This window comes from Falco peregrinus, chromosome 15 (genome assembly GCF_023634155.1).
Source record: "Falco peregrinus isolate bFalPer1 chromosome 15, bFalPer1.pri, whole genome shotgun sequence".
Classification (NCBI taxonomy): Eukaryota; Metazoa; Chordata; class Aves; order Falconiformes; family Falconidae; genus Falco; species Falco peregrinus.
Window position 1 is genome coordinate 286,597 of NC_073735.1, and position 144,179 is coordinate 430,775.

At 42.0% G+C, this 144,179-nt stretch overlaps 1 long non-coding RNA gene across 5 annotated transcripts; it reads left to right on the top strand.

Annotated features, from left to right (window-relative positions):
• The first annotated feature begins 16,575 nt into the window (after nt 1-16,575).
• Nucleotides 16,576-110,467, top strand: LOC114013749 (uncharacterized). Of its 5 annotated transcripts, XR_003556917.2 has the most exons (8): nt 16,576-17,057; nt 21,073-21,179; nt 63,276-63,307; nt 65,819-65,878; nt 66,575-66,626; nt 69,213-69,292; nt 71,529-71,734; nt 96,257-110,467. It is a non-coding gene; the product is annotated as an uncharacterized LOC114013749 (long non-coding RNA). The 5 variants fall into 5 exon arrangements; XR_003556914.2 differs by lacking the exon at nt 71,529-71,734; XR_008749883.1 differs by lacking the exon at nt 66,575-66,626.
• Nucleotides 110,468-144,179: the final 33,712 nt, after the last annotated feature.

Consider the following 144,179-nt stretch of genomic DNA (forward strand, 5'->3'; position numbering starts at 1 on the left):
TTTGTCCGTTATTATGCCTGGAGCATAGAGAAGCGTTTGTCTGCCTTTCTCTACCTGAAAGCCCTGTATTTCAGTTGCTTGTGGGGTAGAGAAATGTGTATGAATGACCAAGGCCAGCCATGCGCCATGATATTTGAGAGCAGAACTGATGGGGAAGTGGGAAATCAAATGGAGGAAATCTCAACACTTCCTGCCTTGTCCTCTGGACAGCAGTACTCCACCATTTGCATGCTTTCTCCCATGGGGTTTTTTACTGCAGATTGCAGAAATCTGTTTTTCTGTATTTGGTTGCTGTGGTAGTAACAGGCCTCTGTGTTGAACTGTACACTTTTTCAGGCCAAGACATGACTTTCTGGTGCTTGTTAACATATTTTGGATGTGTTTTCCATTCACTCTTTGATGTACGCTCATCTTTGCTCATGTCTTTGCAGCTTATCTAAGTTACCAGTTTTACTTTTAACTTAATTGCTGACTTGGGTTATGATCCTCCTGCTTAAGTGATGAGTCATTTGTACTTGCATAAAAATCTGCATTTTCTTCCACAGAGGCACTTAGGCACAGGTTAAATGAACCCTTTAGATGATTGAGAGAGAAATACCAGGGAAAGCAGTAATGTGTGCTGCTCTGCTGTTTTGTTACTCCTTGATTCAGATTACTTCTATTCAGTTATTCTTACATGTAGGTTCCTGAGTAGCGCCGCCTCCCTCTGCATTTCCTCCCTTTGCTGTATTTCTTGGTTTGAATTGGTTAGAATTCATTCATGCATTTTGGACTGTGGTTTTGCCTACAGTGCTGTGCCATCTAACAATAAAATTCCCATTATAGTTCCAGGAATTGCCAAGGTGGACTGAACCGTTGAATGTATACAAATAGATGCACATAGTCATCTTTAGTAATAAAAGATGAGATATTAAAACATCAAAAATTGAACTTTTAAATACTGTATTCTTTCTCAACTGGTACAAATGGTTTCAGAAGGAAAATTAGTTTTAAAAAAATCCCATAGTATGAACACAATAATTTTTAGAATTTTTAGTATGTTTCCAAGGAGCATGTAATCTTTCCACAGCTTTGTGAGATTTATTAAGGGAAAAATCAATGTTCATTTTTTTCAGTATATGCTGATAGAATTATTGTGTTGAATTACAGGTGGTCAGACAAGTTACTAAGTGATGAGCTGAGCTTGCTTCCCTGGGGGATATAATCTGAGTTTGAATCCAAATAAGGAAGGGATATTTGTTCTTAGTGTTATCTTTAAGGACAATAGTTAGGATATCACCTGCCAATTCAGAAAGATAGGTTGAAATGAGTGAGCCATTTTGTGTAACGATGATCATCTGCATGCCAAGTCTGCCATGGAGAAAAAGAAGGATGTGTTGAAATATTAGCTAATATGAGTTTGATACTTTCTTGAGTTGTCATTAACTTTGAGTAAAGGATTTGTTAATAATTGGGTTAAACCAAATAATAATTGTCTCACACCAACAATGTAGGTTCTCACCTGGCCTACATTACTGTAACATCAGGGCATGTCCTATTTTGCTAATGTCATAACATTCCAGCGGCAGAATGCAGTGATGGTGCCCTGTCTTACAAAAGGGAAACCAAGGCACAGAAGGGCTAAGTGACATGACCCAAGGTTAAACAGAGCAGAATGGCATTTTAGGGACCCTAACGATGATCCTTCCAAATTTTAGGCTCACACCTTTCTCATGGCACAGTTGATTATGCTTGCAACATCTATATTGTTGGCTTGGTTATTGACGGATGATTTAGGTAGGCATGTATTTCTTGTACGCATATGTGTGAGTGTACACATATAAATGCACAGACAGCATTTAGAAGCTGGAATACACCTTAATGGTGAGGGGGTGATTTGGAAGTGGGATTTGTTATTAAACAGCCTCTTTGCATGTTTAATATGTATCTGTTTCTAAAAATCCAGTGTCTCCTTGCTCTCCTCCCATTTTAGGTCTCTAAAAAAAGATGGGTAACAAACATCCATATTCAAACCTGCCTTATGCATGTATCAAGCTTGAAAAGACATTTTACTGCAGCTGTGGGAACCTCAGACTGCCAGTGCCGATGTGTCACATGACGGACTTCAATCAGATTTCAGTCTGCAGCGTGTGGAGCGCAGAGCCTGTTTTAACTGCATTTGCGCTGATTTGCTTCATATAGAAGACACTGAGTTATTTAGCATTATTGATTCCTCTTGACTTATTGGGTGCATTAGTTGCCGTTGACCCTGGCATCTTGCTGGAACAGACTGGCGCGTCATGTGATACTGTCTGGCTTTGTCCTTGTTCTGAGTCAGTTTGTGTTTTACTCAGCAGATGTCTTTTGTTCCTGACAAAGATTGCTCATCCGATTGTTCAGGGGTTAGCGGGTGTGCCCTGTCCAGCCTGGGGTCCCAGATCCCAGCCCTTCCTGGGCCAGACTCACTCCCCTGCCCCCAGGCTGTACTGCGGCTGCATCGAACACCAGAAGGAGCCTGGTTTGCTTTTGCTTTTGTCTCCTTCTGCCTAGGGGTCTGGCTGGATTATTTCTGAAGTTGGCTTCTCTCTTCTGTGAAAGTAAGCCAGTGAAAATATGTTTCATTTTTTTGTTAGGGTTTTTGGGGAAGCACCTGGGCTCCACCTTGACTAAATCAGCGTACATCCCTCCTTGGTTCAGATTTGGATCAGTAGAGAATCTGGCCCACAATATCTAAAGAGATTGTGGGGTTTTTTTTTTCATTTGTTGCATGGTAATGCATTGCATCGCCATGCTAGAAGGGATGGGGAAAAAGACTATGACAGGCATTTGGTTGGCATCCTATAGGATTTGGGTGCCTGATCCACTTCTGTATTATGTCATCGTCTGCTAAATTAGGCATTCCTGCTCCTCAAATCAAAACAAATAAATAACTGTAAACCAAAGTGAAAGCCCACTCTGTCATTGTGACTGCAATTCTTCAGGTGCCTTTAAGGCACTGGAGTACCTTGTGGGTGCACTGCTACAGTGAGCATTTTGGGATGTTTGAAAAGGCAGGGATCTGACTGCTGTGCAGTGTCCTGGCATGCCTGAGTTAGGAAAGCGGGCATAGGGTCAGGTGATGGGCAGCAGAAAAGGAGTGAGAACTCATTTCAGCCAACTCACTACCTAAAGATTGGCTAATGAGACTGCAACCTTAAGCAGGAAAAGCTGGTAAATTCTTCATTGGCTGCTAATGGCTTTTAGAGTTCCAGATTTTTCCTTGAATTCTAAGATTTCTCTTTGGCTCTAACAGTATATTTTAAGACTTTCACTGCTAGTGGGGTACATGAAGTCTGAGCCAATCCAGAGATTGGGTTCTTCCCCACTTCAGGTAGTACTGGTAAGGTTTCTGCTCAGTTCCTTCTGTGTGCTGGAAGGCCTTTTCTCTCCAAAAAAATGAAGAAAGAAACCAGTAGGTCTGATTTCTGCACCAGCTTACTGCAGCCAGGCTCTGTTTTTCAGCATTGTACTACTTCATTGCAGCTTTATGTGTGGAGCCTGAATCAGGTCCATAAAAGCTGCTCAGAGGCCCGTTATTTTCTATTATTATTCCTTTTTGTTCCATTATTACTTTGTCTCAGGAACTAAATATTTCTAACTTTTTTTCTTTTTTTGGATGTGATTTAACTTACAACCACGCTTTTTCCTACGAAAACCACAATAAACTACTATGTTATCACCTGACCTCACTCACTGCAGCTTTGTTCACACGGCACAGGGATTTTTGGAAAGGAGGGGTTTTTTTCGTACTATTTTTCTGTCACCAGTGGGAAATGGAGGGGAAAAGGGCAAAATTAAATTATTTTAAAAAATCCATTAAAGGAAAACGGATTCTGGTGGTAAACTCACCTTTTCGTCAGTACTGTATGTGATCCCCCTCTTCTGGTAGCCTGTGGAACTGGCTGTGGAGGAAAGTTGCAGACTAGGACAAACAATAGGATTTTGGCAAACTACATCGCAGAGGTATCGTTTTCATTATCCTGGTGGAAGACCTTTTTGGAATTCTACAGCGGGATGTAATTTTGCTGTGTATCAGATTCACCCTGGCGTAACTCATTTGCTGGTGTTAATTTGCACGCTGCATAAGGGAGCTGAACTGGATGTATGTGCCGCTGGATGCAGCTCAGCTACGTTTGGTGTGGCTTTCTGTTCAGTGCGCCTTGCAGAAGTGACAATGAGGGAGACTGGTTCTCCCCTGTCTGGCAGCTGGTGTTGTCGTTTGTTCCTATGAGAAGTCAAGGCATGAAATTTGGTAGCACTTTAAATCTTATTTGTCTAGATAGACATCATGGTGGGCAGAAGGCAATTGAGCCAATCCTAGAGCATCCTCAGGAGGGGTTGGTTGTGTGAGGCATGGATAGACAACAGGCAAAAATGTTCACATCAGGTACCTGATCTGTCTGCCATGAACAGTCTTCCTAGCTAAGAGCAGATCCATTACAGCACGTAGGGTGAGAGAATGACGTGGGAGATCAGGTTTGAAACTTCTGGGCTGGAAGTACTGCAATATATTTCTGGGTGTAGGTACCAAGATTCTGTTTGGCTAAAAGCAGAGGTGGGGGTAAACAGCCAACTTTATATCCATATCCAAGCTTTGTCTTCCAGAAACTGAATCTAATCATAAAGGTCATTGAGCTACAAACATGTTCCTGACTAATTGTCTAACATCTGCCCATCTCGCTCCATCATGTTTCTCTTCCTTTTTGCAGCAGTAATCACATTGGAGTTTGTGACTCCTACCCAGACAATTTAAAAGGAGGCAGGAAAATATTCTTGGGAAGGTATTGAATTACAAACTGGGTTAAATTGAAAGAAAGAACTAAAAGCAAAGAGAGATCACTTAATGCCTCCCCCCACCCCCACCCCAGCTTAAGGAAGCAGCATTCTCTTACTGCTACCCATCCTTTCCAGGGAGAGTGATGAGATGAGCAGTCTTCTCTCTTCTTTTGTCCCTCCTGGGCTCAATTTACTGTAATTCCTGGTTGCACATGGCAAAAGAGACTGAACATGGATGTTGAACCCAGTGTTGCATATAAAATGAGCCAAAGAATCATCTTCCCGGTGCCCAGATTCTCCTGGAACAGAAAAATATCCTCTATTTCCTAGGGCCCTAGAAATCCTAACCCCGAAATGGATCCCTATCATAGAATAAAGTTTCTTCTGGCTTTCTGTGTGTGCTCCTATCACACATGGAAGTGTCAGACAGAAGTTTGTTTCACAGTTGTGCCAGCTGTGGGAGACATATTTTCCTTACTGGAGTGGGAGATTATTTCTGAGAGATGTCAATGCCAAAGCATCCAGAACGTTGCAAGGTAACTTTGCCCTGCCTGTCCAAGAAAAGGGTCCCCTTGGCCTTGGGTAGCAGGAATTGGTTATGGGCTACAGGTTGGTAAATGGCTTGGACTCAGTGTCTTGGTTTGGTGGCTAGTGATACCATTAGTGTGTTTTAAGTCACCTCAGCTCTGTTTCTCCTTCTCCCTTTTTTCTTGCTGTGTCTTGCACTCTAAATATCAAGATTTTTGTAGTATAATGGGGCCTCCATGCCAAATAGTGCCTCCGGGAAATTCCACAACGCCAGTAACACTCATGTGACCCTTAATGTTGAACCTGCTGGTCTTAAATCAGGTGCCCTCTTACCTTCAAAGTACTGTGGAAAGGGATGAGTCAAAATCGGCAGGGGGACTGCAGGAGATGTCTGATTGAAACCCTGGGCTCTGCCATAATGTATCCATCTCCCTTTCTGCTAGAAAGTTTCTGAGGAGTAATAAATTCACTCTAGGTCTGCACTGAATGCAAAATTGATAGGCTGCAGGAGCCACAGGGAATTACATTGTGTGTGTGTGTGTGCTGGCGCGTGCGCCGTCAGTAGCACAGTCTCTGTGTGCACTGCATATACATTTGCTCCCTTTCTCTTCTTCCTCCTGCATTGGCCTGCGGATGCCACAGAAAATTGATTTTTTTTATGAAATAAAAAGGTGAACTGTGGCATTAGGCAATTCTAAGCCATCTGTCTTGTCAGGACTCTTGTTGGAGGGAAGGCGCACACACACACACAGCCGAAGATGTATATCCTTCTGTCTGAGAGAGAAATTTTCTTTTGTTTTTCCTACAAAATCCATAAGTAAGCACAGATTCTCTTTCCCTTAAAGTCAGCACACACAGCACGTCCAGTTGCATGCATGTGGGTTTTTTCTTGCCACAAAAGAGCCTGATCCTGCCAAGGTGCTGAGTCATTCCTGAAAAAGCCAAGCACCTGCAACATTCCCTGCATACAAGGTGAATTGCAGCTTCCTAGAGCCACTGAGGTGCAATCAGATATGTCTTTTAAACTCACCCAAATACAATAATCTACTGAAACAAAGCAAGAGATGCTGAGTCATGGCCCAGCACTTCTGTACTACTCTGTTCACCCAAAGAAGCTGGAAATGGGTTGGCTTTCCTTAGCTGGGGAAGTAGGAGAGGACAGGAGGGCACCCAAAAACCTGGGGGCAGAGCTAAGGCGGGTCTGGTAACCTCCGCAGTACTTGCATGTTTTTTAGCACTGGTATGTCTTTGATGATAGTTATATTTATTTTTCTCCCCTTGTCCTTTTCATGTTAAACTGTCTTAGTTACTGGTTTTGCTTTTCTTCTCTTTTTATGTTTTGCTGCACTCTACAGACAGGTTCTCAGCTGCTGTCATGATAAAGGGTATTTCAGAACTATGCCATGTGTACAAACTCCTCTAAAGTTAAAAGAAAAAGAGATTACATTGTATTCCTCCTGTATTTCACAAACGTTCACTCTACCTTGAAGAAATCACAGTTTTTGGAAAGGATTTTACTTCCAGTCTGTAAACTGTGCTGTTTGTCTTTCCGAGGGGCAAGCTGTGCCTTCCTTTCATTATTTCAATATTGTATCATGCTGAAGAGCCTCTGTTTTGAGATCATGTCAGAGATTACAAAGCCCCAGAAACCTATTCTGTCCCCAAAAAATCAATCAACCTAAACTAATACTTTAGTGACTCCTTTTCTTACCAAGGAAACAAATTCAGGCACACACACAGGCGTGAACAAAAAAAAAAAAATTATTTTTTTTTTTAAGAAGCTAGGGGCTGAGGAGGACCTCGTCTGGTCAATGAAAGAAAGAGACGGATGTCTGGTGCCATGGCAATGGAACAGGGATTACTTTGCACTGGAAAATACATTCTTTTTTTTTTTTTTATGCCAGTTTTTTTTTTTTTTTTCAGGCAGCTAAGAGTTGTCACCGAGTCTGAGAGGCCCATTTAGAGGAAAACGAGCCTCTGAGTGGAATTGAATGCTTGCTTTCACAGGCTGCTGCTTGAACAGTCTGCTTTGCTTTTCAGGCAAGTCAGGATGCAAACACCCATATTTGTTTAGAGCACTTTCACAATCACAGTGTGTATGCATATGTGTGTATACTTATCTATATAAAGTAAGAGTAACTGGATACAGACTTGGGCTACTAGGAGCATACATTAGTAACAAAACTATGCAAGCATATCTAACATGGCCAGATATATTGTGTATGATTCTGTGAGAATGTATCACTTTGCTGCTGAGGATATTGTGTCTGATTTGGGGAGTATTTAGCATTTTATTGCCATTAGGCTAGATTTTGACTGGGTTTAATTAATTATGGTTGATGCAGGTCAAGACATTTTCTGACAAAAGGTATTTTTTCACAAGAAGCAGTTTGATTCTGTGCTGCTTCCCCCTACCCCAAATTCTAAGTTTCTTTGGAAACAAGTTACAAAGTTTCAAACTGAAGAAAGTATTTTGGTCAAAACAATGTTGTGTTAAAAATTTGTCTTGTTACTGTAAACATTTTACAATAGAATTGGCCAATGGAAACATACTGAAGTGACACTGTTTTAAAGAGGTGTTTTGTTTTGTTTTTTTTTAACTGCGTTTTGAATTTCTGAACATTTTAGAGGTTTGAGATTTTTTTGTCACCTGTCGGGGTGAGGGAAAGGCTTGCTTGCAAATGTGTACCAGCCAAGAGATGAAGGCACTCTCTGATTTGACCCATTTTGTAGTGAATACACCCACCAGCCTCCAGGCAATGAGTTACTAAGTAGACTATTTACAGCAGGTAAAATGGAATAAAATAGCGTTATGTGATTTTTCTGGGCTGGCTGAGGCATTTCCAGGTGATACCAGCTCAGAGCTCTGTGATACCTGGGGTCCCCTTAGTGGCTCTTGCCTCTCTCCTCTGCTGAATTTCTCTGTTTGCCATTCCAGAGGACAAGAGTGTTTCTTCCTGCCCCATGTGGCAGATGGAACCCAGAAGTTAGTTCCTCTGTAATGTGTGGACCTGATTCTTCAGTGCTTTGGGCCTTCCCTAGCTGTGGACTTTGGAACTGGGTTGGTTTCTGCCATTTGAAGGACCAGGCAGTGTATTAACTTTGCAGCCTTGCCTGCTGGGTCATTCAAACACACATTTCACTGGCATGAATGATGGCACAAGTTGCAAAATATTTACTCCCTGCTGACATTCTGAGATGCTGTCGCTTTCAACCATAGTGAAATTGCCTTAACATAAAAGCCAAAACACGGTTTTAAGCTACGTTAATCATATTCTATATATGCCATGCTTTTTGCATAGCAGGGCCACATTAAAGCCTTTGAAATCTTATTGTAACATTTTGTGCGCTCTGTCCTTTCTGGGCTGAGTAGATGTTATAAACTATGTTGTTGTAAATGGTATTGTATATCTTCTTTCTCCTGTCTGGAATGAAAAATAGCTCCTCTCTTTGATCTTCCCTCATTTGCTAAAAAGTAACCAAAAATAATCCCCCCCCCCCCCCCTTTTTTTTTTTATGTTGGGGTTAGGTAGTGAAATGTGACAGGATTAAAAAAATGTTAACCTCCTTTTCAGTGATTACTAACTGTGAAATATAAAATCTCTGTCCAGGTAAAAAATTTGAGTTGTCATAGCAACAGCAGGATGGCTATTTATTTTTGGATTTCCATTTTCACTGATTTATTTAACACATTGACAATCCATTTATAATGAAGAGGAATTCAAGAGGGTTTTTGTTTCTGGCTAGGTTTATACTAAGCCAAGGTTGGGTTACTTTTCTTCATAGAAAATAAGCAAAGATGAAGGAGGTAAATAAGAAAGAAACCTCGTGGTTTTCAGGGGCTTTTCTTGTAGGCTGACACAGGTGCTCAGGGAGTGAAAACATGACTGACTTTTTTATTTTATGTCTTTTGGAGGAACCCTAATGTTATAAAACAGAACGAAGATTTAAGTCCAGTGCAGCTGTGAGGCACGAGAGCCGTAGATGCTCCCCTCCACCTGCCCTTGGTTGCATGCACGCGCTTGCTGCCAAGAAGAGGTCATCAGAGCCATTGAAAGTGACACCTACTGCTCCATCTCCTTGCAGAAGTCAGAGCATGCCCCAAGGCTGTGAATAAAAGCCATCTTTCTCATTTTGGTTATGAGCTCTGCAGCTATGCTCAGTGCAGTTCAAGGCAGTCTCAGGCTCAGCCTCTCTGGATCAAATTTGCCTGGTCTTCACAGTGTTTATGTGAAGGGGGCACCTGGTCCGGGGCTTGGAAGGAGCCACAGTGCAGCCTGGAGTTTGAGGAGCCCAAACATGCTCCATGCTTCAGGATGGGTTGGTTCAAAAAATGGTAAAGATGGCCTTGTCTCATTTTGGAGTGTTTGTGTTTAAATGGGCTGTGCTCTGTTTTCAGGAGTGTTCCTCATTTGCAAGTCCAGGTGAGGCCAGTTGCCCTTCGGGTAGCAGTTGTGTCTGAAAGGTTCTGTTTCTAGTGACTGAAGTCACCCCTGGATACCCAGGTGCTTTGCACCTAAGCAAACAGGCAGCCACAAAATCAGTGGTACCTGGGAATTTTCATAGCTTACAGTAGCATTAGTCAAAGCACTTTGACAACACTGAGATGTAACAAAAAGCCCAAGAAATGCCTATAACCTATCAATTCCTATATATCTTCTTCCCTGGAAATTTCATTTCGGTGCATACCTTTGAATGTCATCAAATTTAACTGCCACACGAGCCAAATCAAGTTGCAGTGTTTGGTGGCTTTTGAAAGCATCAGGAAATTGGGAAGTCTGAGGCAGATTTTGCAGAAGCAAGCAATGAAATCAAGAGTGGAATAACACAGCAAAAGCAAACCCAGCAGATTTCTGCCTGCGGAACGTGTCTGAGAGTACATAGACGAAGCAAATTTCTGCATGTTTTTTCTCACAGCCTGTCTTTCTGCAATTGCTCTGCAGATTGGTTTCTCTCTGGGATTTGTTTCCTCTGATGGATTTGGGTGACTAAGATTGATGGCTTTAAAAGAACTAGTGTTGATGACACATTTGTAAGGCTTGGTAAAAATTGTGAGCCTGGCAGATACTGGGGAAGTCTTCAATCATTTTCTTTTATTATTGCTGTTTGTGGCATGAATCTGGACTGTTTTCAAGACAAGCGCGACAGGAGGCCAGCAGCTGACCAGGGTGAGTGTTGAACTTGCAGTCCAAACCTGTTAATCTGTGAACTTCAGGAAAAGGTGAGCTTTGACCTGTGCGTTAGATAAAATCAAGCATTATTTCCAGATGTGATCTTGAGCATATAGAGAGGAGAGTACTGTCCATCAGTCACTGGTGCTTCCCCTGTTTGTTCTGATGAAGGAATCAGCCTGAAAGTTATCTTTGGGGCTGAAAGAGGGGGAAGGGTGGGAAAACCCAAGAAATCAACTTCCAGGCATAAATACAATATGAACAAGTCATAAACATTATTAAAGCAAGTCTATCCCTGCAGGGCAGGTTTTTCTTCATAATGCTTTCCTGATTATGCTTCCGCAAAGCTGGGGAAGTGAATAGTGGGCTGATTATCCATGGACCATGATCTACATCAGTGTAGAACTGTTTCCATTGTATGTGAGGAGAGAACTTTGCATATTTACTGGAAGGGGATAGTCATCCTGCTTCTTATTCTGTCTTCAAATTCACAGTGGGCCAGATCCAAAACACAGCTATGTCAATGGGATTCTTTGTTTGGGCTCTTCTTATGTCCTGCATTACCATTGCAAAACCTGCCCTGTTTATCATCTTAAATATACATGCCATAAACAGACCTCGTATTGACACAGTTTGTGATCAAACCCCAGACTGATTTGTCAAACACTTTGTAAAATAGGAAGATCAATGGATAGACAACTAGGAAATATTTCTGCAAAGGCTGTATATAAGAAGAAAAAACCCAAACAAAATATGACTGACTCTGTGACGTAACAGAATTGTCTCTAATTGTTTTTTTCTGTAAAAGAAACAGAACCCTTGAGAGAAATCCAAGTCCTTTTGCATAATGCTTTCTTGGAGCCAGACTCCAGTTGTCTAGTTCATCTTAAGCACCACTGACTTTACTGCATATACAGTATGGCACTGCTTGCTATGAGAGACCAGATCTGATCTTTGATCAATAGTCAGAAAGCATCAGACTTTGTGTAAAGGTTTGTGTCAGTAAGTATATCACATAAAAGACCACTCATGCTTGATACAGTCAGAATAGCGTTTTTTAAACAAATGCACAAGGTGTGTTAGTTTCATTATTGAATTATGACAGAATTTTTTCCAGCACCTCAATTAACATTCATTTACTAAGTATTAAACCATTTTTTCTGTTAAACATAAAGATCAGTGCTAGGAGCTATACATTCTGAAAGATAATTGCATGATGTAATTCTGGTGCTTCAACAATTTGTACTGAAATATTGATGGATATGTTCCAACATATTTTTTTCACAAGCGTATTTCATAATCTTTTAAATATCTCTCTCCTGAAAACTTTAGTATAAAGTACAAATCCTCTTTACATAATAGAAGTTTAATGCATCTGGATACTGCTAACCAAACAAAAGTATTTCAGACTGATATCTATTTTCAGAAATAAAAGAAGTTGTTAACATGTAAGTGTGAATTTATGAGGACTATGCAGTAGCAGAAGGGCATGACTAAGGATTCTCAAACAGTTAAGGGTTCCACTTTAGTATTAGAAATATGAAGTATCTTTTCTGGTTCTCGTTAGCATAACTAAGAATAAAAAAACTTCCATTTTCAAATAGAAACTTAATGCTAAGTGACTCTTCGCATAATCTCCTTAGGAGAGTCACTCTGTAGTCTTACTGTCTGTGCTACGGTTCTAGCATTAAACCAAGACTTGTACAGTGAGAAGAAACGCAGTGAGGTTATACAGGACAATGAAGGACTATCTCAGAGGAGGAGGCCTCACCCATAACCAGTATTTGGAAGAGCAGTTAGTTCAAGTGGTTCGTATGAAAAATGTCATGAAAATGGTATGAAAATTTGTCATGAAAACAAAACTTCGATAGAGCAAATAATAGTAATTAGTAAGTAGCCAGGATAAAGCATTTAGTTGTGAATTTACACAAACTGTGCAGAAAGCTCTTGTGTTTGCTATAGGAGGAAGCTGTAGGAAGACTCCAGAGTGCTGAAAGCTCTGCCTTAGGCTGTTGGATTAATTGACACAGAAAAGTTGAGGGGTTTACCTTTACCGCTGCTATTGGTTCCTAGTGCGTGAAGAAAATGTAAACTGCAGGGAAAGGCCTGTGAAATCTGGCAAATATTCCTTGAATTTGCTACAGTGTCCTGCTCAGTTATGTACTTACAATGAGTTTCTGTTTCTGTGTTATTCCACTATCCACTTAGCAATTTCAGGCCATGATGGTTTTTCGCTTATCTGCAGAGTTCTCTTTCCTACCTTTGTCTGGCAGCATTCTCTCTCTTTTGGTGCATCTTTCCTGCACTGTATCCTGTCCTGCATCCTGTCCCATCTGCTAAAAAATTAAGTAGGACTTGTACAGGCAACAGTTCTGAACCCTGCTAGTTCACCCCAGCTTTGTCCTGGAAAGTCCCCTCCACTGACAATGAGACATAGATCAGCCTTTCTTCCCATTCAGTCTTTGGCTTTTTTGGTAAGACCACAAAGATGGATGTTTACTGTGATAATGGTGTTGACATTTGCTCACCAGGAATTGGAGCGAGACCATCATTTCATGTCATATAGGTCTCCAGTAACAATCAAATGCTAATGAGTGCCAGGCCATTAGAGGCCTGGCATGCACTCCAACTAGTGTCCTAAACTCGGTGTCCCATTATCCATTGTATCTGCTAGGTATTGCTACAGTTTGCCCTGTCAGCAAAGATGTTGCACAACCAGCTAGTGACCACCCAAGCCTATTCTGTTTAGGCTAGATGCCATCTTTTTTGGGCAAGCATACAGATCATGTCTTGAACAGTGCCAGGCACACTGTTTGTGCTTCATTTTCTGCTTATGAGCCTGGTTGAACAAAAAAGGCTATATGTGTATATATATATATATATGTACCAGTAGTGTTCATGTTACGTACAATCTGACACCTGGTGGATGGTCCTTGGGGATTATAATGAGGCACCCACTGCTCTACAGCATGTTTTGGCAACTGGGAGGGCTGGCAAATCCCATGCCTGTCTTCCTTTTGCATGTCTTTGAGTTTCTTTTTGGCACATACTTGCAATGAAGCACAAGATGCAAATACTGCCAAAGCTTCTTGTAGAATAGATGACATTTATATTGTTATGCAGTTTGCTGATCTAAACATACCATTGCCTTGCCTTGATAGCCCAGGGCAAGTGCTAATCAGCTTGTTTCATGGGCACTGTGCCATCTGAAAGGGTGAGCACAAATAGAGACAGTATGTGCATCATCGAGGAGTGTTGCAAGAACACGATTCCCAGCTGAGAGTATTGAAATGTGTCTGTCTCCTGAGCTGGCATGTTGGCATGTAAAAGATAAGTGACAGCATGAAGTATAATGTATTTGGAATAAATCAAGGTTATATTCCTTGGCTGCTTTAAGCTGGTTTTCATTATATAGGTCACGTCGTCAACTGATGTAAACTGGCATAGCTGCATTGAAAGCAGTGGAGTTCACCGATTTTGATCTGCTGAGCATCTGGCCCTGTCTGACTGTTCTCCATGAGAAGCTTTCCTTCTCATTTTGCCCTCTACGGCATCATCAAGGGCTGTTTAAAAGGTAACATGTAAGATGAGGAGTTTGGTTTCCTATATTGTCTTCATGGCTCTGTCAGTAACGCTTGATACTGGGCAATTTGCCCTCATCTGTGTGCCTTGCTTCACCTAGTATATGTAACAGTACTTTTATTTAATTAGTACCTTAGTACTAAGGGCTTTACTCAAGCTTTGCTGTAATGGCAGGCATGGTGGCATAGTTCACATGACTGGATGGATATTGCGATGGATGGATGGATACAGCTCTTTGACGAAGATATACCTGGAAAACAAGGAGAGGGGGTTGTGTTTTGTGCAGAGGAGCAGCAGTGGGTGTTGGAAGCTTCTGGGTTGGGATCAGAGTGGGCAGAGCCACAAAGAAGATGTTGCAGTGGGCAGCTCCTATTAACCACCTGATGGAGAGGAAGACGTGAGCAAAGTTTTCTTTAAACAACTGGGGAAAAAAATCCTGTCATAGCTGCAACAAAGGGAATTCTGATTGGCTATGGGGGGATGGGACGGGACTGGGGGACAGACCTCAAACCTGAGGGCGTGGTGCAGCACTGGAGCAGATGCCCAGAGAGGCTGTGGGATCTCCATTCTTAGGGATTTTCAGAGCTCAAGTGGGCAACACCAGATTCAGTTTTGAGGTTAGCCATGTTTTGAGTAGAAGGATGGCTTAGGTGACTTCCAGCAGTCTTTTACAACCTCTGTGTGAAACATTTTTCTACAAATCTCTGTGATTCTCATTTTGTCCTGGATTAGCAGGCAGACAAGGTGTAGCCTGTCCATCCTTGTCCTTGCTTTCAGTAGCATCTGAAGTACCCTCAGTGCCATCTCCTGCCTTCATTTGGCTGGTTTATGTACTGTCCTTTCCCTCTTTCTGTGATTTTCTTGCACCCATTTCCTATTTGCTTGCTTGTTTATTCATCAGACTGGATTTTTCTGGCCGTGTTTTCAGGAAAGCACTGTCTATGGGTTTTACATGTAAACAATTGCATTTGAAAACCACCGAAGATGCACTGAAAATGGATACTTGCATGAAATAACAGGGGACTTTGGATGTACAAGTAGAACTCTAATAGCTGACTTGAATTTGTTTTGGTAATCTGGCCCTTATCCCAGACTTTTTGAAAGATAATCATCATTCAAATAGAGGTTTTCATTCACTATAGCATACATTTTATATTTCACTATGTAATGTATAGCCTTCCATATACTCAAGGAAAACAGTTTACAGAGTTAATTGCTGAACTCTGCAGATATAATACTTTAAGTGGGTTATGTTAGATATGAGTTTATGTTAAAAAAGAAGAAATGTTCTACGGGAAAGTTATTGTTTAGGGAACATCGATTTGCATGAATTAATGTTTTCACTTCTGTTGATAGTTAAAAATGGATACTTAAGCTAAGCCACATTTTTAGAGTAACGTAAGTGCTTCATGAGCTATGAACCCAGGGTATGAGCTGAAGTCCAGTGTTTGGTTGGTGGGGTTTTTAAGTCTTCAAATTTCAGTTGGTGTTGGGTCAAACTGTGCCAAAGATTTTATTTTTTTAAATTTTATTTTATTCAAAAAAACCCACCAAATAGGCTTAGAGACAGGTGGATGTTTTGGAGTTCTCATTGTTGCTTGCTTACTTTAGACAATCCTCTCCACCCTTCTGTCTCAGCCTACTTATCAGTAAAATTAGGGGTGGTGTTAATGATCCTACCTGACACAGTCATTATAGAAATTAACTGATGAATATTTGTACAATACAGTATTTGTACAAAGGTAGTGTATTACGTGTACTGCAGGAGCAGCCATCTGTCACACACACCACACATCTCAAATTTAAAGACTGCAGCAAATATTTTGAGCTTGGGAAGTTAAGTAACTTTGGCAGGACTCAAATCTTTTTCTTGTTGTTGTTGCTGGTTTTATTACTTGTTTTTTATATTTTAATTCAGAATATTGCCCAGGTCTGTAACTGCTGTCAGTTATTGTGACTTGCCCTATAGTTTGGGGTTATAGCACAAAGTGTCTATGTAAGAGGTTCATCACTGCTTAGAAGGTGTTAGTAGTGAAGCAGACATACTGTCTGAGTTTAATTTAAAATTTTCTCCCATGTAGCTGAGTGTTGGTGACAGATTGAGAGAGAAGGAATAAACCACAGCATTGTGTTTTAAAACAACCCAATGGAATAAAGGGTATATGTATTTACTTTCCATAGTTCTCTTTAATTACCTCGTATTTCTGTGTCATGCTTGATTGTGTTTAAAGGAAGGTTGCAGATTCACATATATATAAAGATGGAGAGACTAAGGATGATATTCACGTGAATCTGGTCTTAGCCAATGAAAGCAGAAATGTGAATGTGGAGCTGTCCTTCATCAGTGGAGCACCAAGAGAGTGGATCAGGGCTCTGAAGGCAGGAGCCTGGCTCTCCTGATAGTCAGCAGAGCCTTGAGTTGAGGGCTCACAGCTTCTGCTGTTAGGAAGTTCTGCTTCTCTATGGCTAAAGTATATGCCTTAAGGCCGACGAGTATCTTGAGCAGCCTCCCTTCTGCCAATGTAACTCTGCTGATTTCAGTAGACAAACACTGGAGAAGGTGGCGCAGCCAGCTCTGACCTCAGGCATCGTTTCAGCAAGAGGCTCTGGGTCTTGATTAACTTGTACAAGAGGCTCTGGGTCTTGATTAACTTGTACTGACAGACATGTCCACCGCAGTCAGCTGGATTCTCGTGTACCTACCAATGTACTGAATTACCTGAATTCTCCAGGCCTAGACTCACTCTCTTAGGCATAAATAAAACTTTCAGCGTGTGAACAGAGCTGGGCTCTCCAGCAGACAATAGCTCAGTAAAATGTGGAGATCACAACTAATTCCCCTAATGAGTGTGAATTTCCTTCTCTTTCAGGATCTACAGTGCTGCTCAAGTCCCTTCTGTGAACCACACAACAGAAGCTGCTGTCCCAATTCATGGTTGCTCCTTCCCACTGGCAAACAGCCCAAGGAGGAGCTGTTTATAGGTGAGATGTTCAGCATCCAGTCAACTCTACTTACATTATGCAAATGTGCAACATTAGCTTTTTGCTCCTTTCTGTTAGAAAAGCCTTACCAATTGTGAATTGAACTGATAATTAAGAGCTCAGAAGCTTTATAACCCATTGCTATATTTATACTATATTTGTACAAAGGTAATATGAGCCTTCGACATATTACACAAGTCCATTGCTTCTGCATGATTATCTTCTTTCTCTTTCCTCCTCTCTTTCTATTCTGTGAATTTTTATTCTTTGGAACACCTCCTGCTACGTCTTGTTGCAGCTAAAATTGATCTCACCTGTGAATTTAACATTAACTTTAAAGGCATTACTGTGTCTCTAAGTGAATGTCAGTATGATACTGGCACTGGAGTGGGTCATTGAAAGAGAACGAAGAACGGCAGGGTGGACTCAGTGTTGAATAACCATGCAACATGGAGGTAATTCAAAAACTAATCAGAGACAGACATAAAAAGAAGTTGTCTTCTGGAATGCAGAAGGTCAGGTAAAATGAAAAGCAAAGCTGAAAACAGTGAATCTGTTTCACATCAGTGAAGGCAGAGGAGTCCTACCCAGGATTAGTTTGGCTACTGTCAGCGTTTGGTCTGCAGATAACATGAGTTCCATAGTAACGATTTTTTAACCTGAAATTCTTGTGTGCAAGGATGCATATTAACTAGAAAATGGACTTGAGTTTCACTGAGATCATTAAAAACTAGCTTTATTTTATTTTCCACCCACCATCCTGCTCAGAAAAATGGACATTTTTTTTTAAGTCCTTAAATAAGGATGAAAATTTAGTGTTAGGCAGATGCTGTCATTTTCTTCCTACCTCTCCAGCAAAAACCCACATGTGATGTGCTGCATTGGGCCCTGAGGCTGTAGGATGGAACCTGCAGCACATGCCCAGGGACTTGTAGTCATATGAGTCATATGTTGCACGGACCAAGTTTAATCGCAGAGAGAATGTTACAACACAGGAAAAAAACCCTGAAAATAACAGGAATTGGTACAGTATTTGGGCCATAAACACAGGTTAGAACAGTCTGGGTATTTGCTTTAATCCTCTCTGATTCTATTTTGAATTGCAATGTTCCTACTTGCTAAACCACTTTCCATTTTTGCTGTTTTACCATGACATAAGGAGGAGGGATATTTTGGAAACTGGAAAACTGCCACTTGCACCAGAATGGCATGCTGCCGCTAATTTTTGCAGGTTTTTTGAACTGAGCATTGCTACTCTGAAAGCTCTGTCATCCTCTTCTTCTAGGATTCCCCACAGAGATCCCCACCCTCTTACAAAGCAGGACATGCTCCAGGTTACAGGACTTTTGTTCCTTCCTCTGCAAGCTGTGCTGCCTCACCAGCTTCAAAATCAGGCACTTTGAAATGATGAACTGAACATTTGAGAGGATGAAGGAGTTTGGATTTATGGGCTCTTCCTCCCTTATCCTCAGCAGCACAGATTCAGTGGGCCCAAACATTGCCAAAAGATGAGGAGTGTGAGCACATCCTTAGTGTAGACAGGATGAAAAGTTGCTCCATGATATGTATTGATGTAGTTTAGCATAATTTCATTCAAAGCTCAAGCAAAACAGTTCAACTCTCCATGAAGGGTTTGGCTTTGTGGCAGCGAGGTGGCAAGGAATCATTGGTGCAGCATGTCGGCTGGGTTGGAAGAGAGGTGCTTGTGACAGTCCTAGCCAGGAAAATGCTTGATGATGGACATTTCAGTAGCTGATGTTGCACAGTAGCTCATGATGAAGCAACCTGAATGGTCGGTAAGAGCTGCAGATGAGGCTTGATTTTTTTGTTTGTTTCCTTTTTTTTTCTTTTTTTTTTTCTTCTCCCAGTATAATGAAACATTACAAGGGTCTTGCTTTGCACCTTTGCTTGCTTATGTTCTGCTGTAGGTTTGGGTGAGATTTAGCAGGCATGACAGGTAGCTACGTTGAGGGAGAATCTCAAAATGTGTACAATGACATAGTGAAGCCTCTGTTATAGAGGGGTAAACTAATCTCACTTCTACTTCTTTGTTTTTTTTCCTTTTCCCTTGAGCAGAAATTTGAGGAAGTCATTTAATGTCACCTAGTGAGTTTTAATGGAGGCTTGGAAGAAGAAGAAAAAAAGCCCTCCAGTGTCTGCTTGTTTCTTAGGTATGCCACATTGCCCACAGCTAGTCTCACCACTCCCAGAGAAAGTTTGTGTAAGTCCTAAAATAATTTCACTCCGCTGGCCCACAAATATTCCCATTTGGTCAGCCTTATATAGAGTAATTACTGTTTAACAAGACACCACAGCTGGGTTAGGGCTTATTTTGGGTTGTGAGTTATAAAAAGCTGTTTGTAGAAAAAAATATATTAAAATTTACTATGTTTGTCAATCTGTTATTCTAAACAAATAAGTCTAGAAACTTTTTAGTTTACTTGTTCTTTTTTACTTGTTTTGCTTTAAGAGTCAGCATTCATGAGATTACTGGCATTAGTGCCAAAGGCATCCAGCCATCTCATCCTGGCTTATTTAGGTATGTCTGCACTCCAATTTAAAAAAATGTAATTGTTAGGTAGCCAGGTGTTGTGGTGATATTGAGCAAGTATTGTGGAGTGGCACATTCTCAGGAAAGGGGGTCAAGGTTTAACGAGTGGAGACATGGGAAGTTCATTTTCATGAGCAGGTGATAGGTGTGATGGGTGGGAAGAAGCATCCTGAGGAAACGTGTTGGCTCTGTGCTCTCCTCCAAATAGGTCTTTGCATTTTATATACCTGAAGTGCTGTGCCCAGAGCAGGAAGTTCATTCCCACAGCTGTGCTGTGGTGTAATTAGTGTTTTTTCAGACCATGCAGAGTCCAACATCAAAGTTCCTTCTAATTTTAATAACTTTGATATATACATATATATGCGTGTATTTTATATTAGTGATTATATGGGTATATGTGCGTGTACAGCTAGAAAAAAAGAAAACACGTCTATGTATATACATGTGTCATTTCTTATCTGCTACTAAAATACAGGTGTCTCTGTGGGAAACAAGTTAAGCTGTTATTGTACAAGAGTTCAGGAAGCTGAGAGTATTGTATTCACTTACATGGTTTCCCATGCTGTGTTGGTCATTTCACCTCAAAAATTAGCATCCTAGTCTATTTCACAGAAGACCCCAATATTTTTAGTATTCATAGGAAAGAATGTTGTCCACTGGGACAGAGCAAGACGCTGTGTATCAGGATTTAGGGTTTGATTGTCTTTTTCTACTTACTTTATGGCCTGGGACAATTCTTAGCATTCTTCTGTGCCTCTGTTTAATAGCAAAATGGGACTAGTAACATTGAGTTACCTTGCATAGAACTATCTAAAGATGAAATACAAGTTTGGAGACCTTTTACTAGCCTTTGGCATCAGAGAAATAGAGGAGTTATGAGAATCATTCCTGTATTTTGGCTTTATTAATGATATGAACTTCTTGAGAAATTTTATTAATGAAATGGAGCTGGGAAACAAACCAGAAGCAGATAGGCAGAAATCAAATCCCTTTGTGGACAGTTATACAATGTGCTAAGTAAGGATGGCTGCATCCTTGGATTTTTTCTTGTGAAAAATTCTGAAATGCGTATGGAAAAAAGTTTCCTCTCTATAACAAAAGTGATGAGACAACTGGCATTTCAATAATATTTAAGGCAAGACAGATCTGAAAAGATATACATTGGAAATTATGGAAATATTTCAAACTGGAAATCTGAAACCAAAATTGAGTCTGGGAACACAAGCTGTTGGCTCAGAAGTGACTCTCAGGCTTCTTGGCTCCTTATTCTTCACCAGCTGTGCCAGAGAGGTGGGGAATGACAGCCTGGAAGCCCTGAGGTCTAAGCCTTGGACCAGAAGCAGATACATCATGGGGTGGGGAAATAGAGATATGAACACAGTTTTTCCTCCACTTGCGTTTCCTGTCAGGGCATCCATCGTGTTATTCCTTATATTCATATATTTCTTATGCCTGTTACCCCAGGTTGTGCCTGTGAAGTGTTGGAGGAGAAGAAGTGCACACCCATCCTCTTTGCCTTTCTTGCCAAGGACAGGTACCACGTGGTCATTCAGGACTGAACATATTGCCAGGTAAGGGAGCACACCTTCCTCCCTGGGTGGTGGAGTGACCAGTTAAATGTGAACTGACCCTGTGGTAGTCCTAGCAGCATAGGTTGTAACATACCAACTTTGCCTTTCTGTTGGATATTTCCTATGTGTTCATAGTAAGAATTTAGTTCTTTTTCCATCTACAGCAATTCTAATAGGTCCAGATAAATGTTGTTGTGTAGGCACCAACAGTAAGGAGAAAACAAGTTTGATCCCAGGCCATCAGGGACTGAATCTTTTCCATTGTAGGTTGCTTCTTGAATTAGTCTGAAAGAGCTTTCATCTTATTTAAAATGCTTTTATTGATCAAAAAGGCTTTGTTCATAGGCTCTATCTTCTTGAGTGGCTGAAGCAGGCTTAACTCATGACAGGAGTTCTCATTTGAGTTCATTTTTATCATCTTGGTGGTTGCTAAATTTCAGGCTTTTCTTCTCTGTAAAGGTAACTGCAAAAGAGGCACATGGTTTAGAGAAGAAAAAGTGTAGGTTTCCTTCCAGTCCATTAATTTTCTTTCATTGAGCTTTGTACCAGTTTGAGTGCACAGCTGAGAGAAATCAAAACACAGACATCTAGACTATTACATAAGATCAAAAAGAGAACAGATTTGTTTTTAAGCTGAGTATAATGTTTTTGTCTGAAGTCATGAACATTTTTGAGAGCGCAGAACATTCTTCCTGTTCTGCCTCAGGATGAAACTTAGTTCATATGAACTGCAGAGAGATCCTAAAATATTTGAAGCCGTTTAATTCCAGGTCCTTACTGACTGAGGCCGAGCAGGGATTTGAACCTGATTTTCATATGCGCTCTTCTCTTTCCTCCTTTTAACTTGATGTTCCATGTTATATTGATGATTCTGTGGATTTCATAAAAATGGATTCATTCAGGTCAGACACTTAGGAATTATTTTTTTTAATCTGACCCAGTGTTTTGTGTCCAGCCACCCCCACCCCTGAAATAAATAAATAGATTTTCTGTGGAAATTTCCATAGAACATTTTCCTGTGTCTTGCCTCATAATTATATTATTTTACAATATTTTAAGTTATAACTGTTCCTAACTGAGTGTCTGTATGATGTAAAGGACAAAGAGCAAGTGGAATGTCTAGGCTAATCTCCTGTCTAAGGGACAGCTTACAGCCAATGTATGTGCATCCAGCCACAGTGGATAGCTTTGCTGGGTTCATTGACCTCTGTATACATGTCTGTTAGAAACAGGCTAGAAACTGGACTGAACTCCTGCTGCTGCTAGCCACTTCCAGTTCTGAACAGAAAAGGAAACACTAGTTTTTCTTCCACAGTCCGGATGCTGACTCACCTGTGTGGTGAAAGAAAATAGCCAAAGGGTAGCTATTTCACCAGTGTCCCAGTGTGCCTGGGGATATTTCATCAGCTGCTTTACTTGGGCAAGTTAAACTGGAAAGCTTTAAGGCCTGAGGACAGTTCAGTAGTTACTCACACTTAGCTTGGCTGTGTGTTTGATGCCCTGGTGCCTGAGGTCCCAATCACCGATAAGTTTTATTTCACAGTCTGGTTTAAAGCTATTGGCAACATCTAGTTGTTTTGCATTGATGTTTCATTGATGCATGCTGTCAATTCAAGCCTCTTTTGTTTGAATTTGGAAAAATGTTCCAACTCATCTGCCTCTTCTCTGTGTCTGGTTCCAGGTCCTGACCTGGTCTGTGGTAGGACTGGTAGAGTGTTGTGTTTTACTGCCCAGCAGCTGGGTTTTGGTGGGGTGGGGAGAGCCGAGCTGACAGCAATGTGCAAGACGAAGGAACCACTGTTCCTGAATTTCTGAAGGCTGGGGGTGACCAAGCAGCACTGTTGTCAGTGGCCCTCCTGGTACAAGGCAGGAAAACTTCCTCTGACCTTGTGCAGTGTTTCCATGCTCTCTGCCTGCCCTGGAAGGCCTCCAGATGCCTTCAGACCAAACAACTTTGTAAAAGCTTGCTGGAGAGGGCATCACTTTTAATACTGCATGGAAGAAGATTTCTCCCCTGCTGTACACCTTTTCCTTATTTTCAGAGCCGGCTGCCCTGATGAATACCCAAGCTGGGGACATGAGTTCAGGCAGGCTACCAGAAAGGATCTGCACATCTGGGTCAGTGCTCAGGCAGGATGCTGATGGTCCGTGAACTGTGCCTGCAAGGTCGAGATCTGAGCTCCTCCTCACGTTGAGCCTGTCCTGAAGTTCAGGACTGGAGCAGGCAGTGGCTGTCTTTTGCTGACAGCTCACTGCAGCGCTGCTTCGCTCTCCGTCCGCCATCGATGCTCACCTCTGCCAGGATGGCCGATAGAGCGAATCTCTGCTTATCTGAATGCAGAGACACAGGCAGCAAGAGAATTAATGCAAATGTGGCGTCTCACAGCCCTGTTCCTTCCCACAAACTATTGATTACGGGCCTGATTGGCTCTCCCCGATAATGGCCATAGGCAGAAGCCAACAGGGCGAGGAGGAGGGAACTGTCAGGATCATTCGATGCAGCCGGTGAGCCAGTGAGAGGAGAAAGCCGGTGGGTTGGGCTGGGAGAGAGCAGGGCGGGGAACTGTCTCAGCAACTGCAGAAAGCAACTCTTTCCCCCTCCCACCCCACAACCATGCTGGAAAGTTCCTGATGATGCTTGTTAATGTATTTGTCTCGCTCACGCCAAGTCTGTACGTGATTTGTGTGACTTTGCTGCATGTGCCGGTTTACCCCTTTTCTCTGTGATCCTGTGGGAAGGGTAGAAGGGAATCTTTCTTTGTCTGCCCTACTAAAACCAACTAGTGAGCACAAGGTAAAGGGTTCTGCTGCTGGATTCATTGCCGTGCAAGCCCTGAGAACAGAAGTGAGTTTTGTGTTGTCTTTTTGTGGTTGGTATCTTCCCCTTGACATCTTTCTGAGACAGTCTGTTGTGCCAGCGGGAGCTGGACACCTGGACTGTATTCTCAGCTCTGCTGAAGAGCCCTTATATGAAGCCAAATGAATCCCTACCCTTCAGAATCCAGGTCACTCCGCCAGGTTGCTGAGCTCTCTGTTTTTGGAATTAGAAGAAAAGCTTTCTCCCTGTGATCTATGGGCTGAGAAAAGCCAGTCCAAGGCACCATACTGCTTTGCTTCTTATCTTTTATCTGCCTTATAGCAGGAAATGTTCTTTCTGTCTCTCTGCCTCTCTTATGGTCAATCTATCATTGGTTTAACCAACCGAAAATGAAAATGGCAGTTAAATTTGTCCAAACCTTTTGAACATTTATTGGAACCAAACATTGGAACTTTCAGCACTGCCTTGAAAATGACCTTCGTTGTCCTCCTCTCACCTGCTGCCTCCTCCTGCTCATAAGTATTCACGCATTTATCTCACTATTTGCATGCTGATAATAGACGTAGATTTTGTTAGTCCTGCATCTGTCAAGACGGCAAGGACAATAATAGAAGCACCGTCGGGACCAATATATATTGGTCTTAGGAGTGTGTCCAATAATGTCTGGGTCAGGGAGCCTTTAACTGCAGTGTCAGGGAGTTTAGTCAGCTGTCATCGCTTCTTAATTAAAAATAGCTGAGACTTACTCACATTCCATTGCTGTGTGTTAGCTCATTCGTCATCTTGTCCTCTGCTCTCCAGCAAACCCCCTAAACATCTTCAATAACAGACAATGGGTAGAAATGCTTGCAGCAGGTAAGAAGACAAGGGAGCAAAGAGAGGATAACCTGTGCCATAAGCTGCTCTTTGGGTCAAGAGTTTGCAAGCGTTTAGCAGGATTCAAAGAGAATGGGAATACTGCAGTATGTACTGTGTGTATGTATTTTATATATATAAAACTAGCCTCTGCACAGGCATGTGTCAGGGAATAAATCAAACAGCAGCTGCCCTGAGGTTACAAGAAACTTTCCTTGTGGACAAACCGACCTATATGTTTCCATGTTGAATTTCCAGCATCTTCCTCTGGTCCAGTATTCTAAAAGACAGAATGTTTTTTCAGTATGATCCAGTCAGACCTTTCCTATGTACATAAGTGATCGGATTCCTAATTCCTCACTAAATGGAATTTAGTGGTATCAGTAGGTTTCACTAATTTATTTGTGATATTCCTGAGGGGACAGGGAGATGGAAGGTTACAGAGAGGTTCAGGAGCTGCAGAGGGAAATAAATAGCACGCTGTAATATCATTACTGAAAGAAATTATATCCCCCTCCCCCTGCCAAATAAAAAAGAATTTATTGTGTTTCAAGCTAATGCTTGGAGCCAAGGGACAGGTCTGGCATGGGGAGAATTTTTCTGGCTTCCCTTTTACAAGTAAATCAGAGGTGGAAGGGCATTAGACCAACTAACTTCCTGAACTGGAAGTTGCATCCGGACTACCATATTTAATTGTCTGTGACTGACCTATCTTCCATGAATTTTGCTAATCCATTTTTTAACCTGTTTATATATTTGGCCCCACAGCATTGGATGGTGATGAATCCCACCATTAAGTCACATATTGTTTGAAAAAGTTCATCCAGGATGTCCTGTACAATGCTATCAATCTGTCCAGTGAGTAAATGGATGGCTGTTGCCAGGGCTTCAGATCCCTCAGCCCAAAGGCGATAATTCCCCTTGAGACCACATCCATCCCTTGCACTGGAAAAGGGAAGCAGCACCAAACCTCCTGTGCTTCACCACCCAACTTTGGCTGCAAGGCAACAGTGTTAGCTCTCACAGAGGGCAGCTTTTGCAGTCCCACTACTAAATGGTGATTTCTCTGGCCGTACATAGTTGTTTCCCTCAGGACTGTGTTCCTGCTGGCTTGACTGAAGATCCAGGGATACTTGCTGATGTTCTAAGAACGTTATATTTCCTGTAGGGAGGGAATTCACATGCAGCTAGTGGGATATCCCTGGATTAAGTTAAGATACTCTCTTCAATCTGGTCAGGTTTTTTCTGAGTTCAGTTCAAGAAAGCTGTGGAACAGTTTATAGGAATAAACAGGGAAGCCCGCTGATTTGACTTGATATTGGTTGGGAATTTTGAGTTATTCTAAGGTGTGCTGGTACAGGAAAGCAGAAGCAACAGGTAAAAGCTCATCTGAACCCCAAAGCATCAAGCTAAGGACAGACCTTCACATTAGTAGAGACATTTTCAGACTGCAGATTTTTTTTTTTAAACTAATTAAGCTATGATGACTTCACCTGTATTTTCAGCCTCTGATTAAGGCCATGATACTAATTAAACTCTGGAATTATAAAAAATGCAAATAGTCACATCCATGTGCAACAGCAGACTTGCATTTCCATGCTCCAGGACAGTAGTGGGAATATTTGGCAGTCTCTCTTGTGGTCACAAGTTTTTATTTTCTTTTTTATCTTTTCTTTTCTTTTCTTTTCTTTTCTCTTTTCTCTTCTCTTCTCTTCTCTTCTCTTCTCTTCTCTTCTCTTCTCTTCTCTTCTCTTCTCTTTTTTCTTTTTTCTTTTTTTCTTTTCTTTCTTTTTTTCTTCTTTCTTTTTTTTTTTTTTTTTCCAAATGGCAGCGCTTAACTTGATGCAGAGCTAAAAAAATCAGCCGCTGGGGTAAATGTCTCAGCTGCCTTGCAGCTAGACAAGTAAGTTTGTTTAAAACACAGCAAAGTTTTGGAAGGAATTCTGGGTTTCTTGAAATCCTGACTGTGGCATTTTCACTGAATGGGCTGTTGGGATTGAAATACCATGTAATCCTTAGAGAGCGAGTCTGCTTTCAGTAGCGAAACTCTTGGAGCTGCATTTAAGCTACCTACTTTGTTCTCCTAGTTCCAGAGCATGATAAATTATTTAGACCTCTAGCTGTCCTTCCAGATCCTCTCTCTCTGGCATCCCCTATGACATACATGCAGAAATCTGCACCAGGAGGTCTGATTGTGGCCTTTGCTTCAATCCAGATGTGTTTTGGTTGTGGCACTACTACACTCTAAGGGGTCTGATGTTTTGATCTCTTTACTGTCAACCATCTTAGCAGGCACCAAGCACCTCTTCTGAGTAATAGCCATTCTTGTGTACAAATACATCTTTTGAAGTAGGTTTTTGTAAACATAAGTAGGGCTCATCTCCAGATGAATAGTCTTGCAGAAGTACAGTTAGCTGGTCTTTGAGGTAAGATAGAGTTCTCTAGGCTAGGAGCTGGGTGAGTAAATATTGCCTCTGACTTGTCTCACCAGTGTCACCGTATACCTAGATCATGGAAGTTTCTGTTTATTATAAAAGGCTTTGCACAGTTCCAGTGATACCCCAAGTACCACTTCTGCATCACTGCCTGTACCCTGGTCAGTCTTTTGGATGTTCAGCCTTTCTTCTGGTTGAGGCAGTGGCCCGTGGGACTTCGAAGTATCTGCCCCACCCTTGCAGCCCTTTTGCCTTGCCATTATGGAGGCTCTGCTGGATCTGGCAGTGTTTGCAGCCGATACCAGCTGGGATACTGGAGGGGTATGCCAGTAGGCAGTCTAGTTATAACCTGCCCAGAGGGAAGTTTCTTCCTAGTGCCTAGTTAGTTCATATTAAAGACATAAATTAAAAAAAGGTGCACAAGACACTATTTAAATGCAGCAAATGCATGTCATATTTAATAAACTGGAACTCTCGCTGGTGTGAAGTGACAATAATTTATTGGAGTCACTTACCAGATAGCAATATGACCCAATGTCTACAGTTGAGTCCAGTCAATGGCAGGGTTGGTAAAGCTATGTCATTTTTTACTTTCCCTCTCGACTGTCCTTTCAGTATGTTAAAACAAAGAAATAAGGGGTCATTACTTTACCTATGACAACTGATTTTTTTCATCCTCCTGCTATTATGGGCTGCAGATGTTTCACAGCCAGCCCAGACTAATAAGAACAGACATTCTGGCCGCATGCCAAAATTAAATAGATATATATAAAACTGTCCAGAAAGAAAAGAAAATAACAGACAAGGGGGGTGAGGGGGAAGAAAAAGAAAGCACAGGAATCACTCCATGCTGAGATTTTGTACTTTTGTGTCTCCTGAAGTGAATACATCAGTCAGGAATCAATGGTTTGAAAAGTCATTCAGCCCCTCCAAATTAGAAAGTGAACCATCTGCACGACAGGATGAAGCTCTTCTCAAAGGCTGTGGGACAGGGCTGATCTCAGTGACACTAGGGCAAGCCTGGAGTACCTCCACCAGAGTTACAACCAGCTTACCCAGGATATCAGATTCTGGCCTAGTACATGCATCTTCCTGCCAGAATAATGTTTTGGACCCAGCCCTTTAATGTTGTATCAACATAGTGACAGGCTCCTCTGTTCCAGAGCTGGTGAGGAATTGCTGTGGGGTTGTCCAGTGTTAATTAATCCCTTTTAGGCAAAATTTGAGCTCAGTGGAAACTGCAAAGACAAGGCAGCCCATTCAGAGCTCTACAGCCTCTCGACCTCTTCCATTTCAGCAATGTGTCTTGCCCTCAAGTCCCACATGCCACAGCAAATCCCTTGTGTTTCCTGGAAGTCAGAGCAGTGGTTGAAGAGTCAGTGGGAAGGAAAGATGTGCTGTATGAGAACCGAAGATATACATGTGTCCTTACAACTTTGCAGATGATGCTCTTTGGAAAGACTGGGTTGTGATGCAGGCTTCCCAAGGTGCTGCATTTTTGGGTGTGAGCCAAACAGCAGCCAGGATAACTGAGCACAAAGGAAGAGCTGGATCTGAGGCAGTGGCTGGCTTAGAACATTTGGCTTGAAGCACCCTAATGCACTGTAGCTAATGGTGAGAGATCAAAGTCTCCAAAGATACCTCTGTTGAATAAGTGCCTTGGGGATGTCCCTCACCTGAGCTACCTCAGGCAGGTCCCTAAAGGTAAGTGAGATATGTCCAGGCCTAAGGGCATGTCCATGGGGAGAAAGAGATAGTTCTGACTTCAGTTAGCCACAGCAAGGGGTCACAGCGATGCCCTGATCCCAACAGCTATACTGCTCATGCAAAACAAACCTGAGTGCATCTTCCTCTGTGCTGCTCAGTGTTTCTCGGTCTGAATTATCTCTCAGGTGCAACCAGGTTGTCCCTGACCCCAGACAGACATGCTTCTGGGCTGCATCCTAAAAGATGCCAGAAGACATTACCCAACCCACCAAATGGTTTGGGGTCCATATATCATAGTAATGGACACATCTGAGGTCAGATTACTTTGCTGAATTTAATGTGACAGATCCCAACCACAAATTTCTTACCCAGATTTGTTTGGAACCAGGATTTGGTTCAGGCCAATAGTTTTGTTTTGTTTGTTTATCTAAGATATGTTTCTGGATGCTTAGCAGGGGGAAAAAAAAAGCCATAACTGATGGATGCTAATTATGTTCATTTCAGATCTCCTTTTGGCAGCTGGATGAGAAGGGAATGCCACTGCAAAGGCAGGATTACTGAGGCAAGGTTCAGGTTGTATTCAAAGGGGACACAAGTGGTGTGCATTACACATATTGCAACCACAACAGGTCAGTACCTTTTCCCTGGGTCACTGTCAGAGTTGTGAGTAACATCCATGATAATTCAGTCAGGCCCTGTATATGGATTTAAAGGTGATAAAAATGCCATGACTGAAATTCATTTGTATCAGAAAGAAATTACGCAGTTGTAAGGCTTAAATGGTTTTAAAAATGGTATTAGATCAAATGTTTTATAGTAAGCAAATGGTTGATGAATAAAGTTTCAGCAAGTGCTTTGTAATGAGACAGACAGAGTCAGTTTTGAATTTTCTGCTTTTTTGGATGGCCTTTGGTTTTTGCATTAACCCAACTAGGCAGTTTGCTTGGAAAGGTCTGCAAGTTCTGGCGTGTTGTTTGCAGAGTGCTGAGAACACTGTGACATCTCTGAAAATACAAATAATGGTAGTGGTAATGAACAGCAGCTTATGAAAATCTTTTGTGATGGCTTAGAGATCCATGAATTCTTTTGCTCTCTGATTCACCCCTTGAAGTATCCTGTGCTTTGATTTCTGTTTTTGGGTGCCAGTAATGTGCAGCTAAGATCTGCTAAGAAATTGAATGCAATTTTTCTTTGAAAGAGTTTCAGATCTGCAGCTGGTGCAAACCTGTGTCTTGGGTGGCTTCAGGAGAAATTATTCCCTCATCTGGCAATCAGGATTTGATCCTCCTGGGTAGAAGTTTAAGTTCCTTACAGTTCCCATGACCAGAACTCAGTTTTATGATGGCTTCCTGGAGCTTTGGTCATTCCTTTAGTTAACATCAACATGGTTTATGCATATTCAGCTGCTGAGAAGACCAGGTGCCAGTTTAAAGCATTCACGCTTCATAGTTGTGGTTTGCTTTGAGACTGAAAACTTTTTAGGTGCATAGTGGTTTATAGTGCAAGTGCACTAGAGCAATTCTCATTCTCTTGTACTGTATGTACAAACTCCTTAGTTGAAGACTGGTTCTGTCTAACATTAAGCATTTGGCTGGGCTGCCTAGGGTACAGTCCTATGCTTCCCAGCATACCTGTGAGTGAGTGGAGAGAAATAAAAGGGTGCAGAAGGCAACTCAGGTTTCTGGGAGATTGAGTATTGCTCTGAAAATGCCCATCTCTCCCGCTGATCACGGTGAGAGCTGAAGGTATAGCAGAAAGGGGATGGGTTCAGGGCACTGCTGTGCAGGCTTTTAAAAATGCTGCAGAGAAAGATGCCAGATCTTTGTATGGGGTGTCCTGGTTTGGGAGCTGTTGTGGAGATGAGATACAGAACCACATGTATATTGAGTGGCAGGGACATTACTTCATTTTCTTCTCTTCTTAAGCTTATCTGAGGGGAGGAAGCTGTAGACATTATCTTCTTCTAAGTGGAAAAACTGATCTCAGGTACAGGTGTTTGAAGCTAGCAACAGTGTGAGCCAGGTTAACTTGGCTACATAGGCATAGGAGGCCACAAAATCTGACTGAGCCTAATTAGAAGCCAAGATGCCTCCCAGCACCTAAAGGTTCCATTTAAGATTGTGATGAGCTGACAAAACATATTAGTGAGAGGTAGAATTGGTATGAGCCATGTTTGGCGCTTTACTGTTCAGTGGCAGCAACAAAATCCTGTGTAGAGATCTGAACCACACATGCACAAGCCTGGATTAATTCACCCTACCCATTCTTCGGTGTTTAAAACCAGCACCTAAGTTAGTTGCACGAAGCTCTCAGAGTCAATGGGATGGACTGAATCACCTTTGGAGATGCTGCTGATCTGCTGTGGAACCCAAGTCTTTGAGGCCATGCCGTCATTACCACTAGCCTGGATTCCTCTGCTGTCCATCCTGCACATTGCATTAGCCCAGGCAGCGCACTGCCTCTGGTTTTGGGATCGAGCCATCAGTGCTGGAGCAGGGCCGTGAAACTGTTTTACCTGAGCACAGCCAGGCTGCCAGCGAGAAATGAGGCTGACGGATGCTGGCTGGTGGTGGGACCTATTGCCTACTCAAAGCAATCCTGCCCTCTCGATGCCAGCAGGTGCTTTGCCTATCCAGGCACTGCCAAGCTTCCTCTCGTCGTTGCCCTGAGTTCCAGTATTTCATCTTTGCTCATGCTGCTGTTTTTAATCCCGCTGCCTCGTTCCCAGCCCTTGGTGTCTGTTCAGAGACTCAGCCTCATTTGTTGTTGTGCTCTGCCAGAATTGTAAGAGGCGATGGAGCTGCTTCTGTATGGGGAGGACTCACGCTCGCTGGCTCCACCGTCTGGACCTGGCCCCGAGCACAGAGCGCAGCAACCCCTAACAGGTCCCCTTGCTTTCTCTCCAAGAACATGATTAGAGGTTTGAAACTGAGCAGACAGCTGGTATACTCTCCCAGGGCAGCCTCTCTGTCTGGGCCTCCATTGTTTTCGTCCAAATCATATCTGATTCCTTTCCAAAAGCACTTCAGTCCATAAAACCAGACCAGGTGCCTTTGGTTGCACTCATTCCTGAAATGCCAGCTATGAACAAAAGCATTTTGGATTGGTCTTAAATTGGGTACAAAATTCATTTCAAACTGGGATGTTTTGGGGGCTTTTTTCTCCACTTAAAGCACTTGAATCTTCCCTTATGCTTTCCAGATAGAAAACTGACCTTGTTCAGATCAGTCCTTGGTCTTATACCTGATTTACTGCACCCTTTTTTACTAGATCTTCAAAATTGCTTCACGCCACACGTCTCTGAAACCTCACATCTATAGACATTTGTTGCACCTTGACTACTCAGGTTTTTTTACATAGAGTAAAACTACCAGCAAGTCAGATGATAGGGTTTACTCCAATGTGCTTTCCCATTCTGCCTAGTAATTTGCCAGAACAGTAGAAAAAGCAAAAGAACCCTTACCAGCCAAAATCTGTGGAAGTGTTTAAAAGCTCAGGTGGCCTCTGAGTTTTGGTTTACCTGTTAACTGCCAAGCTAAGTGCTTTGTCCTCCAGACAGTCCTTCATCTAAACAGTGTGAGCAGTACCACTGGCACCAGAGCTATGGAAGGGCTCCTGATGCTGCCAAGAAGATGGGGCCTAGTTGTGGAGCAGAGATCTGCCAACCTTCTGTGCTGGGGAGTTTGCAAACTTCCACGATGCATCTGTTTTATTTCAGATCATGGATTACACTGAATAGTCCTTTTGTGTGCTCTGTCTCCAACTACTAAAACTGGCTCTGAAGAAGCCAGAGATAAATATGATGGTGACTGTTAGAGAGTATCGCCCAGATATATGGCCTGACCTGCACCCACTGTCTATCTTAACATTGTCAGTAATAATGTTTATATTGCTGTGTCAACTTCGTTTCCTACCGTGTAACCAGAGATGGGCCAAGTGAATGTTGAAAGTTTTTCTGTACCTCTGCATTCAGGGTCATTTAGAGGTCCACAGGTGGGACAGGCACTTTGCACTGAACTGTTTACCCCAATGAATGCCATGATGTTCTGTGTATCATTCAAGGGGCAAACAATACCATTGGAAATGACAGGAGAGCATTACAAGGGTAGACTGAATAGCACGACTGCAGATTGGCAAATCTGCCTACCCACAGTATGTGGTGTTACAGCAAGTTTTGCAGAGGTAGGCTCTGTCCACCTTTCCCATGGGACATTACCTTCCAAACTTCCACAGATTCTCTGCGTAGGTTCAGATGGTTACAGGGGCACCACGGTTTTGTGTGCTCTTCACGTGCATTGTTAGATGGGCTTCATTTTGCATTGTAGAAATTCTTACATTTCAATGGCAAGGGAAATGGTTTTGTTAGCACGGGATAAAGGTGCACTTGCATATGACTATATCAATAGCAAGGGAATTCGGGTGTTCCTGGACCTGGCATAGTGTTTGTCATTATCTGCCTGGGAGCACCTGGTCCCAGTGAAGTGGTGTAAATGAGAGGGCTGCTTCATTGCACCTCTGAGCAGCAGGTCTTTGATACCTGAACAAGGGTTTTCATCAGTCAATCTTGTCTCCAGATAGTGGATATTTTGGAAAATTTAACCCATTTCATTTGCATTTAAGCATAGGCACCAGAAAGAAGTCTTTATTCCTCTAGTACTTGCAGTTCAGTTGCTGGAGTGTCACCAGTTCAGGACATCACCCAGTCAGCCACTGGGAGCCCAGCTTTCCCTGTGCTGTCTCTGGACAGTGTTTAACTAGACTGCTTTTATCTCTCTAGTCTGTCAGTGGGAGTTGAATCTTTGTGCAGAGACTGCATTGCTTGGCATCTAATCTGGACTAGTTGACTCAGTCAGCCTCAGAAGGCAAGGGGGAGGGAGATAAGTAGGAGGAAGAAAGGTGGGAGTGGAAAGTAACATATTTGAGGGGACAGCAGGAAGCCTAGGCTCATTTGCATCTTGGGAATTGCTCAGGACATGACCAAGTGAGTGTTTCCTGATCCCCCCCTTTTTTTTTTTTCTTTTTTTTTTTTTGTGTGTGTGTGCGCGCATGTGTGTGTGTGTTCCCCTGAGGGCCAGAAAGGAAGGTTCCCTGGGAGGGCACAACTGGGGGAATCCCAACATGGGCGATGCCCTTGGCAAATGTCACTAGAAGGCCAAGTGCCCCAGGTGGGTGGTAACTTTGGCCCACCAAGATTGCTCAGTTGAAAAGATTTTCTTTATATTATTTCCTTTAGTACCTGAATTTCTGTTGAATGTGACCCGTTCAGTGCAGTCCTTGCTTATGCCTTAAGAGGAGTTCTCTGCATGGAGGATATTTTAATATATGTTTGCTTGTTATTGTTTGCTTTTTCTGTGGGGAGGTGAGTCAAAATGGAGACTAAATGAGGTTCCTTGGTGAGGAAAAGAAGGCAAGAACAATCTCTAAAAGATAAAAAACATTACTGCTTTTGGATAAAAGGTATGGGGGTTGTTTCAACCTGCAGGTTATTTGAGAAGAGAGGCCATTGTGGAGGTGGAGCTGTAAAGCAGGACAGGAAGCAGAGGTGCATAGCTGTGTGTCTTTTCAAGTACTTCAGGACACTCCAACATAAAAGTTGCCATGGGAATGTCAGATACTGTTACCTGTTATTATTAAAGTTGGGGTTCTGCTCACAGTTTTAAAGATCAATAATCCCACATTTTCTCAACAGGTAGAGCTGAAATCAGAGGATACTCATTGCATGTTCCATGTACTTCAGGGATCGATTATGTCTTTTCTTTGTCTGCCCTAATCAAATCAATAAATGGCCTTTGTAGTCACCTGTGTAGCAGGTGACAAGTTGAGCTGCTTGAGGTCACCGAAGAGGTCATCCTGGCAGCATTTGAGAAAGAAAAGGATTTTGATCCAGAATAGTCATGATGTCCTAGTTTCCTAGTCTCTTGGGCCAGCTCATTCCTAGAACAGGGCTCTGAAAGCAAATAGAAAAGGACAGAAGAGAATTGTCTTCTCTCAGGGATGATCTAAGAAATCTGGTATTTCTGTTGTCTCAAATCTTTCACTGTTTACTCCAGCTGTCACCTGTTTTGCTTCTTCTATGCTTCTCTTATTAACGTAGTAGTAATGCTGTGATGATTAGGTGAGCAGATGACCTGTCAATGTTGCATTACGATTTAGTTTCTAGTTGTACTGTAGCAACTCCTGAGTGTACAGGCATCGATGGGAACTGTATTGTGTAGGTTGCTGTGTAACCCCAGTGCTTATTTGTCAAGGTGAGATAATTTTAAGTGGAAGTGGGTAGAAAGAAATTTTGATTCAGATTCCTCTTGGTGCTGTGGTTGTTTGAAATCCAGATCAGCTCCAAATGGATCCAAATTTTACATGCAATACATGTTTCACATCAATTCAGGCTGAGTCTAAGACTGACACAGCCTCATTCTCAGAGATGAAAACAAATGCAAATCCATGTGCTGTGGTTTGTTCTGCTGGATTAGCCCATTTTTCCTCAGATTGATGCAAGGGCATTTGCAGGTGTTTTCTCTGTGGTAGTTATTTGACACTGGGTCCTGGCATGCTGGTGTTTGGAAGAGTGGCCACTGTGACTAGCAGAGCTCTGGGCTCTGCTAAGGCTGCTGCCATTAGCAGGTTTTTGCCAGCCTCCTGAGATAACGGGTGTTGCGCAGAAACCTGAGCCTTTGGAGCATGTCCTTCCTTCCCTGGGACCCTCTGAGGTAGTTCATTGTTCCTAGAACCTCGTGCCTTGTTCTAGCACTTGAGGATTATCATAAAAGAAAACAGCACTAGTAGGATGGGATTTTTTTTCTGCTCAGGGGTCTAAAAATGGTATCTTTCAACCTGTCAGTATGCATTTACAACACATCTGAGGTTTGAAAGAGGCTGTCCAAAAAGAAACCCAAGAGTAATAAGAGTGTGTTAGCAGAGCCAGTAGGCATTGAATAGACTCTTGCGGTGGTAGAAAAGCCTTAGGCTTCAACTGATTGCTAATTATGTGGCTCTATTCCTTTTTAAGAAAATACCATGCAAGGTTTGTGAAGGAGGTAAAGTGTGTTGATCTGTGGAGAGTTACCAGGTTTTGGGTTGGTGTTTGGTTGAGGTTTTCTGGGTCCCCCCCCCCCCCCCTTTTTTTTTTCCTTTTATCCCATGCCTCAATTTGGTATTACAGACTGGGCTCTGGTTTTAAAATGAAGCTGCATTCCCAAGTTCTGCCATCCATCTCTTAGAGCCACTGTGTAAAGGACACAAGTTATTCCACCTTAAAAAGAAAAGAAAAAAAGAAAAAGGGGAAAAAAGCAAAACCCACGCTGTGCAGAGAGGGAGAGAGTTACAGAAAGTGGGCCCCCTGCTTTTCTCAGAGGGGGAATGTAAGCAGATCCTTGCTGAAACTGCTTCACTCAGCAGTTTTCAGCTTGTTTTAATTGGCCTGGCCTGAAAGAATTCTGAATGCTGTACCTGTGCCAATGAAAATGCAAATGTTTCCCCGAGAAGAGGCACTCGGAGTGCCTATGTCCCAGCTCTGATAGCAGCAGCAGGGGCACAGAGACATGTATGTGATGGGAAATGGGGAGGCCTTGATCTAACACAGCTTAGAAAACAAAGGGCTTTGGAAAATGAAGTATTGAGTAAGGCAGACCAGGGCAAGATGTAGGGTACCTACTGGAACTACTGCAAAACCAGGAGCTTTTCTGTTGTGGAGTCGATTACCCTCTCACCTGGCACTAGACTATTGGATCCTTTACTAATTTACAGGGGAACCTGATATCTCTTTCTTTCTAGTTTTGTTTATATGTAACTGTTATTTACTGTAGAAGGTTTCCTATCAGAAAGAAGGCTATTCCTTCAAGTGCAGAGATGCTGTCATCAAGTGCATTCTTATAGCCAGTGGGTACAATGGTGTAAGGTACCGCAATGTGTCGTTGGAGACTGTCTTGCTGTGGGAGAACTCCGTGGTTACTCGATGATGTTACAAACTGACCCCCGACTCTCGCTACCTGCAGGAATTAACAGGGTGGCCTGGGTGATAGCAGTGATGTTTCTGCACCTGGAGCCTGGTGGCAAGGCTGTCATTGAAGCAGTAGTTATGGACCCTGCTTGATGATTTCAGCTCTTCCTTGTCTGTGTTGCTGTAGCCTGGGACCTCTGATCCCCCTCACATTGGAGACAGATTTTACGGATGGCTTTATAGGTGGCTCAAAGGGTAGCATCAGAGCCAGTGAATCAGATGCTGACTGTGTCTTCAAAGGTGCTGGAGTTTGTCTGGGGATTCTGAGGAGGATATCAAGTTGTTTCTCTGAACAAATAAGGTCTTTTCCCTGTCTATCTGGTACAGCCTAATGCTCCTTAGTACCAAAAATTCAGCATCAACCCCATTTAATAATGACTGTTCTTTTCTAACTCCATACAAACTATTGCTTGTGTTGCTAGCTCAGCTGGTGACAGCATTTCCAAATTAATTCGGTTTCATGGTCCTGCATCCACACCTGGTTGCAATGTAAAACTCCCAAAGCATCAGCTCAGTGGAGTCAGAATTACTGGCATGACTGTCTTTATGCTCTAAGCTTGCCATTATCTTAAAACATGAGATGATTGCTTAATTCTTTGTGTTTGTTTTCTGAGGCTTTTTTTACAACAGACTGTCTTTCCATCGTGGAAATAAAACACAATTTCCATTTCCACTTAAATTTGATAGTAACTCATATTGGGTTCATCATCACTAAATTATGGTGTGTTTGTACAAGCATGGGTCTGGATCCTCCCTGGGTCATCCCATATCCCATGTCCCACTTTTATGCTATTCATTCCCGTGAGATGCTGGCCCTACACAAAGTTAGTTGTCCTTCATCCCAAAACCTGCATTTTTGCATTCATTTGCATCTCTATGAAGTAGCGATGTGAACACACACACACACGCACGCACACACACGCACGCACGCACACACACGCACATGCCCACACACAGACACACAGACACACACACACAAACCAAACCAAGCTAAAACAACAACAAAAAATCCTTTGAAACTATCAAGTCTCATATATTTCCTGTGTATTGATACTCTCCACAAGTGCCTGGGTACCAGTATTCCTCATACACTGAACTTCCCCATATGCTGGGCATCCCCTAGTGTGACCATTCTAAATGCAGATAAATCCACAACGTATGTATTATAAATCATAGCCACACAAAATTATGTTCTTACACATCCATCAAACATACCTCCTCATAAAGGATACATACTAAAGTGCTGGAATGAATGAATAAGAAAAATCACCTGGCTCAGCTTGTTTTTCAGCTTCGTGTCAGATTACCAGCCCAGTTGTGGATTGGGAAAAGAATTAATTTTCAGTAAATGGTTGATCAATTATTTTCTGTCTTTGTAACTCCCTATACAGTAATGAATATGCATTCTTTGCATTTTCCAGATAAATATCCAGCATCTTAGGGTATTTAAAATTAGATCTGTATGCATTTAGAGAGTAATGATTATTCTGAATTTCATCTGAGGCAATTAAAAAGCATCATGATGACATTTAAGGTGATATTTTTCTCCTCTATGTTAAATAATTATAAATAATAATAATAATGATTAATTCTGTTCCTCCCAGTCTGGAACAACCTTTAGGTTAATAATCTAAATCATTAAAATTCATCTGTCTCTCAAAGGATTGAGTAGTTAAAAAAAAATGGAGGAACCTTTCTGTATAAGGGTGATTGATAATTACCAAAGCAAAGATGTTTTGTGGATAAAAATTGTGAAGGCTCAGCAGATTGGTTGGGTTATATATTGGTCAGATTGAGGTGCTATTTTCAACAATTAAACATGGTACAGTTTTATCAACTGACATGCTCTTCGTAGGATGATGCGGAGGCCAAGTCCAAGCCTCCTTCTTAGTAGACTGACTGTCAGGAATTTGTGGTTTGTGGCTGCAAACTCATTGTGTGACCTTCGGTCACTGATGGCCATTTTTTGGATTATTATTTAGTTACAGTGGGAGTTAGGCCATTCTAGGTATTTTTTTATTATTATTTTTCCTTAAACTGCCTCTGTGAGTGAGGTTTCTCTTGACTAAGTTCCATCAGCTAAAATCCAGATCTCTAGACCAAGCTACCACTCTGGGGAATAACTGGCAGCGTCCATCATTTCTGTCTGCTTAAGGGTTGGTTGATTTACCCCCACAGGTGCCTGTATCACTTTATTTGTGATATAAAGCACCTAAACCATTAGATGAGAACTAACACCCAACTTTGAGATGGTCAGAGCTACAAGTTGAATATGACTCAAGCTGTCTCTCAGCCTCTTTAATAATGAGCACTCTCGACCCATAGACATTGCAAAGATAATGGTGGTAAAAGTGGTAAAAACTCTGAAATGCTGTTTAGCTTCTCTGTTGACAAAAGCAATCTAAGATGACTACCTGAAAGGTGTATGGACTGTTTTGGATTTTACATCTCTCTGGATAATTAGAGGCTTTCCCAGCCACAAAGAGCCAAGGAAGAATGGATTTCCAATGCGGGAGGGAAACATAAGGTTTTCCCTGTGAGGTTTATTGGATTGTGAATCGCTCCACCTATTTGCAGAGTTCTTCAGAAGTAATCTGCGTTCATCCATCTTTCCCCACCTCCCTCTGGGCTATTAAATCCCTCCCCACTCTGCTAAAACCAAGCCTTCATGTTGTCTTAATAAATTGCTTTTCTTGTTGAACGTGACTGTGCTTTGCAGGAAAATACCCCTTTCAAAGTAATTAGGACCAAATAGATGCCCTGTATACAGTGCATAGACCAAGAGACTGTCCTTTAAAATGTAGGGGGCTATGGAGTTACATCTGATTTCACCGAGCACAGTCTCTGCTGTTGGTTACACTCTCCTCTGTCTTGCTCCCTCTCTTTGTTCGTTCTTTCTTTTTTTTTTTTTTTTTTCCTTAAACACGTTTTTATATTCCCATCTTGTTTTGCTACGTACATCTCCTCCCACTTTCCCTCCCTCGCCTGTTGCCTTATCTTCCTAGGTGTCCCTTGCTAAGTATGAATTGCGGTGCTGCGATTCCAGCTCAGAGTTGAGATCCACCGAGACGCCTCCGTCCAGCCCTGGCATCCCGTCGCTGGCAGACGGACGCTCCCCGGAGAGCGGCCTTGCTCAGGAAACGTGGCCATTTCCGGCTTTGGCTGCAGCCAGGAAATGAGGAGGCCGCGGTGAAGATATTTTTTTAATTTGACGGGTTTTTTTCTTACATTGTAGCAAGGAATGCTCAGGCTGGCCAGTCCTGCAGTGAGGGGTTTGTTGAAACTGTTGGCCCGGGGAGGCGGGTCTGAATTTGGGGTTGTGTTATTCGCAGGTTCAGATTAAGGTTTGGTATTTGAAAGCAGCAAAACGTGAGCGAGTGATCCAAAGATTTAAAGCCAAAATAGTAAATGTGACCTCATAAAGTGTTTCTGCTTTCTGTTGCTGATGTTCTCATTTGCTGATTTGTTTTATTTTAGTTTGACCCATTGTTTTGGTTTGTTTTGGTTTTTGGTTTTTGTTGGTTTTTTTATGTTTGGTTGGTTTGGATTTTTTTTTGACACAATTAAATAATGTAAAGTCTCTTCAGAATCCAGAGCAGTGCCTTTTGGGTGCTGCACACGAAGAAATTCCCATCTGCTTCCACTGCAAAGAAAAGGGTTTCAGACCCCACACCCTAATATTGGCCCACTTCTATGTTAATTTTAAATAGACTTTCTTAAAATTAGTGTCATGAGAATGTAAAGCAGTCAAGGGTACTTTAGTTTTAATGGAAGATGTGTGGCTAATCCCCTAGATTGTTTTAAAAATCTCATTCTTATTAGCATGAATATTCTATAAATTTCTACTGCAAGTAGTGGTTAAAACACTGAATGTAACCATTGCCAATGAAAATGAAAAAATAATAAGGGTAATAATTTAGCGAACTTGGGTGGCATTTTAGAAATATGTTATTTTAGAGCTAAACAGTAGATAGTTCTTGCAAAGGATTTCAAATGTAGTTGTTTTCAGAAACTGGCCCATAGTTTGAAATTCTCTGGAGGAAGCTTTTCCTCTGCCTGTCCCTCTCCTCCTTCAGGAAAAAAAATACATTGGAACAGAATCTACCATTTCATCAAAATAGTTATGATTTTTAAAAATACGTATTTACTGTAGAAGGATTTAAAAGATTCTATGTCGATATTGAATTTTTATTTAATATATGAAAATATAATAGTAGAGCCAGTAAATGTCAAAGCAAAAGCTTATTCTAAATGAGAAAAAAAAATGTTCTGAAATTTTTGATTGATAGTTTTACAGGATTTAGAGGTTTTTCCTAGTCTTATTCCACACAAAAAGGTTTTTTACACCATTAGCCTGATTTTTCCCAGGGTGTTTCAACCACAGTTCCCTTGAAGCTTCTGTGACTGCTGATAAAACTTAGCTACTTTGCCAGTGTGTTGTGTTTCATTAGTGCTTCAGAACCAGAGTCACAAAGCAGGGGCCAAAATCCTGCCATCACCTTATGAATGCAAACAAGAGCTGGCCTCTGCCCTAAGTGTGCGTATTGCAAGAGTACCTACAGCAAACATTTCCCACCGGAGGAATGCATGACAGCAGCCACACATGCACCCCAAAGGGGCTGAGTATGTTACTGCTGTAGCCCCCAGCGCCACAGCCACAGGCAGATGCAGTGTTTAGGGCATAGCGGTGTACATTTGAAACTCCAGCACAGGGGTTCCAAGCTGAATCGATGCCTTTTTGTTCTAGGGATGGTACTGATACTTGGTATTTTTACTGTGTGCTGGGGAGTTTGCTTGAAATCTGTGACTGGCTGTGATGCTCTGGCATTGCCTGCCATGTTGTGTTTTGCTTTCCACAGGCAGGTCTGTGTTTGGGTTGGCAAAGCGAGTTGGGTGTCTTCTTGGTGTGTATCTCTGTTGCTCAAAGAGCAGTGAAGCCTCCAGACTGTAGGTCTGAAGAGACAAAAGGGAGGGGAGAAAAGGGAGGAGTGACTTGCTTGTAGCCATCCAGAAGGAAAGCACAAATCTTCTGACCTGCAACACAGTGCTTGTTCCCTTAGCACCCACTGCCTCACAAGCAGTGTCCCAGATCTTTACGTGTGTGATAGTCCCACTGAGTTCAATTGTGGCTAAGGAAACACAAATATTGTTACTCCCATGCGGAGAGTTGCTCATGTACTAATCAGATGAAGAACGGAGATATCCATCTCAGCCCTATTAACTTCATCATTGAAGTGGGTAACTGGAGGCTCAATTAGGCACTTGTGATTTTGGCTGGTGCCTGCAAAATAGTGTCCCGTTGTGTAATTTTGTTTGGTTTTGGTTTTAGATAGTAAAGCACAAATAACATTTGCTCATGAGACAGAGTAGGGACACACTGCCAGAAATAGAGGCTCCCAACAATTATACAGGATGTTGCTGTGGTGTTATCATATGATTCATCCACTATAAGTATGAACAATTGTTAAACTCAAGACACTCTCACTTTCACGCCCTCTGATACACATACCACTGAGGGCAAATATCCTCAAGATGAGTAAAACATTAGGACTGTGATTTTAACTCATAAAGGTCAGTTAATTTCAGGTTCATATGTTAAGCCTTAACTTTGCTGTCAAGTCCTTGAGCATGGGGATTATAAGGAGGAATTTCTGTAAGCAATATGACATGCTTGCTTAGTAAATCCTTTTTGGATGCTGATTGACCATGGTAATGGCTGTGAGTAGAGGCTATCAAAGTGGTCCATGGTGGGAACTACTGAAATCAATTACAAAGAGAATAAATTTGGCCCAGATTGTCTGATACAATGCAGAAGGGAGTTATGATGAGGAGCGTATCCAGTAAACCTGGAACAAGCATGGCCAAAGGCATTCAAGCACTTGCAAGAGTGTCATTCTTGTGAAAAAATTCTGTGCAGGCTTTGCTTAAACACAATCTTGGCAGTTATAAATTGGTAGAGCCATAGCAGCTTGTATCAGCTGAGCAGCTGGACTTTGAGACTTGTAGTTGCAAACCTGCATGTTCTGAATGTCCCCTGCCATGTGTAACAGCTGGATAATGAATGAGCTTCTATGCAACCCCTGCTATTGTAAGTGTTCTGTTATCTTACATACCATAATGCTTATCTTTCCTGTAAATGGTTGAGGGCCACCAATGGGTGTGCCTTCTGCAATTCTTTTTGTATAATAGAATTTAGGTTAATTCTGGACTCTCAGAACTTGACTCGGGCACTTGCTGTTGGTCAGCCATCTTTTGCCAGCTACTTTGCCTTGCAAACTCGCAGCACTAGATGGCAGTGCAATGGCAAAAACCTGCCCCGTGCTGCCAGCCAGGGAAGTCAATTTTTACCTAAAAAGCTGGATGAAATTTAAAATTTGAATGCAAAACAACCAGACCTTAACATGCCTCTTCAACCTCCTTAAATTTCTGTAACGGTCTCTGTAAAGACCTAGGACAAGGTCTTCACTTATGACCCAATGGCAGAGGAGCTACACCAGTTTATGCCACCCACAGATTTGGCCCACAGAGCTCACATGACTATCACAGCCATACCTGTGATTTGCATATATATGATATTAGGTCAGGAAAGAAATTCGGGTAAGGTTTAAAATGCAGAAGCAGTAAAGCAAACAAGCATGATATTTTTCTTCACAATTAAGCTTTCCTTACTCTTCAGCTATTGTTCATGCTTCCCCACAGGATAACGCTTTGAGTTGCTTTGCAGCCCCAGACTTGGTGGTGCAATAAATGAAGCTACAGGTCACCTCATTTCAATTCTTTTGACATAAAAAGCCTCTGCAACATTCAATCCCATTTTGTGGCCCAAAGGGGAACGTAAGTGGTGCATGGGTATTGGTTTGGTTTTCTGTAGGGAAAATTCCATCCTATGAGCCCATGTAATTGAACCGTATGGGTTACATGTGTTCATGTATGTTTTCTTAGGTCTGGATTAGCACCCTCATTTATGACCAAGATTTGAACAAGGAGGAAAATGTCACAGTACAGGAAAAAAAAAAAACAACAAGATAAAAATAAAAGGCAGAAAGACAGTCTTCACCACACTAAACATCATCCTTTTTGGACATCACGAATACAGCTGTTGGCCAAGAGTGAGATCTGAAGGTCTTTGTTAGGAAACGTTATTGCTGAGATTTTCACTGTTTGGATTTCCTGTTTTCCTCACTTCTGAACCCTTTAGCTTTTGTAATCTAAGCAGGGTCAGGTCTGGTCATCCGTGGGGAAACAGACTGACTGTGAACAACAAAGCTATGTACTGCAAGAACAGCACTGAGCAGTCAGTAGGTAAATGGCTGGGTAGGGTATGGAGGCAGCCAGAATCCTCAGCAGAGTCTGCTCTGACCTTCCACGTGATGCTGGCCATAAGACTTCCCTGTTTGAACTGGCTCTGTCTAGATAAAAAATACCTGTCCTTGATTTTAAAACACTTGAGTGATGAAAAACCACCCACTGTCCTTCAGAAGTGCTTTCAGGGGTTAATGGCCTTTGGCTGTTAAAAACAAGTATCTTATTTTTGCTCAAAATCTACTTAGCTTTAATTTCCTTGTCTTGCATTTGATTATACCTCTATCTGTAGACAGAAGAACTCTCGTGAAAATTTTTGGTAGGAGTCTGATGCCCAGATACAAAATGCTCCAAAAGATGCTCCAAGAGCCATCAACTTCCAGATAAGATGTGAAAGTCAGATTGGAAACATTTGATCTCTCCCCAAACCCATTCTTGTTAAATGTGCCAAAATCCATTCAGTCAATCCATTCACTGACTATCCACAAACTCCCTCTCCAGTATCAGTATCATAAAATGCTTTTAACAGTGCTGAAGTGGTGATATCCCTGCATGCATGTGCCTTTATGTTTTCATTGGCTGAACACTGTAATATTTTTCCCTGCAACAGCTAAAGCAAAGTTAGCCCTAGAAGGGATGAAATTAAACCAGTGTAAAGGTGCATGATTGAAAATATACAGAGAGAGGTTGAAAAGTCCCACCCACTGTGGCCACACTTGGTGGCAGGTCATATAATTATACCAGCATAGTTGAAGGGATATAATCCTATTGTGGTAGGTGCTATTAATGTTATTGTGTAATATTATTTGCCACTGTGTGGTACTTAGCAGTTACTCTAAGTAAAGTGATTAAGCACTGTACAACATGGCTGTGTATCAGGTGAGCCTGTGGAGTAAATCAGTGCTGTCAGCCAGTCCAGTTCTTTGTGCAGAGTCTGAAGGAATGACTGCCATAGTGTACTGAGCTCATTTTAACTTCTGCACATGCATTTGATGTAAGCTAAACTTGGGCCTGTCTCACCATCCCTGCAGTGTGACCAGGAATTCTGCTTTGTACCATCTCTGCCAGTATCCCTCATTTCCTTTCCACCATTTGAAACACCAATTTTCACCAGCGGATAGGTTAGATCTGCTCTGGAAGGCAGCCTTCACAAGGCTAATAACTTTCCTTCCCTTTCTAATTATGCATGGCCCATTTTCTCACAGATATGCGTTGGCTTTTCTCAGGGTTATCATGGCACAGCCCATCCGTGTTTTTGAGTTCCTTCTAGCTGCAAGTGTGATTAAGTTCAACTTTTTTGAAGGGCAGCTGGGAAGACTTTCACAGAGTGGCATTTAAGGGTTGGATTTGTCCCAGAACCTCCACCGAATGCCTTGGATTTCACCTTCAAATGCATAGGTATAGGCGATGCCATGCAGACATTTAGGACTTGATTCTCCTCTCACTACAGTGCTGTTTTGAAGAAAGGCAGAGAAATTACCTGGATTATATCAGCATAATTTATATCTTTGTAAAAGGACAATTGGGTTCTTGGGTTGCTGGATGGATAATACGCTGTTTCAGTCAAGTTGTTAGGTATCTGAAGGTGTCAGGGCTATTCTGCAAATTGAACTATGATGTGGAGTGAGAGGACCCGGGGTCCTGCTGTGATCTCTCTCTGCCTTCTTCCCCGTGTACATGCCTGAGTGGGGCAATGTGCCCCATCTCTCCTCTGGAGCGGGTGGGCTGGGCAGCGGCTCCAGTTCTCCCACTCGCTGACCCTCCCAGCAGTATTGCTGCAACAGGACGTTGTGACTTACGAGGACGAGGACGGGCCAGCAGGAAATTCCTACCTCCGCCCCCCAGGAGAAAGAAGGAAGCAGAAGAAGCGCTGTGACTCACTCGGTCATGACTGAGTCACTGCAGACGCAGTTCCCGGGGTGGTGCTCAGCTCGCACCAGCCCTGATCCTGACCCTGCGCACAGCCCCGCTCCCCGTCCCCTGGAGCGCAGCTGGAATTAACTTGCACTTCTGCACTGATGCCCAGAGTTATCTGAGGGGGAGAATGAGAAGCTGCATGTAGAAAAAGACCTGATTTAGTCAATGCTCTTCTTTAACACCTGAAGCAATTTATGGCAGGTGCCTGGCAGCTTACAGTATTCAACGGGATATTTATTGGGGATCAGAAAATATACTTAGTTGAACAAATCTCTCATCTGTCTTCGGCTTACCACAGACTCGCTGAAATTGGATGGGATCATTTGCTGTCCAGTTGCAGATAATAAATCAAAGAGCTGAAGAAACTGCAGGAGAAAGGGCATGAACTGACCAAACATTTAGCTTATTGTAGTAAGCATCAGCCCAGCCAAAATGAAAGTTTCCAGCAAATTTTCACTTATCTCAAATCCAGTTATTATTATCAGCTCCCTGTAGGCAGCTGAGTTGTCTAAGTAAACAGAGGTCACTTTACCTTGACTAAACAATGACTTTGCTATAGTCGGTGCCAGCTATGTAGCAGTTACAAAATGCACTTTGAAGGCTTGCTGGTAGCAGGCTGCCAGGGTGAATGAACCAGTCAGTCTGGTCTACTTTGGGCAGGATTTAGGATGCTTAGTTAGATGAAGCTGTGGTCGGATCAGCTGATCCCATTCTTTGAGTGGGGATATAGTACGCAAACGAACAGACATGTATAAGGAGGAAGCGGACAGGAGCTGGGGGAGTGGAGAAAGGATGACTTTCCTCTGATGTCAAAAATCCCATCATTCAGTGCTCACAGTGAAAAAGACAAGAGGAGAAGAACGTGGAGAGAGAGAGAGGGAGAGGGAGAAGAAATGAAGGGGAAGCATGCACTAATTTTTCTCCCTCATTCTGTAGGCTAGCACTGTCCACCCTAATAGGATGGAGAAAATAGCCTGATCCCGAGTGCCAAGTTCTGAACAGCCTTCCAAGCCCCAGGGATTGTTCACAACCCCATCCCGATCTGGACTTGGTTAGTACTGTCTTGATATGAATAATCAGGTAGATAAAAATTGTCAAGAAACTTACTGCTGTTTCCTCAGGGCTCTCTTTGTGTTATCTTTTATTTCTGGCAATTTTAATTTTCTGATCATTGTTGTGTTTGTCAGAGGTGTTAGATATCCAGCTCTCCCAGGATTTCTGCAGTGTGGTGAGAAAAGGACCAGAGCTGGCTGTAAGTGAATTAGATCAAGCAGCAGACACAGGATTGCTGGAGTTGCCTGCATCTCTGTCCAGGCTGCTAATTCTTCCTTCTGAGGAGCTGATTTCAAAAGGTGCCAGATTTGTCCTTCATGCATTTCACTGTGTGCTGTTGCCTGTAATTAGTTTCTCAGCTGAAAACGCTTTCTCAACTGGAGGGGGGGTGTGGGGGGTGGGGGTGGGGAGAAAAAAAAAGCCAAAAAACAACCCCACACATTTTTGGCAATGGGTTGTTTTTCTAAGCAATTAATTAAGCACTGATTTTAAAAGAATTTGAATGAATCCTCCTTCCACTCTGTGTCAAGCATGGATTTTGTATTAATCACTTCACTACTCTCTGACTGAATAAGGACTGAAAAAGATGCATAGAGTAAAAATTTCCTCAGGAAATGAATCAGTCAAGGAACCTGTGCCTCATCTCGCCTCCTACAAACGAAGAAAGAGAGGATTTTGTCAATGGTGGGTCAGTTTACAAATGTGTCCTTTGCAGTGTGAGTCACAACTAGTGATACATCTCACAGCAATGCAACCACAGATGCAGTTTAAATCCAGGACTGAATGCCAGCTAAAGATAAATAGAAATGTATCCTCATGCCCGTAATAGTAATGAGAATGAAAATGCAACCTGTCAGACCTGCTTGTATGTCAGCCAACTCTTGCTGCTTTTTAAACCAGTGTCAAAATTCTCGATCACTTTAATGGGAGCAGAATAACCCCTCAGGATATGGTCTTGTGATTTCCATTTGCTTACAAGCAAGGAAGAGGGGTGGATTTAGATGGAGCTGGCAGAGTACGTGCCCGACTGTTGGGCACCTTTAACCTACTGCGCTGAAGTTTGAGGGAGAGGGGACAGCATTTCAGTAGAGTGCACTCTCCAATCAAATGTGAATGCATCCAGGTGTGTATCACCTCATTGCAGGGAGGTTATAAAGGAATCAGGAGCCAGTGGGAAACAGCACCGTCCCTGGGGCTGGCTGCAATGTGTTACTAGTTTTGAAATCTCCAAAATGCTGGACAAATATTTTTTTTTTCAGAAGTGTCAGCCTTTGTTAGTGTTATAGCTGTCAAGAGATGTGTAAAAACTGTTGTCATGAAACTACTATCAAGATTTGTTGGTTTTGTTTTGGTTGTAGGTGAGATAATGAAATTTAGCAGAAAATCTGATCTGAAATACAAAAATTTTAATACTTTCCACTGGTGCCGCTTCCCCCCGTGTTTCCTGAGACTGACCCTTGTAAGTGTGTTAGTACTCATGTTTTTGGTTTTCTTTACTGAGTTTCCTGTAGTCATCTCTAGCTTGCTAGGCTTTTAAAATGTTAGAGATGCGATATGGATCAGATATCTAGTGGGTCTGCCAAAGTCAATGCAACTATCACAATTTCTTACTGGCCAAGATCCACCCATCATTGTCCTAAAGTGTGATAAAATGAATAGCTGAGATGCTGCAGGTTTTTTTGTTAAAGGTAGAGGCCATCCTCAGAAATATCTTTATATTAAATGAGTTTATAGACACAGATTGTAGTATGTTTGTTTGTTATGTATGTGTAGTCTTTCCATCTCTGGGCTCAAAGACTATCACAGTTTGGAAATATCAGCATGTTCCTTTGTAAAAGTGGAAACACTGGGGCTACACCAAAAGGTTTGAAACAGGATGGAGAGTGGCAGACCTGGAGTCAAATTTAAATTTTCTGAGCCGCTGGCCAGCACTTTAATCATAAGATCAGTCCTCCTCTTTTTAGGGTTAAACATTTCCTCTTACAAAAAAGAGCCAGAGGCTCTTGATTATCCATGCAAAACAGGCCAGGGCTTTGCTTTGTATGGTTTTGTCTGACACACTTTAAATGGATGAAGCTCAATTTAGATTCCTAAAGAAAAATCTAAATTTGATGGTTGAGGCACATACCCACTCTTCTCTCTTATCCTGAGGCACCTTTCTCCACCCTTCCCCTTTCCTCCTCAAAAAATGATACTGCCTAATGCTTTGAACCAAGAAAGCATATTTCAAGATCAGTGTGGAACAATTAAACCAATGATCTGTACACTTCAAGGAGAAAACTGAGCTGCAGTAGCTCTGCTTTGACAGGTCTTTGGAGGATTTCAAGGAAGTTACACCCACTTCATTCATGATAATCGGCTGTTTAACACAGAGCAGCTCCGTGTTATGAATGAAAGGGAGCATGTTTTGGCTTGCAGAACAACTCACAAATCTAATGCTTCACTCATCAAATAACCAGCCACATTACAAATAAAAAAAAAAAAAAAAGAAAAAAAAAGAAATCTGACTTCATTCTTGAAATGCAATTAATGAATGCAAGATTCAGTGAAACAAAACCCCCAACCTGACACCTGAAAGTGCATCCTCTCTTTCTTTAGAGATCCAGAAACATTTTACTTCTCCGTACTGTCAATTTGTGAGTCACTGTGGCTGGACAAGTTTGGTGAAAAAAATGCAGCCTCTGAATGGACTTTGATGCAGCTAAGACCAGGTCTCGGGAGGGGGTTGTGCATTTTATCAGAACATGCTGAATTGCTGGGTTTTATATCATTTTGGTGGCAAAAGGGAAACAGAAGGAAAGAGAATATTGGGAATCGTACATGGATCTACAGAAGCTTTCATTTGGATGGGGTTGTAGGGGCTTTCTGAGAAGCTGTGGGCTCTGTGCTGTGCTTAAGTAGCCCTGCTGATTAGAAATACATTGATTTTTGCTTTTTAAACTTGGCTTTATAGAATACCAGGATTTTCCCAGGTGTTGCACAGCTGCCAGAGCTGGCCTGTATCAGGTGCCTTTATGCCTTCTGGCAACACTGGCTTTATAGGCTCTGGAGAGTCTTGGATGATAGTAGGACTCCAGGGGGGGTATTATTGTAGGCAAAGGTAGTTTAGGGTATCTGGAATTAAAGGCAGAAGCAAAGATAGTTTAAGGCTGTCTTTCTACCTTCCCTTATTCACAGGTCATTTGGTAATAAAATGGCTTTCTGGAGGAGCACAGCACATACCCATCCTACTGCCTGCTTTACCAGGCAGTGATTTGCCTGTGCCTGGGTGGGAAGGAGCACAGTTACTTTGATCAACCACAGGTGGTTGCAAAATGTTTGACATGGAACTGAACTGACTGTTCATTAATTGTAATTTTGGAAGAAATGTGTATAGCCATTTCCCTTGCTGGTTCTCATCTGGATTTGGGGTAAAAGTGCCAGATGTAATATTTTTCTAATGTATCATCAGGTTTATCTGGGGCATACGTGGTGATATCAGTTGATTGAGTGATTTTACCAAGAATAGGTCAATGGTAAAGACTAGGATTAACTATCTAATCCAGAAAATATTACAGCAGATCTCCTTTGTGAGCCCAAGAGCATCAAAGCATCTCTTTCCTTCTTAGTGCTTAGATAACTTGCAGCTCCATAGTATTCAAGCATCCCACAGCACTGCATCACCACAAGCTAGAGCAGTGCTTTCTATCTTACCTTAATAGGTGGGGACCAGATGTACCAGAAGAGTACGTGCCTTGCCCAAGATCTTGGAGAAAGGCTGTAGCAGAGGTAGTTTGTCTTGGATGGGATTTGGATCTGTTTGACTTGAAGCTGCCAGTTATGGTCCAGAGTAGTAGTAATAATTAGTAATACTATCAAAAGTCAACAGCAATAGAAAACAATAGGAAAGCCCTGGAGCATCTTAAAAATTGAGGCCTAGGTTTCCCACACTCTGTTGATTAGGAGAATAAATGATTTTTCAAGAAGTTTAGGAGAGTGAAATATAATATCCCTTTTGGTGTCTCCCATGCTGTCATTGCTGTATCATATGGACAGAGATGTTGAGAGACCTCTTTTGCTTCTGCAAAAATCCCAGAAAATCATAACAGAATAAACAAGAATCTATCTGACTTTTCATTATGCATACAGAGCAGGAGGCAGAGAAAGTACAGTTCAACTGCAGATAGAGGAACCATGGGAGAACCGTGCATCCCTTAATACTCAAGTTGATGCATACGTTAAACATTATGCATGTATTTCTGGAACTGACTTCTCTCTTTCAGAGTTGAGTTTTAGTCAAAAGGAAGCTAAACAAAATCAATTGGAGAAAAGGCAATTCTATGTGAGGATCTTTCATCTTTGTTTGGTAGCTCAAAGCCTCTGATGAAAGATGGGAAAACAATTTTTCTCATCCTTTTTACACTAAAATGATTCCCAGAACAATATTCAGCTAAAGCCAGGATCTTGCTAGAGCCCCTTCCACTTAGTATAAAAAAAAAAAAAAAAAAAAAAAAAAAAAGGCAGGCTGGCTATAATCCCCTGCCTTGTGCCCTGCAAGGGAAAACAGCGGAAGGCAGAGGAAGGCAAAGGTGGGTCGGATGGTGCCTAGGAAGGGAAGGAGTGTGGGGGATCACTTCTTCATCCGTTGCATACAATAAACTACTGTCTTTTTTTCTTTTTCTGCTATATAGAGCTGTGTTTGGGGAAATCAATAACTGAACAGATCCTTTTATTGCCACTCATTTTCAGGGTGAGTGAATTCTCTTGTCTTCACTACTGCTGTCATGTCCTGTGTAGCTAAGAAGTGTGACTTAAGGTTCAGAGGAAAATCTCTCTTTTTTTAATCTTTGCACTGATAACACTGCGCTTAATTTAGCAGCAGTGAGGCAGAACATTTGGATTTTGTCATCCATTTCCAAAACTATTGTTGGCTTCTTATTTCTTCATCCCCCCCCCCCCGCCACCCCCCGCTCATTTTAGACTTACATTTTATTGTAGGTGCCAAAAGATAAGTCAATGCCAACTTGATGATTAATTAATGAGTATTTTCCTTTGCCCTAAGATGGAAAGTCTTTATCTAAGTAACCTATTAATTATTATCTTATTTATTGCTGCGTGGGTACATCTAAATGGATTTGAGTTCTGTCTTCCTGAGAAATTTGGACACAAATTTCTAGTAACAGGATGAAATAAAGCCAAAGGAACCTTAAACTTGTTATCAGAAAGTATGTCTCGCTGTTGGGATCAGGGTACTTGTTTATCTATGTTTTGCAGGCCCCGAGCAATACCCCAGTATTATTGTCAAAAGTCCCTGGTAATACGCAGTTCTGAGGCTTTCCAGCATGCTGGGAAATGCAAAAATCAATAAAAAGCTTGGGTTTCAAGAGGCTGTGAGAATTGCTCAGATATTCTTTAAGGATCACGGCATAGTTGCCCAAGCTTAGAAGGAAGTTGCAGAAAAAGCACACCTGGGAGGCTTTATGTCTCATAAAGACAGCTTTATGGTGACATATGTAACTCTGGAGAAGTTACCAGGAGCTTCTGCACTGGCAGTAGTGCTTACACCCATGTCCCTTCTTTCTTGAGCTGGTAACTGGATGCAGACATCTCATGTCAAGTTAGTGTCTTTTCACCAGGAGATGTGGAACTCAAGGTGGAGTTCAGAGCTGCCTTCCACTGTGGGTAACGTTATCTGAAGTGCCATAAATGTGTAGCATTTATACAAGACCATAGATGTGAGTAGGTTTAGCTGAATAAATGAAAAGAAAGGAGGGAAATTGGATTGAACAATGATAATAAATTTATTGCTGGTGAGATTGGTTACCTCATTCTCTTGAAATTATGATTAGACAGTAGGAATGAGGTAACTATATACTTTATGGCACTTCTGAGGATCTTGCCTATGGGCAAAAATTAATGCTGTGGAAGTGGGAGGTATTATCCATACCAGGTAAAATTCCCACCATGAAGAAATGGTAGGGCACCACATAATTGCCAGTGCTTAAGACTTACAGGAGGACTGTAGGTAAAGGTGAATTGACCCCATCAATCCATTTGTAAAGGGCTTCACCTCTGGAGACTTGAAATACCTCTCTTTGCATTGAGATTCATCTCCCTGCTTATGTATGTTCTAAAAGATGTAACACATGTCTAATTGATGTCCCCCCCAATTGCTATTGCAGATTAAATATTGAATGCACATATGCCTACTGTGTAACATAGTGACTAACACATATGGGTGTAGGTAGCATGATAACATGGCTTGTGAACTGATGAATAATGTGTGTGCTTGCTTATATAATAGGTGTACTAGCTTTGTTCTGCTGCTGTTGAATTCTGGATCCAAATGCCTTTTGCTTTTATGAAGCCATATGCATGAATAAATTGACATCTGTTAATCTGCTGAATTCATTGGTGCCTAAATTAGAAGTGTACCAAGTTTTCAGAAGTCTTATAACTACCCTTGACTTCAGTGGGATTAATTTGTTCCTGGATGGTGTGAATAATGGGGTATTTTTAGGGGGCAGGAAATCGGAGAGATCAGTGGCAGAAGCAGGAGGTTAAGGGAGAAAAGCCTACATTGCCCCTGCCCCCCCCCCCCCCCCCCCCCAAGGAAATCATTCACACACACACACACATTTTTTTCTCCTCATGCTTAACATGGTATGTTTGCCTTGAGCTTTCACAAAGTGAAATGCAGAGCTTTGATGGCTGGATTTGACAAGATGAAGGTAGAGTGTCAAGAGTAGTCACAGTAGCATCTTCTTGTCATCAAGTGGCTCAGGAGTTTGTGCAGTCACCTCAGATGTGGGACACCCTGGTTCGGTTTGATTACCTCCCCTACCTCTAGGAATTTTGAACCACGTCCAGCTTGCAGGAATGTGTGCTAAACTCCAGCCTACTTTACAGCTGTTCCACTTTGCATGAATAACTAAGTACCAGCAGAGGCAAGGTCTTAAGGCGAGTATTTACCTTCCTACCGCCTTTAGTGATTGTGCTACTGATTTAACTAGTGAATCGTTTTATTTCAGTGACTATTTATATTGATATTACAGCTTTGAGGACTGTTTGTACATTTTAATTGCTATTTATTGCAGAAGGTATAGGCAGTCTAGGTTTCCCCTTCGCTAGATGAGTGCCACAAGCAGCACATCAGGGAGCTGTGCTCCATCTCTCAGTGTGCTGAATCTTTCCATCTTTTTCCCACAACTTTAGCAGGAAGTGCAGTGGGTCCAGACAGTAGAAAGCAGCTGACAGCCAGCTGGTTAAGGCATGTTCTCTGAAGTTTGGGGAGCCTAGACAGGCGATACAGTCGTTCCTTCTATTTCCTCAGTCTTTTTACCACTGCTCTTCTGCAGTAAGGGAGGATGGTGTGGTCTGCTTCCAGGGCTTTGCATGCAATTGGCCATGGTCATAGTGTTTTATGCAGAGCCCAGAGTGCATGCATGCATGGTGGCAATCTGGATAGCTAAGACTTGAATCTGATATTTTGAGAATCCCTCTTGGGCACCTCAGATCCCCAAACTTCTGCATAAGGAATCAGAGTAATTGAGCCTGAGATGATTGGGGCAGATTTCTGACCATATGAATTCTACCTGCAAGAGCTGAAGCCCCTGTGAAGCTTTTGTGGGATTCTTTGTAAGCCACAGAAATGGTGAGGGCAGTACACTGTTGGCAGCTATTCCCTCTCTTACGAATCTAAAGGGAATTTCCAGTAGATGCAAAACATCTCTAGTAGCGTTTGTGAAGCAGTTTCCCAATTCAGAGGAGTTGCTGAATGTTTAAAAGTTATGCAAGTGGACCACTGTCCAGTGCTAAATTTGGAGGGTATTAAGCTCTGGCCCTAGGGCTGTGTGTTCTGATGGCTTAGCATAGGGGTCCTTCTCTTGGGTTATTGAGCAGCTGGGGAAAAGCAGGGAGATCAGAAGTAGTGGAGGCAACAAAAAGCACATGTCATTTGAGGCTGAGGCTGATGGGAAATCACACTGGTGTTTTGGGTGAGCCTGTTTCTTGCACAATGCTCTCTGCTTATGTTCAGGTAACTGCAGAAAGAGGTAAAAACAAAGTTAAGCCTCTACTATACAACAGAGAGGAAATAGGAACAAGGTGTCCAAAAATGTTAAAACCATCTGGTTTAGGAAGATGAATTAACTGTATCTTGCATTAAAATAGCTGCTTTGTATTAAGTCCTTTTACCCATAAAATAAAGTGGCTGTGCTTTCTGTATTTAAAGTTGAATGTTCTTAATATTGTCGAACTTGCTGACACTTCCGAGTCCTTTCCTACACCAGTGGATGGTGAGTGGAGCAGCAATGCTTAGGAGAGATTTTCCACTGCAATCACCCGAGAAAGTTACTATGCTGCCTTGTAGAAAGAAACATCACTATTAGCTGTTAGTCCTGTTGCATGAACACCAGTGCTCTGTGCTGACATTATTTGGTGGGTTCTAATACATGGCAGTTCGAGGCATGCTTTTGTGGGGAAAGGGGGGTTAATCAGGGAAGGAAAGGCCTGAGGGAGAACTGCTATGGGGTTTGCTCAAAGTATCATCCGGGATCCGAGCCTCACTGAAAGGCTGAGTGTTAAGGCAGCTTGTCCATCCTGCTCCTCATGGAGACACCTGGCAGGTAGATGGGACTTTGCATCATCCCCAGGATGGTCAACACATTCATCCCCAGAGAGGCTTTCCTATTTTGGAAGGGTCTTTGACCAGGGGGCAGAGGTGGAGATGGTAGCTTTGGGTCCTGCCTGAGGTCTGTCCTAGGTCTATATGCATTCCTAGAGACTTCACTCTCTTGTAGGGACTTAATCTCTTTCTCTAGGTCTATACTTTTTCTTAGGCACCTATTGTTTTCCCCTAATCCTGTGCTCTTTCTTAGAGATCTATTCTCATTCTCTAGGCGTTGCTCTTTTGCTGAGGATCAGCAGAGCAGGCTACAGTTGTATTGAGCATCATTATTATTAGAGTATTTGCAACATCAAAAAGAGCAGAGTTCTACACTGCAGTAGCTATTGAGGCACACAATTATTAGTACATTTGCAGTATCTGAGAGAGGAGACCTGTGGCTGCAGTAGCTGGACAAAGCTCACAATTATTAGCATCCTAATAGTATCAGAGAGGAGGTTTTGAGGCTACAATAGCTGTGGAAGCTTACAATTACTAGCACATTTGCAGTATGAGTGGAGCATGACTCATGATGTTTATTATATTGCCCATCAGTCTGTGTCCTGACACTGCTCAGTCATGCATGCTAGGAACAGCTTATCCATAGTGCTCAGAGAACGGTATGCCAAAATCCTCTTGTAGTCCATCAGCAAGGCTGTTGGAGGACCTCACAAGGCTATGAAAGGAACAAAATTACATTAGTATCTGTCTCTCCTTTTTCTTTCCTACAAGCAGGGATACTCAGTGTGATTAAATTGTTGGGGCTTTTTAGGAGGTTAAGAACTTAACAAAAGGACTTTGTCATGCAAGATGGGCTGTCAGGAGAGATTCCCCAGAGAAGTTCTTCCTCTGAGATGTTCACGTACCTGTATTGTGAGTGTCACAAGCCAAACATGGTACAGTACTAATAGACCAAAGAACAGTGCTTCAATGTTTTTAACAAGTGGCATGTGGTTTGGGGTTTTTTTATCTCATTCCTTGCCTGTGGCAGAGGAAATAGGATGGGAGTGCCACACGCATGTTTTACACTCCAGATTTCTAGTGAAATAGTCTCTCCTGGCCATGGTTTTGAACTGTCTGGATGCAGCGGGTGATGCATTAAACTTTCTACATTGCTTGTTAGTGAGTTTTCCACTATCCTTAAACTGAGATAGGTATTGAGAGGATAAGCGCGTTTACAGAAAGAGTTCAGGTATGGGCGTAAGACAACAGATACCTTCACTGATAAAAATTCTCCTATTCAGCTCTCTTGTAAATGAAACACAGATGTCCTGAGTTGCAAGCTATGCCTGAACCACAAGGCTAAAGGGAGGAGAGAGTATATGTTTATTTGAGCCCCTTGTTATATTTCTGGCAATGTATCCCTAGTTTCCATTCCTATTTTTTGTTCTCTTAGCAATCCATTTGCTATTGCCCTTTTCTTTCTCACTCAGCCAGTAATCAACACACTCCAAAACACAATGGATTCCTTTTTGCGGTGAATCCCCTACTTGATGCAAACATTTGCTGGCCTCATTTCTTTGGGATACGTTTCAATGGGAAGAAGAGGGGAAAGTATTCCTTGTTCCTAGTGAAAAATTGCACTGGCAGCCTGGGTTATTTTGTCGGACGTGTGGCTTTAAGTGACACCTTTGCCATCTGTTCTGTCTGCTAATTATGAATGCAAAACAAACGTAGCCCACAATTGCTTCATTTAGAATAAGGGAGATGGCAGTGATCAAAATAGTTTTATTTTGGTGTCAGATGCTCTTTTTATTTCTCCTGTCTCCTCCTAATCTAAAGCAGGTCTGAAGCACTTCTCCCTCTTCCAGTTTGCAGCAATAGGCTTTGTTACGACAAATGAGACCATCTTCTACATGTTCATCCTTTAGGGCTTTTAAAGGGAGAATCCCACAAGAGCAAGGAAAGGGAAAAGACTACGTTTCTTGAACTGCGAGGGCCGATTTCAGATTTCATTTTTTTAACTTAATTTATGCTGGTCTTAGATCTGCAAGTGTCTCCAAAAAAGACATCAGGGTATCTCCAGAAAGTTTGACAGCAGTGTGTGAACCACTTTACCTGTCTGTTCCATCGCTGTTTCCTCTTGCCAGAGGCAAGTTTTGTGCCCATGCTGGAATAGCATGATGGTAATGATGATGCATTCTCCTGTGGCTGTGTCCAGCAGCCAAAGAGGTGAATTTTCTTGGCTTTTGACTGTGGGCTCAAAGGCTTTTCTCCTTAAGTGAGCCATCACCAAAGGTAGGGGATCCATCTCCTTCGGTGACTGTGCAAGAGAACGGGTTATGAGAAGCCCCCTCCATTTCCTAGTTAGATGCTGCCTGCTGTTTAGCATTTCCTAAGTTTCTTCTGACTTACTTTAAGCCAGGGCTGTGGCAAATCATTGAGGTATCACTAGCAGTGCAGCCATGGATTGAGGTGACCTATATTTAGAAAATGGAGATGAGATAAAATGCTCACTGCACTCTGTTCTAAGGAAACACACAGCCAAGTAGTCTGAAGTGGTGGAGCAATTTCTCTTTGAGTCATTTGAAACTGAAAGAGGCCTTTTTTTCCCCATTAGGTGGCTCTGTGATATGTGGCAAGCTGTGACTCCATTTATTTCACTTGTCCTTTCTCTAGTCTCAGGCCAAAGAGGAGATGGACAAGAGGGTGCCACGTCCCCCCCCCAGTCTGCTTTGCTTCAACCCTCCTTGCTTGGTATTTTCAACCCTCCTCGCTTGGTATTGAGCACATAGACACATCTCTTACCTGTCCCCCTTTTCATCCCTAGCCATCACTCTTGTTATGATAATTAACATGTTTCACTTTATTTTGTGCCTTGTTCTGTGTTGAAGAGAGATGGGGATAACAGTAATTTTATATCTACTGAAAAGCAAAAGTTTTGGACATTAGAAGACCTCCATTCTTCCTCCCCACAAATCTTCTCCAAGAAAACTTGTTGGTTTATACTTAAGTATTCTACTTCCAAGTTATTTTGCAATTCTACTCACTACATTACAGTTTTCCTAAAGTTCTGATTATTTCTTTTTTTTTCCCCTATTTGAGGTTGTACAGGGAAGGAGTGGCAAGGGACACTCTCGCAGTAATATATTGTATCTGGAAAAATCTCTTTCACCATTTTCAGATCTCAGCAAACTGTCATAGCCAGCTGAGGCAGAAGTACGTGGAGTGCTATGTCACATCCGGGGTGTGAAATACCCAAATCAGATATTAAAACCAGCATGGGCTGTCATCCAACAGACAGGTCCCGAACTCTGTATCTCTGTCATTGAACATCAGGATCCTGTTCTAGGCTGGAGGCCACCTCTGCTACAAAACACTTGTTGAAAAGGCTTCAGGATCTTACAAGAGTTAAAGATTTTGTCGGTGTCCTAGGCCTGAAGGATGATCTTGTGGTTTAAGCATTTGGACTGGAGCCAAGAGATGTGAGATAAATTCCAGGCTCTGTAGCACATTTCCTCTGTCAGCTTCTGAAAATCGCCCCTTCTCTCTGTGTTTCCATTCTCTGCCTGTAAATTGTCATGCTCTGCTCTCACTGTTTCAGTAGCATACTTGCAATACTGAAAGCTCCTGGTTGACAATGCAGGTAATTTTCTGAAAGTCTTAACTGTAGGGTTAAAATAGTGATCTAGCCCCATGCACCTTCAAGAGGGAAAATGTTTAAAATTTGAAAGTAAGGGCACAAAAGCTTAGACAAGTTTGAAGGACACAATGATCGATGCTATTTACTTAGCCCGATGACAGTGAGAAGCAGCCTGGTTCAGAGTGGTTGAGGAGTAGCAACACTGGGAATCGAAGGTACAGTACATTGCTCTCTGGGTTCAGTTAGGTCGCCCAAGGAATGAATGTCCATGAGCAATGCTAAAAGGCTGGTGAAGAAAAATTAATTTTGTATGCCCACATAGCTGTATTTTAATAAGTTTTAAATGCAGCAGTTCTGATTATTGGAATGTACTTATTTGGCGAAGTGCTTCACTAATAACAGTCACAATCTGATGGAGAAGACTGGGATGAAGGCTTGTCTCCCTTGGTACCTGATACGGACATTTGCCGGCTTCATGTTTGGAGGGAAGGGGAGAGGGAAGGACAGTTACTGAAGACTTCCATTAGGATTGTCATCATCTATTTCATACTAAATTCATTTGTACCTAATTGTAGATGTCTGTGACTAGAGTAATATACAGAATGAAATTACCTGTTCTGGGGTCTTCTATTTCTTGTTTGAAGGTTTGGAGTCATATAGATATGACAGCAATGTTTAGTGAAACATCTTTCTTGCATGATTTATATCTGACTTTCAAATCTGATGAGATGCCAGTCAAGCTTTTTGTCTTTGCACTAACTCTCGGAGGGCTGCTTTGCTTGGAGCTCACTGCATCGGTGGCCAAAGGAATGAACCTTCCATGGAATAATGCAGAAGGTATGCGTAGGTGTGTGCACACGTTCTTCCCGGGGGGCATATGGCAGGCAGTGGCAGCTCTGGGTAGGGTTGGGCAGCCTGGGTAAGCTGCATGTGCACCCGCTGTGGTCTCAGCACCCTGCACACCTCCCAGATGTTAGCCCAGGGTGTGCTGAGTCCCAATGAAGATGGTTGTCCAAAGGTTGGCACAACTCCCTGCCCTCCCCACACTTTTTGAAAAAGTGTTCCCCTGGCATGGTGTAGCACTTTGGTACTGAAAACAAAATTACAAATCCTTGGGTGTGTTATTCAGCCTAGGACACTGGCGTTTTCCCTTATGGAAACTTCATGTGGCAGCTGCTTTTTGAATAAGTAGCTGTGAACTGGGTTTGGATAGCAGAAGTTGAAGGAAAGGTCCCCTACTATCCCACTGTGTTTTGCTCACCTACAAGCTGTGTAAGGTTGTTCACATTCCCTGTAAACCATTGCTTTTCTGTCTTAAGATTTGCCTTTGCTTGTCTTGGTCTCTTCATTAGTCATCAGCTTTGACTTTAGGGTGGAAGAAGGTAGATTTTTTTTTTCTTTTTAGGATTTGTAGGATAGGGTATATAGAGGACAAAATTTCTTGTTAGGAGGCCTTGACAGGTGTGAAAAATGTAACCCAAAGCATTCATAACATGTGTGACTCTGTTCACCACTTTGTGTGCTCGACCTGCTCTTGGACAGCGTAGCAGCTTTTACTCCAAGAATAATATCAAGACCAACACAGTCTTAGGTCAGACTGGGGCCATTGCTTGTCAGGAACTGAAATTCTACGTGTCTTGTTGCCGGTTGCATGACACATCTGATTGTTCCCTTTAAAATGCAGTTTTAAACATCACTCCTGCATGCATCCATCTCTCAGGTTAGACCCAGATGCTGAGACTTTTGGTCCATTGCTGCTTTCCCCGTGTTGTGGTAGCATCCCACTATGGGTGCCTTACAGTCTTCTGGAACCTGATGATGTACCTAGCCTGTCAAGTAACAAGAGGGTGTGTTTTGCCTGCTGTAGGAAGAGATTGGAGTAGATCTCATTTATTTGCCTGTCATTTGGAGACAGCAGTGATAAGGCAATAAAAAAATCCCCATAGCCATTAGTAGCAGCAAGGTAGATCAGTTATAGAAACAGCAAAATGAAAGTGGCCTCCTAAATTAGATGACCTGAGTTACATTTGCATCACATTATACGAACCGTAAGTGGTCCAAAACCACTGCTCTGTCAGGTCTGTTGTAATTGTGACTCCATGTAGCCCATTAAATAAGACAGACTGTCTTCTGTCTTACAGTCCAACCATGAAACAGTTTGATATATCCCCATCTTTTACTCCTTGGGAGGAACAGAACTTGATGTGAATATGGTGTTTCCAGTGAAAGCAGATTGTATTTATACCGATTTTTCTAGATGACTGTGCCTTGACTGCAAGCTAGGAACAACTAGGGTATTCTTCTCTGCTGGGGATTTAGCCTACTCTTTGGATTCTTCTAAACAGTTTCTTTCTCTAGGTGACTTTAAAGTGTGACCTGTAAAAGGATTGCTTTTCCTTTCACTGAGGATGCACTAGCTTGTACCAAATGGTAGGTATTATCCCAAAATATTTGCTTAAGGGCAAGTAATTCTCAGACCCCCTGCAAGGGTTTTATCTCCTCATCTTCAAATTACACAGTTCAAATACACAGATAATGACACATGTAATGATGATAAAATGTGTGACTGCAAAGAGTAATATTTAAAAATAATTATGTACCTCTAACTAGGTCCTAAGGAAGTCTTAAATAGCTAGAGAGAAACAGATGTTTTGGGGGACTTGTGGATAAAAATAGTGGTTTCCAGTTTGCAACCAGAACAAAAATGTAGCCCCGCTTAGTCAACCTCAACATTAGAAATCCCTCTGAAAACCTTAGGGCCCAGAACTGGGAAAGCTTATAAGCAACCTGTTACTGCATCTGCAGTGGTTTTACTGTATTTTTGCGTCTTCTACCTTGCCTTACTGCTTCTCAGTTTCTATCCATATTGGTGCAAGTAAGTACCCATTCTTACTGGGCCTGGTGGTTTAATAGCTGTCTAGTGGTCTGAGACCTGTGGGTTCTGTTTTCCTTGGGAAAAATGCTCAATTTGTGTCCAGGCTATGCACGCATGATTGTCTGCTCCATGGTCAGTATGGATTTCGACAGAAGTGGTGCAGGAGCAGTCAGTGCACTCGGATCTTTGCCCAGTATTGAGCGTATTCCTTTAGGCAGGGCTGCTTGGGGCTCAGTTACCTACTTCAGCGATGCAAGACTGAATCAGCCTCAGCAGAGCTGGATACGTCTGCCTTGCAGTATGAGATTTTCAAAGGCCAGCTGCAGATGGCTCACTAGAGGTGAAGGCACATACCTTCTTCCCAGCTCAACTGGGCTGGTTGAAGGTCTGAAGGTCTGCAGGCAGCTCACCCCTCCACAGCTCACCCAGGGGAAAGCAGTGTGTGAGCAGCCCCTAATCCAGTCCAGTGCGTGGGTAGGTCTATACTGTCTCCTTGGCCGGTTTCAAGTTAAAATGGCTGATTTTTTATTGATGCTTAGAGAAGCCGTGGCATGATCCCTTGTCCTGGCTCTGCTGTAGAAGTGATACCCTCCTTCCGAAGAAGTTAAGGCGCAACAACATCTTAAACCTCATTTCAGCCATTTGTAAGTGTGTAGGTGTCCTGCAGGCAGGTGCTTCGGTTTTGCATTGTTGGGCTTGGAGCACCTCTCTGTATGTAGGAACTGAGCAAGCTAGGGAAAGGGAAATGTTTCTTTTGCATGCTTTTGTTTAACTCAGGAAAATACTGGTGTGTGAGAAATTAATAATCTTTTTATGACGATTCCTACTTTTTCTTTACCTGCTAGGGCAAAAGCCAAACCTTTCTCTTAAAGGAATAGTTTTAACTTGTTCATTTGGTATTTTTGTTTCAGGTGGTTCTTCCCAAACAAAGATAAGCAGTCAGGTGAGTCACATGTTCCACTTCCCAGTAGATCTATGGAAGAGGAATGAGAAATGATGAGTGGAGACAATGCTAGACCCCTCCAAATCTCAGGGAGTGAGGTTCAGGATGGCTCTATAGCCACCTGAGCAATAACCCACTGAGAGGCATTTAAAAAGTATATATTTCATGCTCTAACTTCTGTGCAGTGCCACAGATTCACTTGCTTGGGAGCCCAAATCTGGTGATTAGAACTTTATAATTTTCTCCTCTGTTAGTAATGCCTTCACACTTTCATTTGGAGCTGAAAGGAAAGCACACTGCCAGAACTGGCCCCACCGGGTGCTGTGATAATAGTCTTGTGAGTGAGACTGTCATTAGATTAAGTGGGAGATACCAGTAGAGTTGTTCTTGATGGCCAGCCTCTCCTTTCTCCACATGATGCTCTGAGTCCAGCTATGCTTTTTCTTTCAGATTTCCATATTGTCCCTCCTTTATGCCTTGTCAAGAGCATTAGTCACAGTTAGCTATTTGCATCTTACATTGCAGCTGAGACAAAGCCCACGGGACGTGTGGCTGTTCAGCACCCTCACCCCTGCCGTAGCATAGGGCTCGAGTTCCTCACATGAGCAACAAGTACTGGGGTAGGGAATGAGCATTTGACCCTATACGCCCAACGCATGGTGATGCTTCTCCTGGATGGGGTGGCACCATGGTGTGACACTGACTGTGCTGAAATGAAGGCAGGGACCACTCTCAGCTCTGGCATGGAAACCCTCTGAGGCTGAGCAAATGGACTCACTTCTCCTGTGCTTTTGCTGGCCTGGGTATAAAGTGAAGATGATGCTCCTTAAGGCAGTTGGGGCTCCCCTCCTGGAATATGCTGCCTTCAGTAAAAGCCCTCAGCTGGACCTGAAAGCAGGACTAACTAGCTCCAAGGCACAGCCCATGAAATTGGCTTTTCCTGTATGTGCTGCTGTTGAATTCGTAGGTTACTGGATTCCTCATTTGAGGACTGAAATTCTTGTCTTGTGAAATGCAGTGTACAAAACAAGCAAAAGGCAGGTGTTGAATGATTGTACTGAGCTGTCTGTCAGTGGGAGAGGATTTGAGACTGTGAGAGATGGGAGGAGGGCCTAAAGAAAGAGATGTATTTCCTGCATCCCAATAACAAGGAACCCGGGGGGGAGGGGGGGGGGGGGGAAGTTTAATTTTGTCCCAGCCAAGGGCTGGTGCATTGTCAGTTACTGAGGAATGGATTGTGCTAGTGACAGTCACCTTCCACGAATGGGTCAGGTTTTGATTTAACCTGCCCCTTCCTAAAAGTAGCGAGTGAAAATATTACTTCTAAATGTATGATTTAGGAACATGCACATCAGGACTGGAAAAAAAAAATAATGGTTGTTTAATATGTATATATGACCCCACTGTGCTGAGAGAATGAGCTGGTCTGTAGCCCCAAATGTCTGGTGGCAGAGAGTGGGTCCGATATTGTTGGATCTGGCAGGGTTTCAGACATCTGCCAGGGGACGGGGGATTTTGTTAGGAGAGGTGGGAGAGAGAGAGGAGCGAGAGAGACACAGTGAGAGAGACACAAGAAAGCTCAGGGAGGCTTATATATATGCCTCAATAACACTTCCTCTTTAAGATTCCCTTACTAAGCTCGGCTCTTATATTTTATATTCAGCACGAAGGTTCCCGCCCCGCCCCCCAGCCCTCCCCACCCACCACCACCCTCTCTCCCTTTAACTTGTTAAGTTTGAAAGATGATATATACACACAGTTTGCTTTGCCAGTCAGCCCGTTTAAGGCCAAGATTAATGCAGTGCATTGGTGCAATCATGCCGCAGTGGTGCGTGATCAGAATACGAGATGGAATATAGGGGGAAAGGCCAGAAATGTGCCTGTATTCTGAGTTTACACAAGTCTCCTTAGCAACTTGTCTGGTTGTTTTTTGTTGGTTTTTTTTTTTTTTCACGTGGGGGGTGTGTGCACGCGCGGGAGCGTTGTCCCAAATCACCAGTGAATAAAACATTCCCTGAGTTTTTAAATAGCTTCGGTTGATGGTCTTGTTGTTTTCCCTTCTCCTTTTCCTTTTGTTAAATTAGTGGCTGAATTTTTTATTAATTTTTTTTTTCCCCTGGAGGGAGGAGGGTACAGGGGGAGACTCCGAAAGGGATGGCAGTTGGGCTGGGGGTGGGGGCACCGTAATAGTTTTTATTGTGACTTCTAGAGAGTTGGTTTCTTTCCAGTTGTTCACATCTCAGCATGTGGAATTATTGTGCTTTCTCCCGATTTGCCACAGAATTGGCAGTAGACTGACATTGTTAGTCATTTGAATTGTATTTGGATCTGGGCTGATTTTTTTTCATGTATTTATTTATTTCAAAACAATTTCTTTTATTTTGAAAATATGCACAATATATTTTATAGCCTGTAAAATGCAGGGGGGGGCGGGAAGAGGGTGAGAGGACTGTGGCAAGGCTGTCCCCTGAACCGTCCCATTATTCACCTCCCCATACAATTTTTTTTTAGTTGCCTACTGAAGAAACCCCCTTCCTCCCCATAGGAGGGAGTGGCCTTTTAGTGATCAAGGTACGTTGGATATTTTTTTTTCCCCAGTTTGTGTGATACTTTATTAATAGCATGGGGCAAGAATGAAGATGTAGGCTGGGGAGAGCAGGGGAGGAGGTGACGGCGGGTGGAGGGAGAGGAAAGAGTTATCCTCAAAGTACTGTACCTTGAAATAACTCAAGGGAAAATAGTTGCTGCCTCACTTGAGTTGCTTTCAAAATCTTGCTGTGCGCTTTTACTTTTTCTTTTACTTCTATTTTTTTAAAGCTTTTGGGGTGGGGTGGGGGGGTGGGTGGGGGGAGAAAAAAGAAACTGAGCCAAAAAAAATTTTAAAGGCTTGGTCTTGGCTTCTATACAAACAGATGTTGCCTGTCATTCCGTTGTTAAGCAGGCAGCAGATTGGAGCAAGCAGCAGCAGTTTAGGGGGAACTGCAGAAGAACTGGAAAGTGGGAGATATATAGATATAAAAATATCTTTTTTTTCTTTCTTTTTTTTTTTTTGTTCTACACATAAATATTTTTCTCCCTGGAATTATCTCTAATTACAACATGTCTATTTTACATTTTTCATTCATTTTTTTTTTTTAAGTGGGCAAAATAAATCCAAAACAAAATGGAAAAGCACTAGGAACTTTCACTCAAATTTTACCAAAGCAGCTATCTTTTGGGGTGTTTTTGAGAGCTTGTCAGTTTGATTTTTTGCTCTTTTTCACATAGGCGAACATGTGTAGGAAAGGGGGTTCTATTGGAAATGCTTAAGGCATTCTCGGTAAGTGAAAATTTGCAATGAATTAGGTCAGGGATTCTGTTGTTTTTCTTGCTGCTAGCCCTGTTTCTGTTGAGCTTGCCCTGGAGTTCTTGCTGTACGTGGAATTGTGAAGGTTGAAGGCCTTTCTGTCTCCTTTCCAAGTTTTAGCAACATTGTAAGAACAAGAATCACGTTGTTTATACAGTAGAAGTTCTAACGAAGCACCGATACGCTCCATATTGTGGCTCTTTTGTGTTCTGCATGTGCTTGTGGGTTTAATTCCCCTGTTCTTTTTATGCTCTTGTTTTTTATTTCCCACTTCATTTTTAATTTCTGCTTTCTGATTTATTTGTAGTATGCCTGGGAGAGACAGAAAATAGCAAAACATGGGGAGTTTTGAGCCGAAAGAGTTAAAAGTTTCTTGGCACACGAGCAGCAGTTTAGCAACAGATCAATTCATTTAAATGAAAGAAATCACAGACCAAGCCATCTGATTTTGAAATTTCACATCTTATGCTTTCACTTCAGAACAAAGCTTCTGTTTTTCTTTCCCCCTTATTAATTCATGCTGGTTTTGTTTAAGACTGTTGGTTTTCATAGAAACTTTAAGCTGTCTGTAGTCTGCCTCTTTTTCTCTTAAAATATGAAATAGGGGGCTGTATTCGTCTTCTGCTAGTTGCAGTTAGCTCTGCTGTAAAGTCAGCCATAAACCTCTGCACATATAACAGCTGGTGCCAGAGCTGTTTTCACCCTCGATTACTGTATGTTTGGAACAGCTTCCATTTTCTGGCTTGCAGGCTGTATAAACAGTCACCTATGTACTGCGAAAAAACAGTCGTCTCCAGCCATTCTGACTACGCTGTGTGCATTACATATGCGCGTAGGTCTGTCTGCATGGGTAACTCAAGGAACTGTCTCTGAGTGGGAATTTTCCTCACACAGATAGGAAGTATATGTCCCTCCAACATCTGTATCAAGAAGTAGTTGTTCGGACTGACTCTATGTGTGTCTGATGGAAGAGTTATATCATTCTATACTTTATGATGTATATTGAGCATAAGCCACTGTAAATGCTTTTAATAGCAAGTTAAAGTCCGAGAAGGATCACAACCAACTTTGTGTTGCTGTTTGTTCATTTAAATGCATTTGAGCCTTGGTACCATTCCCAATAGTTTTGTTGCTACATCAAGTAAAATAAAATAAATCAACTCATATATAGAGAAGTTGGGGATTTTAAAAAATCTATTCCCACCATCCTTCTACACAATCTCTTAAAAAAAAATAAAAAGTCTGTTGCTTACGATAAATGGATGTGTTTGATGAAAGAATTCGCAGCGCTGTACTGAATTTTGATGGAAGCTTTTGCGCCGTGATGCTGAGTCTCTTCACGGTGGCATTGCGTCAAGAGAAAGGCCGTGATGTTTGGGCATGTGGGTGAACTCCTATCAGAGGGAAGCAGCAAAAGGGTGGGGTAGGAGTCTGTGTGCAGGGGGAATCCTTTTGTTAGCCTGCTCCCCAACCTCTGCTCCCCTGCACCCCCTGCAAGAAATCCTCAGTAAGAAAGAATAGTCTTAAGCTGCAGCAAGTGGATTTAAAAAATAGGTAGTGGGGGGGAGAAGTATCAACCTCCACCTCTAATGTGACTACAATTGATCGTGGGTCTGGACATTTTTATTATTTCCTTTTCTTACACTAGATCTCCCAACTGTGTTGTAAGAAAACGCCAGGATTCTGAGCGTGAGTCCGTCCCCCCCAGTATTGGAAATATTTCTGTGGGTGTCGTTGTGGTTACATCACAGCGCGCTCCTTCCTCATCTCCATTCTTGTGCAAAATTCAAATAATTCCCCCCCCCCTCCCCGATAGCAGCTGTGCATGGTTTTTTAAGTCGGTCTTTAACGTTGCGAAAGGAACAATAAAATGAAAGGCAAAACCGGCATCTTAAAACTTGGCAAGTGAAAGCAGCTTGGACTGGCAGCCAAGAATCCTGCTGTGGTGCAAAAAGAATAGCATCCACGAAGCCACCACAATCCGGGGTTTCTCTTCTTTTAACAATCGCATCGGCAGAGAGAAATAATTATTCCTTGTATCAGTGTTAAAAGAGTCAAAAAGCTTAAAATGCTTGCTTGGTGAACCTTCTCAAAAGCAGGTAACAATCCTCCTATTTGATTCTGTTTTATCAAACTTTAATTGGATAAGGATCTATATATGATAAATAATCAGTTTAAGAAGTTGATGCGTGTTACTAACTAGCAGGGAATGCATTTGCTGTTGCAACTTCCACATTGCTGTATTTTTTCTTAATCGCTTTGGTGGTAATAGAATTGGCAAACTTCATAAATGTTTTAGTTACAAGAAATGTTTTATTTCCACAGATTTAACTCATTGTGGGGGGGAGGGCAGGAGTAGTTTGATCCAAGGTGTAACATGGAATATAATTAAAAAAAATAATATGTAAAAATCAGGACATCAGGAGGGGGGAGTAATTTCTGTCTTAGGACCTTGTTTGTTCCTTTTGTTTCTAAAGCTGTAGCCTCTGGATATATAAAGGTAAAATCCATTTTTTGAAAATATGCCATGAAAATATCCATAAATATTTTGTCTTCCAGAATACGTTCCTTGAAGAGTTGGGCCTAGCAATATGGCAGCGCACATTCGATAAGAAATCTTGTAAAATGCTGCTACTGAGGTAATTTGGTTTCTCATACATTTTCCAGTCAGTATCTTCCTTTTCCTTATGATTTCTTAAAATTATTTGAAGTACAGGAATCTATTGATACAGGTCTTCTCAGGTTTATGAGAGAGAGAGAGAGAGAGAGAGAGATTGTGTGTGTGTGCGTGTGTATAAAAAAAAATAAATATATATATATATGTATTTCTAGGCCTAAATAGATTAGGATTAAAACTAGAGGGAAGAGGTGAGGGAAAAGAATAGCAATTATTTAGCTGTTTCTTATTTGTCTTGTTTTCATGAGAGAAGTATGAAATGGCTGCAAACAGCTTTTTTACTCAGGCACACAATGCATTCCATAATGATCAGTTTTCCTGGACAGGGCATTTATGCTTTGTGGTTTGTAAGAATACCACCCACAGACCAAAACCAATGTTATGTCTTCAGAGACTTTATTTCTACATCTTTCCTTCTATATTCCTTTGGCTATAAATCTATAAAATGCCAGTTTTATACTGGGTTAATTCTAATGAAAGTGTATGACTTTTTTGACTGTCCCAGGCTGTAGTAGCAAAGCCTGTGATCACTGACATATTTTAAAATTAATAGTGAAGCAAAGTATGCTTAGTATAAGGATATAGCAGTGCTTAATATAAATAATATGATCCTTCATGTACAGGTGGAAACTTTTTATTTGTAATCTTAGCATTCTAGACAAATACAGTGTGAAGACAATAGATTCGTTTGCCTATCATGGATTTTCTGCCACTATGTATATGTTCATCAGGTTTTCAAAAGGTACAATAGCTGTACGATTAATCAATGTAGAGAAATGTTTCAAAACCCAGATCTTGTATATTCTATGGCTCTCATTCAATCTCCCTGCATATATTTGACGTAAGTGAAATTCATCTTTAAAATGCAGTGCTCATTAAAAACGTATATATATCTCCATATCTTTCAAAAAACAAAACCATGTTCATTTGCTGCTGCCTTTATCAGTTCACTGTCTCAAATGAGGTTTTTTTCCAAAATGTATGAAAAGGAGTAGGTTGGTTCCTGGATACTTGTAATTTACAGCACGCAGGTGCCATTAAATGAAATCTCTGTGCCACCGAGCTGCCTTTCTTCAGGGCCCACAGGAATGCAGAAGAGGTCGACCAGATTTATAGTGGGGGCCTGCCTGAGGGATTTGTTTGGCATACATAGGTGCTTTTCTAGAGATAGCTGTTGCTGCTTTCTCTTTTCCTCTCTTTCCTTTTTTAACAACTGAAGCTATGGCTTCAGTTCTTCCCTTTCGTTTTTGTTTTATATTCTTCCCCTTTTGTTTTGCAAAAGCCAATCAGGTAGCAAGGCAGTAGGAGATGTTTGGCCAGAACTGCAGCAGAGGTCGGCTCTCGTTTAGGCAACTAAATAAAGGGTGTATTTTCTGTGTGGGTCAACACCTAACAGCTGCCCTTGCAAGCATGTGATGGGCTCTTAGAAGGTCTGTCTCAGTTCTGTCTCTGAGAAGAGCTGCAATAACTCAGTAATAAAGAGCAGTTGCTGAAGTGCGTTGGGTGCCTGCAACTTCCATTCAGACCAGTCAGAATTGAGGACACGTGTCCTATACCACAAGGAGGTATGTACAGGCCACCCAAATGTTACATATTGGTTTCCTTCATGGACTTGAGCTATCCCAGTGGTTAGAAAGTGAGATTGTGAGCTATTAAGGAGGGGGTGGGGGGGTGAGTTTTAGAACTAGGAAAACCTAGTAACAATTTAACCTCCACACAGTATGTGTACTTCAGTGTGATAATTGCTTTTTTTCCTGTCTCAGATGAAAAAATAAAGTATTTCTTTGCCAGCACATACATGCAAATTAGCTTACCTTCATATACATACATTAACGTAAAGAGTGTTAGGGTCAAAATTAATATACTCATAAAGAAAATACTCTGTCTTATGCAATATTGCATTACAGCATGAGAGTGGCATGCAGAAGTCTGACAGAAAAATCCCTTGCCATCGTAATACTGGTACCGCAGCAGCAATGTTACTGACTCCTGATATTGTGCCTCTTAAGCCCTATTAGAGGGGTCAGAAGACAATTTGAATTTTAATCTTAGGTTCCCTGAAATAAATGAGCTTTGTAGTTAGAGGGCTTGGGTTATTTTTGGTAGGGTAGCATTTGTTATATTCCGTTTGCAGTTTGGTTCCAAAGAAGTGCACAATACGTGTATTTGTGCATGATGTGACTCTGTTCTGTCTGCAGGACCACGTGCTCCCTGACCCATTGCCTTGACCGCTGTACAATTATTGCAGGGCTAGACCTTTCTGATTTCTGGGTGCTCCTAAATTGCATTCAGGCTCAAACATAAAAGTTGTCCTGATTTTTCAAAGATGTTGAACCCCTGCAGCTCCTGTTCTTGGCATGAATTTTGAGTGCTGAAAACTTTGGAAAAGCTGGATACTTTTAAGGTAGGTATTGGAGTATAAGCATAGGAATCCAAACTTAGATGATCAATTTAGATAACCTTTGGACAGATGGAGAAAGTTTAACATCTCTATTGCTGGATGGAACAGGAGTTTCTTGTAACCCAGCCCAAGCAGTAATTCCAATAAAGGAAAACTGCATTTTTTTTAATTGCATACTTACCAGGTTGGAAAGGTTGAAGTGATTTATTTTAAGACCCTACACAAGAAGTGGGGGAAACTATCTAAAAGCATCCAAATAGCAAAATTATTTTCCAAGTGTTGACTACTTCATTTTATAGAGAATAATACTACCTTGCATTAACCTAGTTTATCTTCTGAAGAAAGAGAAGAGGTAGAAAGTGAAAATTTTGTGATGCTTTAAGCGACAATTAATCTCACTGATGTTGTTCACCACTTCTGTGTGGAGCTTACAGCCGGACTGCTTTGCAGCCTAACTCCGCAGCAGTTGCCCACCCAGTAAGATTTCATTAATGGGAAATGTTAGTTACACAGGAAAGAAAACTTGGAAACTTTGGGGGAAGGAGGGGATGCTTCTTGCTTGCAGTGGCAAAATTTTGCTCCATGACTGTTTTCCAATACTTAGTAGAAAAATCCTGAAGAAGTTTTATATTTGTCATTTTAGAAAGAAATGCAGTGAGACAGCAGAGAGACGGAGTTAGGGGAAAATTCTAGATTGTTTAACAGAGTGAAAGGATTTCTTTTCTTTAAAAATAGAGTTTAAATAGAACCCCAGACCAGTAATGACTTCTCTGAAAGTTAAAACAACTCTTAGGCAGTTGTTTCTTCTATCTGTCCTAACCAGGCTGCCAGAATGGAAATGAGACAGCTTTTTGTGGGGTGGGGGTATGCATGTGTATTGCAAGTCTGTCTACATACAAAAACTTTGCTGTGTGATTATTTGCTACGCTGTTAACGATGTACCTCCAACGTTGGCTGTTAATTCTCCAGTACTGTGTAATCATCAGTAATTCTGTCCAGCAAAGAACTCAAAAGAAAGAAACACAGATCTACTTTACTTTGTTTATTTTAATATTCATTTTATTTCACTAATTTTTTCCAGAGGGTTATATGGGAGTGAAGGAAACTGTAGCAACAGCGCTAATTTTATAGCAAATTCAGTAAGAAACTCTTCCCCCCACATCCCCATGCCCCTCCAACATCCCCCCCCCTCCCCGCCCCTACTCCAAAGGAGGGCTTTTAAGGTGCTGAGGAGAATGAAGGCTGCTACTTACTAACAGCTCTGAAATTTCATTTGCAGAAATGGTTTTCCTCTTTAAATAGAAAATCAAAACCCACACCTAGCAAATTACAGAAGAGATCCCTGCCTGTTGCCACAAACCCGTAGATCCGAACTTGTGGTCATACTCCACACAAGCTTGTATCTATAGGTATGTGTCTGTCTGGCAAGTGCACAAAGTGTTGTGTTTATGCATTTAAACTGACAGTGTTCAACTTTGCTCTTTGTATCCTTCGTCTAATGCCTTCTTCCCTCCTCCTTTTTTTTTTTTTTTAAGAAATATAAAATTAGAGCTGCAGATCTTGTTCTGCAATTATCATATCAGTTTTCAGCATTGGTTAGTGTTAAAATACACTCATACAAACCAGCAGTTCATTTGTGCCTGAGTAAAATGGGACAGGGGAGTTATTTGACATCAGACCGAAGAAATTAAAGCTCAGATACATTATGCATAGGTTTGGCTGTGGGGACGTGGTAGGGAGTGTTCTTAGGTGGTTTGATTCTGGGCTTCTTGGGAAGCACGTAAAATTGTTTCATTTATAATGTAACTTGGATCCATTCTTTCTTTGCTTAGTGGCAGCAATTTGTTTATGAGAGGAGTATATGCTCCTGTTTGCCTTTATTATCAAGTAACTTTGAATCACTGGGTATGCTGCAGGCTTGCAGCTCTGTAACAGAGGAGGGTATTGAACCTCCAACTACTATTCTGTCTCAAAAACCACTTTATTGTAGAACCCCATCCCTTCCAGTTTCATGGTACTTGTGTCTTTCAAAATAGTTTTTAAGGGAAAACAATCATGCTGGAAAAACCTCACCATGTCAGCAGGCAATATAAAACCTGCTGCATAAAACTAACATTTTTAAGTTATGAAAGTGGAACAATTATTTTTTAAAAAGTCATTTTTTAAAAACCTCACATACAGATTCTATATGAGAATAATTAGGCTGTAAACTCAAAATAAAGTCTGACTGTTTTTTTCCAGCAGCGTTCAGTGTTAATTCTACCAGAGATTTGGTCTGCATTTCCACTTTTAAATTTCTCTGGTTTTGAACTTGGTTGGTTTGACGCACACTGCTGCAGTCCAAAAAAGTTTGGGGTTTTTTTCCTTGCTGAATTTCCAGGGTTTTCTATGTGTTTTCTATTTACTATAGAAGCATAAAACGATGTCAAAGAAGGCTTCTGCTAATAAAATTTCAGTCTAACTGCTTTTCTTTCTCCCTGTGAATTGAAACTAGCTTTTAAAAAAGAAAATAAAATGCACAGTTTGGCATTCTGTGTGACCATGCATCTGGGTACAGGAGCTGGTGGTCAATATTCACCTCCTGCATGTATGGGAGATTAAGGTATAAAAGCTGCACTGCAGCAGATGCGTGGTTTCCAGAAGAACTTTTGCTGCTGGGCTGTCTCTGTAGTGCGAGGCAGCTGTTTTTCCAGCTGTGTGCTTACCATTGCCACAGCACAGGATGAGCGCTGAGCACCTCTCTTCAGGTTTCATTTACCTGTATGGAAAAGGCCTTAAGACGCATGGCCACAGGTAATGGCTTGGCTTTTCAAAAAACAGACAGTAAGAGGTGGCTGAGGGGGACGGATAAGTCTCTTCCAAGCAAGGGTGCTGCAAGGCCACACTGAAGCCTGGTTGTGGGATACTGTCCAGAATATGGACCTTGAGTCAAGATCTCCTTTGGCATGTGGTGCTGGTTCCCGCCTCCACTTTGGTTTTGCTAGTGGACGTTGTTTCATCCTTAGTGGAATGAGTAGGGTATCGTCATGGGCAGTGATCGAAGCAGGATGAGACTACATCCAGTTGTGACAGTAAAAACAGTTTTTCCCAGAGGAGCTGTTAATATTCTGTGTTGGCTTTTGTTTGTTTGTTTTAAAATGCTGTGAATATTCACTGCATTAGATTCCTGTCTTATGGCTACAAAGGAAGAATTGGCTCATTTCATCTAACCGCCAAAGAGAAATGAGCTGGTCAAACCCAGTTCCCAATATAATACGTATTTCTGCATGGTGGTCTCTTCTCTGTAAAGCCATTTGGAGACATCAGGCTTCTGGCAGAATTTGCTGAGAAAAGCCTGGAATTTGTCATGGATGTTTCTAGAGGCTAGCACTTCAGGTGACATTGCTTTGAGAGAGCCAAAAGCCCATGGCAGGGAAATTGGGCAGATGTGTCGCAAAATGAGATACCACAGTTGGGTCTGAAAGCATATTTTTGGATTAGAAAAATCAGTATTTGAATCAAAGAACAGGAAAGCAGAAACGTGTGTTGTTTTTTTTTAAACATTGTAGTGTAATTTCTCACTGACTATGTTGGGACCTGCTAGTCAGTATCTAACTTCCCTTCCCCCCCCTCCCCCCTCCTTCGGTGAGAGACTTGATCTAAACATGGCTGGATACTTAGGAAGCAAAACTTAGAAATGTACCATCAGAAATGGGGCAAAGATGCAAGCCCTGTGCTTCTGTGAGGAGAACCATCACATTGTATTCTGAGGCTAAGCATGTTTTCTGGTTGCTTCTGGTTTTCTGGTGCTTGGCAAAGAAAAAGGGTATCTGTGCCACTGTGTGGGTATGCGTCAGCTCAGCCTGACGTGAGCTTGGAGACGCTGTGGCCTCTGCTTTATGGGACAGGGTAAACATGCCCAAGGAAGCCTCTTGAACACTGGTGTCTTCTGCAGCACTGGGTGCAGCAGCATGGCCACAGAGAGGACACCACCATGGGCATAGGAAGAGTTGGCACATCTGTCAGCAATACCAGCATAGCTTCTCTGAGCAGAGTGTAGCCATGCTTTCTGCCACGATGCTACATGTAATTTGGGTCTTTGTATTGCAGTGCTCTCCCACTATACCTGTTTGCTTGGCATTGCTAAGGCTGCACTCCCTGTGCCAAACTTAGTACTTGGGATGGCCTGGCTCCCACTTCTGCCTTCCTGCCACTAGCTCATGTGCCTTTCCCCTCTCCTCCTTCTCCTCTTATGTTTTACTAAATTTTAGAATTTATTTTAGTTTGTTTCTTGTTAAACTGCCCCCTGTTATTTTTTAACTATAGCCTCCAATATTCTCCCCCACCCTTTTGTTTTTTCAGCTCAGCTTTTTGAAAAGAACTGTATTGTGTTTTCAGCGTTAATTTGTATTTCTTTTCTGTTGGTTGTATTTCACTGCACTTCATTAAGTTGTAGAGCAAAACTGGAGTCTGAAAAAATGATGTGAAGAACCTTGAAATGTGTCTTCTCTTTACGATAGAAAAAACTAATTGGAGTCTGTGGAGCTTCTACCTGTGTGTTTCTTATGAATTTTTTTCCTCTCTTTGTTGGTAAGGAGCTTACATTTATGCAACAGCTTTGATCCAAGTGCCATACAGAGTGCACAGAGATCTCTTCATCTGTCACTGAGGCACAGCAACTGCATAACAGCGGAGAGACACACTGCAAAATTGCTAAGGGCAGGAAGTACTGAATACTTCACCCAGTTTGATGTTGCAGGGGAACTTAAAGAAATAGAAGGCAGTTACTGTAGCTGGAAACAAACCAGAGCACCTGAATGTAGAAAGTACCAAGAAGGCCTGGAGGACATGAAAAAGTCCCCAAATCCTCTTCAAAAATTGATACCTTAATTAATGCAGTCCCTCTCTCTAGCAATAGGCAGAGTCATTGCTTTAGTACCTCCCAAGGGGAAAACAAATGCCTCCTGTGGAACTGCATGGCTATATCTGCATCTGGGGAGGCTTTACTACAATTGCATTTCATTTGGCCAGTTACAGTTTAAACTAGAAGCAGTAGTTCTTGCCTGAAGACCAGACCAAAGATTTTCCAAAGCAGATTCCTCTGATTTTTCAGGCTTGGTAAATCATGGTTTTCTCCCTTGGAGTAACAAGGCCATTTCTCTTTTCTGTTCCTGGCATCTTTCACTGAACGCACCTGTAAGGTCCCTTGCAGACAAGCAAGTTGCACAGTATCCACTGGGGTATGAAAATTATTACATTTGTGTGCTCCCCCTTTTCCCAGTCTCGTCTGGTGTGGAGCACAGTGAGCCCTTATCAGCAGAAGAGCACACAATAGCATTCGGGTAATTAGAATAACCATATGCAGTGGCAAATGGGATTCATGATAAGCAGAATGTAATTGTGTACCCTGCAACTTGAACCGTATCCAAATGCCCTTATTTAGATAATCAAATCTGGTTAAAATCTTAAAAAGCAGATAAATTTCAGTGTTCTGATTATTTCAGTAATCTGACTTATTTTTCCCCCTCTGTTTATTTGTGCTTTTAAATCAGTAAGGGAGAAAATAAGGAGAGGATGTTCTTAGGGGAGGAATGCAAGACTAAGACAGACACCTGCCCTTGAGCCAGGAAGTCTCCATAACTTAGGAACATTGGCTACAGCAGTTTGGAGGAGGAGAGGAGTTGTGCTCCAGCTGGCCTGTGGAGCCTTTGGTTGTAGATATGCAGTATCGTGCTGAAATACAGCCTCACCATGCCACCCTGGCAGTGGCACCAGGCTTTGGTACAGCTTCCTGGTGATCACCTATGAGTTCCTTTAGTTTTCAGTGCGGATGTGAAAACAGCTTTGGCTCTGGGTCCTTATTATGGTGTGCAGAATCTTGAACAAGAGTATTCAACCTGGGCTCACTGAGCTTCACACAAGAAGCATAGAGCACTGCTCAATCACAGGGCAGGCCTGGGCTAAGCAAAATAACCTAGGTTTTGTGGTCAGAGCAATCAGCCTTGCAGCCCTTGTGTCACCTTGCCCAGCAGCATCACTGATCTGCCCTTAGACCCAGCACAAAGTGTCTATGTCATGTGTTGTATAACCCTGAGCTGATGCTGCACTCCAGCTGCTGACAAAAAGCTCTATATGGTTCAGGAGTGAGAGCGTGGCTACCTTTCCCCTAGAAAGTACCAGATACTGTAATGTAATATTGAGTAAATCTTCAGATTGCTGTAACTCTTGCTAAAAATTGAGGCAAACGCCATTTTTTAAATGTGTTGAAAAGTTCTGGACAGCTTCCAAAATATTTACTTGCTCTGGATTTCAGCTGAGCCCAGATGAGACTTCTTTCCTTGTTTTGCAGACTCTTGAAGTTCCAGCCCTGTTTAGCATATCTGCCAGACTTCTAGGAGTTCTCTGAGCTAGAGTAAACCTTGGAAACTCTTGAGGTTCCTCATCACAACTAAGTTCTAATAACAAAGTTTCATCAAGTAAAGCTGAATGGGTGAGATGACCAGTAAGGAATCATGTCAGCATTTCCATTGTACAATCTCTTCTGTCTGAGGCTTATGAAAGTCAGCTGTAAAAAAGATCACTCTGGGCTGAAATTTAGCAAACAAGTTTTCAGACCTCAAACTGGAACAAGTATCATTTGTGGGGTTTGGTATTTATTTTTTTGTCAATGACTTAAGGAAATATGTTTGCTTCACGAGTATTTTCTGCTTTCCACCTGCTCCTTGGCTAGCCCTGCAATAGCCTGCCTGGGATCTGAAAGTGAAGGTGGGTTCTTCCTTCTTCAGCATCATTCACATCCATAAAGATTCAGAGCCAAATCTCAGCTGATGATTTTACTGAGGATAATAACAAAATATAATTCAGCTTTCCTGAATACATCTGTACTGAATTCCCATTGCTGGTATCCTTACTCTCTTGTTCATATCTGTAAAGTCAATAGGAGTGGTTTTTAAATGCACACAAAATGTGGTAGAGCTGCAGGGGCAGTATTTTCTGTGTCATTATTTGTGAATATTCTCCCCTCTGAAACCCTCCTTTTCTGTGGATTGTGACTAAATAGCTGCTTTGCATTGAAGCATGGTTTTCAAAAAAATAAATACTTTAATATTGCAGCCATTCAGTCCTCAAAAATCAGTTCTGGATTTGAATTCTCTCCTCATTTGTGGAAAAATTAAAGTTTGGGTTTGTGTAGTGTAAAGTAGGGGAAGCAGGTTTCTGAATGTTTCTCTCGCCTGAAGTCCATGAAGGGAGCAGGCGGTAAGAGGAGCGATACTTCTGCATAACTTCATAGTCCAGACTAAAGCTTGCACCTTGATCTAAGGTCTTCTGAGGTCAGTGGCATGGGCTGTTGTTAAGTTCAGAGGCAGAAACCTGTGATCTCTCTGGGAAGAACTGCTACAATGACATTTCCTTTCCATTTGAAAATAAGTATTCATTGAACATGAATTCCATCTTCTGTGTGATAAGACAGCAGTCTTTTTCACGTTTACTTAAGCTACTGTATTTCAGAATTCAGAGGGTTACACTAAGTAAAAGAACACAATTTTGATTATAATGTTGCTTTAAAATAAAACTAGCTGGGCTGGGACAGAGATTTCCTTTTGTTCACAGAAGTGTGAAATCATTTCTGTGGTTCTGAAAAAGCAAGAGGCCTAACAGGGTTCACAAACAATAGGCTCTGGGGCACATGAACTTACATAGGAACACACAGCTCTACATGTAATGCAGTTCTCCCTATCACAATTTTTAATAGGAACTTTTACAACATTGATACATATCATAATTGAACATTATCATTAGATTACATATTTAGTCTAATTACATAATTCGATATGATTGTGCTAATTGGGTAAAGACATAATTGACAAAAATCACCAGAAAACAAACATGGAGATTCACGCCACCAAAAGAAAGTGTCTTAATAGACACCAGTGCTGTGAATCTCTCTTGCTTTCCTCCCTGAAGAATGTCTGTACTACATAGGTAGTTACCAAAGAGTCAGGCATTCATAGGTATTGTGAAGCAGTGGTAATTAGATGACTTCTGTTTTAATATTTGATCTCTATTCCTAAACTCAATGCTTCATGTCAGTAATAGCAGAGATATTCTAATTGGTGGAACGACTAGATGTGTGACACTCTTTTCTGCTTGAAATTACAGTTACTCTGAGATGCAAATACACTCATCTGTCCAAGCTTCATCTGAGCTTAGAGCGGTGGGAACAAAATACCTGTAATTCTAAAGCCAAGCTTTCATAAATGGGGAAAATTTGCCAGGATAATCTGGTTTTAATTTGCCCGGATAATCAGGCTACAGAGGTATCTAAAAATTGACCAGAGGGTGAGTTAGGTATCAGACCCTGGGACAGAAGCTGCTTTAGTAATTAGAAAATACTTTATCTTAAAGTATTTTTGTAATGCTCTGTAAAGAGAGCATAGGTTGCCTACAGGTCCACAGAAGGACTTGCTTATTACCATCACATTTCTGCAGAGAGGTGTTAGTACACGTGGGGGCTTGGATACAAATATTTTCCCAGTGAGGACCTTCTCTCAGTGGTTTGTGCTTGGACACTGCTATGGCACCTTGGAGCAGGTCTTGGTACTTGCAGCAAAAGCACATGTGCCAAGCGGGGCTCAGCTCAATATAGTGACGGGGGAGGGAGCGAGAATGCTCTTTGAATAAGTGCCAGCACAGGGCTGACAGCTCAAGGATTTGTAAATGTGGTGATGAAGAGGAAGTTGAAGTTGTGATGGAAGAGCAGCAAGGAGAGGTGGCGAGTCATGAACAAAACAGTCACAGTGGCACTTGCCAACCTAAGAAAAATTTAGGTTATTTAGGCACAAGTTGGGAGTAAGGATTTTTTTCATAAGGAGTTCTCTATTGTAATATATCTATGAAAAGACCTTTACTGAGTTGAGGATATAAATGAAACAAAACACCTTTCCCCTGCCTTCTATTTTAGAGCAAATTATTGGAGATGTTTTTTCTCAGCTCTGCTTAAAACTGCCTGGTCTGCAAGGTACGCCTGTGTTAGTCTCAATGCAGTGGTGTTGTTAACAGTACTTTCCTTGATTAAACTGATCAGAGGGAGATAATAATTTTTAAATTGTTTGAATTATATAATATCTACCATTCATGACAAGACAGAGATATTGGAAAATACTTGTAATTAGAAGTTGTATAAAACATGAGTGGCCTAGCCATGTGACACGGAAATGGTTTAGTTTATAGCTACAGAATATGAAATAGGACATTTTTGAAAGTCTAAAGGGGAGTTAAGTCTCCTGGGTCACACAGAAATCAGGTGGGATTTGAGATCTTCCATCACCCTAAATGAGCATACAGGTTCATTGGGTTCCATAGGGCTACATTAGTTACATCATTGGATTTCGTGTCAGAAGGCAGATGTTCAGTGCACAAAAATTATGACGTTGCATCAAGGAATTGGGATGATTTCAGGATGCTTTTAGACAGCAGTAAAGCTCCTGGTCAGTGTTGAGGGCCAAAGAGCCATGGTTTCCTTACCCAGATTTGTGGCTGGATCACTGTTCTAACTAATAAAATGGTTAACAGTGACTCTATTGTTAGGGTACTTTCCTGCCCTGTTAACTAAAATAATATGTTGTATTTTCACAGAGCCTTATCAGGTCAAAGTAAACTTTACCAAATATGGAGTCATTATAAATTCCGCTGATACTATAAACATTACGTACATTTGAACCTTGCAGAAGGATTGGGTTTTTTCAAATGCTCTTCTGCTGCTGCAAGCGGAATTCTGAAGAGTAGTATTATTTCTCGTCTTCCTCCTTTATTTCTAGTCAGGATTTGAATGTAAAGGTAGAGCACTGACTTTTTCATAATCAGCAATGCTACTTTATCCTAAGAAAACAGAAACAACCAAGGTGCCATCTATTCAGCACTGCTCAGTGTTTGTTCATAGGGTTTGATTCCCTTGTAATCCCCTTCCATTACAGAGCTGCTGTGCCTGAGGATGCATTCACCTGAGAGGCAGGATCTCAGGACTGATTCAGTTCCACTGTCTGCACTAGCATATTTTAAGATGCTAATCCCTGTTTGTAAGCCATAATAAATAGGCAGCATGCTGCTCTAAGTAATACCTTGGTGGGTAATGGGAATGAGTCACAATGATAACATCCTGGTTGTTTGACTGTGAACTAATACAAGTTAAAAATGTAATGTGTTCCTTGTTAAGAGAACACCTTATTCTGACTGCTAAAGAGTGGCTCAGTGTTGCATTTCTAAAATCGTTAATCTTAACAAGAGTTTGATGCAAGGGTTAAATTTACTTAAAACTTCCCACCCTTTTTCTCCTAATCCCACTCCTGCAACCATGCTTTAAACATGCAGGAGTCAAGATGCATGTTCCAAGGTTAATGTTGTATGTGTTCAAAAAGGAAAAGACATGTTAGGACAAATGTCATCCTAAGCCTTATTCAAGTGCTTTAAAAAGACGTATGTGTATGTTCTGTGCTGTAGTGCAGATGCATTTACTGTGGAAGAGGAAAGGTATTCTTTTGGCCAGAGGCAAAATTCCCTCTTGTGTGAAAAGTGACCATGATCTTGTCTATATCTAGAAGTAATAACCATGGCTTACTGTGTCTTATCTATTAACATATGCAGTGTGGGGAGCTGCATTTGGTTTTGGTGTCTTTCACCAGCAAAGCATTAATTACTTCTAAATTAGTGCACTGAGAATTTTGAGGACTTTTTTTTTAACTAGAAACCCTGACATTATGTCGGCTGTGAAGTGTTGGGTAGCTTTCAGCATTTTTGACTGCATGCATCCAGGTTGAGGTAGTAGGTTGTATAGTTTAGAATTACACCAAGGGAGATAACTGTACAACCTCCTAGCTTTCCTTGGGTCTTGCACAGAACGGCGTGATGAGCGACCATAATTCCTCAGCAATGTTTGCTCTGGACACATGGAACAGGAAAGAGCAGGTAAGATGAGCTGGAAAACCTGTTATTTTCTTCTGCCACTCTAGGACTTCAGAAATGTTCATTCTCTTGGCATTTTTTACCTGTTGGTGCTATATTATTGAGGATTTTGCAGATTCAGTGGACTAGTAATACTTGTCTTCCTTTATTAGCATTCAAGCAGCACAATGTGTAACATTCCTAAAAAGCACCATGGCAACATATCAGTGTTATCGCCTTTGCAGTCAGCAATCAGAAGTCTCCAAAGGTAACATGAAAAACATCCTGTATTGTATCTGTTATTGAGGTGTGTAAGCAGGTTTCCCTTTCCATTAGTCTTTGGCTGGTTTGGTTAGTTCTACACCAGGAGTTAAACAAGGCTGTGCCCTGTGGCAGTGTGAGACCTGGCACACTCATTGTCTCTCAGGAAGCGTAGGAGGCTGGTGCTGATGCTTCCAGATAAAGCCTGTAAGGGTTTTTGTGAAAGTACCTAAATCTACACAGTCCTCAGGAGAGCTGTTTTTAGGGAATATCTATTAGCAATTACAGTCGGCTAAAATGGTGATTCTTAAGGGGGTTTTGTCCCCCTAGGCTTGTACAGTTACATTAGGTGTTTCAAAGGCTGATGCTTCTGGACACATCCAGTAGAGGTGGTTTGCTTCTCCCTCACAAGAGTTTGGATTAAGGAGCTGTGGAACCACCCCAAATTTTGTGGAGGAACTGTGTGGAGAATGGGTACATGGTGAGCCAGCTATTCTGGGCAAAAGACCATGTTTCTGATTTATCTTCCACGTCTAAAATGCAGGGACTATACCAAGTATATCTAGCTGCTATTGAAATCTACAGCTTTATTTGCCTAAGGAAAAAAAAAAACCTCTGAAACTCTGGCATTTATCTGGTAAAGTTTAAACACAAGTGTCAAGGTCTTCAAGCTGGCATTGTTCAGGATTCTGGTCCCCTGGCAGCCTGAGTGAAGATGGTGGCTGTAATGTTTGGTCAGGGCCCAGAACACGAGCTGTATTACGTCTTTTGACTACATATATGACTAATTCTGACAAGAGGTTTAGGGTTCCCAGATAGAAGGGAGGCTGTTTGCTAGTGGGTAAACTTTCTAAGTTAGCGAATAAAAGTAAAAGGTAGGCACAGGGTTCATTTTGTTAGGCTACTCTAAAAGTGTGAAAATGATAACAATATTTGGAGATATTCTACATTACCCAGAAAAATGTTTTTTCTGGTAAAACGGCACTTAAAAACTTTAATATCTGCAAATCCTTGTTCACTGAGCGCAAAGAGAACCTGTTGGTTTCTCAGGTGTTACTCAGTGCTCAATTATTAGTTATTCAAAGAGTGGATTAGTGGGATTTTATTTCTTCTTGTTTTCAAAGAGGTTACATATATCACTGCCATGGTTTATAACTCTGCAGTTCCTTGGGACAAGGCAAGTATCCGAGTGAACACAACGCTGCCTCTGTGGTTCATGAAGGCACATACATCAAACACGTGCAGGTAGTTAAAAAAGAGGAATCTTTTTGGCACATTTTAGGCAGAACTCCCCCCCCCCCCCTAAATCTTCTTGCAGATGGAAGTGAAAATTTTCAGCTGTGAATCCACAAGCTACATTGACTCGCATCCAGTGTAGAGCTGTTCCGTAAGGGTCGATTATTTTTTTGTTGTTGTTTTTTAACCTGCATTGTACTTCTCTAGGAATAGCTTTATGAATGGGGAGTAATAACTCCCAAATAAGAACAGTCACTTTTCTTTTTGATGGGAGCATTTTAGATCTTATTTGCACACATATAAGGGAACTTCTTAAGGTTCAAAAATAGCAGTTATTTATACTAATACACACAATTGTGGCTATCAAACTTAGATAAGTATGTTAATCATATGATATGTAAATCAAATGATCTCTCTTGCTCCAAAGAACAAGGAATAATAATTAAAAAGGAGAATGGTCGGTGGTAAACGTAATTCAACGTGCATATTTTTCTTCTGAACAAAATAGCATTCCAGCTCTCCCTGTGATGAGGGGAATGTATTGTCAATTAATTAGACTTCCATCATATGTCCTCGGATGCCCTTCTATCATATGCCTTCCATATGTCCTTATGTCATATGCCTTCCATATGCCCTCTGTGTAATTAAGCTTCTATCATATGGCTTGTATCATATGCCATTTCAATAGATTTCCAAGAGAATATGGCAGTGTTAAAATTATGGACCTTTTGCAATGAGTAAAGCAACGACTCATGAGCTGTAGACTAAAAGAGGAGGAGGCAAAAGGAAGGTGGCTCACCCTGAACAGTTCCTTTAACTGCCATTTTTGTTTCTCTCAGCTTGGGCAATGAACAGACAAAGATGTTCAAAGATTTCCTTGTTTTTCATTACATTCCCAGTTTTTATTCAGCTAAGCCTGTAAATAGTCAGAGAGATAGCAACCGTTTTTCAGCGAACATTTCCACTGGAATGTAAAATGCAAAAGAAGTGATCTACCTCCCTGAAAACTGTCCTGGGATAATGAAATGTAAACTTTGATCTTGGTTTTGTCCCTTCAAGTCTGTAATGCAAAGTGAAGCACTAGAAATCTCATGGTTAGAGAATTAATGAAAATGAGATGGTACCTTTTACTTAAGCATGCATCCCTGTTCTCCCTTAAGGACCATGGGTGCAGAGAGTATTGTGCTTTTCTTGGTATGGTGATCGCTTGGTAGGTAGTATCCTAATGTTCAAGAATATGTAGTGAAATGAATTCCAAATTTACTGTGACTTGTTAAGGATAAAGACCAAAACCAGGCACTGATGCTTATATACGTAATGAAGAAAACTGCAAGCATCCGAGGAATGATGAAGTCTTGGAATGGTTTCCAATGAAAAGATGGCAGCTAGTGTGCTCATTTGCCTTATGCACATTTATATATCTGTGCCTTCTTTCTTCCCAGCAACTTCTGAGACTATTTTCTAATCCCGGTCAGATTTGATAGAGGAGCAGTGACTTCTGAGACTATTCTGCTCCAGAAAGCTTTACAGAAATTATGGAAATCATAGCCATACATCCAGCAGTCAGGAAGAAGATTGAAAGGACAAAGGGAAGGTAAAATAGTCATATGTGCTGAGGTGCCCAAACTGTAAAATGGAGAGCAGTTTGTAGCATATGCCAGTTTACCTGGATTAACTGGATTGAATGAAGTAATGAGAACAGTTCAAACAGATTCCCACTGGCTAGTAACCAGCGCGTCCCTGAAGACTTTGTACTGTAGTTGCTAGAGCATGCTGAAACCCATACCATCATGACTTCACTGCTATTTTTATGTGCTTTGCCTAGATTATGCTAGAATTTACCAAACAATGGCCCTATATTTTGCTGTGTAGGCATACTGTTAGCCACTATTTGTAATATAGGTGCATTCCTGAAAGACAGGTAACAGGTCTTATTTTGGCTTAATCATTTTATTTTCAACGGAATTCTCATTTAAAACACACACAAAATATAACCAATCTCACTGGAAGCTCTAGGACATTAGGGAGATTATTTTGAAAAATTCATGTTGTGGTCCTGCATCATCATTAGTTTGCTGGTGCCACAGTCATAAACTGCATACTAAGGGAAGCCTTTAAGCCTCTTGTAGTGTACACTGAAATTATCTATCAAGAATAACTACTAAAGTGTTGTATTCAGAAATACCTTTTTTGTTTTTCCTGTTTGCTGGGCAGCTAGAAAATACTTGCAATAGTGCACCATTGCAAATTTTCTTTTGCTTCTGTGTTTTCTGTGGCTGTGATGCTTGTGAAAGATGGCCACCTTACAGTCTTGAAGAAGGAGGAACTCTCCTTATCCACAGAATTAGTACCTGATTGCTTGCGGCTCCATAAGTGTCTTCTGACCATTCTGTTGTGTGGCCTCACAGTTCTGCTTGGGGAGGGTAAGATGGTAAGAAAGCTGAGGCACGGGCTGTTTCCTGGGACCTGAATGGTGTTCCTTTGGAAAGGAGGTTGTAACTCAGAAACTTTGACTGTTAGAGGGATTTTTTTTTCCTTATTTTTTTTTTAAAAAAACAATGCCTTTCATCTGTTTCCACACCCAGCTGAAACTATGCTGCAACACTTCTGCTGCTAAATCAGATGCATTAAGTACAGTCAAATTTGTACATAAAAGTTTTGTAAGAACTGGGATGAAATAGAATGGAATGCCAGAATGACTCATTGTTTAATGAATAAGGCCCTAAGTGTTCTATTGGTGCCATTTATAAATCCGTATAAAATGTATAGAATTCATGTCATAACTGGAATTCCAAGCACAGCAACCTTGTAAGCTAAATTATGATGATGATAGGGTACTGCATAAATTAATATGAATTCTAACACGCTTCTGCTTGAAAGCTGCTCAGACAGTTAAAAATAAGACAATTTCATTACACAGATTCAAAGCCCAGACCTCAGAAATGCTGCTATGCTCTCCTTTTGAAATTATAAATTACTGAGGAAGGAAGTTCCTTTTTGCATGTTAGTGTCAAAAAGTATAACCTATAAGGGAAACAGATGTCCTTTCAATTAGATGTAGATAATTGATTGAAATGCATAGTGCGATTGGAAAATAAAAGAATTAGCTGGTGTAGACCAGCTCAATATTTGGAACTCTTCTATTGGAAATGAACAGTGTGAGGCCAAAGCAGAGATCTGAACACATAGCTCTGACTAACACTGTCCTTCTCAGTCTTACATTTCCCTTCTCGTAGCTTGGTGGCTTAGATATACAACCAGGTGAATTTCAACATTTCCAGCATGAGTTTTTGGCATAAGTTCTATATCCATTCAAACTTCAGTCAGAGACAAACTCATATATGTGTGCTGTTGGGCTGTCAGGATTTAACCTTGTGATAAAAGCTTCCAGTCTAAACTGGGACAGAAAGGAAATCTGACATTTGGAAATTTCCCATAGCAGAGGAAGATCCAAAATGTTTAACTTGAGAACACCTACCCCACCCCCACCCCTTTTTTTTTCTTTCTTTTTCAAGCAAGACAAAACTTTAAGTTGCCCTGACCCCACTGATGCTCCAGGCAGTCCCAGTTACATATATTTATATATATATATATTCAAAATATAAAATGTATTCTCCCTGAGCAAATAATTTTTTTACATGCAATAGTGTGAAATTAGCCTCTTTGTGCAATGTCATGGATGTCATGGCCCTGTTTCTTGGTTAAATAAGTTCAAGAATCAGGTTTCTGGGGCAAATATGGAAAGAAATTTAAATTCCACATTTTGTGTTATATGCAGTGGCTCCTCCTCACCACCACCTTTCCCTGCTTCCTTCTCAAAGTCATAGAAAACAGCTTCCTCTCCAGTTAGGTGATCCAAGATTGTCTGAGGTGTACTGCAAATGGAATGCCACTGGCTAAGAAATATTCCAAGCACTTACTTTCTTAAAAGCAGGAGAGAGCCACTACTAGTGCTAAGGATGAAGACACTTACCTATGGGGAAAGAGCTGTCAGCCCACAAGTGAGGACCCTACCAGTGGCTGCAGGATACCTGCTGGAGCTACTCCCTGGCTCCTGCCAGACATCTCTCAATGTACAACTACTTTTTCAAGAAAAGAGCCCACCATACTCAAGACCCTTTCTAAGAATACTGTTTGAGAGCAGTGTAAGTATAGCCACTATGGAGTCCTTGATTTCTGTTTTCCATCTACGTTCTTGTAGGTTCCCACATTCAGGTGACCAAATCAGCACGTCTTGCCACAGAGGAGCAAATGTTGTGGTGCAGGGCTCTCACTTGCCCCCCTCAGGTCATTGAGGATAAGTCCGCTTCAAGTGTGAGTCACCCTGCTGCCATTTTTCCTTCAGCCCTTTGCTCAGGTCTGACAAGACTGTAATTTCTCTAAGCTTGTCTTTGTTACAGGTGTGACACACAGCTGAGAGGGTTTCATTATGGCTTTCATAACGTGTTAAGGAAATGTCAGGATCAAGTAATTTATAATTAACAGTGATGTGTAAATGTCATGTCTAACAATTGTAGTGTAAGAGTGGTTTTGTGAATGGGCCATTTTTTACACATGCAACTGTCAATGTCCAAAAAAGCCATAACTAGTCAGGCAAATGGCTGATAAAGGCAGAGATTTATTTTCTTTTGTTTACTCCTCACAGAATTCTGGATAGATCTTGTTGTCTGTTGCTCTGACATTCAGTAGGGATATAAAGCTCAAGCCATGAATGGATGCTTTTATGAACATTTTAGGGCTTGATCCTATTATAAACACAGAGTGGATAAACCCCTGCACAATAGTGATGTGAAACTCATATGAGTGTTGTCTGTCTGTATTTTTGGGACCAAAGACAATAAGGCATGCAGTGTAGGAGCTGTACTACCAAATCTGAGGAGAGGAAGAGTGGCTTAAAAAGGTGCCAGCAGAAATAGTCCTAAGCAGGGAGATATCCAAAATTGATATACTGGCACCATTCCCTTTAGAAAGGAAAAACAAATTGACATTACAATGAAAAGAGAGGAAGGAAGAGGTAGACTGATAAATTCTCGTAGTTTCACTAAGTGAATGCAAGGAGACATGCAGAGAAATTAAATGGTGACAAATTGAAAATGTTTTAAAAAGCAATTCTTTCCCACCAGTTTTTAATTTAAAAATGAACTTAATTGCTTTTAGAAGTTAATGGGAAGTTTGCAAGTCTAGAACAGATTAGATACTTATGTTTTCAATAACCATACATAGAATTATTGTAATTCATTATAATAACTTTAGAACTGAGTTTACACTTCGTGTTTCAAGGTTCTGCATGAAGTACAGCAATTCAAGACCAGGGAAAAACCAGTAGGAAGGACAGCTCTTGATTGTCCAAAGCCACTAATGCTTGTCACTGTTGGAGAAGGTGTGTTAGAGAAGTCTGGATTCTGACCCATTCTATGTCTGTCTCCTGCAAAGGATTAAGCGCATAGTTTGCCACCGACAAATAAAAGTGAAAGGCTGAGAGGAGTTTGGCCTTCACTTGGGCTCGTGTATTGAATAACTGCACTATAGGAGTTTTAGTAGTAATTATCCAATGACATGGGCCACCTCCAGCTCCTTACGGTTACCATGTGCAATGGGAAAGGATTGCCGGACCACTGTCCAGAAGCTGAAGCAGAAGGTGAAGGACTTATCCAAGGCCAGGCAGTGTATCATTGGGAGAGCTGTGTACAAAAGCCAAGTCAGCTGAATTGCAAATCTGTGTCCAAACATGCATCGTGACCTTTCCATTCCTCATTAAATTTGTTTCTTGGAACTCTGGTATTACCAGGAGGAATAAAAGTTTGAGAAACAGTGAGGAGGGTTACACCTGGTTCTGCTTTCACACCGACTTTTCAATATGAGGTTAGAGCTGGTCCTCATCATGCAAGAGCATGACATACAGGTACAGTCCAGCTGTCACTTGACTGCTGTGGGATGTGATGAGCTCAGGTGTGGTGCTGCACTAGCCACAGCCCTGCTGCCCAGGAGCCTGAGCTGGCACTTCCATGTGGTACTGCTGGAGATTTGTAGTTGCAGCAGCTCAGGCTGGTGCTAGATTTGGGGTCACTACAGTCAGTCCCCTGAAGAGCATAGGCACACCCTTTGTATTCCTTAGCTTAAGTGAGATTTAAGGAATCATTGTAAATAGCAAGCCAAACCCATTCCCAGATTAATGACACTGATGGGGGGTTATTGTAAAGTCTGGTTTCCTTGTGTTTGAAGTGGCTGCTCATCTCTTCTGACAAGGAATAGCAATTGTGGCATCAGAGAGTGGTTTGCAATAGTGGTGTTTGCAGTCTGTCAGAGGCCACAGCTTCCCCTTGGCTTTCCATTTCCTCTCATAAATGAGGTTGTTAGATTTGGAGGACAGGATTTTATAAAAAGAATGAGGAAGAAAAGAAAAAGCAGGAAGGAAATGGGAAGGCAAGAAGGCAAGACATGATTGCTCTCAGCTACAGATCTTGTGGTTTGAGTTGATGTTAGAGATTGCCTTTCCAATAGGTTTTGAAATGTGAAAGGAGAACTGATTTTACAAGAGCCCTAAGATAGGGCATGTGATTCCCTTCATTTGTACATGAGAATAATTATTGAATGAGACATTAAACAGCTTAGGTCTTAGTGGAAAAAATAAAATCAGTGTCCACTACCTACTGTGTTAGTAATGGTGTAGTTAGACTGCTGAATCATGTCTGTTTGTAGAATTCTAGGATAGAAGTCACTGATCAGCAATCTGTAACCATGGTGCTGTAATAAATCCACAAGGGCCGTATGTTGGTGGCTGCATTTCATAAAGTGACTACTCGGGACTTTGCATCAGAATGAGGGAACGGTAGTCTCTTCCTTCTTCGGTAAAAGAGGAAGATATCCACACTCTGCTGGTGGAATTGCTAGTGTGAGGGGTTCTATGATGCTCTATTTTGTTTATATTCCAGTGGAGGGGCAACTTTTAATCGCAAAATACATACCCACAATCTCATTACATGGTGTGTAGAGCCTCTCAGGAAGTATGCCCACCAGCTCACTGCTGTGTGTTTTAGAAGAAGTGGGGGGGATCTCATAAAACATTCTGTCTTGGTGCTGTCTAACATTGTAGCTGTATATATGTATATGTTTGTCATGTGCCTATGAAGTAGCAAATTGCAAACCAACAATGACTAATGAGTTCAAGAGCCAGAAAAGGTTATTTGGAGCAAAGAGAAATGTGTGATAACTTTTAGACTAACAAGGTGCAAGACAGTATGTGTGCAGAGACTCAGTCCTGCACCAAAATTGAGTCAAGAGGTCCTGAGGCGTAACTAGAAATGGTCCAGAGAAGCAATGATGTGGGGATGTGGGGGTGCTCAGTGAGGCACTTCTGTCAGCTCTCAGTAGCAAGGAATTCTCAATCCATGTTGAAGTCCAGGGTTAAACATTTAATCTATAATTCATGCTAGGAATTAATACAGACTACTTGACATCTGAAGTCACTTCTGTGTAATAAAAAAAGCCTTTTCAAATTATTTAAAGTATGCTTCTCTTGCCTTTTAAAACCAGGGGAAGCTGTGCAAGTGAGATGGGCCTTGGTTAGTAATAAATTTATGCAAATGACAGCAGGATTTTTGTCTTTCTCCTGCCATGGCTTTGAAAGGACTTAGATCCTGGTTTAGGCTGCAAAGAAAACGCTTCCAGCTGCCATTTCCGTGAATGCTACTCTGAATCTCGGTAATAGAATCACGTCATCTGGTCATCCCAAAGTCTGTCAGTTAGCTTACAGACAAGCTGTAGGCAATGGGACTCCAACGTATCTTTAATGGCATTGCTCAAGCAGTGCCTTGAGACCCACAGAGGCAGTGAATTCCGATGTAACTGTCCACGTTTTTGTTTGCTTCTTGTATGACGTGGGCCTGAAACCTCAACGGTAATTCACTGGAGTAACGATGAGGACAAAATGAATCCTTCCTTTGCCTGGGTATCTGAGGGTGGTTTGAAAACTCCAACTAGGACAGAATTCACTTGGGAGGTTCAAAGTTTGTAAAGTAGCTCCCTTACATGTTGTGAAGCCCTTGGTCTGCCTCATGCCACACTGCATTACATATTAATGCAGGCCTTGCATTATATATTAGCGCAGATTTGTCCTCAGATACCCTGCTGTGGAGAAGGCCATTTTTAAATCTTTAATAGGGCATTAGAGCAATTTGCCTGTGATTTAGTGTTAAGTGGGCAAGGAGAGTGGTGACAAACGAAGCCAGGAGGCCCTAAAATTCTTTGAATATTCCATGTTTTCCTGGAACTGTTGTGAAAAGGCTGCCAGAAAGGTCTTGGCAGGTTTTCTAGGTGGCTGGCCAAGTCTGAAGCAAATGTGGATAGTTAATAGGCGAATGCAGCTCTGGTTCCAAGATCATATGTATATAACATACGTTTTTATTTAAGAAATCCCACCCCATGGAGGAGCAAATGTAGTGCTAATATATCTTGCTGAAAGAAAATAGCAAGGCAAAAAACACTGTCATCTTGTAACAATAAAATAAGGGATCTTTTGCCCTTACTTTTTAGTGACTTGGATTGTCAGTTGAAGAAGAGAAGATGTAGGAAATGAAATCACTAAGACAGGCAGTGGCTTTCCCATGAGGGCCCCATGTTAATCAGGAATGGCTTATGTAGCAATAGCTTACATCTAAGAGAAAAGGCAGAATTTGTTCAAAGAATGGATTTCCGTTGGTAGATAGACTCTTTGTTGTTACCATGCAAGTAATTAAAAATGGCAATTAAGCAGGAAAGTGATCAAATAATGACTCAGGACCTGCTGCTGCAGTTGGTTCCATGTGGAAAGTCCGGTCTAGCATGAAGCATTGAGGCCACCTGTGTGGGTCAAACTGTAAGAGTTAAGAGCTGCTACTGAATCATCCCAGGTACAGGCTTACTGTCATGACTGGCGGGAGTTATTGCTGGGAAATGTGAGTTCAGATTTCTCTGAGACACCAGGTGAATTAGCTTTGTAATTTTTAAATTGTCTCTACTGTGAGGGATTCTTGTTTGAATACAGCTCATGGGGTCCGTCTTGTTTTATTATTAATGGAGTGGAGATTGTGCACGGCCTCTACTGTTACAGTGGAGCAATTATTGTTCTTTTTTTTTTTTTAAGTTGTTGGTGCAGACCCTGAAGTTCTGCTACAGACTCCCCTGTGGGACCTTGGATGAGCCACGTCTTTTTCTTTGGTTTTATTCACTATCTATGAAATAGAGGTCCTTGTTCCTCATAAGGAGTATTGTAAAGACAGAGAGGAACTGATCGTATGTGAATTGTTCAGAGGCAGTCGTATTGCATGTGATATTGGAATTGCAAGTGAGCATGATATATATCTCTTTGAAGAAATATGGACTACCTCCATGCTGACATACGTTCATTAGCTGTACAAAGTTAAAATCAACAATATTTATAACCTAATACTACTTTTAGACAAATAAAATCAACTAGAAATGGTTATTACTACACTTTAAAAATCCCAATTCATGTCATTTATTATCATAATAAGTTAAATAATCTAACATTCCAGTTGTGCTCTTTTCTTCATTTTGTATCTCATAAAAATGTTACATTGTCTTTTTGCATTATAAAACCAACTAAATTTAAGTTTAGGGGGTACTAGAGCCTGCACTGCAACGTGAAGTGATGCAGAAGTGTGAACTGGCACCAGGAGTGGGGAGACTGGCTGCTGCACTTGCGTCCCACTGCTATTTCTGGCATGCAGAGGCTAAGCAGCATCTGATGGGCCGAAAGTAAGTCCTCAGAGGCTGCTGCATCCTCCTCGCGTTCTGACATTCATTCTGTCTGTCACATGCCTCTCGATATGTGGCTTTCTAATTTTTAATACACTCTCACCACCAGCGAAGAAGCTGAAAACAAATTACTGTATGTTAAGACCTCTGTGTCTGGTTTCACAAGAGGTGAAGGTGACTGGGGCTGCGTTCAGACTTCCCCCGTGTTGAAGTGCCCAAGCCTGTTATGTCTTTGACAGCAATACCTAAACAGCTTGGCATCCTGTAGATACCCTGTGAGAAGAGACTCCCTGTCCCCAGGAGCTTGCAGGCTAAATAGATAAGGCAGGCAGAAAAGGAAGCACGAAGAGAAGGGGAGACTTGCCCAAGCCACTTAGCACACCGAGTGGCAGGACTGGGAATAGGAACAGGCCTTTTGGATTCTCACCACTGTCATCACCACTGATTTGGGATTCCTCTGGCTGGTTCTATGCCAGCTTCTGCCTGTCCCTGCGCAGGGACTGGTGGCTTGGGCTCACCAACCAGCTGTAGAAAATATTTTGGAGTCATACCTCTTGGTTTAATTCTTAAGCAGTGGCTGAGACAAGTATTTTTTTCTTGAGAGAAATATGCCCTCGTGTTGTTCAGTTATTTGTGTTTGGCTTTTTTAATTGTGTCAACTGCAAGCTGTAGCTGGAGCACTAGAAAACCTGAAAAACATTTCTTTCTTTGTTTTATCTTTTAAATAATTCCACCCTCTCCTTGAAAAGCAAGTTGGTGCTGGTTGAAAAGGCTGAATCTCACAGGAAGTCTGGGGGATATTTAAGGATAACTCTGCTTTGAGGTTCCTCAGGTCCCTGTGATCTCTCAGGGCTCTTCACAAACGTTAATTAAGGCTCATAGTCCCAGCTCCTTTCTTACCTGCAGTAGTTATGTTACCTATTTGTGTTGCGTTTATGTAGGGGAGAATTGGAAATAAGTCTGCAGAACTGAGAGTCCACAGCAAATTCATGGAGAAGATGGGAACAGGTCTGTGGACTGCAGGCAGCAGCCCTCCAATCTCTGAATTACAATCTTTCACAGAGTGACCCTAGCACTTCTTTGCTATTGAAATATAATTCATTCTAGCTTTGCTCTGTCACACAAATTTCTAGTTTTAATTTAATTTTCTGCTTTTCCTGCCAGGTGAGATTCCCAAAGTGTTCCTAAACTTTATCCATGTTTCTGAAGTTGAATCTGGGTTCAGCAGGTTGAATTCTAATTGAACAGCCTCAACACATGTTGGTTTTGCTGGCTTTTTTTCAGAAAAAAAGAAGAAAGTTTATTGAGAGGGACCATCTTTTTCATGCAATGATTCTATTAGAATTTCAAGTAAATTTTAAAAAAGCATTAAATGTTGACCAGATAGAATACTTTTGTAGCAACCTTGTAAGTTAATGTATTAATATAGCTCCATCACTTAGTAACTGAAATACTACAAGATTTGTCAGACTTCCAGTATGAAGCTTCAGATCTTAGGAAATCATGTCACCAGTTTGAAACAGGTTAGTCTTACCCAAAATTTTAGTGAGGTTCTTGGAGTTTTTGTTATGTTTTAAGTGAAGTGAGTCTTACATGAAACTTTTGTGGACCTGAAACCATGTGAAATACAAGGGGTTTCAGGTACCTTATGTGATATGGAAATGGCAAACCACGCAAAAGTAGATGTAATACTTTTTTGCATGACTTCACATAAAATCGAGTTTCACCTTGAGTTTTCAGACCAGTGTGTACAGAACTCACGGATAGGGGCAGATTGTTAGCTCCCCCAACGCAAAACGCACATCACTCGGGGTACTGCATTCCCACTTCTCATACTTTTTCTTTGATAATTGGACGAATTCAGCTCTGTAACCTTTCTTTTCAAATCTCTGTTCTACTGACTGACCTTTTGTTGAACTCTTCCCATTTTCCTATACATGGGTTCCAGTAAGGGCACCAAACGGTGCAGTATTCCAGGACCTTTCACCGGGAGGTGAACAGCACCACCTCATTTTGCTTTTTGCTTACTTTACTCGCCTTGGTATTGAATTGTTTTATGGCCTTCTCACCTTATTATTTAATTGTTCTCCATTATCCAGGGATTGATATAGTTGGAGCTCAAAGATCTTTGAGAAAGCTGTTAGCAGAATTGGGGGATGGAGAGAAAATACAACTACCACCTTTTTAGTTGTGTTGCTGTCAGGATAGTGCTTGGGTGAGGTAATTTGCTAACACATGCCTTGTTGGGTTTGGAGGTGAAAGTTGGTGGATGAGTCAGTTTAAAAGGAATTGTTGGCAATGAAAGGGAATTTACGTGATCTTTAACCACACTCCGTCCTCTCTGTTGACTAACAGGATATCAGATGAGGATAACAAAAGTAATCTGGACATAGCAGCTCTCTTCCAAGGACCTCAGAACACTCCAAGGACATGGTAAGTATTGTTGTGATGATTCTGTATTTTGGGGATGCAGGGTAGGAAGAGGTGAAGTGATTTTATCACTGACTTGATGGGGAATTAGACAACAGTATACAAAACAGTGAGGTTCAAATTAGAAGTTTTGGGTTGTCAAGCTCCTCACTTGATAGAGCACTGTTCTGGTAATGCCCAAATCATGATGCCTTTGCCCAGCTTTGCTTTCCATATATGTGCCTCACACTGTGAATTTGTACCTTGTCCTCATGTCATTAGAATTCTTTGTTTGTATTATTAAATACTTTTTACTCCACTGAAGACATTTTATTAATTTGTAAACTATTCTCATATGTTATCATATATGCTGTCCATATAGCTGAGATGTAACTTATTTTAAAGGTATTTCCTAAATGATCTCTGTATAGTTTGCCCAGAGTGAAATTATTGATTTGTCTCAAAAAGGTCTTAAGGTTTTATAGTTAATGCTTAAGTCTCTAAACCATCCTCTCTGGCTGAGCATCCTTTCTCCTGTGTGCCTTCTACTTTGAATTGCTAATTCCAATTGGTCACAAAAAAGTAGTAATAGTTTGTCTTTACTCTGCTTTTGCTGTAACTGTGCACCTACCAAAGTCTCTTCTTCCTTTGAACTTGTCTTCGTAATTAAACTCATTCTTCCTTTCTGTTTTCCAGCTTCTCTCTCCAAACTTTTTCTCACTCCATTTCTGCAAGACCTTTTCCTGCAAACCAGGGCCCTGAGAGGATTAGTGAAGGGGGTGCCAATTTATTTAAACCCACCTCAGCATGGTAGCAGCCAATTATTATAAGTTACTGAATTGGTAAATGACCTGTAGCACACAAAAGAAGCTTCAGTCTTCAGGTGTAGTTCAGAGTGGATAAGTGTCTACCTCACAGCTGCTCTGAACTTACCGCCAGTTCTGGCATTTGGTTTGGGTTTGGTGGGGTTTTTTCTGCTTCTGAACCTGTTCACATTGGTAATATGAACGCGCATGCTCAGGACTAAATGGACTGCAGAGACTTGGCCTCTTTAAATATGAGAGCAATTTTCAGGCCTCTTCCAGTTGCACTTATTTCACTGAAAAAAAAAAATCCAAACAACCAAACAAACCCCCCAAACAACCAAAAAACAGAACAAAAGATAAATATGAGGAGCTGTGGAAATGCCTCAGACTTCCTCTGTTTAATTCCTGGTGGTCACAGTGCCAGGTGATGTTGCCATTTATGCTTTCTTCTGTAGTGCCTGGCTTGAATGATCCGAAAGCAGCAAGCTAAGTTAAATGCATGACTGTGATCAAAAGAGAATGACGCCTCTATTTTTTGTGCCAGCCTGCAGGCCCTTAGGTTTGGAATCTGAGTCTTTGAAAACCAAGGTTACTGGACTCTAGTAAATGAAGTGTCCGGATGTTACTGATGATTCATAAAAGCAATTAAAAAAGGAAAGTGCTTTTCCGCTGAGCGTAATGTCTTGGTTTGAAGATATCCTTAAGTGTGTGTGTAATGCTGCAAATAGTGGTCAGTGGGTAGTGACCACTGTGCTAGAGATTATGGATCTGTTTCCAGCATAATGCTTCTTTTCACATGGTTCTGATGATCAAATCCTTTTTTTTTTTCTTTGGTAGTTGAATTTTTCTTATTTAGTTTCTATTTCAGAATAGTTTCCATCTCTTCCTACTTCTTAAATTGGTGAAAAAAATCTGCTGAGGTGGTATATTTTCCGTGGGAGAAACATGTTATTTGCAGCGTAAATATTGAAGATGGCAAATAATTGAAATTTATCAAATATTACCCCCCTCCCCCCCATGCCACCCTCCTGCATTTCAGAGCTGACCTTCCACAAACACAGAACGCCTCATTTGTACAGCTTTCAAAGTGATTTTCAATAAGCAAGACTGAACTCAGTTAAAACATGAGTAGGATTATTGTTGTATACAAAGATCCCTCAGCCCGGCCACATTGCCTAAGCAAGAAGTAGACCCTGAGGCATGCTCTACAAGCTTCTCCCTACATGGCTTTTCAAGCCATCTCCAACCAACCTGTTAGCTGTTAGTGATGGCTACTAGGCTCTGCTGCTGCTGTTCTAGAGCAGCCCTTTCCAGTCTTACTTCCTTCTCCAAGTGGATGCCTCTCGCTTCTCTTGGGGCCTGTGCATATTCCAAAGCTGGGGCTTCAGGTTGCTTTGCCCTCGCTTGGTCAGCCTACGTATATGTGCTAAAGGGAAGCAAAATAGTTTACTGATTTATCATGGATCATTAGATGGAGTAACTATTCTTAAAACATCACCAGTATAGATACAATTATTAGAGGTGTGCTTTTGCTAACATTGCCAGCCCCTACCCTCTTGTACAGTACCCTTGGGTACTAAATAATTACCCATTTTGTGTGGTTATCTAGCTCACTAATTACCCACAAAAATTGGGGTCAGGTGTTAACTGCTTGAAATAAGTATCCTCCAAAGACTTGGTTAAATCGTATAAAGAAATCATGTGTTTGCAACAAAATTTTAAAAGAAAAAAAATCAAACATTTTTTTGGAAGGAAGATAAGGGAACGTGCAAAAGACAATAGATGCAAATTGTTTGGTGTGATGGCAAAATCTTGCCTGCTGCTGGGATGGTGAGGGAATCTGTAGGGAGAGTGAAAGGATCGTTGGCAGATACAGTCTCTCTAATCCAGTCAACTTTTCCCAAAGATTAGATCCTTTAGTACACAGGGTTTGATTCTTCCCCTATCTAGGCTGATGTCAATCAGGATTATGTTGGTATAAATAAGAAAATTTGTATCCGTGATTCCCTGGACCGACTTCACTGCATAATCCCACCTCTTCTCTCACCCAGGGACTTCTGCGTTGCCTCCAATGATCTAATTATGCATTGTATATTTATTTCCATATGTTTATTTTAGTTGTTTCAAACTCTGTATGCATGCAGAATTTCATTCTGAGGCTGCTGCTCCTAAAATGTAGCTTGCTTTGAGTAATAATTTAATTCCTGTGCTCAGGGAGTTACCCCAGTGAGTCAAAGATTTCTAGATAGCCCCACCCTCCCCAACTTCCCGAACACTGCAGTCACTTTCTCTTTGCCAGACCCACACAAGATGTCTAGCTAGCCAAAATCCCAAGAGGCAGCTTCTCCTGCCTTCCCCATTTTAGCCCCAGAAAACTAGGAAATAAAGCCACAGGAGCCCTAAAGCCCTTGAAATAGCCGGCACGTGTAACAGAGGGATAGTTAATAGACTGTCTTCCTAACCTGGTTTCTTGCATCAGTGCTTGCTGTCTTCAATACAAAGGAAACATTTCATCGGGCACTAAGAAGGTGTTTCTGAAAATCCCACTGTGCACCTGTCAGGGTCTTTGGATACCCAGATACCTTTAAGTCCTAAGGATCTGTGCAGTGCGTAGTGTTACAAGGAAACCACCTTCTTTATTTATTTCTGTATTTTGCATTAGGTGCTTCCTCTCCCTTGTAGCGAAGACTACCTTCTCTTCCCATGAGCACATTTGAAGCCTGTGCAGAGTCAGGTATTAGGCATCAACAGCCCCACCTCCCATTTCCATTGCTCAGGCAAGTGTGGGGTCTCAGGTAAGGCCCCACTCGGCTAGGTGTGTGCTGTCTTTTCAGGGGCATACCTGCACTCCGCATTGTGTACTGCATCTCTGGGGAATGCAGGGATCAGCCCAGTAAAGCACAATGCAGATTTAGTCGTCATCTTTGTCTTCCCCCCCACTCCTCTGCTCCCCGCTGATGTTAACTGTCTGTATTATTATTTATTGTTATCAAGGGATTTGGTTTGATCAATGAAGTGTATATGCGTCTGACGGACATTCGGAGAGGAAATGCTTGGAGAATGAGTAACATGTCTGCAGCAGAGGGTGTGTGTGAGGGAGAGAGAGGGAGCATCGGTACTAGAAACATTGACTGATGAGTTCATTTTAAAATCCAAGGGCATATAGCTGGTAAATTAGCACATATTGCAAATATAGTCTGGTGTGAGAGGCAGCAGTGCTGCCATTGAGCGGGGCGGGGTGGGGGGTGGAGGGTGTCGAGGAGAGGAGATTGTCAGCTCTAAAGTCATCACGGGCATGAGCCAGGCTGTCTGCCTGCCTCAATGCAGACGTGGGGCGTGCGATTTCCACGGGCGGCTGCGGGCTGCAGTGTGGCGGAGGGGGGGAGCGGGGGAAACCGAGATAGCAGCGGTGGATTTTATTGTTTTAAAATCCAGATCCAGCCAGAGGGATGCTAGGCGAAGGGCTGCAGTCCCGCCACTCCCCGCCTCATCCCCTTCTCTCTCACCCCCCCCCCCCCCCGCACCCCCTGAGGAGGGCAGCGTGGGGCGGGAGCGGGTGCCCGGCTGCCCGGGAGGGTCCCGGGGCTGGGCGCAGCGACAGGGGCTGCCCGGCGGCGGGACAGGCTGCGGCACCGGCACCGGGACGGGGCAGCCGCGCCGGAGATGCGCCGGCGGCCGCGGCGGCGGGTTTTTCCCGGGAGCTTAAGAGCTTATTGAGGAGGGGTGAGCGGGGCCGGTGTGTGTGTGCGAGGCTGGCGGCGGGGGGAGCGAGTCCTTATTCTGTTAAAGATTTAAGTAGGCATGCAAGGAATCTCTAGGATAGTTGGCAAAGGGCGAGGGTGGGGAGGGGGGGGAAGGATCCAAAAGAGTCTGTAACCAGACACTGAAGCTTTCCAGGAGTGAGAGTGTGTGAGAGAGACGGAGACAGAGCGAGAGGAAGAGAGGGGGCAGTGTGGTCTAGTACATTTTCATCTGGTCGTTGATTTGAGCCTGATGCTTGCTGTCCCTCAACAGCCTCCCTTGCCTGTATTTTTTCTTTCCCCCTCTCCTTTCCCTTCTACTTCATCGAAGCCTAGGGGAGCCAGTAAAGATTAAATGTGCTTTCTAAAAGGCAGCCACTTCATGCAGCTATGTCTACTCCCCCCCCCCCAGCTACCCCCCCACTCCCCCTATTTGAAATAAAAAAAAAAAAAACAAAAAAAAAAAAACCGGAGAGAGGGGGAGACAGAGAGGGGGAGAAGGAAGGAGGAGGAAGAGGAGGACTATAGTTTAATGATGTCGGGACTGGCTGATCCATGAAGGAGGAAAAAAAAAAAAAAACCACACCAAAAAAAAAAACCAAACCAAAAAATTGAGATCCTGGACGAGGAAGGACTTTGGTGAATGGGCTCAGACTCCTGAGGTGAGAAAAGGACGGGGAGTGAATGATGATGATTCCATAATGGTGCCTGTTACCGCTGCCCCCGGCCGTGCGGTGGCGGGGAGCGCCGGGGCACGGAGCCGGGCTGGCCCGGCGTGCGGGGCCGGGGCCGGGGGGGACCCGCTTTCGGCGGCGGGCGAGCAGCGGCGGATATTTTGCATTTTTAAACTCGGGCCCTCCGGTACGTTTCGGCTTCTCCCCGCTTATGCCGGTGGGCCTAAGCCGTTCCAGAGATGGGTGGAGGGTGCAGATCCGTATTATTTATTTGGGCGGGGGGGGGGGGGGTGTGGGGGTGGAAGAGGGAGGAAAGGGAGGGAGGGAAGGAAGGGGAAAAGAGCGGAGAAGGAGGTGGCAAGCTGGGGACGAAATGGTGCTCTCGGTTATGGCCGGCGTAAATTTCCATTGGCTGGGGTTGCACAAGGTGCTTGGAGAGGAGTCGGTGCAGGATGGAGTCCCTTTTGTGTGTGTGTGTGTGTGTGTGTGTGCGCGCACGGTGCTCGCGGACCCTTCTCTCCCGGGGAAGCGGGTTTTTCTCCAGGTTTTCCTTCGGAAGCGCTGCCCGCGGCTGGCAGGGGAGGGTGGCCGTGGCTGCGGCGGCGCTGCCCGCGCCCTCCCTCCCCGCTGACAGTCTGGGGCTGGCTCTGGCACCGGGCTGGCCCTGGCTCCGGCCGCCCCCAGCTGATGCTGTAGTTAGGAGCGGGCCGCTGCTTGCAGACCCCCCCACCCCCCCACCCTCCCCAGCCCCTTCTCTTAATAATAATAATAATAATAATAATAACAACAATAACAGCAGCAGCATTGGAGGGTGCGCGGAGGGAGGAGGGCGGCAAGCGAGGAGCTGCGGAGGAATTTGGTTCCTTTTCCTTTTCCCCCTTTTCTTTTCCTTGATATATTCCCTTAAAAAAAAAAAAAAAAAAAAAAAAAAAAAAAAAAAAAAGATGTTTTAAAAATGCAAGCGGCTTGCCCAGCTGCACACACCCACCCTCGCCTCCCTCCCCCGGCTTGCGCACACCGCACGCTCGCACTCGCTCGCTCGCCCGCGCTCGCTCGGGTGTCAAAACCCGCCGGGCACCCAGCCTGGTCCGGGCACTGCCCCTGCCCCTGCCCCGAGCCCGCCCGGGGGTCCGCCCGCCCCTCGCCTCCCCGCCGCCGGGCTTTTCCCCCCCTGCTCTTGGCGCTGAAGATCGGAGCCTCCCCCGCTTCCAAATGGTGAGTTTCTACCTGATTTTCTTGCAACTCGGGGTTTTTCTCCATCCCTGCCGGCCGCGGGGCTGGCGGAGGGGGCGGGGAGGCAGCGCCTTTATGCTGCTGCATGCTTTGTGCCAGGCGGCTGGAGGGAGAGCCTGCATATTCCTGCTCTTATTTCTGCATTCCTTTTCGTTGAAACAATGAAAATAATTCCGTCACTGCCCCAAACTTCCCTTTCTTTCCTCCTCTTCGTTATTTAAACGCGGAGACTTTTCATGTATTTGTCGCAAGCGACCTTGTTGGAAGCTGTAAGGAACCTGCCGCGCCTTGTCATTTTTGTATAAACGATTAAAAATGGAATGTATTCTCTCAACAGAGGGTCCTTAGAGAAGCTCTTTCCTTCCACCTGTGTGTCCTGTTTTGTAATCTTGATCCATGAATTGAACTTGCCTGCTATTCTTTTCCTCTTTCTCCTTTTTATCTTTTATTTTTGATCCCTGTTTTTTGCAAGAAATAGTTTGTTGCGCCCCTCTCAATCCCTGAGACCCTAACTTGTGATGTTTAGCTTTTAAATCCACGGGTTAGGCTCTTGGGAGCTGTGAGTTGTGCTTTGACATCTTTATTTTATAAATATATCATATATATATGTATATGTGTGTGCGCGCGTGTGTGTATATATATATAGACATATACACACACATACAACAGTGTTTAGTAGACCTTTTAAGGGAAAAACGTGCATCCTCTGTAGGGTTGATCGGCTAATAGTAGGGCGGTGGTTATGGCCATATACTGTAAAAATATCTCAAATTAAAACTAGCGTTTGTACAGCAGATTTGTGTGTGTGTATATTCAAGCTATAATTTTACAGCTGATACAGATATGGGGGTGTATGTGTGTACACATATAGTGATATTATATATGCGTGTGTAGATAAGATATACACGATATGGATGCATGTAATATAGCTATTGAGGTGTGTGTATAGATACACATATGGATGATATGTGTGTATGAATATGTATGTAGGCAAATAAAACCCTAGATATGTATATATATTTACATATGTAGGTATATTAATAGACATGCCAGTGTTTTCATATTGAGAGAGATTTGCCTTGCTGCAGGCCACTGCATATAGCATCTCTCTTCCCCCCCCCCCCCCCCCCCCCCCCTTTTTTTTCCCCCCTTCCCTCCCTTCTTGAGAGCAACACAGAGTACCCTGAGAGCGTAACAGTAACAGCTCGGTACATTCGTGCTTGACCTCAGCTGAAATCCCAGCATGCCTCATGCTTCCAAGTTTAAAACTGAACGATTAATCTTAGAAATGTGCTCTATGGACACACACACACACACACACACACACACACACACACAAAAGGGAAAAAACCCCCAACAGTGAAAAAGCCAGGAGACCGGTTGGATCTTATGGATCGTTAGGTCAAAAATAAACTAAATAATAAAATGGTTGTGTGTACTAATGGTTGGAAACTACTAAAAAGAAATTCTGAGCCAATGGTGAAGTTTTGTCTTAGTCTTTTTCTAGAACTTAAAACTTTCCTGCTTTTCCAGTCAAAAAAATATGTAAATGACAAATCAGAAATGTTAAAAATGTTTGCTGCTGCTGTTTTTCTTTATTAGATTTTTACATTGCTGTAAAATTAATTTTGATTGGTACTGTATTTCTTATCTCTGTTTTGCGAGGCAATTTATAATGAAGTTACTGTACCTTGTTATGGCACCGATTTACTGTTTGATATTTGAATGCAAATGCTTTAACTTAAACCACAATGCACCAAAAATTAATTGATGGTGTAACATTTTGGTATTTGGTAGCTCAGGGTATGTTTGATGGTTTCCATTGTTTAATAGTTATCAAACTGGAAAAGGTTGCTTGTTCGATATTTTTTTTTAAGCTTTTTAATGACACTGTAATTTCATTGAGTATTTTACCTCTATGGAAAAAAAAATGCCAGCAAAGCCTTTCACTTCTGAATTTGTGTGTTTTTCCAAACGTCTTCTAATTTCAAAGTGAGAAACTTATTCTGCGTTGCGTTTATTTTCTGTTTACCTGTTCGGCGTTGTAAATCAGGATAGGATACGGTAGTACCCGGCCACCTTTGTCCAGCTATTCCCCCCACCTCAGAGACGGGCAAAAAGTAGTTTTTTCCCTTCTGAAGCTGTTTTTAATCGCTGTTGTTGTTGTTTCCCCCCCCCCCCCCCCCCCCAGCTTGGGGGGAAGGGGCGAGCGCTTTTGTCTGCCCCGGGCTCGCAGCCGCCTGCGGTGCCCGTCCCCGCATCCCCGCCGGCTGGCACCGCGCTGCGCCCTTGCCGGAGGGGGGTCACCGGGGAGCCCCCCGGCGCGGCCGCGCCCGCACCCCTCCGCGGAGCCCCTCCCTCCCCGGCGGCTGCAGCACCGCTATTGTCTCCGCGCTGCGCGGTGCGGAGCGGAGCCAGGCGGGAGTTGCGCGGGGCTGCGGCAAAACAAGGCGGGGGGGGGGAGGGGGCGCTGGCGGCCGGCCCTGCGGCTGCGGGGGCAGGGCCCGCTCCCCTCCCCGCCGGGCGCGCAGCGCTCCGCTCCGGCGCAGCGAAGAGCATAATTGGGAGCGGGTTCAATCACTACCAGTCTAGACTCGCCCAGACACATCAATTAGCGGCGCTGGCGTTTTAAAGGCGCAGCGCGGCTGGAAGCAGCCCGGGCCGCGGGAGCCGCAGCGCGGCGAGCGAGCGGAATAAAACCCAACGCAATGAAAAACAGTTGGCAGGGATTAAAATAAGGAGGAAGCCCGAAAACTAGGCTCCCCCACTTTCCATTTCCAGTGGAAAAGGCGAGGTTCTTGCGAGAAGAAAACGTGGGAATAGGAGCTGAAGCACAGCGTAAGGCATCCCGCAGCCCGCCGGCGCGGGGCTTCGCGGCCGGGCCGCTGCCCGCCGGCCGAGGGGGCGTCAGCCCCACCGAACCTCGGCGCCTTATCAATACCCCCTTGGAACAACTTCTTTGCAAGCAAATGTAAATCAGTGCGGAACTACTCCTGCAACGGTTTTTACCTTCTGCAGACAAAAGAAGGGATGTTGAGTTTTGGGTTTATTTTTGCTTTATATATATACAGACAAATTATATTTTATATATATATGTATTTATCTATATATATTTAATATATATATAGCTACAAGGCTACCTTGTCTTAGTATTACACAGTTTCTTCAGTGACAATTTCATCAGTCTCTGTAGTTGCACGTTTTCACTGGAATAAAAGGAAGCTGTGGACAAAAAGACAGTTTTTTATCTTAAGAGGGAAATGGAAGAGAAAATAAACCTTAGGTGTTAATTTAATTAACAAATAGAATAAGTAAACTGGGCTTAGTAAGGATTGAAGATCTTATTCAGCCACTAAGAAAAATACCAGACTGGGACTAGTTTCAATTAAAAGTATTTCTAATATGCTACCATGACATCTAATATAACACGTTCCCAAGTACTCTGTGCAATACGTGATGCAAATAATTAAAAAGGAGAAAGATAGACAAAGCCAGGTATATTTTTTCTTGAGTAGTGCTTTTTTAAAAAAAATCACGCAAATTTTGAAAAACTCTAGTGTCTAGAAGTTCTGTCTGGGCAGTCGCTGTAGCATTTGGCTCTGTGACTTTGACCTTGTTGCAGCTTAGTTGGAACTTGCTTTCCCAGGTTGAAAGGCATGGGGTTTGGTGGCAGCAAAAGGTAAAAAAGGTCCAAGGCATTCTGCAGTTTCCCATTGTTGCTCTTTTATTTCAAGGGTTTTAACGGTACCTAAAGTTGCATAGTACTGCAGCTCAGAAAATGGAGAATACTTGTACTATCTGTCTTTCCTGAATAATTTCCAATTACTAATTGGGCCAGATACCAAATTATAGTTGAGATACTACGTAGTGGCTAGTACTGATTTGACTGATTAATTTCTAATCAATTTCTGAATCAAAACTTCATTCGTGTTATAAATCCTGGATATTAAAATGCAACTTAAGTTGAAATCTGATTGCAGCCTCTTCACAAAGTCGTATGAACTCAGTCAAAATGCTAGTTGAAAATGGCATAATATACCTCTTTTTTTCTGTTGAATTTGTTAGCTTCTAATTTCTCTGCAATGAAGTCCTTGGCCATACTTCAGCACTTTAAAGCAATGAAGCGTTTATTCATAGTATGTTTGTGCAGCAGCCTGATAATCATAGAAGGCACTGTAGTACCCAGAGTATAAGGTAAATGTTAATCTGCACCTCTAACCCCTGTCAAATGATTTTGACTGTTTTAGTGGCCACTTCCCTTTCATGCTACCCTGATTTTGTTCACTTTTCTGTGAGTGAGGTGGAATGCAGCCACACAGTTAAGAAGTTCAAAATGCGGGCTTGTGAAAGGTGCAAGTTTCCCAGTGTCTGTGTGCAGCTCTGCACAAGGCTGGTGCGCACGGTGCTTGGAAGAGGAGCCTCTCTGCCAACTGTACCGCATTCTTGCTGCCCTGCCTTTTTCCCAGGGCTCAGAAGGAAAGAGCATCCCAGTTCTTCTTCACTCTAGGGAACACACACATTGTTTCAATAATCCAGGCAATAAATGCTAATTAGTAATGCTTAAGGACCCTACCAGTCAGAGTAATTATCATAATTTACCTCTTCCTTGTTAAAAACATTCCTTGCTGATTTAAAATTTTTTGAAGAGATAGTTTCTTTCCTCTTCCCCTGGAAAGCATTCCTTGTTACATTAGCAACGAGCGCATGGGTCTGCTGTAGCACTGGAAAACATTTCACATATTGCGTGGGGAACCGGAGCTGGAGATAAACACATGTAAAGGTTTTCCCACACATAAAAAAACATTTTAAAACTGATATTTTTTCCTTTGCCTTCCTTCTCTGCTCCCCCTGCTTTCCCCAGCACCACCAAAAACCACTTACAGAGGGAGAACAAAGGAAATTGCTAACTATAAAGGGATCATTAAGTATGAACAGCAACAGCAAGATAGTGTGATATGACAACATATTTTGTTGCACAAAAGTAGAGATAATTAAATAATTCAGTGGTATTCTTAACTAATTAGCACAAAGATCTTTCGGAAGCCATCGGGAAAATGGAAATCATCAAATCTAATAATATGCTACATTTCCCAAAGACACTGTGTTTTCCAGTGTTGCTACTGCTTCACCACCTGATACAGTGACACAAAAGGTTACAAGTAGTTGCACATTTATTTGGGCTGTTTCTCAAGATAATCTTTTCTGCATAAGGTGATTAAGTATTTGAAGGAAATCAATATGTATAGCTGGAATTTTCAGTGTTAGTCGATAGTAGAGAAAAAGATCATAGCTTCAGAAAAGCCAGATCTATTATTATAAGTGATCCATTAAAAAGATTAAATTATCAGCTCAGAGCCATTCTTGGGTTGACTGTGATGGGCCTGACTCATTTTGATTTGGAGTTGGTGAATGAATGCTGGAGTCCAAGATCTTTTTATAGAGTTAATTGGGGACCTAGACTGCCTGTTTTCAGCTTTTCTTGACATTGAGAAGTGTGTGGCAGAGTCTGGGAGAAGTCTGGGACCTCTGGTTTAATGTGGGCTCTAATTTCAAGGCCAGAGCATTGTCTCATTTGCCAGTGGTACAAACTGGGAAGAGCTCCATTCTCATCAGTGGAGTTCTTTCCAGTCTTTGGTAGGACGACTATAACTATCATGCCATGCAAACACTTTCTTCTCTAGATGCATGAGGTTTTTAGCTGGAATCAGTGGCTGTATGTATCCATGAGCACAATCCAGGCCAGGTTAGCCATCTACAGATCCTATACAGGGGAATGGGCTGCATGGACAAGTACCTGCAGGGCATTGATACTGCCACTGAAAAACTGCTAGGCATGTTCTTAGTAATTAGGTGCATCAAATATTACTCAGAATATCTCATTATACTCTTTTGATCTAAATGTATCCACAAGTTCATGTGACACATTTACAAACTGTAATTTACTGCCTCTATGTTTGATGTATTTAAGGTTACTTTTTCCTCTGCCAAACAAAGGGTTGTCTGAAAATTTGACTTTACCAGTCATTTAAACATTTTCTGTTTCAAGTAAAATGTCAGTGTGCAGCTCACCCTTTAAATAATGGAAGGGCGTGTGCATCAGTCTTTTAGGTACAGCACTAGTTCTTGCTTTTACTCTGAGCCCAAACTGAACTTTACTCCTGCGTTACAGTTATGGTGCAGGTTGACTCCATGGACTACCCAGAAAAGTAATGCTGTGGGGTAAGATGCTCTGGTTTGTAATTAATGCATGGAAGGTAGAACTTGGAGGCTCATCCTGAAATCGCACGGTGCCTAAGATAGCAGTGTCCCTAGTACATGGAAAGAGACTTTTCCTTCCTCAAAAGAGATGGAGGCTGATTTATACAAGATAGATGAAGGGAACACGAGGGGAAAAGGCACCTAAAAGTGATTTGCCCAAGGAAGCACAGCACACCATTAGCAAAGCAATAATGCATGTCTCCTGGTTTACAGGGCTGCTATACACGTGTACATTCTTCCTCAGTGGAACTTTCCAGGTTGTGAATAAGGTTACTGATATACCAGGAGACCCTCTTGTGTACCTCCAGATGTAATCATGAAAGAGTGTGTTACTTCTGTAAGCAAGTCATGCATTTATTCTCTTTCATTTTTGTGTCATTCACCCAATGCTGTATTTGCTATACAAGGCCACTACAACCCATTAAAAAAAAAGATATTTTTCAAGATGAAAGATGAGTCTCTGATTTACATGGTAGTCAAAGTGACTGTGGAAGGCTGAGACTACTGCAGTCATTTTTATTTAACAGCTCTTCCCACAGTGTAGTCAATGAATCTCTAATCTCCTGAACTGAAACATCTGACACTTACAGAATCATTTATTTGCTGGCCCTTGTGTCCGTGATCGACTGTGTCGTGCTCACAGAGCTCCACCCATAGCAGTGTCTTTTAGGTGGGCTGATGGTACATTGGATATAAATTATATGTTCTTTAAGGGGAGGTGGGGGATGGGGCAGGTGGGATAAAAGGATGAGTATAGGCTTTACTGTGCAATATGTGCTTCTCATGCTGTCCTTGAAGTAAGGGGTAGTATCCAGCAGCAACTGTTGAAGGATGGCTTGGGCTTCTGAGAAGCAAGGAGTAGAAATTTAATTTGTGCTGCTGACTCTCAGACCATGGCTACTCATGACAAAGAGCCAGCATGCTGGCCGAAACTTGGTGCTATTTGCTGTTGTATGCCTTTGGAAGACGGGACAGAAGGGGTGCCCTTTGGTGTCCTGTGTGGCAAAGAGGAGGATAAGCTACGTCAGCTCCTGAGAGAAGTCTCCGAACAGCTCCCTCTGGCTACTACAAGAAGCTGAACGGATGGCTTCTGTTCCCTGGAAGCTGTGTCTGATGATCACAGGCCATTAGGTACTTCTCACTTGACTGCCCTGCTGGTAACTCCACTTTTAAGATGAATTATGCAAGGAATCCTGTGAAGCATCAGACATTCAGGAGCTGAGGATTAGGAAGAGCCCTCTCTCAGTGTTGAACTCATTTCTGGATAAAAATCTGAGACTCACCTGGATTCCAGCTTCTCCGGAAAGGACAAAAAGTGAAAAGGAGCCAAAAATAATCAGTGGACTTTGGTTTTCCTGTGCATGTGTGCTTGTATCATGTCTGAACTTGCAAAGAATATACTTTTTTATTCACAAGGAATCCAGTAAATGGTGAATCTGTAAATCAGCTACTTGAAGTGTGTTTGTCTCATTTGATCACCCCTTTCTCCCCTTTCCCCCAGGGTATCCCCTTGCTTTTAGAGCACCTCACTGCCCTTGAGGATGGAGTGGTTGGGACTGGGTTCTTCCTGGGTCTTGCTGGGGGAAGAATACCATCTTGGGAAGAGGGTTGGTGGGCTCGTGGAGCACCTCACACAGAGACTGATCAAAATTTGCCTTCAGATCTTTTCTTTGGTTGTGTTTTCACTTCATGAATATCTGGCAAGGTAACGTGATTTAAGGGATGTGTTGCTTCTCAGTGTTGAGGGCCCAAATACACTAAAATCTCATGAAATCTGTATTTCTCTCTCCTATGTTTCACAGGTAATTCAGAAAAACCAGTACAGCTATGGCATAATTCCTGTTCTCCTTCATTCCCCCTTTGATCCTTTTCATGTGATCTAACATCCAATGTACAGTTTTGGGGTGTAATGTGGATTTTGAAAGATGCTGAAACATAATTGCAGGAGGAGGGATGCCCTGGTTTTGAATTAGCAGTATTCTGCTTGCTGTCTTTATGTCAGCATTCAGTTCCTTTTGGAATATATGAATAGGAAAGTTACAAATAGTGATCAAAACCCAGTAAAATAATATGACTTTCTGGCATGTAATATTTTTCTGATTCTGGTATGGTAAAAAATTATGATTTTTTGCCAAAAGTATTCAATAAGAATTTTAAATCCCCATATTCCTCAGGCACCCAAATGCTTCTTTTTTTATATAATCACAGCATACAAACTGGCATTGCAAAGGCAAATAAAATTGCTCCAGTTTTTTTCCTTACTGCCTGTTTCAGGAAGAACTTTCCCCAGATTCCAGCCCCAAAGAAGCACAAGCCTCTATCTAGTGCACTTGCATGGAGGACCCTGTGTTAGGTCACGTGTGTAGTTGGTGCACATTTACTGGGAGCTGGAGATGGGCAAAAAGAGAGTGCAGTGGCAGAACCAAAACTTAAATTAGTACTTCTCCTGAGGGAGCTCTCCAGGTCCCAGTGTGAAACTGCAGTGGGACAGTGCGGGAGGTGTGTTTCCACATTTATCTTTTCAGTTGAGATACAAGACCCAAGGTCTTTTCTGTTGTTCAGGGAGAGATGTCCAGGGAGAAGTTACATTCCTTTGGCACATGGTATGTGAAACCTTACCTTATTTCCCCCCTCCGTCTTTAAAGGAAAAAAAAAAAAGAAAAAAGATCCTATTTTGGTTTCAATACCCAAAAGAGACAACACTGTTGGAACTATCTCCTCACTTCAGAAAAAAAAAAAAAGACAAAATATTCTGGGATGTGTTTGATCCTCTCTGGGTTGGAATGTATCTGTCTGTTGGAAAACAGCACAGAGCTTAATGTTATAAAACGTAGGGAGCAATATACGAGTGTGTTTTGTTCACATGTGATCGTACCTCATTATTTAGTAAATGCATCACCTCTACAGCAAGTTCCATCTGTGGATCTCAAGGCACTTTCTGCAGACAGCTGAATTAACTCTTACAAGTCCCTTTGTGAGGTGGGTATGGAAATGTTCCTAGTTCTTATTCACATGAGAGCAAACCACAGGCAAAGAATCAAGTCCCTTATTTTCAATATTTTTAACCTCTGTGTCCTCCTTTCCACACTTCCATTTTCCTTATATCATAAAGTAAGACTGTTCATTTTCAACCCAACTATTGAAAAAATATATCAAGCACAGTAGAATCAAATGTAATCTTGATTTTTTGCTTTGGGGTTTTTTGTGTTGTTTTTTTTTTGTTGCGGGTTTTTTGTTGCTGGGTTTGGGGTTTGGGTTGGTTTTGGTTTTGTGTGTGTGTGTGTTTTGTTTTGTTTTGTTTTTTTCCTCTGGGACAAGGGAGGGGAGACTGGCTTTCAATATGGAGGGTTTACGTTACAGAAGGCCGGAGATCTGTTATTCTACACAGAGCTTGCTGGGTGGGGAGTTGCTTAGCACCTCTGAAAATCAGCCTAACCTGAAAGCACTGATTAGAAAGTTTGGCTTAAGCGTTTTGCCTGGGATGGCAGAGCTGATAATTGGATTTTGCTCTTCTGAGATCCAGTTCATTACTACAGCTATAAATCACAGTGCCTGCAACCACTTGTCTAATGCACCCTTAGTTTTGAAATGTTTCCTTTACAGCCTTTTCCATCTGTGCTTTGAAGACACCTCAAATATAGGTAACACAGCAGCGGGGGGATAAAGCTGTGCCTTCAGCAGCTCTTAGTGCAGTGCACTGGAGCTTGTTGACTCCTACCCAGCATTATCTCCTTCCATAAAGCAGTTTTGGATGTTCAGAGTTGAGTGTGCTACATTTGGCAGATTCAATAGCTTTTACACCTGTAAGGATTTTTACATCCTGGTCAGGGAAGCTACTTTCTTATGTTTATTGGGTCGTATTAGGCTAATTTCAACACAAACTCCCTAATCATCTGAACAATTTGCTTGCTGTTCAGCTTGAGTCTTTGGACAAAGAGATTTGCTCTCCACAGTGAGAAGCTCAGGCACAGGATGGGGACCCGCAGCCTCTGAGACTGCCTCTGCAGTCTCCATCTACACCACCTTCAGCATCTGAACTCAAGCTTGGGTTTAAGCTTGTGAGGCCCCGTGAACTGAACTATGTGCCAGGTTCAGATGGATCTGCAATGCCAATTAGATCCCATTATATGGGTAGTATCTGAGGTTATGATTTTGCAAAGAAAAAAAAGGTTCCTGTGTTAACTCACATTCGCTTGAATAAGACAAGTCAGTAGGAGAGGTGCACGTACATATAAATCTTTGCTAAATCAAGACTTTAACTTCTTCAGATGTTAAGTTTGTTTTGACCTCAAGACTAAAAGGCTCCTATCTGCACATATGGGAAGTCCTGCTTTTTTCTTCTTTTTTTTTTTTTTTTTAATAGATTATGACAAAACCTTCGCTGATTCTGCACACATTCTCTTCTGTCATTATATTTTGCCTTGTAGGGTAGATTGATAGCCAGACTTCTTTTTAGGTAAATATAACAACAACAGGTAAATCTGGGAGAAGTATGCAGGATCAGGGAATACCCTAGTTAAGTGGTAGCTGAAAAATAAAGCCTGTGTTTTGCCATGGGAAGCATTAACTTAGATGGGACACTAGGATCCCTTGTGCTTCACAGCTCGCTCTCCACCATAGTGTGGTCAAGGGAGTGACTGCAGAGTTGGGTTAATGGAAATCTTGCCACGTGGGCCAAAACAGCCCAGCCCAGCGAGGTTTGGAAGCTGTGACTGGAGGATTAAGTGGGAAGGGTGTTCCATGAGGGAACATACTCAATTTTGGTAGGAGCCTGCCTGTACTTTTTACATCACCTGGGCCAGAATATCCTTTCATACAGGCTTCAGCTTTCCCCTCCTCACTGCTAAAACTGAAGACAAAGGTAACAGGCTTTCTGGTGACTTTCCCCCTGACTATCTGTAGGCAATTAATTGTTGAAATCTTTAGCATTGTTGATGCATTTATGTTTCTTCTATAAAACCAGACATTTTTACTGATAGAGGAGATGCAAAAGTAGAGATATTGAAAAGAATGAGCACTTAAATGTGCTTTTTTCTTTTAATGAGTTTATTTCTGTGCGTTGGCTTTTCAGAGCCTTGCCTCTTTCCTAAGACCTGGACTTGGGTTGATGCATGTGCAAGGAGAAATTCTTTCTTAAGCTGACTCTGATGTTATTGTCAAAGTTGCATCAGGCATAAATTTGACCCAGAGACAGCAAGATCAGATGTTAAAACACTGAACCAAGAGCTCATCAGCAGGAGGTCTTGTTCCTACTGATACTAATGAAGCCCATTCTCTTAGACACTTTTTATCCATATCAAGAGGAAGTTTGGAACTAGATTTAATCTATTTCCCAGAAGTTTCTGATGCTTTCATGTAAAGTGAGGAGTTTTCTGTCAAGACAGGAACACATTCTTGGAGCCATGACAAGACTTTCTCTGACTACGATATCAAAGAGAAGGACTAATTTGATATACGATGGCCATAATATGTTATTACTATCTTTACAAACACACACATCAAATTCCTTTCCTACCTTCACACACCCAAAGCCCATGTCCCATGTTTAGGAACACAAAAAATGGAGAATTAGGCCCCACCTCACCATTCAGTGTTCCTAAAGAGATCCAGCTGAGAAAACCAAAGCGATTGGAACCAGCCTTTCATCTACTAATGACATGATGGGATCCCTTTGTGTTGATTTTAGCACTTTCTCTTCTTGGCTGAATTAAAGAATCTACTGCAGTAATGCCCAACCTTTTATTGTTGTGCCATGTTATTCATAAATCATTCCAATTTCATGGGGGTTTTTTGTTTTGGCATATAGCTTGTTTTAAAATATTTGTAAAACAAAAGAACGGAACATAGTTTTTCCATTTCCTGTCTGTCTGTCTAGAGCTGTGGGTCCAAACAGTTTCCAGCTTTGCGAATCTAGCTGATAAATTATGAGGGTATGGGATGGTGCGAACCAAGAACTTGGCATCCACAGACTTGCGTGTATTCTAGGCAAGTTCTAGTCCTATTCCTGCTCCTCAGCAATTATCATTACTGACCCCTCCTTAGAAAATGTAGGAAAACCAGAACCATGCCCTGAGTGTCCTTAAGCCGCAGAAAAAATTTGGACTTGGGCTTGATTTATCCTGTCAGTCAATCTTTGTTTCAGAAGAAGGCCCAGCAAAGTGTGTTGAGAACTTGGTAATGCCTTTGATGAATAAAATCCTGTCACATCCAGGTCTTCACAAACCACTTCAAAAGAATAAAATGCAGAGGTAACATTAAGCAGTGCTATGGGATAAGGGAAGTTCCCCTGCCCCTTCACTAACAATGGATCGCTCCATCTAGTATTGCACAAACTGACATCTCTTTTCTAAAAATAGATGTCTAAACATTCAGTCAATGGAGTAATCCAATTGCCTGAACATTCTTGGGTGCTTTATCATTTAAATTGTAATAAATCACAGTATGCCACAAGCTGTATTGAGCTGCATCAAGTTACATTCCCTCCAATAACATGCGGTAACCAGATGAAATCAGTTTGACATGATGTAATTGAACCGAAAATTCAATGCATGCACTGTTTTGTCTTAAAAAGTTGGCTTAAGCAGGTCTCTTAAAAATTAGGGAGCTCTTCTTAAATTCACTGCCCATGTCACATTTTGACTCACTATTTCTCCCCTTTATTTACTTATAATAATGAGCACATGGGGCCTGCCCTTAAGTTCCTTGAACTCTATTGAAAGATTACTATTGATTCTGGACTTCAGACCTGGCTGATCAGGAATTTTGCAGTAAAACACAGAAGAATCACTATCACACATTTTTTTGTAGTACAGCTGGACTAGCCCAATAATGTTGCCATGAGTTCCTCAGGAATATGCTTCCACAGACTAATCCTTACCACACCTTGGAAATTTTTCTTATATTTAGTTTCCCCCCTGTCTCCTTTCTTTTTTCCTTCCTTTCTCTTTTCTGTAGAAAAATAGCGGGATAAAATAATTTCAACTCTCCTAGGCAGACCCTAATTTCTCTGAGCAAAATTTCCCTGAACCACCTTAATGAATTCCCTCCTCTCCTTGGTTTTATACGTTTCAGATCTTTATGCAAGATGTATGAACATAACAGGATTATTCATAATGTTGTTGTTTCTGAAACAGGGGACTAAAGCTAAACATAATCTGGTTCAGTCCCCAGCTGTCGTAAATCATCCTAGCTCTCCTGGACATTGCTGATGAAGTCTTCTTGTGCACCCAGCTAAGGGTTGCTTTCTGCATGAATGGGAGGAGGGAGAGCATTGATTAAAGCCAACAGGAACAGACTCATGCCACCTGTGATGATGATATCTGTATGCTGAAAATTCCTCACAGTGTTTGGCCCTGCTGCCAGAGGTGAAGGTGTGATGAGATATTATGGCTTGGGCTACCAGAGTCTATGTTACTGCTAGCAGGTGAATCTGGGGTGGAAATGCGACGGCACAGAAATTAGCCTGACCTGGTTACCTGAGTACGTGTGCAGAGCCCTTACTGAGCTAGACCATGGTGAAGTGCATGCTACGTGCTTTGGGCTGAAATGTTACTAAGGTTAGAAAATTCAGGCCTAGCTATGTGTCCCGCTCTCAGTCACTGTGGCACTTAAACCCCTGTCTAGTTCTGATAAATTTGTTGCTGCCGAGTTACAATGACAGAACTGAAACCCCTTGAGGGGATGAGGTTGGTACACGTTTGAAGCAGATACTGCTGAAGTGTGAGCAGGAGGAATGTTACATCACTCATTTTCCTCAGAGAGATATAATAGAAGATCAAGAGAGGTAATGACTTGATAAGAAAGATGAGAATGAAACGGGAAACCAGAGGAGAGAAATGTAGGAAAAGGGGAAAATAAACCAGCAAGGGATATGTTTCCCATTATAAACTCTAACCACAGCTGTAACAGGGAAGGTGCTGGACAGTATTAGCCTGTTGTGAACAGCTCACTTACAGCACAGGGCCACTGATAAGGCATTTGAAGTGCCCCCACCATGAGGTGTCCATGGGGATAGAAGTTGCTGCAGTGCAACTGCACGGGAGGGCAGAATCTGCCTTCCTCACCTCCAGCTGACCAACCCTGGCAGCACTGATGCAGGGTGCAGCTGTGCCTTCCCTTAGCCTGCTCAAAATGCTCCACTGCACATTGTCTTTTTTTAAATAGGACTTTTAAACCTCGATTAAGAAGTGATAGTGCACACAAATGTGGTGGTATTTATAGTGGGAGATACCTCCCCTATTCCCCCTCCACTGAAATCTGCAATGAGCAGCAGCTGCTGGAAATAGCAATCAGAGCACACCAGCATCCATGAGCAGAGCTTAATGTTCCACCCTTCTTTCTTTGAATACTTTAGAAAAGTTAATTAAAGGAGGCTGGGATTTGAAAAGTGAGAAAGTACCATTGCCAAACCAGCTTGTCAGTGTTCCCTTTATTGTTTCCTCTGATAGAACATCAACGCAGACTTCATTTCTACTATTTCCGTACCACATTTCTATAAACTTCATGGTTATAATGTGGTAATGAGCAATAGATTATCAGATGTTCAGGTAAGATGGATCTAAAGGCTGTGTTGCAGTTTGTAGGGCAAATACAATAATTATTACACACACACGTGCTCCCATATTACAGGCACAGGAAAATCGAGTTGTTTATCCCAAATTTCACATAAAGTCATTCACAGAGTGAGGGAAATGGCTAAGGTAATAACATGGCTGTATTGACAGCAGTGAAAAAAATTGCCAGGATTTCATCAGGTAGCTGTAGGCTCTAACAGGACTGCAAGAAAGAGAATATGAAACTTAAACTGGTGCATCTTGTTCTTCTATACCAGATGAGAGTGCATAAATGTCACCTTGTTGTGGAAGGGATTTCCAATACCTCTCACATCCTGCGAAGCCCCAGCCAGTTGTAATGTAAGTGGAGTAGCAGAGAGCAAATCTTTAACAAATGGGGCCAGGAAGGAAACGCCTTTAATTCTTTGGCCAGAAACAGTCTCTGATGAGCAGCAGTTTACATGACTACAAACAGACAAGAACCCTCTGGGCTTTTTTTAAAGTCTTGTGGTCTTCATATTTGTAGGAGAAAAATGCCAAGAAATATCAAAGCTGTATCTTGTCTTACTTTGTTAGCACAATTCCCCAGCCTGCAAAATTGATTCTTTTTATTGGACAGGAAGAAACCCCTCTTCTCCTGCCTGTTTTCAGTGAGGACTGTCTAAGCTTGGCACAGAGGCCCTCCACCAGCTTTCAATAAGGTCTTCAGCCTCTGGCCTTGAAGCTGAAAGTTACCATAGCCCTTTCATGCTTAAAATCCTGGTAGGAAGTTTGGGTTTCATGCTTTACTATGGTTTTCCTACTAACTTTGATCTTCACTCTTGGGAGTCTCATTTACACTCTGCTGCATCCGCATCTCTGGCCTTAATCTTTCATAACTGAGTGGCCTACTTATCGAAGTGTGACAGCTATCTTAACCCCCCACCCACTTGCCAATGTAGATGTAGGAGAATCTCCAACTGCTATGAAAACAGATAAGTTGACTAGGCTGTTTCTTGTCGTTCTCCAAATATTTGGTCTCCTTTGTCACTACAGCTTGAGTCCCTCAGTTCCCTGTCAATATAGTCCCCATCTCCGAGCATCTGAAAGTTACTTTTCCAGGGTATCATGTTTCCATGGGCAACCAATTGACTTTTGCTCACCACTTTGCTGAACATGGCTTTATTCTTGAAGGCCCACCTTGGCACGTGTGAAGGCTAGCAAGTACTATGTTCTTAACACGCATATGTAGTACCAGCTACTTCAGCATGAGTCAGCAATGTCATCATATTGGGATGTCGTGTGTGAGAAATAAACATGCCCCTCTACCAAGCAGAACTGGTATAGGGCATCATCTTCTCTTGGGTCTGTGCTTCAGTAATAACATGAACCCATCACGCTGTAGGAAAAGCAGCATGAGTGGCTACAGGCTTATGAGTAATGAATGGTTTTGGAGAAAAAAAATCTGAGAGAACTGGGGGCGTTTATTTAAGAGAAGAGAAGGCTGCAAGTGAAACTTGAAAGTTGCCTTCTAATACATAAAAGAAAGAAGTAGAGAAGGGAGGACATTGTTCTCCATGTCCAGTGGAGATGAAGCCCACAAGACAGTTCTGTGAATCTTCCCAAAGAAAAAAGTATATTGTGCCAATACAAGATGACAGAAAGAGGATCTGCCGGACTGCAGGGTGTAATACATTTTGCATGCATTTGTTTGGTCTGCTGTGGGCTGGTGACAGTCTTTTTTCCCCCTAGCTTCCTCCTTGGCAGTCCATATAAAAGTAGCTCATATTTTGTTATTACCTCTGACACTTAGCAAACCACTGTATCTATGAGTTAACTCTCATTTATGATCTTCTCATAATGATAAAGTGGTTCTTTTAAGAGTCCTGTTGCTTGCCAAAAACCTATTATTGCAAAAGTCTAAAGCCATTTCCCAAACAATTTATTGGACAACCGCACTCGCAGTAAGAAGCACTAGGAAGGCTCGCATTTAAATATATTTTAATGTACCCAAAACCAGAGTATCCCCATACTGCATATGTAAGTGTAGCATCATGTCTCTCCAATAGAACCGTTTTCCCCAGTCGTCTTTTGTAAATGCTGCATTTGTCCTTGAGATAGTTTTCAGGAAGGACTGTTGGAGAAGCTGGCTGAGGACCTGCCTAGTCAAGGGATGCTCCTGAGCCAGCTGTCCACACACAACCAGCAGCAGAGAAGGACTTACCTATGCAGGCCGGTGCAAAGAGCCCAAAGCTGCACTTGCCTGTGTCCAGAGCTGGCCAAACTGAGCCGACTGTGGTCTGATAGCCATGCAGCCATGTTAACATATGAGTGTATATAAACTGGGGCTGGAGCTGGTTCACCTCCACAGCATAGAAATGCAGGACCATCAAACTCCATGGAAGCTAAAGAAAGCTATGCAGCTTACCACAATCGGATAGTTCTCCCAGAGGTTGTCCATGAGATCAGACCATGCAGGGTGGTTTTGGGTCCAGCTGCAAAAATCACTAAGTATATAAAGATGTGTTCTTTGTGTTATTTCAGGATATTTATAAATCATTCTCTCTCCTTTGAACACAAGATCATTCACAAAGGGGAAAGCCTTGGTAACTGAGTTATTTCCTTTTTTGAGCCTCTTATACTAAGAGTTAGTTGGTTTTGTTTTTTTTTTAAAAAAGAAAAAAATCACATGAGTTCTGTGACTCACAAGGGCTGTAGGTGGTGTTATTTGTTTTGGTGTCTGGAATCCCAGCATCAAACTTGTCTTTGTCAGGAGATTGATACAACGTTGGTTTTGGCGAGAAGAATGGTAGGAGAAAGGACATCACTTAACACATACTTAAAATGTGGTCAGCCTCTGAAAAGTGACTCTTAGAAATTACATTGCAGTTTTCCATATTTATTTTCTCTCAACAACTTCCAGAAACAATCTGCTGAGTTCACAAATCTAAAGGTGATTTGTTGAGCTGTCACCTCTCTGTGCTCAATGGAGGGTTTTGAAAACCCCGCCTTTTTCCATGTGCCTCTTCCATCATCACTGCTAGTAAGGATTCCAGAACTGGAAACGAGCTGACATGTTGCTGATGGATGCATGAGGCCAAGTAAACTCCAGCTTGCTCTTCCACAGCTCCCTCGGCTTATCAGGGGTAAAGAAGAGCCGTAATTCAGCTTCAGCTTGAGTTAACCCAGAGGTGCACAGAAGGAGGATTATAAAGCAGCGGGAGGATAGGCTAGTGGTTAAGACATGGCTCTGAAACTGAGACCTTAATTCAATTCCCATCTTTAAAATAATACATAGTCATGATGGCTATACTCTGTACTGCCTCACCCAATTGTGGGTTTAGGCAAAGCTAGCAAAAGCAGTTTAGAATTAGTCAATGTAACTAATATGTAATCATTTTCTTTTAAGGCGATCACTTTTCCATTTAGCCAAAGCAGGTATAAGGAGTGCCCAAGGTTTGAGGAGCATTTCCCAAAGTTTGGTTTTCATGGTTCTGCCATTCAACTGTGGGATCTTCCATATGGCAAAAGACACCTATGCTATGTGGTGGTACGTGGTAGCAGAGAAATAGAATTGACAGGCAGTAGCTGGAGAAGTGCTGTATTTTACTGTGTTCTCCACATCTCCTGATTTTTGGGAATAAGTGAGTAGGATAAAGCAGAACTTCCCTGCTTCCTTTCTCACAACACAGAAACCGGGGAATGCAGAAAGGATGGAAAAAGCAGGAAATCTGAAATTCTAAGTACTGTTTTTTGCATTGGACAAAATCCATTTGGGAGTTACAAGATAACATCATCAGGAGTAAGACCTTCCCATTTTATAAATCCAGTTGGTAACAGAAAAATTCTAATGAAGATTCCTGTTACCTCTTGAAATCTGAATGGAAAAGATGTGCAGAAGGAATAACCCTGCGTTCAAATTAAATTCAAACCCTGCATTTGGAAAGCAACCTGCAATAAAGACAAGTTTGTAATTGCCCTAGTGACCACTTGCTTGAATGGAGACTGGCAATGGAGACTGGCAAATGAAGTAGCCAGTTACTCCTTCAACCCAAAAAAGCAGTTACTGTCTTCTTGGTACCTGTGCAGGATGTCAGCTAAAGCTACATGTAACATGTAGATTATATTAATCTGGCTTCAAAACTTAGCATAACTGTGCTTAATGTAATATTCTTGCTTGAAAACTGAAGCTAATTAGTCCATATGGAATGAAGCTGCTGATGCAACTAGACTGCTGCTGATGCCAGAGCTAGCAGGGGTTCTTCTCCTCAATGGCATGTAGACCCAGTCATAGGATACTAGTCAAGCAAAAATAAATCAGGATAACTGAAATGTCCTGGACTTGTCATGGTGAAAAAGTCAATCATGCAAGTGATGATATTGAGAAAAATCACTTCATTTTTCCATGGACAATATTCAAAGACAATCAAGATGTCAAAAAATTAAGTCATTCTTGTATAATCCATTATGCTGGGTGTCTGTGGAGAAATATTAGAGATGATCATTTCTTTTTAATACCTTAAAAGTCAGGTAACTGGTTTCCCTATGTAAATACATGCATAGATTATGTTTTTTTATTTCAAGAACATGTCATCCTTCTGACTGACATGTTTCAAGTATAATTTTCCTGTGCAAAGGTGGAGTAATCTTAGTTAAGCATCATTTATTGCTTTGCATTCTCATTTAATTGAATTAACTATGTTTTAAATTGGTACGTTGAGAGAAAGCTTGTTGGGAAGAAATTGGCTTATTAAGGCCTGAGGTTGTAAGCCAGGAGTGCTAGGTCCTATTTCACAGTGCCGTGGGAGGCTGTTAAACCCTGCTCCAAAACCAGCTGAAGTACAATGGAAGAGTCCCATTGCCTCTCCAAAGGGTCTGACTCGGGCAGCTTTTCTCTGTGTCAGTTTCTTCATCTTTAAAGTTGGCAGAAACGCCTGCTACTTAGGTATGGGAGCCTAATGATTCACCCACACCGTGCAAGGATCACAGGGAGTTTTGCCTGAGGGACAGCAGAGAAATTACAGAAGGCTTATTTTATCAACAGTTCTTCTGCAAAATGGTAGGAGCGAGGTTTCATCTGATAACCCAAGAGGTTGTTGAGAGAGGACATCCATAAAAATCCATGAAGACTATGGAAGATGGTGGCTCTGAAACACGAATGGGATGAGGTTTCAGGTTACTTTGCTGAGGAAATGTGCTACAGGTTTAGTTAATTTGGCTTGAGCAAGCAGAGTTTTTGTCTCAGCTATGAATATTATTGTGTGTTTGTGAAGGCCAGTGGCTATGTTATACTGTGCCTCAACAGTTCAAGCTTTGCAGTTTAGTTATATTTTCTAAACCTGAGGTTTATGTGTGTTTTGATTCTATTTTATTCTAACTTCAGGGTACAAAGCAGAAGGTAGTCTGCTTCAGTCTTAGCTCATCTCCGAAAGGTCCAAACCTCAATTAAGCCCAGATCTAGACATCCTGGTGTTTAAACGTTGATCACAGGTTGGAGTTTAGCAACTGGTTCCTCTTCAGTCTTTTTGCTTTCAACCTTTTGCTAAACCTCCCCTAACTTTGCATCTGTGAACTCCAGCATGAACCAGAACCAGCCCCTGTGGCTGAGTCTGACCCAGGAGAACTTCACAGAGACCATAGCAGAGACTTTCCCGGTCCAAAGCGAAGGCACTAGATGAATCATTGGGTTGAGGGGGTCTTATTTAGTCATGGGTTGAACAGCTCCATGTGTGGGAAGGCCCCATGCCACCTGCCCAGCATGAACTACAGCAACGAGTACTAATTCCCCATCCTCAGCTCTCAGCTGCAGCATCTTAGGGGCTGAGTGGGACTGGGAGGCACTTGCTGGGGTGCTGCTGGTGGTAGGGTGGAGAGCAGCATTGCAGAGACACCTATTGTAAAGGTGGATGTGCTGAAGAGGCCTCTCTGGAAGGTACTTTTTAAAGCTTTCTATAAATTTCTGGAACAAAGAGAGTGGTGGAGAAAACAGGAATAAAAGCCTATTGACAAATGGTATCTGAAATTGCAATACAGGCACATGCAGATACACATATACCACATATTACAGTAGTTTTAATTGCTTGTAATGTAGCCCCCTCTCCCCCCGCCTTGCTCTCTCCTTCCTCCTCCCGCGCTCTCTCTCCCCACCAGCCCCCCCCCCCCCCCCCCCCCCCAAGTTAATCTGTCGCTAGATTCTCAGCTTTTCTTTTGCTTCTGGTTTCATTTTCAGATGACAAAATTCAAGGCACACAGCTCTGCTGTCTGGTTGCCCTGGTAACGGCAGCCTATTATCGTACCTTGTCATTCATCAAGAAAGAATTGCACTTGACAGAGATAGACCAAAATGCCTGCAGTCTGCAGCATTAAAAAAAAAAAAAAAGAAAAAAAAAAAGAAAAAAACCTGTTTTCTTTTCTTCCAAGTATGTAAAAGGCCTTTAATGCCTATTTAGCTACATGTTTTATTTAACATTGCTTATTATCCACTAAAGTGATTGTCAATACACATAGAAATAGATGTGTCCTCCTCAAAAACATATTTAAGTCAAATTTGTAATTCTGTATTGCTTTGAAATCCTTCCACCCTGATGCACAATATAGAGGAAATGGTTAAATGATAAACGTTTTGCATGTTGAATTCACCAAGTGACCACACAAATGCTGCCTTTCTGCTTAATTATGTCTTGTGTTGGTTAGCTTTCCTGCTCTCTTTATAGAGCTTCAAAAATAATTAGCAGGGTATGTAATAAATAATTGAATTTTATCTCTAATTAATCCTTCAAGTGCAGAGTGTTATGGAATACAGATAAGTATATGTACATAAAAAGTACATATGTAGTGTGCATGTACACATATATATATTGTATGTATTAAAAAGGTAGAGGTTCGTCTGAGCATAAAATCTGTAATCACTCTTTCTGAAGTTGGACCAGTCCCAAATTCATTGTTCTTCAAAGGCAGGAAAAGGTAATTGCTTGTTATTTTGCCTACCTCATCTTTGCTGTTTGAATTAACCCAAATTAATTCCTGAAATCTGTGGCCTTGTACCTTTTGGTTAGTGAGCACATTTAGGCAGTGAAACTTCCAGTATTGTGATTTTTTTAAAAAAAATCTGAATATATTTCTGGTAATTGTATGGCTGTATAAATAGCTATAATTGAGGGCTGGGGTTTTTTTGGTTATTTTGTAAAAGGACTTGTGGTTAGTTTTTGCTTACATTGGTCAATTTGCTTGTTAAAGGTGAGATATGTTGTAAAATAGGTTTTATTGGCCATGTGGTATTTTAAGTACAAATCCTCCTTGCTTGGGGTCTGAATTTCTGATTGTTGAATCTTTTGTCCTGGAGATCAGAGAAAAAGGAAGGAGAGGTAGTGGAGGAGAAAGATAGAGTGCACTTTAAAAGGGGGGGGGGGGGGGAAATTCCTTGCATAGATTCTAATGCCAGCTCTGTTTATTTTCATTGAGTGTGTCATTGGTGTTATACCCAGCCTGCAGGGGTGAGGAGCTCTTAACTTTGGAAGTTCACTTTATGCTCCCCCACTGAAAATAGAAATCCGTGTGTTGCTCTCTTTCTCCGTTCGAGCTTTCTGTCTACACAAACTCCCACATGGGTAAGGGATACACAGGGAAAATAGGCGGTTGCAATGGCACCAAATCAAATGCAGATCTTTTCATTAGAGGGGTCCTCGGTGCGTGCGGGCTGGGAAGGGCTGCCAAGGACACATTCTCACCGTTTCAGATTCACAAATCCAGGCCTCTTCGCCATGCAGATTTCGGTTTTATTTGCAGCAGCAACCCAACAACAAAAAGAGCAGGGAGAGAGGGAGATGGCACTTAAACCGTGTATTAATGCGCGAGTTCCTAGAGCCACTTCTGAACTTTTTACTTTAATAACGCCGCAACACCAGTGTTCATTTCCTGTTCAACCTCGGTCCTACCTTTTGATTTTTAAATCTCCCTTAGGCTAGTGGTTTCAGCGGACAAAGAAATGAACAGGCAGAAACAATTAAACTAGCAGATACAGTGAAAACCAACACCACAGCACTTTTGCAGAAATTGCAGTGTATGAACGAATTCTGCCGTGTATTTGATGTTTCAACAGTCGGTCTTATTCTTGCAGTTTCTTCCAGCCTTCCTCTCGGCTAAAGGAATTCTGCTGTCCCTTAGGACCTCATAAATACATAGAGGGACTGGAAATATTTTTTTTCTGTATATTAATATTACATGATAATCTTGTTGAAGAAAAATAAAATGCTAGATCTAGATCTTCTTAGCTGCAAAATGGCTCTTTAAATCCCTTTTAAATGTTCGCATATGTCTTCGTGAAAAATTGGAATTTGGAATGTTTATACAGCCCTGAATAGTGCAAGTGAATATCCTTAAATTAGCTTTTCAAGTTGATTTACAGCCTGAAAATTCTGTAACAAGACACGAATGTTATCTGTTAAGAAAGCAATAGGTTTTTCTGTTATTGTCTGTCTGTGTGTCTTTGCTATGAAACAAAATGGGAGCCAAAATGCCAGCTATAAAATGAACTTTCAGGAGGAGAAAAGGCTATGTGGGAATTAACAAAGAAGGAATTAACTTACTCAAAAATTTAAATGCCGCTTGATTAAAAAAAAATAAAATGGTATTTTAACCAAGATTTATTGATCAAATCTTACAATATAAAGAAAAGAACCAAAGTCCCTGGGAGTTGATATTTGTTTTACTTGAGAGAGGACTAAACGCCTATCAGATCTAATTAATTATTTCTGTCTATGGACGTATGTATTGTTTATCTCACTGTCTTTCTAGGCTTTTATTTTGTGCTTATAGTCCTGGTACCCAGGCATGTGGTAAATCGGAAAATAAGGGCAGTGGGACCAAGCTTTATGTATTTCCAAGCTTTTTTAACCTATGTTCTGATTCAGCCACAAAAAAAATTGACTGAAGTTTCAGTTGGGTGAATGGAAATGTATTTGTGGATGGTAAGGCCATAAGAGACCCTCGTAAACAGCATGTCTGGTCCCCTCTGTAAGCGAAGCTGGGGAACCTTGCTCAGTAGACTCTACACGCAGTGTTTCAGCAACTACTTTAGTTTTATTTGTACTCTGGCACAGGGGGAATAGTTGATTCTCTCAAGCCAAGTTTTTAAAGCACACTTGGCACATCCTCTGGGTTTGAAGTCACCCTCAATCTCTGAAATAAGTGTAAGTCAGAGAGGTGCTTTCTATGGGTCTGGCTCAATAAAAAGCCCTGTCCTGCTGTGGCAGGAGGGAAGCCCATGCAAACACTCACAATCCTCCAAAAATTGACTCTGGAGGTGAGGAGAGCTGCTGCGAGGTCTTAGAGGAGTTTGCTCTGTGTGAGAGCCAGATGGAGGTTTTATTGAATCCAGCCTTTGGGTATCGACACAATAAAACACCTCCTGTAAACCAAACTCTTTCTCTCTCTCTCCCCCTTTCTTTCTTTTTTTTTTCTCTCTTTCCTCCTACTGCAGTGAAAATTTGAGGAATGTTGTGAGTAGACCAAAACCACGGCACAGCGTGTGCTTATCTAAAGTTCAGTCAGAACAGAGTGACTCTCCTACCTTTGAATATGTCTGAAATTAAAATGTCATGGCTCAGATTCCCACTTTTGCTCATGATGAGTTATATCCTGTGCTACAAATCTTTCCTTGCAGTGACCGATCTTTTCTGAAAGCGAGATGCAGTTGTGAGACAGCTAGAGGAAGGCTCATACTTCTGCACTATTTTTGCATGTAGAATTGCTGTTTTTAGTGGCTCTGCTGAAGGATAAGGTCTAGGTCTGTGGAAGGGACTCTGATGCCAGCTTTGCTAAGTCCTATTGCAGAGGTGACAGCTGTGATCTTCCTCTAGAGGCACTGAAACTTAACACTTCTTTTTTCTTTCTTTCTTTCTTTCTTTTTTTTTTTTTTTTTAATTAGTTAAAATATAGTGAAAGCACGTGAAAGATGTAGTTGGAGAGTTGAAGGGCATATACGCAGGACAGTATGGTGATAGTGACTTTTTCTGTTGAATACTCTGAAAATAGCCCATTGGTACCGTCTGAGCAGTGTAGTTTATTGGGCAACCCAGAATCTTGTTGGGTTTATTTGTGTCAAGCGAGAAACATTAATCCGTTTTCAGTACTTTTCTTTGATGTGCAACTTTATCATTTTAGTCTCTGACATTATGACCTCCAGATTTTAGGTTTGATTTTCAGCTACTGCCATGGGATGTTTATGCCAGAGATATGAGGAATTACCCCCTAGTACAGAATATAGTTTTCTGTTAGTGGAAGGGGATATTGTCCATGCCACCAAGGACTGTGCTGGTTTCTACTCGCTTCACACCAATATATTGAGTCTGGATCTGACTTTCCTTAGGCATCTCTGGCTTGAAGTTGTACTTTTCATGTGCTGCCATGGTGGCAGAAGTCAGTGTGGAGGGTTTTCCTGGCAGCCTCTATATTACAGCAAAAGAGGCTAAAACAGCTGCTGGAATTCCGTGCTGCTGGGCAGATACCAAATTGCCATCAGGTATGAAAACTGGGTTATTTATTCTTTGCTTGCAGGGGCGATTGTAGGGCTAACATGTACTTCATTGGCAAGTGATCCTGCCTAAAACTACCTATGAAATATCTGAAGTTAGAAAGTGTTAGTGGAAGGTGGCTCTTGTGTAATTCTTCATTATCGTAGTACTCTTTCCTTCATAAGAAGTGATGACTACGGCTCATAATTAAGGATTTTGGACTTGTGGACTTGAATGATCCATTTTAAACTCTGAATGGCAAATGTGAAGTTCTGAAGCTCTGCAGATACCCTTGTACTGTCAGAAAGAGCTTTAAAAGCTGAAAAAAATCTTTAAATAATTTTCCTGTATCACATCAAAACCAATGAAGAATCATCTTTGTCCACATGGTGGACAGTACCGTCTTTTTTTTGTTTGTTTGTTTTATTAAATCCATAGGAATACCTTAGCTTTACATACAGATAAGACAGGTTTTCTAATTTTTTTTTTAATCCTCCTAGGGCAGTTTTTAAGCTTAGTTGAATTAATACAACTAGGGAAACCTTATTTCTTACAGCGGAATGAACCAAACATTGCCATTCAAATATCCACTTCTTTCTTTTTGAAATTTGCTTCACAATTTAGATCAAGATTTAAAATTTCTGAGTGGGGAATTAGTTTAATCATTAAGTGTAGTGTATTGCCAGACTAAATACCTGCAGCGGTTTCATGAGGCATCAGTGGCTCTTTGAGGTCTCTTTTCTCAATTTCATCTGTAAAAAACTAAATTCTGCTTTGTTTTGTTATCATTTAAGTGTTTTGGCAAGGACTTCAGCCAGAATTTGCAGCCTTTCCACCTTTTCCCTCAAACTCCTGTAATCAGGCTGTTTTAAAAGCTGGTATCTGATTATTCCTCTAATAGTTTCTCCCAAAGCATACCTTCTCAGAAGCAAAAGGTGATTAGAACTACTAATGCTGCTGGATTACCACACCCAGTACAGTTACCTTTAAAAAACTCCTGTTTAGAAAATGAGACAAAAGTTGAAAATCACACAGGGATTTCAATTGTGGAAAAACCTGAGATTATAAAAAATTCCTTTAATGTTCTTCTTTTCTTCCAGTTTGTTTCAACTAGATCATTTTAGACACGATAACAAGGATGTGCAAGGGATAGATATTACACACCAAAATGAGATGCAGGAGTTTAAAGGAGCAGGCTTTTGCCACCCAGCTGCTGGCTGCTAAATACTTCTTAAATTTTGATTTAATGACCAAAATGGATTTGCATTAAAAAACAAAAAACAACAACAAAAAAAGCTATGCAGGAAGGAAAAATGTTGAAAATTTAATGTGTGTGTGGATACCACTACTATAAATAAATGTTTCCCCTTGCACCACAAACAAAGGGCGAGCATGACTGTTTTAGTTGATATTTTGGCATTACTTTTTAGTATCAGCCAGGCTGCTGGTTTTGATCCTCCTTTTCTTCCTTGCCAAGCACTTTCTTTTTACACTTTGCAGCAATGAGGTGTTGGTGTAGTATTGCTAACTGAAGCATTCAAGACTTGAGTGTCAGGTGCCTAACTTCATAAGTCTTAAACCAATGGGATTAGGAAAGTAATATGTGGGACTTGTTCTCATTGCCTTGTCGCATTTGAAATTGTTGGCTCTCTTTCAGTTATGTTTTACAAGATCATCCTCCTCAACCATGACTGTTAAAGGCATCTTCCTTTTTCTAGCCCCCTTTTAATGAATATTGATAGTCACAGGTTTTTATAATTTCAGGAACTGTGTTTCATGGCAGACACCATAAAAACATGGTTAAACTTGTCGTAAGAACATGGTGGCAGGAGAACTCTGTTACCAGAGAGACAGAGGTCTCTGAGCTGTAAAAGGCATTTAAAGATTGTGGTTGAGGGACATGGGGTCAAATATTGCAAGTCTTACCTCATTCGTACTTAGCTGAGTCCCTACTGACTGGTGGGAGCTCAGCGGGAGTGAAGACATGAAGATGTGTCCTACTTAGAAGCTGAGACCCTGTCTTGTTGGCAGGGGGTTGTTTTGTTTAGTTGTTTTGATTTGGGAAGTGACAAGAGATAAACACTGCTCGGCAAAACAAAGGGAGCTATAACCAGGGCGTGCTCATTACAAAAGCATGATGTTTAATGATAGGAATTAAACAGAGCAGAAAGTACGTTTTTTTCTGGTAGTTCAGGTGCTTTTTCCCCACTGCCTTTGCTGCATGTGAGTCTGTGAGAAGCATTTAAATGTATTCAATTCAATCTACAATTTTAGGGCACGATAATTTCTCATCCAGTTTTAGAGAAGAAAGAAACCAATCTTGTGTGGCAGAAAGCGGGTTTACCAAAGCAGGTTCTGATCTCAGTATTTCAATGGATATAGGATCTTGTCTCCAGTGTTTCTGTCAGAACCCCTTCGGGAAAGTGGGGGAAAAGGCAGAAAAAAACCAAAAAGATACAAAGGCAATTTTAAAAATTACATTTTAAAATGCCTTTTAATGAGAAACTCTGCTAAAAACACCTGTCATTTACTTCCAAATGAGTTATCCTGAAGGTTTGGTGATGTTTTACAATGGTTATTTGCGGCAGACCATATGATGTATAGTTCTGTGGTCACACAGTTTCCGACAGAAATCCCATTGAAGCTCCTTGCGTAAATACAGGTTCCTCACAGGAGCAGTGGATTTGGCCAACTATTCTGCATGTGTGTAAAATGTACCGTCTAAAACCTCCTGCTCACTGTAGGAACTAAACAAGGTCCTCGCTTTGGCTCAGTCAGAGCTATTCTGCCGGCAGACCCTTTGACCAGCCGGACATCCCTGTTGGCTACGAATGATAAGCACTTCCAAAAATCAGACCTTGCAGCTTCTTTGTTGGCTGGAGAGAAACTGGTCAATTCCATGTGAAACAACAGCAAAAAAAAAAAAAAAAAAAAAAGGGCAGACTCCACTCTTACATTATTTAAATGTAATTCTTGAGAAATACTGTTAGCTGCGAATCTGCAACTATTCCCAGAACTGAAAGTGTCAGGGTGGGTACATGAAATCTTTATTTTTCTAAGCAATTTGATCTATAGTGTAAGTAAGTGTGCTGAATACGTAAAGAATTATTGCAAACAATTGTTAAAAAATGTTTCTCTCCTTCCTTATGTCCTGTGCGAGTCTTGTCTCTAATAATTTCTTTCTGAGGTTACTGCACGTGTATCTGTATTGTGCCATAGAATAAATATATTCTGCTTAGTTGAAGGACAGTGGAAAACTCAAAGTAGAGGCATTTTTGGTCTTGTTTGAGCATACCCAGAAAAAAAAAAATTCTCTGTCTTTTTAGCATCTTAATTTAAAATAAACTGTCTCAAAACTATGATGCTGTAAAACAAAAGAAAAAGAAAAGCTCTTAAAGGAAATGCTCTTAAACATAAGGATATGAGATAATGAAACGGGCTACTGGGATAAGCATATTTATTGGGTTTGTTATGTATCAAATGTAACAAAAGTAAAGTGTCTGAAGAACTCCATGTGTGGTTCCTTCACACTCTTTGATCACACAATTCCTCCTTTAATTCAGATGCAGTAGAGCTTAAGTGGCTTCATTGATGTGTTAAGTGTGGAATGATTTTTGTATAAAATAAAAAAAAAAAAAAAGCCCCCATTATGTGTCCAGAAAAGCCTTGTGTGCACTTGTTTATTGAGACAGGAAGTCGGTTTCCCACACCGAACAACGGGTGCCGAAACACTGAAAAATTGTGTAGGGAAGAAAAGTAAAGGAAACTTAATTTTCTACCTGGCAGAAATCGGCCTCCGGAGGAAGGAGTAGACAATGAGATTGGGCTTAAACTGAATAATAGAGCCTGATTGATTTTAGGAAAATGCTCCACATCATTTCTATAGGGGATTCATGTGCTGCTTTTGTTAGTAAAATGCAAGGCTTTGGTACAAGTGTCTTTGTAGTCAGCCTGCTGCTTAAGTATTGCTTCCACTATTGCATTGCCCAGAGGAGAAAACACCCAGAAGAACAGCTGTCAGGTAGAAACACAGCATTTAAATATATATTAAAAAGAAAAGAACAGTGGACTACTTTTAGGTCATTTCTTACCAGGTTATCACTGACAGAAATCTATGTGAGGCTCCTTTGAACAAAGCCTTGGATGCTGCAGTGGTGTAAATCAGGACAGTTTCTTTTATCTGAGACAAAGGAGCTACGTGCTGCTCCCGCACCTGGCACTCTGGGCCAGCCTTCTCACACAGCAGCCCAGCAAAACATACCATTTCTGAAATACCTGAATTTTAATGTTAAAAGCAAGACAAAAATAAAACCCAAAACTCCAAAAAACAGCTGGGGAAGTTTTTAGGCTGGATAGCTAATATGTATTTACTCATACCTAGGAGTTTTAACATGATTGATACCAGGCTCCAGCATTCACATGGATCTCAGTCTCCTATATGGTCAGCGAGCGTTATGGGCTGAAAGCGAAATATCGAGTATGGGCATTTATTGGTGTTTTCAGAAGCAGCTGTAAGTCCCCAGAAAGGTCAGAAGTGCAGCGGGCCCAGTGCTGTGGGCTCAGCGCCCAGAGTTTTAATCGGAGGAAACAAACCCACGGTCTGAGGAGCAAGACCAGCACAAAGAAATCAAGTGACTTGCCAAAGGTCACGCAATTTGTTGGTAGCAGAGACCAGGATAAATATCAGAATTTGCCGGTTCTGTATTTTGCTGCAATTTCATATTTCCTGATTTACCTATGGTTTTTTTCAGCAAATAATGATTGTCTTCTGCCTCCGCCACTATTTTTGTGCTTGGCACTAAGGTCTCTTTTCGCTTTGGAAGCTTGTAAAAATGCGCGGTTTCCTAGGCTGGTGCCAAAACCAAGGCTATTCAAAACAAACAAACACAAAAGGCCTCCAAAATGCAGAGTGGGCCTTTGTAAATATTACCCTATGGTGGATTTGCGAAAAAAGGTCAAAGGGAAAAGGCACCCCTTTGCCTCGAACCAGCAAGTTTGCAGGACCTCAGTGACAAGAGCCATCAGAGGTTCTCCCCAGCTGTGTCCCTCCTGGGGTAGCAGCACCACAAAGCACTTGTCCTTTTACCTGAGTGCCAAACCTCCCTCACAAATGTGTGTGCTTATACATCATCAGAATTTAAGTATTTTTACCAGCCTCTTTTTAATCCTTGTAAGGCAGGACTTGGAGGGAAACGGCAAATTTTCCTAACATGTGTGCACTTTCCCACTGGCACATGGAACTCCCCCTTCCATAACTCTGCTTTCCCGGAGCCTTTTCCAGCCCATATAAAACTTTTCTTCCTTTCAGCACCATCTCCCCACACCCAGAACATTCCTCTCATGTGCACAGACCGATGGCCTTATCTCTCACTCTTGCCCTAATTATGAAATGTGTGGTATGTTGCTGCTCCATGAGAACAGAGAGCACTGCAACTGGGCAGAAATTAAAAGACTCTTCTTATTCCTCTTCAGGCAAGCCATGTTCAGGGTAAACTGGCAGTCCTTGGTTGTTTGGGTTTTTTAAAAGTCCTTTTTTCTTTGGGAATTAAAAAAAAGAAAAAAAAGAACATTGAGATGATCACTAAACCCATAAGCTATATCTTGCTTATAAGGATGGCTTAAGAAAGGTTGTTTGCACTATGCTAACCTTTGCAACACTGAATATGGGTCTGAAGCATTCGTACATTTGTTTGTCACACTCGGAAGACACTGAGCCAGCACAGAGGATTTGGATGCTGAGCTCCTGAGCTCGACCTGGGGCTCCGGCTGTTTTGGTCTTGCTGCATCTTGCCATCAGCACGGGCTTTTCTCTCTGTTCTTGGGAGCTGCAGGACCTCAGTACATAGCAGGAGGCTTTCTGTGTCTGGCAGGCATGTGGTCCTTAAAATGCAACTGTCAGACACTTTGCAGTGGGATTTTCAAAGCAGATGACTATTGGCTTATGTCTGCTTCCACCAAAATTGTCTGTAGCAGCAAGACAGCTAGGCCAAGATATGAATGCCTTTGAAAATCCCACTGTGAAATACTGTGTATCTGAGAGCTACATCTGAATTGTGCAGAACCTCTCTCTCTCTCAATTACTTAAAACCATAAGCTATACTGCACTAGCCTGATCATCCTCACAAAAAGAGGAACATATTCGTGACCTGCCATCAATTCCTGCTCCTTCTGACCCTCCCCCTATCCCCACTTTGTCAGCCCTTAGTGAATCAAAAACTGGCTTTTCTGATTTGAATCACGGTTCAGCCTGATGCGATTTGAAATGCCTGAATTCTTAACCCCCTGCATGATGGGATTTTATCTAATGGAAATGCCAGCAGCCTTTAAGTCAGGCATGGCAGCGCCTTGCCAGCCGCTATACCCAGCATGCTAAATAAATGATAAATATTGTTGCACATATGTTACATCTGTCAAAAGTCTCAACATCACGCAATCATAGTGTGGCCTTTATAAGGTGATGAAAGGAGCAAAACCAACAACAAATCCCAGTGCAAACATCAGATAGGCATTAGACATTCCCTGCCATTGCAAATAAAATATCCTGTTGGTGAAATACAGTTGTAAGGAAAGGGGATATCTTGCATTGGGTATGATAAATAACTGATAACAGGGGGCATGCTATGGATTCAGAATGTCTGTATAAGGTCAAGTTGCCCACAGCTCCCCTGTGTCCTTGTTCTGCAGTGGGTACGGTGCTGTTACTGTTTTCATTTAGGAGGTCCCACGTTCTGCTTTTAAACACCAGGTTCAAGGTGTGGGTGGAGAAGGGAAGGTAAATAAAGAAAACCCTTAAAGATCTTAAGTACCAATGTTAATTCTAAATGTTAGATGTGTAGTGCCACATTACACTGAAACATTTCAGTCTGCTGAAGGTTGGTATATACTGTTTTACTCTTCCCCAAGGCAGGAATTTTTACTATCTCTTACTCTAGAAGGGGCATTTAGCCAGTCACGAAAAGCATTAAGGCAAGACTGCAATCAGTCTTAATGCTGCTGTTTAAGAACATGCAAATTCCTTGCCTATCCGATTTTGTCAGGGTCACCTTGAAGGGCACCCCACTTCTGCAAAGGCCTCGTTCTGCCTGCGGGAAGGAGGAAGCAGGGAGAGGGTGAGCAGAGGGTGGAGAAGGCTGTCAGTATGCTGAGCCATGGCTCTGCTCCTCTGCACCAGCTGGATGCTGGGGAGGAAGGATGCTGAAGTGCTAATGCATCTTCCTTCCCTCCAGCAGAAATGAGTCGCTGCAGAGGAGCAGATCCTCAGAGGAGTGCTTCAGAGGCAGGGTCCCTCTTGGGGGGAGGTGCTGCTCCACCTCTCGCCCAAGGCTCTGCCTAAGGGCAAAATCTCAGCCCAAGAAACATATTCCTCTCTCTGCCTCCCTCCTTAAAAATAAGGGTCACAGTGGCATTTACCTTGAAGTCTATTAAAAAACATTGAACTCCCAGAGTGTGGCATGTGTGTTTCCTATTAAGGAAGCAGTTCCAGACTAATAACCATTTTTAATGGTGGTGGTGTGCTTTGCACTAAATGATATCAGGTATTGTTACATGAGAAAGGCAAAACAGCCTGGAAAATTAAATGAAATCCTTCTGTGCAAATTTCAAAGGGGATCAAAGATGCTCCTCTCTTTTGCTTGAGCCTAGGTGGAACATTTCCTACTCCCAATATAAGGCAGGGAACCCTCGGAAAAGCACTTCTGTGGAAAGTAGGTATAATTTTCCCTTTTCTTCTTTTTCTTAAAGCAAGTAACTGTTGGAAGTCAGATAAATTACTTAATACAAATGAGAACAGAATTGGGTACACTGAGGCTCTGGAAGGTCACTGCAACTGCGTGAACAGCGGCAGAGGGCAGGAGGAATGATGTTTAGTCAATTCCTTGAGCAGGAGTGCACCCACGTGAAGATCCTAGCCAACGTAACCAGCTTGAAGTATCCTTCTAACATTGATATGACATATTCATCATGCCTCGTTGACGGAGAATGGTGCTGGTTGAGACTTATAATCAGCACATACTGACATCTAATTTTCTCTGTGTTTGCTTCTCCATTCTTGTTGAGCAGGTGCCTGAAGGAGTGAGTGGATGTGGCAGGTCTTGTAGCCTGTGGCTGTGACACCTGTGCACTCTCATGTAGCACTGAGCAGCTGAGTGGTGGTTTCCTGGCTGAGTCTGGGATAAAGTGTAAAGCCAAGGTCCCTGTCAATGAGGCTTCTGTCACTCAAAGGTAACCCAATATTAGAGACCAGGGCAGAGCCTGAACTGGTAAATTCTGCTGGGCATGTCTGCATCTGAGCTAATCGTCTAGACTCGCTGGTGCTCTGCAGAGGAAGTAAATGTTACTTGTAGGATGTGATTCATCTTATGCTAAAGTGCATGTACAAAATAGGTCAGATGAGTTTTACCCTAAATATCACTGTTTCTCTCCTTTGGCTGTAGTAGGAACCAAAGATCACTAGGTCTAAGAGTAAAGAACTTACCTTGAGAAACAAGACAAGAGGGAGAGCCAGGGACAGGTCTGTTGACCTTCACAATGTGTTTCAAATTAGTTGTAGCCTATGGCTGCCAGTTGAGAAAAATTCAAACCAGCCTGATGGTATTGAAGCAAGTCAAATTTGGTTGAGGCCAAATGGTTTATAATTTAGTTTAAGACCATGACTGTGAGTCTTAAAAATCCCAAACAGCAGGTCTTGCTGGCAAGTTGAGCAGCTACTAATAACATGGCAGTGAAAGCAGAGAGTTTCAACCTCAGGGCTCGGTGCTACCAGATTTCTAGCTCTCCAGACCTTCCACTACTTCTGTGGGAATTGAAGGTGTTCACCACTTTGCAGGATCTAACCCTAAGGATGGGGTTGCACTCTTACAGGGACAAATCATCTTTGTCCCATTAACGTCAATGGAGTTACATCCATTTAAACTACATGAAGAAGTACTCCAGGTATCTACAGCGAAACTCTGCGACTTGGGGTGATCCATTTTGATTATCTTATTAAAAGGTTGCAGTCTGTTTTCCAAATGCACAGAAATCTAACTAACTCAGTTGTTCTAATTAGCCCCTGCTGCAATTTCCACCATGCTATTAAAATATATTATACTCAAATGCAATGAAATTCTTGTAAATCAAGTGAGATTAAAAATCCCTTTGGCTGCAGAAATGTGTTTATCATAAAGCCTTTCACATGTTGAATTTTAAAAAATGCTGTGCGCTGCTAAGGGAGTCAGGGTTCATAGGGAGGAGCAGTCTCTTTTAATGGCAACCTCTTATGGAACTGAAGAACAAAACAAAAAAGAACACATTTTCAGGCACACAAACCCTTTCTCTGGACCAACACAGGAATGGACACATGGGAAGTCACACAGGAATGAAAGATTTCCTGTAAACCCAGTTAGGGAGTGAAATGAGTCCAGTTGTCTGTGATTTCATTGCAGAGGTTTGGATCTGGCTTCACTTGTACCGTGCCCAGTACTTCTTTCCTTTCAGAAACCTTTGACTGTGAGAACCATGCCTGTGCTGAGTTTTGTTGTGACATCCCTTCAGATGCTTCTTTTTTTAGCTCAAGATACGTGAAAGTTCAGTTGTTTAGGCTGAAGGTGAGTGTTCCGTGCACGTTCAGAACCTCCTCTGTGGGTTTCATTTCCCAGATCAGGACTGTGTTTGAGCCTAGATCTGAAAGGGAACTTCAGAAGATTATTATCTGACTTGTAAGGAAAGTGATGTTAAATCTCAAATTTTTAAAAAATTCCCTTAAAAAGGAAATCAGTACTTTTAAGTACTGTTAAGTTTACATTTGACTAAGGAAGAGAGGTAGACCATCATGTAATAAAAATTACTTCAGGTTCTTCAAGGCTGTTTCAGCAAGACTGAGGTATGTTAGGTGAGAACTAATTCTAGAATTCATGCAAGTCTTTACTCATCACTTATTAAGCTTATATTTGGTCACTGAATTCCTTTTTTTTCTTGTTTTCTTTTGGATTTGTTTGGTTAGACCCCTTTTGGGTAACACCCTCTCACTTACACTCCCCTGTCTCCTCCCCTTCTATGTAAAGGACAGGGAGAAAATGGGCCAAATATATCTGAAATGCAATAGAAGGTGGTGAAGATTTACCCTCGGTCCAGTTTCAGAGGTTAATTGCCTTGCTGAAAATCAATTAGGGAAGGCTGTGGCTAATCTTCAACCAAATATCCCTTTCCAACATCACAGGAGAGCAAACTGGTTATTTTAAGTTGTTGCTTATGTTTATTCTAGCCAAATACTTACATCCCTCCCCTTCAACTTTGCCGTGGAGGCTGTGAGCGTTGCTATGTTGCTGAAGAGCCTTCCTCTGTACAACAGTTGTGCAGAAATCACTTTCCTCTGTCATTCCTTTTCGGCGGCAGCAATTTGTTATTTGCCAGAAATAGCTGCAGCTTAGCACCTGTTGTGCAGCCCGAGATGCACTACACAAACGGAACTTATGTTCACAGGACTGGACCAGGATCCTCTTGGTTTTTCGATAGCATTCTCCTTCTGTTTTACTAGACAAATAATCTGTTGCGACTCTTATTGCTTCTTATCTTTTGCAGCTTGGACTGGTTCCATGCACCATTTTGTTCTCAAAGATGCCTAAGCTGATTCTTCAGTGCTAGCCAAAACAAATGAGAGTCTTGGCTGCCAGCGTGGTAGCAGCAGCTGGTTTCACTGTGCCTCCCTACACCTAACACTGGGGCAGCTTTGGCTTAGGCAGGGAAAGATCCTTTTCCCTCATTAGAGGACTGGGAAGCACTGGGGAGCAGGCAGGAGGGAGATGAAGTCCTGTAAAGTTGTTCAGATGATCTTGTTTTTAGTGAAACAGTGGAAGTCTTTATTAGAGGTGTTTATTTATTGTGTGCCGTCCCAAGGCATTCGTCACGACAACCTCTTGAGAAAGAGTGGGGTTGAACGCATAGGGCACAGGACTGGGAACTGAGACACCCAGGATCTGTTCCAGACACTCACCTGCTGTGTGACTTTGAGTTTTCCCTGCCTTGCCTTGCGGTCCCCATTCAAGCTGCCAGAACTTCACAGCTGGAGCTGGCTTCTGCTGCGAGTCTGTGCAAACTAACATAAAAGGCGCCTGGTCCCAGCTGGGCCCTATAAGCATTGGTGCAATGCAAATAGTAATATATATTGTACAATTTATCAGTCCTGGTAGATATAGTAGATAGCACAGCATCCCCAGGAGATTTTTAATGCCTACAATGAACACAATTTGAATTAGAAAAACAAAGAGAAGGTGTAGAAGAGAGATGGCAGTTAAAGAATAAAGAGTGCAACAAAAGACAAGGTCCAGCACGTTTCTGAACTTCTGAAAAGTTCAGATCTAGACTCAGTCTGGGTCTGAGCTTTATGATTCCATACTACCAGTCGCTACTATGTAGGTGTGAAGCAATTATGGGAGCCGAAAAAGTTCTCGACTTCTGTTTTTCGGATTGAAACCCTCTTCGCCATGCTGCATGTGTCCCTTCACCTGGAGTGGAACGGTCAGGAAAAAGCAGGAGGCCTTGTAATTGGGAAGCCCCCAGTAAACCAGAGGTGGTTTGGGACTGCCTGTGACTTTGGGCAAGTTCCCTGGTCTCTCGTTGATTCCCCTTAATGCCCCACCAGTAATAACAACATGTTCCTACAGTTTCTGTAGGGCTGCTGTGGGATGCAGATAATAAAGCTAGCAAGGTATTTTCTGTAAAGGGTCTGTGAAATTATGATGGATGGATGGATAGATAGATGTATAGATAGATAGATCTGTTCTCTTCCCAATGTGGGAAGGCCAAGCCGGTCAAAAACTTCTAGACACACTGTCTCTTCTGAGCTGAAAGAACATTACGTCACCATGAAAATGCCACACATTTTATTTTAAAAGGACATTATGGCAAGGCTATAATCAGATCTCTTAGTGCCTCAGACAACTTCAGAACCTGATTCAATAAAAATGTGGCTGGACTCCAGCATTATGAGGAGAAGCAGGCTATCTGCAGGGACTTATCTCTGCCTGTAAAACCTCTATTTTGGAGTGCTTTTGAGCACTTGAGTCCAGGCTTCTCCTGTTTGTTTGCTATTGAACAGGGAGTTTGTGAGGGGGACATCAAAAAACATAGGAATGTGATATGATGTTTGGGTGGGGAAACCTAATTGATTTGACAGTTAATCAAAAACTGCTAAGGGAAAATCAATATTGAGTAAAACAATCTAGTCTTCTGTTCTATATTGTATTCCCAGTGGCATTGTTGATTGTATAGCATCAATGTCATCTATTTTAGATGGAAATGTTACCAACTATAATGCCACTGTTGGTGTTTCAAAATGATTCTAATCTCATTTCGATAATGGCTTCTGTCTCTCTTAGTGACACGCATGCCATAACATTCTTGGCTAAATTGACAGCACTAATAACACACTCGGTTTTTATGTTATTCGGACCACTGTCTGCATTTTTGAGCGTTCACAGTATTGCACCGTATGAAGGGCCTGCATTTCCCTCGAAAGCTTCAGGTAAAGGAGGGCCAGTGGCACTCTCACAGCCCACCTGGACATAGCCGATGCTGTGCTTGCACTTTGAGACTCAGCTTCCCGGTTAAAAGGGATCTGGGGGACATATGGAGACCCCTGAGCTTGAAAGGTCGGACTGGAGGCAATTTGCTCAAGGTCATAGAGCGTAAGGAAGGGCAAGGCTAAGGCTGAGATGATGGCCTGTTTTGTGGTTTAACTGCTGGACTATGTACTTCCTCCTGAGGTCTTGAGTCTCTCAAAGTGGACTAAAAAAATCCCACAGGGAAATTCCTTGCTGGTTTTCTGGAAACTCTTCCTTTGCATCAAAGTCTGGCATACCAATCTCAAAGCCTCTTGTGTGGTTTTATGGCACATTTTGTTTTCATCCTGCTTGCAACCCAGAAGAGAAAAAGAAATGTACCAACAGCCCAGATGCTGCAATGATGGGCAAAGGGTGAGATGGACAACTCATGATGAATCAGGTTCTTCAGACAAAGCAGGGAGTTCTTAGTTCCTGGATGTCTCATTCAGATGAAATTCAGAGTACAGCTCATAGTCCTTTCTTGGATGGACATAGTGATCACTTGACTTCAGAATTTAAGGAGGTCTCTAGGACATTTTGTGGGGAAAATTCTGGAAAATTTTCAGCATTTTTACCATCTTCCCAGCCTTCTCCTGTGCTGGATTGAGCAATAAATGCACTGACCAGGCTCAGCACTCAAGCAGATGCTTAGCTACATGCTTAATTTCAACTCTGCTGAGCATGGCTTAGGCTTAAATTTTAGCAAATAGAGAAGTATCACTGGAGTCAATGGACTTTAAGACTGTGCTGAATTTTGAGCATGGACTTTGCCAGAGCCCTGCACTTGAACCTGTTTCTGGAATATACAGTTCATAATTGGGAACACAGAAACAAAATCTTTCAAATAGATCCTTCATTTAAAACAGCTTTCCTCTTCAATTATCAGCTGTGGATTTAAATGGGATGAAAATTCAGTCTTTTCCTTCTGATTTTATCTTTTCTCTTCTTTCTTTTGCAGAGGAATTTTCCCTTTATTAACTTTTTGAGCATAAAATGCAGAAAATAAATGAACAAACAAAACCTGGAGCAATATGTGAGATCTTTAAACTAGTTCAGCGGTCATTATTACTGACATAAGGAGAAAGAAATGCAAGAATACAAGTCTATTGCTCTAAGCTGGGATTTTCAGAAGAGCCTGTTGGAGTTTGGCACTCAAATCCCATGAAATCCCCTTTATACTTTTCACTTCTCTTTCTTTTCTTTTAATTTATTTTATTTTGACATGGGAAAGGCCTGGTGCATTTTGTTAGTGTGTATTATTACATGATGTTTAGGATCAGCATCTAGAATTAAAGCAAGTTCAGAGCCCTTGTAGTGCACAAAGTGATAGACCGTTCCTTCTCTTGTGGAGCCAGGTTCAGTATTTAACAGACCAGCTTCCCAAGCTGTTTATCAACTCCCAATGGCTGCTGATTTTTTTTAAAGCCATGTTTTTCTGCCATCCTGGCTAAATTTGCACTAAAGCAGATCAGGAGTGTTCCCTCAGCCATTTACAGCACTTCTGCTCTGGGACAGAAGTGCTGAAGGGAGGAAACAACAACTGGGATGGTTTCCCACACACACCTATGCCATTGCTAGAGAGATAAGGAGGGGGAAAACAGGGCACAGACCTGTAATGCTTTGCAAATGAAAGGCAAGAGGATGGAGAAGTGGGAGCCATGGTACGGGACAAGGCAGCTGTAATGAGGCACAGAGGATGAGAAAGGCAGGAGTGTAACGTGCAGCATAGGCACATTATAGACACGTGTTCAATTGATACCACTGTTTCTCAGCCCAAGGGCTTGCTTGTCAGGTTCCTCCATGAATCTCTTCAGCCAGAAGACATAGCTGATGCATCAGACTTAAAGGTGCTGAACAGTGAGTGGCTGGTTACCAGTGGCCGCGTTAGTACGGATTTCCTGGTATGCCTTGGAAGATGAGCCTGTTCAAGTTACCAACTGTTCTGTGATAGTGCTCCCTTCTTGTGCCTGGGGTAAGATCCTGCAGGTCCCACACTACAGCTCATAACTGAACAGCCATATCCCGCTAGCCTGAACACAGCTTGCAGAGGGGCACAGGGGGCATGTTTTCTTATTTCCCAGCTGTGAAACAACTTGTGCTTGCATTGCAGTCATATTTTCTGTCATCTGTGGGAAAAAAACCTATCCTGTTGGGACAAGGCAGCCTGAAGCTCACTGTAGTTACTTAAGTCAGCCCTGCACTCTATTTTAATTCCTCTTCCTGACAGAGGAAAATTTATATTTTCTAACACATCTAGTAGAATTTGCTGGGTTTTGCCTCTCATTTTATTACATGGAATCACATCTTCAGCACAAACCAGGGGTATGAACTAGATTTTCTGCCCTTGTGATCAAAGCTCCAAAAGGTTTCAGGACTGTAGCATGTCTTGAATGTTTGGTTTCCTACACCAGTCCTTCCTTTGGTCTGGCAGCCACCATCCTGATTTCTGACCTCATTGCAGTCTCTCTTATGAAGAAGAGGTACCAAAATTTAATGCCTGATGTAGCCTATGAAATATGGTTGTATGCTATACTGGTCTGACCTTTTCATTATTCTGCAGTTTGACTGACTGGCTATCCCAGCCCTTTCCCACTAGTTGAGGAGGCTGTTATCATCGGAGGAATGGAGCTACTAAATAATCAGCATACAGAATGCCGAAAAGGTCAGGATAATCCAGTATACTTAACAGATGGATGCACGGACAAGAAATACACAAGCAAAACCTGAGGACTAGATAAGTGTTTTCTAACTTTCAAAGCAAGTTGTATTCTTTTTCCTACTCCCTTCCTGCCAAAAGAAATCACAGACTTGTTATTTGTTATTTTAAAAATGCATATAGTCTGTACAGTTTTTTCATATATCGCAAACAAAATGCATTTTCTGCCAGGCTGTCTGCAGGGCAGAAGCAATAATGTTCAGTACTAGAGAACTCTTAGCATTGTTTTCTTTAAAAAAATCATTTTAAACATTTTATCTCTGCTTAGATTTTTACTCTTCCTCTAAAAAAATTATGAAAAAAGGTATTAAAATGGATATTTCATGAGGAAGCTTGTTTAAAATTGCAAGCAGAGTATTGCGAGTTGTTGTCCCTTTTCCCACTGGTGAAGTGGTATCAACAAGTGATAGGAAAGAAAAACGGGAGAGATTTTTTAGAAGTAGTGCTTTGTTCTTTTCTCTGAACTACAGGACTGAAGATTAGAAACAATGACGAATTACTGGTTTTTCTTCTGAAAATTTAATGGCTAAATATCTAATACTTATTATTATTAACCCTCCTTCAGAACAGTACAAATCAAGCTGCAAGGAGATAGTGAGGTACAGGATCACTGTAGCAAAGTCAAGATACCCGAATTTATCACGGGATGTAGATGTACTCGTTCAAATTTACATGCCTAACAGCAACAAGGGGGCATAATTGAAGAATAAAATTTAAATAATATTACAAATCAGTTTGGTTATCTTCATCAATCAAGCTAGAAATCAGTCCTCTCCTTTCTTAGAGATTTCCTTTACAAGAGTCAGTGTAACCCAAAGGGTA